The 108559-nt window shown below is 38.6% G+C and overlaps 1 protein-coding gene across 1 annotated transcript; it reads left to right on the top strand.

The window, feature by feature from the left end:
- The first annotated feature begins 19961 nt into the window (after positions 1 to 19961).
- RLF (RLF zinc finger) lies at positions 19962 to 104890 on the top strand. The gene is made up of 8 exons (XM_019429103.2): positions 19962 to 20233; positions 52736 to 52890; positions 53964 to 54045; positions 57578 to 57710; positions 64545 to 64747; positions 82316 to 82452; positions 92529 to 92670; positions 99767 to 104890. The coding sequence occupies exons 1-8, from the start codon at positions 19997 to 19999 to the stop codon at positions 104408 to 104410; spliced, it is 5733 nt and encodes a 1910-aa protein (XP_019284648.2). The 5' UTR covers positions 19962 to 19996; the 3' UTR covers positions 104411 to 104890.
- The last annotated feature ends 3669 nt before the right edge of the window (positions 104891 to 108559 follow it).

Here is a 108559-nt window from a genome sequence, read left to right as displayed (position 1 = left end):
AGTTCGAGCCCCGCATCAGGCTCTGGGCTGATGGCTCAGAGCCTGGAGCCTGCTTCCGATTCTGTGTCTCCCTCTCTCTCTGCCCCTCTCCCATTCATGGTCTGTCTCTCTCTGTCTCAAAAATAAATAAACGTTAAAAAAAATTAAAAAAAAAAAAAAGAATGCGTATCATATGGGGGCGCCAGTCTGGCTCAGTCAGAAAAGCACACCACTCTTGATCTGGGGGTCATGAGTTGAAGCCCCACATTGGATGTAGAGATTGCTTTAAAAAAAAGTTGGGGCACCTACATGGCTGTCGGTTAAGCATCCAACTCTTGATCTTGGCTCAGGTCATGATCTCGCGGTTTGCGAATTGAGACCTGACTCACACTGACAGCACAGAGCCTGCTTGGGATTCTCTCTCCCTTTCTCTGCTCCTCCCCCTGCTCACTCTCTCCCTGTCTCTCTCAAAATAAATAAATACATTAAAAAAAATTTTTTTTTAACGTTTATTTATTTTTGAGACAGAGAGAGACAGAGCATGAACAGGGGAGGGGCAGAGAGAGAGGGAGACACAGAATCTGAAACAGGCTCCAGGTTCTGAGCTGTCAGCACAGAGCCCGACGCGGGGCTCGAACCCACGGACCGTGAAATCATGACCTGAGCCGAAGTCGGACGCTTAACCGACCGAGCCACCCAGGCGCCCCTAAATACATTTTTTAAAAAAAAGGACATAAAATTTTTAAAAAGAATGTATATGGTATGAATATATCATGTATAAAAGTTAAAAAGCTGATAATTCGGGGCGGGGGCTGTGTGGCTCAGTTGGTTGAGCGTCTGATTCTTGATTTGGGCTCAGGTCATGATCTCACAGTGAGTGAGATCCAGCCGCTCATCGGGCTCAGCCCTGATGGCATGGAACCTGCTTGGGATTCTCTGTCTCTCTCTCTCTCTCTCTCTGCCCCTCTCCTGCACTTTCTCCCTCTCAAAAATAATAATAAATATAACTTCCAAAAAGAAAAAGAAAAAAAGAAAAAGCTGACAATTCAGTTAAGTAATTCAATGAAAATTGAGAGAGGTATATTGAAAATTTTAAGTACCGTGGTAAAAATAGAGCAGGATAAGAGACAATGTTATAGAGGGAGAATTGTACTGTTAAATGATCCAAATTGTGTAGAATTTTAAGTTTTATTTAAATTATAATGTGTATTAGACTAAGATAACAATAATGAGGTGAGGGTGAAATTAAACTTGTCACTCTGAAAGGCTTCCATTCAGTCTGCAAAATGGTTAATGTTTCCTTTGTTTTGAGCTATTTGACACCCAATAGTCATGGAGCATAATAATATAAATGCAGCCTCAGGTCCTAAATCCTTCAAATTATCCTTCAAGAAAAGAAACCAGGGTTCTTGGAGGGCAGCCAGTGCCAAATCTCCAGGCAGAGAAACTCCCGGTACATCTTGTTACTGACAGGAAATAGCAATTCTTTGGGGATTTCATGTATGGCGTTGGAGGAGGCAAACAGGCCAATTTGAGAAGAAAATGTTCACATTCAGGGACAGTTGTGCCACCACAAGCTGAATATTGAAATCAATGACTGTAATCTACTGGAACAAGTTTTTGTTGTTTTTTTTTTCTTTTAAGTGGGTTCTACACCCAATGTGGGGCTTGAACTCACGCCACTGAAATCAAGAGTCACTTGCTCCACTGACTGAGCCAGCCAGGCGCCCCCATGAAACAAGTTAAATCTATAAAAAATGCCTCGAATCCAGGATAATACGAAGAAAAGAGGTATTAACATGAAGTACGTTTAAAATATAATTTCAGTGTAGAGGTAAATGATCAATGTATATTTATAACATTCAGAAATATTATGTACTGATTAAGCCAAATCATGAGAAGTTCATCTTAAAGCTGTGGTCATGACTTGAGTAAATGATCACAAATCATTACCCAACAAGGCAGCACTGCCCAATAGAAATAAATTGTAAGCCCCATATGTAACTTTAAATTTTCTAGAAGCCACATTTATTTTTTTTAATTTTTTTTAACATTTATTTTTGAGACAGGGAGAGACAGAGCATGAACGGGGGAGGGTCAGAGAGAGGGAGACATAGAATCTGAAACAGGCTCCAGGCTCTGAGCTGTCAGCACAGAGCCCGACGCGGGGCTCGAACTCACGGACCGCGAGATCATCACCTGAGCCGAAGTCGGCCGCTTAACCGACTGAGCCACCCAGGCGCCCCAAGAAGCCACATTTAAAAAGTAAAAAGAAACAGGTGAAATTAATTGAAATAATATATTTATTTAATCCAATTATTCAAAATATTATAATCTACACATGTGATCGATGTAAAATTATTAACGAGACTTTTCTCATCCTTTTTTTATACTAAGACTTTGAAATGTGGTGTGTATTTTATTTTTTAGATTTTTTAAAAGCTTTTTTTTCATGTTTATTTTTGAGAGAGAGAGAGAGAGAGAGAGGGGTAGGAGCAGAGAGAGAAGGGGACGAGGATCTGAAGCAGGCTCTGCACTGACAGCACAGAGCCCAATGTAGGGCTCAAACTCACGAACCATGAAATCAGGACCTGAGCCGAAGTCCTATGCTTAAACAACTGAGCGACCCAGGCACCCCAGATTTTTCTTTTTAAGTAGGCTCCACATCCAATGTGAGGCTTAAACTCACAACCCTAAGATCAAGAATCACACGCTCTACCCACTGAGCCAGCCAGGCACTCCTGGTGTGTATTTTATAATGAGAGTTTATCACAATCTGGACCAGCCACAGTTCAAGTGTTCAATAGCCATATATGTCCACAGGCTCCCATGTTAGACAACATAGCCAAAGGCCTCAGAAATGAATTGCTTGGCTGAAGGATAACTGTGAAAAAAACCCAATGCTTTTACAGTAACAAATTCCTCATAGGTCCAAGTTGCAAAGAGAGGCAAGATGTACCTAATAAAGAGGTGGGCATCATAGGAAATCACAAAAACATCTGTTTATAATGATAATCAACATTTATTTAGCATTTTCCATGTACCAGACTCCGTACTAAGAGCTTCACAAGGGTTATTTCATTTACCTTAATCCTCACAACGCCTAATAAGGTAATAATAATGGCTGACATTGATGTAACATATTTCTAAATATTTGCATCTATTAATGCATTTGATCTTATCTAACCCCACGATGTGGTTTCTGTTAATATTCCATTTTAAAGATCTAAGACAAAGAGATTAAGAGCCTTACCTAGTAAGTGCAGAACTAGAAGCTGGGCAAGCCTATTTGTAAAATATACATTATTTATTATTTTCTTCACAGAAAGAGAAGGGTCATGGTGAATGGTTTTGTTTCAAATGCATTGCTGGCAGAAATTAAGCTGAGATCATTTATTTTAAAGTTTATTTATTTTGAGAGAGAGAGAGAGAGAGAGAGAGAGAATGTGCTTGCTTGAGCAGGAGAGGGGAAGAGAGAGAGTGGGAGAGAAAGCATCCCAAACCGGCTCCATGCTGTCAGGGAGAGCCCACCCAACGTGGGGCTCCATCTCATGAACCCAGAGATCACGACTTGAGCCAAAGTCAAGAGTCAGATGCTTAACCGACTGAGCCACCCAGGTGTCCCAAATCCGAGATCCTTTTATTTTATTTATTTTTATTTTTTAAAGTTTATGTATTTATTTGAGAGAGAGAGAGAGAGAGCATGGGCAGGGAGGGGAAGAGAGAGAGGGAGAATCTCAAGAAGGCTCCACACTGTCAGCACTGAGCCTGATTTGGGGCTCAAACTCATGAACTGTGAGATCATGTCCTGAGCCAAAATCAAGAATTGGATGCTAAACCGACTGAGCCACCCAGGCGCCCCTCTGAGACCCTTTTATACTGCTAAGTGATACCAGGCCATAAAAGATGTGATTTTGTAGTATTTGTAAATTTTTTTCTTCAGAGGTAAGATTAAGCAATCCTATCAAGAACCACTAAATTCCTCATAGCTCTGAAAAGGCCTTTGAAACAAACAAACCAATGAGAGATAAACTTTCTTTTCTGTTGTAATAACCTTGGGGAAACGTGCACCCAGGGTGTTACTGAGCCTGCTTTCTTACTGGTAGAAACCAAGGAAAGGAGATCTCATAAAATGCTGTCCCAGGCTTTTCGACTTTCTCCGTACAGGGATCCAGTACCATTAAGATAGGTCTCAAAAGGGTCCCTAATTTCACTACCATTTTTTTTTAAGATTTTATTTTTAAGTAATCTCTATACCCAACGTGGGGCTCAAACCCTGAGATCAAGAGTCACATGCTCTACTGACTGAGACAGCCAGGCACCCCAGTTCATGACCATTTTAGGGAGGACTTCAAAGTATAAGAATGTGTACCGTTTCCTTCTATTGAAAAATATTTTTTTAACTTATTTGGTTTTATAGAAAAATCCATCCTAAAACTCATATCAGGGGCGCCTGGGTGGCTTAGTCGGTTAAGCGTCCGACTTCAGCTCAGGTCACGATCTCGCGGTCCGTGAGTTCGAGCCCCGCGTTGGGCTCTGGGCTGATGGCTCAGAGCCTGGAGCCCGTTTCAGATTCTGTGTCTCCCTCTCTCTGACCCTCCCCTGTTCATGCCCTGTCTCTCTCTGTCTCAAAAATAAACGTTAAAACTCATATCAAATCTCAAGGGACCCCAAGTAGCCCAAACCATCTTAAAAAGAACTATATTGTTCTTGGTTTCAAAACCTAATCCAAAAAAAAAAAAAAAAAAAAAAAAAAAACCCTAATCCAAAACTACGGTAGTCAAAACAGTTTGGTACTAGCATAAATGCAGACATAGACCAAAGGAAAAGAATAGAGCGTCTGGGAAAAAACCCTCATATATACAATCCAATTACTTTTTTAACCTTTGTTTTAATTAAAGTATAATTGACACACAATTTTATACTGGCTTCAGGTATACAACATGATGAGTCCACATTTATATACATTACCAGTAATAAGTGTAGTTACCACTTGTCACCACACAAAGTTGTTACAATATTATTGACTATAGTCTCTGTGCTATACTCTCATCCCCATGACATACTTATTTTGTAACTGGAAGCTTGTACTTCTTAACCCCTTCACCTATTTTGCCCATCTCCCCAACCCCTTCCCCGCTGGCAACCACCCATCTGTCCTCTGTATTTCTGAGTCTATTTCTGTTTCTTTTATTTGTTCATTCGTTGTGTTTTTCAGATGCCCCATATATTTTTTAAATGTTTATTTATTTATTTTTATTTATTTATTTATTTATTTAAAAAAATTTTTTTTAACGTTTATTTATTTTTGAGACAGAGAGAGACAAAGCATGAACGGGGGAGGGTCAGAGAGAGGGAGACACAGAATCCGAAACAGGCTCCAGGCTCTGAGCTGTCAGCACAGAGCCCGACGCGGGGCTCGAACTCACGGACTGCGAGATCATGACCTGAGCCGAAGTCGGCCGCTTAACCGACTGAGCCACCCAGGCACCCCAATGTTTATTTATTTTTGAGAGAGAGAGAGAGAGAGAGAGAGAGAGAGCAGGGGAGGGGCAGAGAGAAAGGGAGAATCCGAAGCAGGCTCCAGGCTCTGAGCTGTCAGCACAGAACCTGATGTGGGGCTTGAACTCACAAACTGCGATATCATGACCTGAGCTGAAGTCAGATGCTTAAATGACTGAGCTACTCGGGTGCCCCTAGATGCCCCATATTCTTGCAGGCCCTTTCAGTAGGACTAGAAAATAGTATATCAGCTAGGAAATATACTTATGGATACACATCCACACACAAAAATAGATATCATGCACCTTCTAAGATGTTGGGCTGGAGTCAGTTCATATGGGCTTGAAAAAGCTCAATGTTGAATATTCAGGAATTCTTTGAGCAGCTGTTAAACTGATGGTAGTTTGAAATCAACCATAGTGGGGCGCCTGGGTGGCTCAGTCGGTTAAGCATCCGACTTCAGCTCAGGTCACGATCTCACGGTCCGTGAGTTCGAGCCCCGCGTCGGGCTCTGGGCTGATGGCTCAGAGCCTGGAGCCTGCTTCCGATTCTGTGTCTCCCTCTCTCTCTGCCCCTCCCCCATTCATGCTCTGTCTCTCTCTGTCTCAAAAATAAATAAACGTTAAAAAAAAAAAAAAGAAATCAACCATAGTAGGAGTATTTATACCACAGAAGTCAGTAAATGCTACATATCAGTGTGGGCTTTTTAAATGTTTACCTATTATTTTTGAGAGAGAGAGCATGGGGGAGGGGCAGAGAGAAAGGGAGACAGAGGACCTGAAGTGGGCTCTCGGCTGAGAGCAGAGAGCCTGATGCAGAGCTCGAACTCATGTGAAATCATGACCTGAGCCGAAGTCAGATGCTCAACCAACTGAGCCACCCAGGTGCCCTATCAGTGTGTTTTGGTTTTTTTTTTAAATTTTTTTTTTTTAACGTTTATTTATTTTTGAGACAGAGAGAGACAGAGCATGAACAGGGGAGGGTCAGAGAGAGGGAGACACAGAATCTGAAACAGGCTCCAGGCTCTGAGCTGTCAGCACAGAGCCCGACGTGGGGCTCGAACTCACGGACCGCGAGATCATGACCTGAGCCGAAGTCGGCCGCTCAACCGACTGAGCCACCCAGGCGCCCCTCAGTGTGTTTTTTTGATCAGAAAGCCATTTACCAGTACAACCACATATATATCACACACATATATCTACTCTTCTCTATATACGATAGTTAATACTATCTCTATCTCTTATACATACAGACATGCACATATATGCATCTATATACGCCATGGGCTCACGCTTCTACCTTTAATTCTATTTCAACATCAGTTTGGTCTACTCTTTTCCATTTCCATATTTGTAACTGTCTTCTCCAACAGTAACTCGGCTCCCATTATTCTCCATATATTCACTTATTTACTCAATCTCCTGACCACAGGAGCCATCTGCTTGGCCACATCCCCATAAGACTCTGCCGGAGAGCACAGCCTCCTCTGCCCTGAGGGCCTACCAATCCTGACCTTTCAAACCACACTTCAGCCCTAGCCCTGGCCGCCCAGACCACCGGAGTTGCCTTCTTGGCCTGGGCCCCATCAGCTCTAAACTCATCAGCCAAATCTTAACTTTAGTCTTCACATTTCCCATGAAACAAGCCTGTTTCCCTATTGTTTATGAGCTCATGGTTTTGAGTGGCTAATTTAATTCATTCATATGGATTGCCAGATAAAATACAGGAAGCCGGTTCAGTTTGAATCCGGGAAAATACTTAGGCCAAAAAAGTATTTGTTATTTATCTGAATTAGAAATTGAACTAGATGTGCTGCATTTTAATTTGCCGAATCTGGCAATCCTAGTTAGAACTACAAACAAGCTTCCTTTAATCCTCAACAGTCCCTGGGTCATTTGAAACGTGGGCTGTAACTCCAGACTTCTGGCACACATTGGGCTCCTAGCTCTTCCTGCACTGAGTCCTATCCACCTCCTACCTCTGCTTGGAAGGCACAGGTAAGTGCCCCGCCCCAGTCTCACTTTCTATACATCTTTTCTCCGTCCTTGTTCTGCACACACGGCTTTTGCTCTCCACCAAACAACTATCAGAGTTATAGACAGTAGTACACAGTCTAGTATACAGCTAGAGATTTTGGTTTACTAATTAGTTCGTGTGTTTTTATCCTTGAATACTCATAAAGGAGAGGAGGCAGCCTCATCAATCCTCTGGGGAGCTTTACCTAGTTAGCCAGTCGTCCGTAGTATTTGCACAGAACCCACTGTATTCTTTTCATTCCTCCACCATGATTTTTACCTCCTTACATTGACAATGATCTGCGGCCCTCCCTGTCTGTCAGCCCGTGGACTTGTCAGGGAGCTGACGGCCAAACATCAGGGTCACATGGGGGCCAGACTGCGATGCACTCTGAGGGGAGGGGCCTCCTACTTGCACTTAACCTGATAGTTCTAGGTCCCCGGGGGCTGACATTTGTCTCCTGTTTGTGAAGCTCAGGGGTCTCGAGTCTGGGCTGCACCAGGCTAGGAGAAAAATTAAAGATTTGTTGTTTTTTTTTTTATTAAAAAAAAATTTTTTTTTTGTTTACATTTATTTTTGAGAAACAGAGTGAGACAAAGCGTGAGCAGGGGAGAGGCAGAGAGAGAAGGAGACACAGAATCTGAAGCAGGCTCCAGGCTCTAAGCAAGCAGTAAGCACAGAGCCTGATGCGGGGCTCGAACCCACAAACTGTGAGATCATGACCTGAGCTGAAGTCGGATGCTTAACTGACTGACCCACCCAGGTGCCCCAAGGATTGGATTTTTCTAAAGAATTAGCTCTATTGGGGCGCCTGGGTGGCTCAGTCGGTTGAGCGTCCGACTTCGGCTCAGGTCATGATCTCGCAGTCTGTGGGTTCGAGCCCCGCGTTGGGCTCTGTGCTGACAGCTCAGAGCCCGGAGCCTGTTTCGGATTCTGTGTCTCCCTCTCTCTCTGACCCTCCCCCGTTCATGCTCGGTCTCTCTGTGTCTCAAAAATAAATAAATGTTAAAAAAAAAAAAGAATTAGCTCTATTGAGATGGAATTAGCATACAATAAAATACCCACATAAATGTACAATTCAGTGAACTTTGACAAATGTATATACACATGTAACAGGAACCACAATCAAGATATAGAACATTTCTCACCCCGAAAGTTTCTGTTTGCCCCTTCTCAATCAATTTCTATTCCCAACTCCTGGCCACTGACAACCACTTAATAATTATATTACACTTATTAATGGATCTTAATATATATTTAACTACACACACTTAAATAACAGAACGTCTGCGTTTTCTTATTAAACCAAAAAGCAAAAGACTGCCTACAAAAAAGTACATGGTTTGACCATGTTCTTGTTTTACCCATTTTTTTCCAATTCTCCCCTTTTTTAGAGAATAAATTTGTCATTTGGCAAAAGAAAGAAAAGTGGAAAGCCTGCCTAATTTTCAAGAACAATAGTGGCAGTTGCCATTTATTGAGTAGCTACTGTGTACCAGGCACCATATTCACACTTTACATGAATCCGTTTTCTCATTTGATCCTCACAACATCCCTGAAAGGTGGGTATTTATTATTATCTTCATTTAATGTGTGACTCAGAAACACCCTGACCCCACCTAAGCATGGTTAACACAAATGTACCGAACAGTATCATTAACCCAAACTTCTGGAGCGCCTGGATGGCTCAGTCGGTTAAGCGTCCACTACTGATTTTGGCTCAGGTCAGGATCTCAGTGTGCGGGAGTGAGACCTGTGTTGGGCTCTCCCCTGACAGTGCAGAGCCTGCTTGGGATTCTCTCTCCCTCCCTCTCTCTCTGCCCCTCTCCTGCTCACACTGTCTCTCAAAATAAATAAACATTAAAAAAATAAACCAAATTTCTAAACTCTAAGCAACCCACCAAGAGCTTAAGTGATAGCAAATCCAGTCTTTCAATCAGGTCCCCTCCCCAGTTCTCAAAAATAACTAGACCTACCATTGTTACTCTGCAGCTCAAGGATTGCTGCCCTCTTCCAGGCCACTGGACTTTCCATCTGTGGCACACCATCTATGCTGGGCCCAACTCCGGCAAAGCCGTGCTGGGGCCCCTCCTCTCTTTCTAGGGCGTCAGAGTAGCTGGCAAAGATCTTCAGACATTCCTGGGATTCTGAAAACACTATCCCAGAAACAAAGGCCCTCTAGGGGGCAGTGTAGATTAACACGTTGGCCCAACCTAACAACCTACCTCTGCCCACGTTAAAATTCTGTTAACACATGAAAGTGAAAGCTTGAGGCTCAGAGAAGTTAAATAATGTGGTCACGGTTGCCCGCTAGTCAATTGCAAGAATGGGATTCAATTTCAGTCTGTCTGACTTCAGAACAGTAACCACTTTTCACTCTGTTGGGCTATCTTTCTTGACCATTCATTAGACTGAAGGGGAAAGGTCATAGCAAAAAGCAAATAAATAAATATATGTGGAGCAATTACTCTGTGCCAGGCCCCAATTATGATGTGAACAAAAGAGGAAAGATAGCACTTGAGGGAAGAAGTGTTCTTTGGGGAGATTCATGTGTAAGTTAAAGCAGAGAAGAGTTTGAGTAGAGAGGTGGTTTTGCTAATAACAGAGCATGCCTTATAACCCAGACGGTCACTCAGGCGTCCAACAAATATTCATGCTTATGATAGCCCTCTGTGTGAGGCACTGAAATAGAGTGGGGAACTTATGATCTAGTGAGGTGTTAGTAGGAGATATCAAACGAATAAATGCATACTTAAATGTGTCATTACAGGTTGTGGTAAGTGCTATGAAAGAAACGAAGAACAGGTTGGGAGAAGAGAGAAAAGCAAGGGACCTACTTCAAGAGAAGAACTCTGAAGATTGAGAAGGAGCTGGAGATGTAAAGAACATTCCAGACAGAGAGCACAGCAAGTACAAAAAGCCCTTGAGGTAAGAAAAAGATTAGGGTTTGCGGGGCTGAAGGAAGGGCCAGTCTACCATGACAGGATGATACTGTATTTTCATACCGTTTAGTATCAATGGCAAGGAGTTCCAAGAAAAGGTGACGAATTGAGCAAAGACACAAAGGTAGGAAAACTGTGTATAAGGGGGGTGGTGACATGTTTGGAGAGCTAGCAAACAACTCTGTGCTCTTAGGAATAGCAAGTAGTTAAGTGGTTGGATTTAAAACCCAGGCTGAGGATTTTGATTCTATTTGAAGCAAGATGGGGCTGAACATTTTTAAGCAGTGGAGGTGAATTTAGGAAGATGAATTTCAGAGAGCAAGTGGGATGGTCTAGAAGCAGGGATAACTGTTGGGACACTTTTGCAATCACCCAAGCAAAAGAGAAGTAGGACATGTCTAATGGTGGTGGTACAGGGAAGGAATCCGTCCTTCCATAAATCCAACAAATGTAAAATCCCTGAAAAGGAAGAGCAAAGAATAGTTCTCCAGGGGGAATCTCTGGCAGGGAGGAAGACTGCAACAGCATCTGTGGGGGTTTTTGAGTTTCCATCTCCTTTGAGGGTTCTCTGCCTTTGGGACCACCGACCCTTCATCAAAACACAGTAGCAAAGTCTCCCAGAAGGAACACTAGACTCCTGGGATCCCAAGGACATGATGAGTCCAAGGGAGAGAGACTGGGAGGTTGTGGTGACAGTCATGGGGGCTAAGCATTCAAAGGAAGTTCTGGAATATAGACATTGGTCCCTCACCTTGCAGCTACTCTCACCCTCCCTGCTCTTCTGTGACCTTTAGAGGACATCATTCTGTGTTCTGTATATGTTCCCATTTGCTGGGCAGGGGTAAATGGAAATGGGTCAGAGGAAAGACAGACGGAAGGTTTCCTGAGGACAAATAGATTGGATTTGGAATCTAACCTGGTTAGATCTTGAGGAAAGGAAAGAGAAAAACAGAAAGTCATTATAAATAAGGCTGGGTATGGAAGGGGGTGATTTAAGATCTTCTATCTCCCTTTACACAGATCCTACCCTCCCTAAGCAACCTTCCGATGCTAATTTTGTTTCCAAAGTTGACTTTTCTATAGGGATGCCATTATATTTCTTAGGGTGAATTAGTAAGTTGGGCTCTTGTGACTTAATCACCACCTAGATGAAATGATAGAGTGAGTCTGTCCACAATGTTTTTTGAATCTGAATAGATGAATCTGCACAATGAAACTACCCTAAATCATCACTTATAAATGTGTCGCTGATGGTATATTGAGAAATATCCAGCTTCATCAAGGAGAACCAGGAGTATCTGTAGAACTAGAGTATGACTAAGGAAAGTTGCAAATAAGTTAACTATATTATAATTTCTGGGAAAAAATACAAAAGTAGGGACATCTTTTATTTATGAGATATATATATACATATATATATATTTATTAAAACATTTTTCAGTTTATTTATTTTGAGAGAGAGAGTGCACAAGCAGGGGAGAGGCAGAAAGAGAGAGAGAGAGAGAGAGAGAGAGAGAGAGAGAGAGAGTCCCAAACAGGCTCCGAGCTGTCAGTGCAAAGCCTGATACACGGCTTCATCTCAAGAACCATGAGATCATGACCTGAGCTGAAATCAAGAGTTGGACGCTTAATTGACTGAGCCATTCCACGCCTGTATTTGTGACATATTTCTGGCCTTAGGACAGTACCTGAAACATAGCAGACCATCAATGAATATTTGTTAAACAAATGAAGAATGCCACTCAACACTGCCCTTCAATTTTCCTGCACACATTTAGTAAGTATTCTTTCCTGTCTCACTCTGAAACAATTCTTTTTTTTTTAATTTTTAAATTTTTTAAAATTTACATCCAAATTAGTTAGCATACAGTGCAACAATGATTTCAGGAATAGATTCCTTAGTTCCCCTTACCCATTTAGCCCATCCCCCCTCCCACAACCCCTCCTGTAACCCTCAGTTCGTTCTCCATATTTATGAGTCTCTTCTGTTTTGTCTCCCTCTTTGTTTTTATTTTTGTTTCCCTTCCCTTATGTTCATCTGTTTTGTCTCTTAAAGTCCTCGTATGAGTGAAGTCATATGATTTTTGTCTTTCTCTGACTGGCTAATTTCACTTAGCATAATACCCTCCAGTTCCATCCACATAGTTGCAAATGGCAAGATTTCATTCGTTTTGATTGCCGAGTAATACTCCATTGTAGATATATACCACGTCTTCTGTATCCATTCATCCATCGATGGACATTTGGGCTCTTTCCATACTTTGGCTATTGTTGATAGTGCTGCTATAAACATTGGGATGCATGTGTCCCTTCAAAACAGCATACCTGTATCCCTTGGATAAAAACCTAAGTGCAGTTGCTGGGTCGTAGGGTAGTTCTATTTTTAGTTTTTTGAGGAACCTCCGTACTGTTTTCCAGAGTGGCTGTACCAGCTTGCATTCCCAGAGAGCACATTTTCAATCAAGAGCTTAGAATAGATATGGAATGTGAGAGAGAGAGAATGGGGATGAGCACGACTCCAAATCTTTGGCTTAAGCAGCCAAATGAACCCACTGTCATTTACTGACAAAGGAAAGGCTTTGGATAAGTTTTGTGTGAGCTGCCTGCTAGATATGTAGAGGAGACAGTTAGGAGGCAGAGTCTGGACATCAGTACAGTGTAATGGTTAGCAGGTTTACTCTTAGTATTTGCAGGGTCAGGACCAAGAGCACAAATGGTGGTCCATATACCACATGTCTAACTATATAAAGTTATAACTAACTTAACATCACACTGTTAGATAAAACATGTTCTGTCCTTCTGTCTTGATAAATATACCTTTACAACAATAAAACCTAAAAGGACACATAATGAAATTGTGATTTTTGTGGCCAAATTTTGGCTAAATATCACAAAAAAACCTGAATTTAATTACTATCATGCCTGACTGTTCCATTGATGGATCAGGGATGTTTAGACAAATTATAAAATACGTGATAAATGATTACATATTTATTCCATACAATTAACTTTTCTTGCCTTAGCAAAATCACTAATCATATTGTTATAATAAAATTTTTCACATAGTTTGTATCTGTGGGAATAATGAGCTAAAAAAGGATTGAGAATAAAAGATAATTGTATTCAAAATGTACAAAGTGTAAATATATTTTGATAAGTTTAAAATGAAACTGTTGGGGCGCCTCACTGGCACAGTCAGTAGAGCATCTGACTCTTTTTTTTTTTCTTAATTAAAAAAAATTTTTTTAAATGTTTACTTATTTTTGAGACAAAGACAGAATGCGAATGGGTTGGGGCAGAGAGAGAGGGCGGCACAGAATCCGAAGCAGGTTCCAGGCTCCGAGCTGTCAGCACAGAGCCTGATGCGGGGCTCGAACCCACAAGCTGTGAGATCATGACCCGAGCTGAAGTCGGACGCTCAACCGACTAAGCCACCCAGGCGCCCCTTCTTAATTTTTTTAAATGTTTATTTATTTTTGAGAGAGAGAGTGACAGAGCACCGGCAGGGGAGGGACAGAGAAAGAGGGAGACACAGAATCCAAAGGAGGCTCCAGGCTCTGAGCTGTCAGCACAGATAGCTGGGATCAAACCCAGGAACCATGAGTTCGTGACCTGATTTGAAATCAGATGCTTAACTGACTGAACCACCCAGGCGCCCCTAGAGCATCTGACTCTTGATCTCAGGGTCGTGACTTCAAGCCCCACGTTGGGTGTGGAGCTTATTTTTAAAAATAAATAAATAAATGAAAAATAAAATCTTTTAAAAAAGGAAAAGAAGAAAATAGAAACTGTCAAAAATTGCTTTTTGTGTTTTAAATGTTATTTTTGCTTTAAAACATTCAGATTATTAAAATTCAAAATAACAAAGTACAAAAACATCAGAATTTTATTATATTAAAAAAAGGTTTTTTTAAACATTTATTTATTATTGAGAGACACAGAGAGACAGAGCATGAGCATGGGAGGGGCAGAGAGAGGAGTAGACACAGAATCTGAAGCAGGCTCCAGGCTCTGAGCTGTTAGCACAGAGCCCAACGCAGGTCTCGAACTCAGAAACCATGAGATCATGGCCTCAGCCAAAGTCAGACGGTTAACCGACTGAGCCACCCAGGCACCCCCCAAAATATCAGAATTTTAAATCAAAATTGTAGAAACAATGCAGGAAATACAAAGTTAGCCTTTAAAAACCAAATTGTCTTATTAAATATTTTTATACAAATAAAGTTATTCCCAATGCATTCCCAATTCATTGAGTATTGACAATGTAAAGAACCAGTTTTTCCATTCATTACACCTAGACAAATACACACATGATATAAAATTTCACGGTCAAAAGAATTGTTTAGCATTGCGGAATTTTTTTTCGGCCACTATGGGAAATTGTACTAAATCACCAATTGTTTCCACACCTTGAATCGGAACAGGTAAAGAGGCAATTAAAAAAAAAAAACCAAAAACATTCCTGCATGGTGCACCTGGGTGGCTCAGTTGGTTAAGCGTTTGACTCTTGATTTTGGCTCAGGTCAGGATCTCAGGGTTCATGCAGTTGGGCTCTGTGCGGACAGCACGGACCCTGCTTGGGATTCTCTCTCCCCTTCCCTCTGCCACTCCCTCTCCTTTTCTCTCCCGCTCAAAGTAAGTAAATAAACTTTAACAACAACAACAACAACAGTAAAAAGGAACATTCACTACTACTGGGAAATAATACTTGGTTATGCAAGAATATGTTGCACCTGTGCTAAAGAACTGAGCCACCCAGGTACCCCAAAACTCAGTAAGTACGTAATACTAACTCCCCGTTCTCCTTTGCCCCAACCCCTTGCAACAGCTCTTCTACTTTTTGTCTCTGATTTTAAATCCTTTAGGTACCTCAGATAGGTGGTATCACACAGTATTTATCTCTGTGATTTATGTATTTCAGTTAGTATAATGTCTTTGAGGCTTATCTATTGTGTAGCATGTGTCAGATTTTCCTTCCTTTTTAAGACTGAGCAATATTCCATTGTATGTATATGCCACATTTTGTTTGTCCATCCATCCTTCAATGAATGCTTGGGTTTTTCCCATCTCTTGGTGATTATGAATAATATTGCTGTGACTATGCGTATGCAAATATCTGCTCAAATCCTTGCTTTCAATTCTTTTGGTGCCTTTCCGTTTGAGGACACAGAGCAAAAGATATGGAGTTTGAATAATGCTAGTTATAAAAGTAAATAGAGTTGTACTTAAAAATTTTTTTTAATGTTTTATTTTATTTTTGAGACAGAGAGAGACAGAGCATGAGCGGGGGAGGGTTAGAGAGAGAGGGAGACACAGAATCCGAAGCAGGCTCCAGGCTCTGAGCTGTCAGCACGGAGCCCGACGTGGGGCTCGAACTCACAGACGGTAAGATCATGACCTGAGCCGAAGTCGGAAGCTCAACCGACTGAGCCACCCAAGCGCCTCAGGGTTGTACTTTTTTAAAGTTTATTTATTTATTCTATTTAGAGAGAGAGAGAGCGAGCAAGCAGGGAAGGAGCAGAGAGAGAGGGAGAATCCCAAGCAGACTCCTCACCATCAGCACAGAGCATGACAAGACACGAACCCACAAACTGCAAGATCATGACCTGAGCTGAAATCAAGAGTTGAATGCTCAATCAACTGAGCCACACAGGCACCCCTAGGGTTGTACTCTGTGATGAGGGCTGGATCTTGAAAGATAGAGAAATCTATGTGTTCTTTAATATATATAGTGTGTGTGTGTGTGTGTGTGTGTGTGTGTGTGTGTGTGTGTAAAGAGAGAGAGAGAGAGAGAGAGAGAGAGAGAGAGAGATTTTCGCCAGGGCAGGACCCTTCTTGGATGGTTTTAATGGGCCTAAATATGTAAATGGTATTAGAACTGGGTGGGTACAGGGGCGCCTGGGTGGTTCAGTCCGTTGAACGTCTGACTTTGGCTCAGGTCATGATCTCACCGTCTGTGAGTTCGAGCCCTGTGTTGGGCTCTGTGCTGATAGCTCAGAGCCTGGAGCCTGCTTCTGATTCTGTGTCTCCCTCTTTCTCTGTCCCTCCCCTGCTCATGCTCTGTCTCTGTCTGTCAAAGATAAATAAACGTTAAAAAAAAAAAAGAACTGGATGGGTACAGCAATGAGTGTAGATAGAAAAGAGGTTGAAGGGCTGTGCCTGGGACAGCTAGAAATTGGAAAGAGAAGGGAGAGCAAGAAAAGAAACCACGAAGAAACACCAGGAAAGTATGGAGACTTGGAAGCCAAGTGAAATCCAATACCGGGGAATGATCAACAAGGCCAAATACTGCCAAGGGACTAAATAAAGGACTGAGAATTTGCCACTTGAGACAACAAAAGTAGAAATTACTGGTAACATTAAAAAAAAAAAAAAGGCAGTTTCAGCGAGGACTGGGGATGAAAGCCTGGCTGTAAAGGGTTCAAGAGAGAATGAGAAGAAAGGGCAAATAGAGGATTTGGCCAGCTCTTTACAAGAGTTTTTCTACAAAAGAGAGCAGAGATGTGGGACGGAAACTAGGGGAGGATGTGGTGGAGTGAAAGAAGTCTTGTGGTTTTTGTCTGTTGTTGTCTTGTAACAGTGGCATGACCACTGATGGTTCTGCATCTCCAACCCTGCCCACAGACATATATCCAAGCGCATCCATTTGGATGTCTCATAGGGAAATTAAAATTAACCCGTCCCAAACAGAACTTTCGGTTCTCTCTCCCTCTTTTCCCAATCTGTTTCTTTCCTTAGTCTCCATCTTTCTCAGTAAGCATCTTTGCCAACCATTCAAACTGAAGGCCATTCCAGATTCCTCTCTTTCCCTCACTCCTCATAAACAAAGCATCGCCCTGTTGGTTCTGCTTCCAAAATGTATCCTTAATCTGTTCACCTTTACTACTGGGACTGCTGCAATAGCTTCTCTGTCTTCCTTCTTGCCTCCCACCACCTTTTCTCTACGTGGTGGCAGCAGGAGTGTAAATCAGATGATATCATATGACCACTTAACGCTTTTAAGCGTGGTTACCTGTCACACTTTAAATCCCCACTGCTTGCCTTGAGCTATAAAGTCCTATATTATCTGGCCCTTTTCTCCTTCTCCAACCTCATCTCCACCACCTGCCCTGCCTTGCACCACATTACAGAAACACTGACCTTCTTCCCACCCCACTGCATCCTGCCTTTTTTTTTAGGCCTAATTATTTTGTATGCCAAAGATACAAAAAAGTACAGAGAATTTTATAGAAAACCATGTGCCTATTACCTACATCTAACACATTAATGTTTAGCCACATCTGTCCATTAAAATATGTTGTTCTCTGAATCTCTGTTAGCTGGGAAAGTGCCCAGCACATAATAGGTGCTAATCAATCAATGTTGATGTATGCAGCTTACTATGCTGATGTATGAAGTTTTAATTCATTCATTTACTGGCTGTATATTTTTTGTGTGTGAATATACCGTAATTTGTTTATCCATCTTTCTACTGTTGAACAGTTAGGCTGTTTCTGATATTTTATCATTATAATAGCGTTGCAATGAACATTGGCAACATAGTGTTTAAGAGGTCAGATTTGGTGGCTCGGGTGGGTTAAGCGTCTGACTTCAGCTCAGGTCTTGATCTCACCGTTTGTGAGTTCGAGCCTTGCGTCGGGCTCTGTGCTGACAGCTCAGAGCCTGGAGCCTGTTTCGGATTCTGTATCTCCCTCTCTCTCTCTGTTGCTCCCCTGCTTGTGCTCTGTCACTCAAAAATAAATAAACATTAACAAATTTTTTTAAGAGGTCAGATTCTATGGTAGTTTTTAAGTTTATTTATTTATTTTGAGAGAGAGCACTCAAGCTTGGGCGGGAGAGGGGCAGAGACAGAATCCCAAGCAGTCTCTACGCTGTCAGTGCAGAGCCCAATGCAGAATCCAACGCCTGGCAATCTCATGAACCATGAGATCATGACCTGAGCCAAAATCAAGAGCCAGTTGCTTAACCAGCTGAGCCACCCAGGCACCTCTAAGAGATCCGTTTCTGGAGCAGACTACTTGGGATTGAATTCCGGGCACCATAATTTCCAAGTTGTGTCACTTTGGTCAAGTTACTTAAAGTCTCCATGTCTGTTTCCTGAATTATAAAATGAGGGTAAAAATAGTAACTTTTCATGGTATTGTTAGTAGGATTAAATGGGTTAAAATATATAAAAAACCTTATCTCAATGAATATCAACTATTATTATTGTGAGGAATTGCTGGGTCACAGGACATGTGTATATTCAATTTTATTAAGTGATTACCAATTAATGCCTCCACCAGCAATATATAAGTTCCATATTTCTAAATCCTAAAACATGGTACTAATGGGTATAAAATTATGTGTGTGTATATATATTATATATAACATATATATTATATATGCATATATAATATATGTGCATATATGCATATATATTATATGCGCATATATGCATATATATTATATGCATATATGCGCATATAATATATATGCATATATAATATATATGCATATATAATATATATGTTATATGTAATATGTATATAATATATATATAAGTTTATTTAATCTCTACACCCAATATGGGGCTGGAACTCATGACCCTGAGATCAAAAGTCAAATGCTCTTCTGACTCATCCAGCCAGGTGCCCCATATATTGTTTTAACTTGTACCTTGCACAGTGAAGTTAAACATCTTTTCACGGGTTTATTGGCCATTCTTATTGATGTTTTGGTGAACTAGCTCTGTATATCCTTTATTTACTTTCCTACTGGATTGTTTGCTTTTTTTCCTTTTGATTTGGGGAACTTTTCGGATATTAATCTTTTGGCGGTTTTATATATTTGAATACCATCTAGTTTTTGGCTTGTCTTTTTGTTGCATCTTCTTAAACTTCTGTTGTTACAGAATTAACTAATTTTAATGCAGTCAAATCTAACAATATTTTCTCACACGGTTTGTGCTTTCTGGGTCTTCTTTAAGAAATTCGTCCCTATTTTGATATCCTAAAGAAACATTTCCTGAAAAATATTTCGGGGCCTGTAATCCACCTGGGATTTATTTTTGGATATGGTTTAAAGTAGAAATCTAAATCTTTTTTCCTATTGAAAAAGTTGCCTCAGCCCCATTTCCTGTAGAGGTCATCCTTTCCCTACTGACTTGTAGTGCCCAATTCTTATAAACCACCTTCCCACGGACCTGGTCTTCATAACCTTTGCTTATTTTCTTTCCACCGGGGGATCTTTATTCTCTCTTCCTTCCGATCGCAGCTTAAGCGTCAGGCCGCTCCTATCTAGGTTATGTCTACATGTATGTCCGGCTCGGTGACCCCGTGACTCCAGAGAGTCTGGAAAGGCTGAGAGAAGTAGGTGTTTGGCCAGCTGCCGCCAGGCTGTTGCCAGGGCGGCTGTCGGTGAGGCCGCCGAGAGGAGGAGCACCCAGAAACCCGGTGACGGAATCCGGCCCGCGCCCGCGTCGCCAAGGAGTGCGTCACCACGTGTGGTCGAACGGGGGCGGGGCCAGGGCTGAATCACGTGGCTTGGTTGCCTACGCGCTGCTGGGCCGTGGGAAGATGGCGGACGGAAAGGGAGAAGCCGCCGCCGCCGCCGGGGCCGGGGCTGAGGCTCCGGCAGGAGCCGGAGCCGGGGACGGAACCGAGACTGAGTCCATGGCTCGGGGTCATCGCCCTGCATCTCCGGCTCTGGGAGCCCCGGGACTGCGACCGTGTCTGTGGCAGCTGGAGACAGAGCTGAGGGAGCAGGAGGTGTCGGAGGTCTCATCTTTGAACTACTGCCGGAGCTTCTGCCAGGTGAGGGGCTGACTGGCTGGCTGAAGGCGGCGGGGTGGGGAGGCCAGGGGAAGAGGCCTCGGATCGGTTGCCGCAGCCGGGGCTGGACTGAGAGGCGCCACCTCCGTGTCTCGCCGCGCCCCCAGGCCGGGAAGGCCCAGCTCGGGAAGCTCGACCGCTGGCCCCCCTTCACCACTGCCCGACTTTGGTCACCGCCAGGGCGGGTTGCGCTGGGCCAGACTGAGAGCCCGGAGGGCGCCGGCGGCTCCCTGGAAGGGCCGTGCCCTGTCGCCGTTGCCTGTCCCCCTGCCGGGTGGTTGGTTGGAGCGCCATTGCCTCCAGAGAGATTGATTGCTCGTTCCTGCTGGGAGATCCTTTTTTGAGTGCAGATCTCCAAACTGGAAAACCTGAGTTTTCCTGAATAATCCGGAGATATGTGTTGGGGCCAGAGACTTCTCTTTGGAGTCAACGTCATCTGGGCCCCTAAAAGGTCTGACAGTTGGCTTTGAAAGGCGTCTTGGGCTTTCTCATTAGTGATTGCGGAGCCCATTGGTTGGTTGTGTTTTTTTTTTTTTTTTTTTCTTATTTTATTTATTTATTTTTGAGAGGCGGGGTGGGGAGACTTTTAAGCTGTTCTTTCTCTTCTTCTGGATTCCTTTGAGGATTGTGCTATCAGCAGTGAGGCTAGTGAGCTAGTGGTGGCTATTTAGGGTCTTTGAGTGGAAGAGGATTGAGAAAGATGTGGAGTGTGGTGTCTTGGCAGTGGTATGACCATTTCTGTGCTATAGTGGGTCCTAACCTGTGGTTACGTACATATTTATTGGTATGTTTATAGTCTCCATGGTCACTTCCAGATTTTTGTCTATAAATTTAAAGATATGCCATTATTATTTCTACTTCTGCTATATTCTATCGGGTTTCAGGACCAACCCTCTGCTCCTCACCTGGTGTATCTGAGAGAAGGCAAAATAATGGTAGTATGTTGGTACTTGGACTCTTGATGAGTAGTTGATTGTGCCGAATACATTGCGCTGTTGCAAAGTTGTAATTGGGGGGAACAATTTGCTCTCTTAGTCCAGTGGAAAATAAAAAATTGGCTTGCTTTCTTGCTTTTCTCCTTCCTCTTTGCTGAGCAAGAGACACCTCATCTCTTTGAATGGAATTTTGTCCATGCTCATCTTTTCTATACATTGTATCATTAGCAGTTTTTATGTCTACAACCTGCAGCATTTGTCTGCACTAGGAAGTGTCCTGGTGTAATTCTTCTTTGCTTCTATGCTAGTAATGAGCATTGGTGCTTAATACATTTATTCTGCGAACTTTTACTGACTGCATTGGATGATGCCAGGCACTTCCTCGAGTGCTGAGGAAACGTAAGACAGCACTTACCCTTGATGAGCTTACAGTTGGAAGGAGGTGGTAGACGTAACAGTATTTCCAGAACAGTTTTGGTAATGATGGAAAAGGAGGTGTTGTAGAGACAGTGGTAAGGGGATAGCCATCATGGCACATCCTAATGGAATGGAATGACAATTAACTAGTAAAAACAAATTGAAAGTTTAACTGTGGACCGTACTGTGTACTTAGAAGTAACTGGGAGAGGCCTCTTTAGATAGGGTGGTCCAGGAAGGCCCTAAGGCTGAAAGGTAAAAAATGAGTCTTGGGACTGTTGGGGGAGGGGAAGGGAGCATTTGAATGCCAAAGGTAGAGATGAGAAGGAAAATTGAAGCTTTGGGAGAATGGGAAGCTGATTGGACAGGAGTAGTGGGGAGGACGACAGGAGAAGAAATCTGGGTTTGGGGAAGTCTTCTAAGCTTGTGGTATTGTCTTAGAAAGATAACAAGAATGGATGTAACTACTTAAGTTGAAGCTTGTCAGAGGATACCATGTATATATCTACATATCTATATATTTTGCTTTATGCCTAGTGCTTGCAGCCCTCATCTCATTTTAACTGAATGCTTTAATGTCTTGAGTCTTGGTGACACCTAGAAATGTAAGGGCACAGAGGAATTTAAAAAGCAAAGTACTTCTGTAATTTGTCTTTTCTGTGAAGATTTCCTTTGGCCTGAGGTTTTTCCCCAAACACTTTTTTGGACGAATAAATGTAATAAGATGTTCCTGTAATCATGATGTGTTATAATAGGAAGCACATTGGATTGGGAGCTAGTTGGGTCCCATTTGTGACTCTACCGCTTATTAGTTAATAACCTTGGACACACTGTGCCTATGGAATTTATTTTGTTTCCTGGCCTTTATCTCCTTATAATGCTTTGTACAAACAGTAGAAGAGAAAGTTTATATACAACTCTTCACGATATTTGTCAGAATATTTTGGTCACATTTTTTCCCAGTAGTCCAGATAAAATCAACTCATGGTGCCCTTGTTCACCAAATACAGAAAAAAAATTCAACATTTTATGATGAAGGAGGAACAATTTCACCATTCAGATTTGGTTGGATAGCTCTTGGTTTCACATTTGAAAGGCAGAATAAGATTTATTCATCCACTCTTTGTGGTGTGCCTGACATTGCACTAAGTGCTGGATATAGGAACATGCCCTCTAGGAGCACTTAATGTGTAAAGATAGGTAGTAGCATCATAAAGGCCTGATTTGTGCTCTCCGGGATACTTAACTGCCACAAAAGTATTTTCATCAGGTATTTAGTTTAGAAATCTAGAGATTTAGATGTACCAAGCACATCCCTCCTGCAACAGGCTGGGACCATATTCTCTCCAGCTCTTGCAGTACCTAAAAGAAATGGGTCTATCTTTGGAATTGCACCAAATCAAGAAATAAACCAACATATGAAAGGATAGAGTAGCTTGTCTCATTCTGGGCATGTTTTCAATTTTCAGAAGTTTGTGAAGATGATAAAAATGAAACTTGAAAAGTAATAGTTACTAAGAAAATGATACTTAGATCAACTTGTGTTCAGTGAGCATTTGTATTCAATGACAATGGGATGTGGCTTTTCCCTCTTTTCCCTCAATTTCTTTTCTGAAAACACTGTCTGCCAAACAGTGTGGATGAGATTAACTCCAGAAAATAGTCTTTCTTTGTTTTGTTGAAAAATTGATGGCTATCCTCTCAAGTTTTTGCTATATTTGGGGAATCAAGATTCCTAAAGTTTTACAACTGGTAGTTCTATTTGTAATACAAATTTTGAAAGCTTTTTAAGTAACATTAACAGACTTGAAATTATTGGGTGAATGATTATACTTTGAGAATACCAGGCAAAGTAGTTTTATGAATAAATCTTGTTGATATGAAACTTTTAGGTTCTAGACTAATAGTGACTTTATAGATTTTTAAGTGTTAAAGTAAGTAAGTACTGCATATATTTCAGTTTCTCCTGGATTTGTGATTGAATGCAAAGGGTCTGCTGGCTTCACCATTTAAACTAGCTATGTGACCTTGGGTACGTTATTTTCTTTAACCCTTAGTTTTCTCATTGGTAAATGGAACAATAATAGTACTTACTATTATCTATGTAAACAAATTGTTTATGGACTAAATAAGACAATCTAAAAAACAGTGTTCCCGGAATTGTCCTAGTTTTCCAGATTTCTTAGCCTTCGAATAGAAAGTCTTCACCCCCTTACCTCCAGTTTACTTTTCAGCTCTTACCTAGCCAATCCCATCACCATAATCCTACTCTTATTCAGAGGTATTTTACTTGGAGTCCTTGGACCAAAATTTCTCCAAGTGCATTATTTTGGGAAAGCTGACTTTAATTTTCATTTGATGCCTCAAGATCCAAGGTACATATTAGGCTTCGGTAAATATTTACCAATTGATTGATCTCCAAAAGGATACTTTAGCAAGATCTCAGGTCAGGTAGTCTGCCTTTGCCTTTCATTGTGCTGTTCTCTCCTTTTTTCTCTCATTTTCTTTATGGCGAATTTTCCTTGTTCAGGGCCCAGTGCAAACACCGTCTCCTCTGTGAAGCTTTCTCTAATTTCTCTAGACTTCCTCTTAGATGTTTGTCTTCTTTTGATGCTTTGTACATACTTTTAACTCTTGCTTTTCTTGCTGTCACTGGCTTAGTCCAGGTTTCATAAATAATGTCCTGTTGCAACAATCTCTTCACCAAGCTCCCTTGCTTTCTGACTGACTTTATCTACACTCCATTCTGGTATTCTTTCTAAATTGTAAATATAATCTCATTAGTCACTTTGTTCCCTGAAATTCTTCAATGGTTTCTTACCCCAAAGACAAGATAGAATTCAGACTTACCAGCCTCACCTGGCAGACAAAGCCTTTTAGAATTTGGACACTGCCCCCACTCCCCTTCCCCAGCTCCCACCTTTCCAACCTTTTTTCTTTTTTTTTTTAAATACCTTTACTACAGTATCCATCTCTAAGTCTGCCTGATTAACCTAGGGTCCTCCCTTCTCCATCTGCTTATTTATCCTTTAAGACCAGCTCAAACATTAAGTCTTTGAGAAGTGTTTTATGATTGCAGCAGACAGAATGAGGTGATTCTTCGTGTACTCCGGTAGCATCTTGTACATAATTGTGGTACCTGAATAGTTGTTTCCATGTTTGTCTCTTGTATTGGCTAGCAAACCAACAAGAGTAGAGGTCTTAGTCTTTTTTTGTATACTTGGCACCTAGCAGTTAATACAGTGCCTGGCACACAAAGCTAATTTGTTGAATGAGTTATATTGTAGAACTTCATGATGTACTGAAGAGGTTAGTACTTCAAAAGAAACACTTGATGTAAAATCTGATGTAAAAAGCAACTTTATCATAAGAAACAGGATAAAGGAACAGGATAGACACTCTTTGCTCATTTCTTGGAGGCGTACTTGTGAACTTAGCCTACATTCATACAATGTACACATTTACATGTGTGGAATGAGGAGTAGTGTTGTTGGAGGGAGAAAATTAGAGGCATTATAGCATTGAAGAAGAGTTAGCAGCCTAATAAGGCAACAGTTTGGAAATGTTGAGATGGGGAGGATCAGTTAATTCCTTGAGATTGGTGACCATGAAAACTCTTGAGATTTACTTCTTATTTTAAAGGATTTTTAATACATTACCTTTCTTTTTGTGCATTCTAAATAGAAACTAGATGACAGGTGGTTATAATGGCATAAACTAGCTTTGTACTGCATATGACCAAAACATAATTATAAATGTGACTATGAAGCAGTGGGAATTTTGGATGCTGTCATTTACTTGGTACCACCCAGTCTCTTTCATACTAGTGATTTTTGTGTCTACCTGTGCTTCATGCTCTTCTGAACAATTTTAATAAAAAATCTAAGTAGAAAGCACCACTTATTTCAAGTCTGCAAAGGCATTGGTCAACTAAAGTGTGCTTTGTTTTCACTTAGTTCTAGACACCTGTCACCTCTCCCAGAGGCCTTCCTTGACTGACTTGTCTAAAACAACACTTCCCCATCATCTTCAACTCCTGAACACTGCTTTATATTTCTCTAAATCACCGACTGCTATCTGATGTCTATGACAAATATGTCTATTTATCTGTCTCTGCACCTGGAATGTAAGCATCAAGAGGGTGTTGACTGTTTTGTTTACCCAGTGCCTAGAATTGTCCCTGGCGCTTAATGGGTACTCAGTCAATATTTGTTGATCTTTTATCTCCTTCCTTCCTTAAATCTCTGACTAGACTTCTTAAGAGTAACAAGTCTTACCTTTCTTTATTAAGAAATAGGGACATGTTTTGGTCAGCCAGTTTATGCTGCTTCCGAACAGGGATCAGGTCTTACTGTTCTTTGTATCCTAATTACTAAAGAGTAGAACTAACTTTTATTTATGGTTTCTTTTTTTTTTTTTTTAATGTTTATTTTTGAGAGGGGGAGGGGCAGAGAGAGAAGGAGACAGAGAATCTGAAACAGGCTCCAGGCTCTGAGCTGTCAGCACAGAGCCTGACATGGGGCACGAATTATGGACAGGACATTATGCCCTGAGCTGAAGTCGGAGCTTAACCGACTGAGCCACCCAGGTGCCCCTTATTTATGTTTTCTAAGAATTTCCCATGGTTGCTTGTATTCCACAAATATTTAAAGAGATTTTCAACAGGGTTTGCTTAGCCAGGTTGAAACATTTATTTTGGATATGGTTGATATCATACTGGGAAATTTGAACGTAGATAAGGGATTGAGCAAGATTGTATACAAAAAAATAGATTCCTAAAACTTTTGTTGATCCCTAAAGCCAACATATAAACCATTACATGAAAAATTAGAGGGGTTATTTATTTATCTGTCAATCTTTCTATCTATCTATCAACTAATCAATCATCTTTTATGTGCCAAGCACTCAGGTAGATGGTGTTGTTTTTTATTTTCATTTTACAGATAGAAAACTGAGGCTCAGGGAAATAAACTTTCCCGGGGTCACACAGCGAGTAAGCTGTGACAGAGTCTTCAGATTCCAAAGTCCATGCTCTTTTTCCTATATCAGCATTTCCTAAACTGTTTTGTTCCATGAGTTATATGTATTAGTAAGTACTTACTGAATTAAGGATTCTGTGTTCATGTAAGTTAGGATAATGTTGGGATAAATATTTTTTTATGTGTCATATATGTTAAGATGCATTGTGAACCTCCTAGAGAGACATTGTTATGCAGCATTTGCCAAACTTAGCAGGTCTGGGACATTTAATATTTTGCTGTGTTCTAAACCTGATATCATCCCCAAATTACATGTTTTTCTTTCATTATAGTAAAGCAAAACACTATGTGGAAGAGTGGATTGCTTTATGTTTCTATATACCACTGAATTTTGATTCCCTACTTTCAGCCTAAAACATGACTGTGAGCTTTTTATGAAAAAAATTTCCCTCCAAGTTTTTGCAGGTTTTGAATTATACTTATTGTCACATATGAAAAGTATTTCAATGTATTATAACTTTTGTAAATTGGAAATGAATACTATTTAGACATATCTTGAGGTCAAGGTTATTCATCTGGGTTTACCTTTATCTCTGCAGCATAGCTAGCTTGGGAACTAATGTATTTGTCTATTTCTTCTCGCTTTTGTGCTATGTCTGAATTTTTTAATTTTTTTTTTTTTAAATGCCTTTCTTGTCCTTTTTGGGAGGGATCTATTAGTTCAGCATGCTGACATTTGATTTCATAGTATTTTTACTCCGAAGGAAATAGTCGGAGTGTGTCACATTAGCCAGCACAATAATGCTTTATTAATATAGACACGTGTTAAGAATTATTACTGGGTATATTGGAATGAATGGCCTAGCTTGGGAATTGCATTTTTGTGATACATGGTTATATAAAATAGGTGTATTTTTATTCATAATTTCATTTACTTTAATTTGCTTTTTTAACATATATGCTTAGAATACATAAAGTATCTTAAAATAATAAAACTGAATATATATATGTATATATAGATAGATATATATTTAAAGTTTTGTGACTCCTGCCTAGTATGTGCTCATTCTAAAAGCTTAAGACAAGATGTCTAAGTGCAGAAAGTGAAACCGCCATGTAATCTCACTGTGAATAGCTTGATGTATTGTTCTGATTTTTGGGAAAATATGTATATAGTATACGTGTATATATAAGGATTAAACCTAAAAAAACTATTTGAGTATAGTTGACACACAGTGTTACATTAGTTTCAGATGTACAACATAGTAATTCAGCTTCTCTATATGTTATGCTATGCTTACTCCAAGTGTAGCTACCATCTGTCACCATACAATGCTATTATAGTGTCACTGAGTATATTCCCTTTACTGTGCCTTTTATTCTCATGACTTATTCATTCTATAACTGGAAGTCTGTATCTCCCATCCCCTCACCCTTTTTTTCCTTTGCCCTACCTCCCTTCCCCCTGGCAACCATCTATTTGTTCTTTGTATTTATAGGTCCAGTTCTGCTTTTTGTTTGTTCATTTGTTTTGTTTTTTAGAATCCACATATGAGTGAAATCATAAGTTAGTTTTCTTTCTCAATCTGCCCTATTTTAATTAACATAATACCCTCTAGGTCTGTCCATGTTGCACATAGCAAGGTCTTATCCTTTTTTATGGCTGTGTAGTATTCCATTGTGTGTATGTATATGCATTTGTCTGTTAATGGCCACTTAAGTTGCTTCTATATCTTTTTTTTTTAAATATTTATTTTTGAGAGAGAGACAGAGCATGAACAGGGGAGGGGCAGAGAGAGAGGGAGACACAAAATGTGAAGCAAGCTCTAGGCTCTGAGCTGTCAGCACAGGGCCTGATGTGGGGCTCAGACCCACGAACTGTGAGATCAAGACCTGAGCCCAAGTCGGTTGCTAAATCGACTGAGCTACCCAGGCATCCCTGTGTCTTGGTTATTGTAAATAATGCTGCAGTAAACTTAGGAGTGTCTATCTTTTTGAGTTAATGTTTTTTCCTTAGGTAAATACCCAGAAGTGGAATTATTGGATCAAATGGTATGTCATTTTTTTTAAGATTTTTTTTTTTTAAGTTTATTTATCTTTGCGGCGGGGGGGGGGGGGCGGGGGTTGAGGGAGAGAGAGGGAATTCCATGAGAGATCATGAGCTGAGCTGAAATCAAGAGTCAGATGCTTAACCAACTGAGCCACCCAGGTGCCCACTGCATCAAATGGTACTTCTAATTTTAGTTTTTGAGGAGCCTCCATACTGTTTTCCACAGCGGCTCTACCAATTTACATTCCCATGGTGTACAAGGGTTCCTTTTTCTCCAGCATTTATTATATCTTGTCTTTTTGGTTCTAGCCAATCTGACAGATGTAAGGTGATATCTCATTGTGGTTTTGATTAGCATTTCCCTGATGATTAGAGATGTTGAGCAATTTTTCATGTGTCTGTTGACCATCTGTAGATTTTCTTTGGAGAAATGTCTGTTCAGGTCCTCTACCCATTTTTTATTTGGATTTGTTTGTTTTTTGGTGTTGAATTGTATAAGTTGTTTATATATTTGAGATATTAACCCCTTATCAGATATGTCATTTGCAAATATCTTCTCCCATTCAGTAGGTTGCCTCTTTGTTTTGTTGACTTATTCCTTCGAAATGCAAAAGGATGTAGTCCCAGGAGTTTACTTTTGCTTTTGTTTCCCTTGCCTTAGGAGATATATCTAGAAAAATGTTGGTGGGGCTGACGTTAGAGAAATTAATGTCTGTATTCTTTTCTAGGATTCTAGGATATTTAGGTCCTTAATCCATTTTGAGTTTATTTTTGTGTATGTTAGAGAGTGGTCCAGTTTCATTCTTTTGCATGTAGTTGTCCAGTTTTCCCAGCACCATTTACTGAAGAGACTGTCTTTTCTCCGTTGCATATTCTTGCCTCCTTTGTTATAGATTAATTGACCATATAAGCGTGCATGTATTTCTGGACTCTTTATATTGTTCCGTTGATCTGTGTGTCTGTATTTATGCCAGTATCATACTGTTTTGATCACTTCAGCTTTGTAGTATATGTTGAAATCTGGAATTATGATACCTCCACCTTTTTCTTTCTCAAGATTGCTTAAATATTGGATTTTTTAATTGTCCAAGAAATGCATGTAAAAAAAATTAGAATAATGTAAAAGAAGAGAGTAAAGGATGAAAACTGTCACATACACCCTAATACTTCAGTACTACATTTTTCTAGGTTAATAGTTTTCTTAGGTTAACAGTTTGGGAATATATACTTAGAGAATTTTTCTATATATGTATATATTTTTAGAAAAATAATGTTGAGCTTATATATTGAAACTTAATATATTGATATTGTAGATAATCTGTCTTGTGGAATACACACGTTTGTTACTTTAAAAAATTGTATAATATTTTACTGTAAACTGCCTTGATTTTAAATATTTTTAAAAATGTTTTTCATGTTTATTTTTAAGAGAGAGAGACAGTGTGAGTAGGGAAGGGTCAGGGAGAGGGAGACACAGAATCTGAAGCAGGCTCCAGGCTCTGAGCCAACAGCACAGAGTCTGACGCGGGGTTCGAATTCTCGGACTGCGAGATCATGACCTGAGCCGAAGTTGGACGCTTAACTGACTGAGCCACTCAGGTGCCCCGAAAACTGCCTTGATTTTAAATTCTGCAGGTAGCAAAACCTTCAACACTCTTAATTGAAAAAATTTTTTTTTTACCTAGAAAAATACATATTGCTACAGAAAGGAAAAAATAAAAGCCCTTTTCTGCCTTCAGTCCCTCCAGTCACTCCCCAAAAGAGTTAAGTCTCTTGTGTATTCTTAAAATCTCAAATACTCTTCTGTGATTTATATTTTAATTTAATGAGAACAATTTTCTATATTGACACACATTGAGCATGTACCATAATTAAACCATTGTGTTCTTTTTTATTGTTATCATAAGTAAGGTTGCAGTGAATATCCTTAAACATCAAACACTAGTTATTTATACCTATAGCATAAATTCTTGGAATTGAAATTACTGTATTAAAGAGAATGTTTATTTTAAATTTTGGTGGATACTAGCCTACAAAAAGTTGAGTAGCATTTGTATGTTTTTCATGTGTATTAGATATTTGAATTTTTTTTTCTGTGAGGTTTGTCTTTACTATTTTTTACATAACTGTATTTTAAAGTATTCCCAGCTAAAAGTCATTAAAATTTGATTGTGTTTAATCATTGAGTATGATCCTGTAATCTTAAGATCCCATGCTGCTTTGAGGTTCTCAAGAATCTGAAGCCATTGGAATGTATGATACAAATTAGTGATTGTTGCTGTGAGAAATTTGTCGGTCTACTCATTTCCAACAGACATTTATTGATGTTTATATATCAATGCTGTTAAACTCTAGGAAGACTTAAGTCATAGCTGAATAACTGGAAAGGCCCTAGTGCTTTCCATTAGCTAAATTTTTCTTATATTGTTATTTTTATGTTACCAAACAAGGTGTCACTGAATGTATGTATGACCTTGGGCCAAATCAGTTTGTTTTGGGGACTTCAGATTGCTGCTCAAATCAGATGATCTTTAAGGTTTGATTCTCCTTAGAAATTATATAATTCGTTTGAAAAATGTTTGCTAAGGATTATTTTCTAAGTCATCTCCGACTTTGGTCTTATGTATCCTTATTGAAATAAATGAATAATGTTTTATTTATGCAGTACCTATATGTTATAAGCAACCACAGAAAAACATAAAAGTGGTAAGATTTTTGAAAGTCATTTAAATAAGTGTTAGTATTATGTTTCTGCCCCCAATGGGTTATTACTTCTCTCTGTAGGGTAAATACCTATCCCAGTGGAAACCACTCTACTGATTTGAACTGAAGTTATTTGTTTACATTAGTTATGTTTACTATCCTTATTTGGCTTCTTTCTTCAAAGTGAAATTTTGATTATAGTCTTTAAGGGTCTTGGAAAATGAAAATGTTAAATCTAGAACAAATGATCCCATAAAGTTCTAACAGTAAGTGTGGATACGACATCAAATTTGGGCAGTCTTAATGTTTTACTATCTTATGACATGAAGAACATATCTAATAGAAAGTAGATTTGAAGTTAGGAGATTTCATTCTAACAATCTTGTGACTTTAAACTTTGCCTTGGAGCTCTATTCTTGTCTCTAAAATTGGGGGTAATAGAAAGCTCCCTGATAGGTGGTTGTGAATATCAGGTGGGACAGTATAACACTGCTCTTAGCATAACTTTTGGTAGCAGATAGGTACCTAGTGTATCAATTTCTTTATATCCATTTCATCACGAATAATGTTTTAAAGAAATATTTCATGTAGAGCAGCTTTCCACCATTTTCCTGTCAATGTACAGCCCATTGGGGAAAAAAAAAAGGTTTCCTAGATGTTTATAGAGCATTTGCTAATATAGTTTTAGAGAGCCTATGATGAGCTTTGTAGATTGGAAGTGTAATTTACAGTAAATTTCTTTTATGTTGAAACAATATGGATGTCCTTTGGGATCCACATATAGTGGATATAATGGATTTGACCTGTTGTAACTAACAAATCATTCTATATAAAAATTTCTTTGATTCATTTGACTACTGGTTTTAACTTGGCTTATTATTTGCCATTTAAATTATGTATTTCATTTTATTGAAATCTGTGCATATCAAAAGTGATTTGAGGGGTGCCTGGGTAGCTCCTCAGTTGGTTAAGCATCCAGCTCTTGATTTGGGCTCAGGTTGTGATCTCATGATTCTTGAGATAGAGCCCCAGGTCAGGCTCTGCACTGGCAGCACGGAACGTGCTTGGAATTCTCTCTCTCCCTCTGCCCCCTGCCCCCACTCGCAATCCCTCTGTGTCTGTCTGTCTGTTTCTCTCTTTCAAAATAAATAATTAAACTTTTTTAAAAAGTGATTTGAATTTATAACACGTTGGATTTGAGTCCCTGAAAAAAGGTGGCCATGTTTTTATAAACATGTTTGAGGGAAGAATAGAAGTTATTTAGTTCAGTCCCCTTTCAGCTTAAAACTTTTAAGGGGGAAACTCCCTCTCAGTGTAGGATGTTAGCTGAGGATAAGAATAGTGATAATATCAATAAAATTCTGAATGTTGACATATCTATTTACCACCAAACAAAATTCATGACTAGTGTGTCATTAATCTGATGTGAACACCCTTGTAAAAAATAAGGTTTAAGCATTTTCTTTTATTTATTTATTTATTTATTTATTTATTTATTTATTTATTTATAAGCATTTTCTTTTAAAAACTCCCAGAAGTGCAGTTTGGTCAACATTATGCTGCTCTCCTCCTTTACAAGGATTTGAATGAAGCAGTAAGAATTTGGAACCAAATCTACTTAGTTGAATCTGTTTTGTTTTGTTTTGTTTTTTTAATTTTTTTTTAATGTTTATTTTTGAGAGAGAGAGAGAGACAGAGCATGAGCAGGAGAGGGAAAGAGAAAGAGGGAGACACAGAATCCGAAGCAGGCTCCAGGCTCTGAGCTGTCAGCACAGAGCCAGACGCAGGGCTTGAACTCATGAACTATGAGATCATAACCTGAGCAGAAGTTGGACACTCAACCAACTGAGCCACCCAGGTACCCCAAATCTGTTTTAATGTACAATTGTTTCACTCTCTTCAAAGATATGTATCTGAGAAACTATCTTAATCAAACTTCAAAAATAATTTAGCATATCCTTTAATAATAGTGCGAAGCCTCAAAAGCAAGTAATTATAAGAATACTTGCTATATACTACTCAGTATGCTGGATTCTGATCTGCACTGATGACAAAACAGATGTGGTTCTTGCCCTCTGGGTTTATTATCTAGTGGAGAAGATAAACGTTAAACAATTTTTGTATTATGTTTGCTTATTGATACAGTAGAGCAGTAGTCAGTGTTTGATCATATATATTTATCCACCTTCCAATTAGTTTGTCCTTAGGTAAGAGGAACATAAGTGAAACAGGAACTGTTATTATTGCATAATAATTTTGAGGTCTAATATAAGTGGTTTTAAATATTTGAACATTGAATATTTGAATATTGAACATGATTTCTCTTTTCCAATTAGTATAGATTATAAAGAAACAATTTTTCATGCCACTTTTCTATAATCAGTTTCATTGATCTTGGTTGCCAAATTGAAAATTTGAAGCAAGTATATTTTTAAGAAGGGAAGACCTGGGGCGCCTGGGTGGCTCAGTCGGTTGAGCGTCTGACTTCGGCTCAGGTCATGATCTCACAGTTCGTGGGTTCGAGCCCCGCATCAGGCTCTGTGCTGACCGCTTGCTCAGAGCCTGAAGCTTGCTTCAGATTCTGTGTCTCCTACTCTCCCTGCCCCTCCCCCGTTCACGCTTTGTCTCACTCTGTTTCTCAAAAATAAATGTAAAAAAAAAAAATTAAAAAAAGAAAGGAAGACCTTACTAATTTAAGGGGGAATAGAATGCCAGAAATCTTTTTTATTTTAGGTTTGGAAATGCCAAAAAATAAATACCCTTTGAACGTCCCAAAACCATAAGACATCTGAGCCCAGGAGATTATTATAAAGAATTAGAAAGCTTTTGTTTATGTTTATAAAGCATTTGTACCAAATAATTTATAGGGGTTATTTGGATGTGGGGAATGGGAGTAAAATTAGATGGAATACAGTTGTGATTTTTCACTTCTTTATTGCGTACAAAATTTTAATGTGGTGGGATTGTAGGTGAATTCTACCTTTTTGCTGTATTTCAGTATTTTTTCAAATAAAATTTAAACAGATGATAAGGTAGTGCTATATGTATTGATAGGAAAGGATACCCAAGATGTTCTTTTTTTAAAGAAAAGAAAATTATCTCATTATATAAAGCAGTGGTATATAGAAAAAGTTTTGAATTACTAAAATGTTATGTGTTGCATTTCAGTCAAGATTTAGTGGAACATCCATTTTTCTTGTGTTTTTATACAGTTTTTACTTAACCTGTTACCCTTTTATATCATTTTTCAAAATATTTTTTAAATGTGTATTTATTCTGAGAGAGAGAGAGCACGAGCACATGAGCAGGGTAGGGACCGAGAGAGAGGGAGAGAGAATTCCAAGCCACTTCCATGCTGTCAGCATAGACCCCAGTGCGGGGCGCAATCCCACAATCCTGGGATCATGGACTGAGCTGAAACCAAGAGTTGGGTGCTTAACCAACTGAGCTGCCCAGGTGCCCCTCTAAAATATTTTAATTTTAAGCAATTTTTACATCCAACTTGGGACCCAAACTTAACCTGGAGATCAGCTCACCAACTGAGCCAGCCAGGTGCCCCTATCTGTTACCCTTTCAAATTAATTTTCATTTTATCCTCTGTTGTTGTTGTTGTTTGTTGTTGTTTTTGTTTTGTGTGTGTGTGTGTGTGTGTGTGTGTGTGTGTGTGTGTGTGTTTTAAGTATTTGTCTTTGTTTCTCTCCCTTCTGTTTCCTAGCCCTTGTGTCTTTTTCTTGTTTTACTCGCTTGCTTTGGATCTGAAGGAATACCACCCTCTGGTAGCTTTCTGAGATCTCTCCTATCTCTTGTTTGTGTTAGACTGGGTGTAGGAATCTAGGTTGAAAATCAGTTTTGCTCAGAATTTTGCAGCATATGTTAAAAACAAAATATCTCCAACATACAAAGTAGTAAAGAGTATATTAAAATGAACATGACCTAAGAAATAAAATGATAGAGACTACCTATGTACCCTTTCATAGATTCATTTGCCTCCTACCACCATCCTGATTTTGGTATTTAATCATTGTCCTGAATCTCTTTACTTAGTATTTGTGCATCTTAACACATTTATGTGTTTTCTGCTTTACTTAAATGGTGTACTATATTCTGAAGCTTTTCTTTCTTTCTTTTTTTCTTTCTTTCTTTCTTTCTTTCTTTCTTTCTTTCTTTCCTTCTTTCTTTCTTTCTTTCCTTCTTTCCTTCTTTCGAGAGAGAAAGAAAAAGAGAGAGGGCACAAGTGAGTGAGGGCAGAAAGAGAGAAGTGGGGCTCACCCAAAGTGGGGCTCTAGTTCACCTGAAGCAGGACTCAAACTCATGAACCGTGAGACCCAGGCCGAAGTCAGGTGCTTAACCAACTAAGCCACCCAAGTACCCTCTTCTGAAGCTTTTTAAATTCAACATAATGGAAAAATAAAATACATGTAAGAGAATGTTTCTAAGATATATCTGTATTGGCATGGATAGCTTTGGTACCTTCATTTTTCAGTGATGTATAGTATTTTATTATATAAATATAACTCATTTGTCCATTCTTTTATTAATGGACTTAGAGGCATTTGTTTTTATTTATTTATTTTTATTTTTTAATGCCTTTTTTTTTTGAGAGAGAGAGAGAGCGAGCGAGCAAGCATGATTGGGGGAGGGGCAGAGAGAGAGGGAGACACAGAATCCAAGGCAGGCTCCAGGCTCTGAGCTGTCAGCACAGAGCTCAGCATAGTGCTGGAACTCAACAAACTGTGAGATCATGACCTGAGCCAAAGTTGGACACTTAACCAACTGAGCCACCCAGGCACCCTGAGGCATTTGTTTACATTGACTGTTGGGGTTGACATTTTCCCAATGTATCTTGATACATTGGTACAAGAATTTCTTTAGGGTATATGCTTAAAGTAGAGTTGCTGAGTTCATATATAGACCTGCCTTCAACTATAATACTGCCAAGTTATTCTCTAAAGTATTTGTAGCAATTTATGCCAGTTATTCATGTATGAAAGTTAACATTGCCCCACATTCTTGCCAGTAATTGGTGTAGTTCGTTTAATTTTAGCCATTCTGGTGGGTGGACTGTGGTATCTCATTGTGGTTTTAATTTGTTTCTTTTTTCTGTTTACTTGTAAGGAGTTACCTGTTTAGTTATATTTATTGCTATTCATATTTCCTCTTCTGTGAATTGCCTTTTCTTGTTTTTTGCTCATTTTTTAGTTGCGTTATTTGCCTTAAAATTTTTTTTTTAATGTTTATTTTTGACAGAGACAGAGACAGAGACAGAGCCTGAGTAGGGGAGGGGCAGAGAGTGAGGGAGACACAGAATCTGAAGCATGCTCCAGGCTCCAAGCTGACAGCACATAGCCGGAGGCGGGGCTCAAACCCACGAACAAGGGAGACCACGACCTGAGCCAAAAAAAATTTTTTAAGATTTTATATTTAAGTAATCTCCACACCCAATATGGGGCTCAAACTCACAACCCCAAGATCAAGAGTCACATGCTCTACCGACTGAGCTGACTGTCTTTTACTTTATAGTTTTTATGAAATTTTGTATTATGAAATATGAATCTTTTGCTGGCCATATACCTTGGAATTATCTTCTCTCCAATTTATCTTTTCATTTTTTTTTTATATTTATGCACAGAGGTTTTACATTTTTTACAGTAAAAATTATAAATCTGACAACTGAAACGTAAAATTTATTTAAATTATTTTTATGATTTTGTGTACTTCTTGGCCCATGTCTTTTTTTTTAATTTATTTTATTTTTGGGGTGCCTAGGTGGCTCAGTTGGTTAAGCATCCAGCTCTTTTTTTTAATGTTTAGTGCGCATGCTAAACACACACACACACACACACACACACACACACACACACACACAGTGGGAGAGGGGCAGAGAGAGAGGGAGACACAGAATCTGAAGCAGGCTCCAGGCTCTAGGCTCCAAGCTCCTGAGTTGTCAGCACAGAGCCTGATGTTGGGCTTGAACCCACAAACTGTGAGATCATGATCTAAGCTGAAGTCTTGATGCTTAACTGACAGAGCCGCCCAGGTGCCCTAGCATCCAGCTCTTGAGTTTGGCTCAGGTTATGAGCTCACAGTTGTGAGATCAAGCCCCATGTTGGGCTCTGCACTGAGTGTGGAGCCTGCTTAAGATTCTCTCTCTCCCTCTGCCCTTCTCCCCTGCTTGCACTGTCTCTCTCAAAGAAATAAAAATAAGTTTTAAAAAAGATTTTTAAGTACTCTCTACACCCAACATGGGACTTGAACTCACAAACCTGAGATCAAGAGTTACATGCTCCACCGATTGAGCCAGCCAGATGCCTCCTGGGCCATATGTCTTTTTAAAAACAACTTTATTGAGGGGCACCTGGATGGCTCAGTTGGGTAAGCATCTGACTTTTTTTTTTTTTAATGTTTTTATTTATTTTTGAGACAGAGAGAGACAGAGCATGAGCAGGAGAGGGGCAGAGAAAGAGGGAGACACAGAATCTGAAGCAGGCTCCAGGCTCTGTGCTGTCAGCACAGAGCCCGATGTGGGGCTTGAACTCACGGACCATGAGATCATGACCTGAGCTGAAGTTGGACGCCCAGCCAACTGAGCCACCCAGGCGCCCGCATCTGACTCTTAATTTGGGGTCAGGTCATGATCTCATAGTTTGTGGGTTCGAGCCTCATGTTGGTCTCCATGCTATTAACGCAGAGCACACTTGGGATTCTTTTCTCCCTGTCTCTCTGCCCATTCCCTACTCACGCTCTTTCTCTCCCTCTCAAAAATAAATAAACTTAAGAAAAACTACAATCTTTATTGAGATATAATTGATATACAGTAAATTGCTTGTTTTTAAAATGTGCAGTTTTATAAGCTTTTCCATATCTAATGACAAAACACTGGTGAAACCATTACTGTAATCAAGATAATATATCCATCACCCCTAGAAGTTCCTTCCCACCCCGTTGCATTTGTCTGTCTTTTCCTACTATCTTTCATCTTCACCCAACGATTGATCTGCCTTCTCTAGAGATTAGATTCCATTTTTAAGAATTTTATATCATTATTTTATAAACTATGCTGTGCCTTTGGCTTCTTTTACACAATAATTATTTTGAAATTCATGTTGTATGGAATTAATATATTGTATTGCTGGGTATTCATTGTATGGTTCTATTATGCTTTGCTCATTCACCTGTTGATAGACATTTAGCATGTTTCTACTTTTTGGCTGTTACAAATAAAGTTGCTGTGAACATTTGTATTTATAAGTCTTTGTGTGGACAAATGCTTTCTCTTTCGACTCTTAAAAAATGAGAACAAACTGAGGGCTGATGGGGGATGGGAGGGAGGGGAGGGTGGGCGATGGGTATTGAAGAGGGCATCTTTTGGGATGAGCACTGGGTGTTGTATGGAAACCAATTTGACAATAAATTTCATATATTTAAAAAAAACAAACGCTTTCTCTTTTCTCTTAGGTAAATATGTAGGTGGAATGGTTGTATCACATGACAAGTTTTTCAGAGTAGTTGTATCATTTTACATTCCCACCAACAATGTATGAGAGTTCTAGCTTTCTATCTCCTGATCAACATTTGGTGTGATCAGTCTTTTTAATTTTAGCCATTCTAAAATTAGTGGTGCTCTCTGTGGTTCTAATTTACATTTCCCTAATGACTTATTATGTTGAGTATCTTTTCATGTGCTTATTTGCCATTCTTATATCTTTCTTGGTGAAATCGTTTTTCAGATCTTTTGCCCATTAATAAAAGTGGATTGTTTTTTATTGTTGAGTTTTGAGAAGGGTGTGTGTGTGTGTGTGTGTGTGTGTGTGTGTGTGTGTCTGTCTGTCTGTCTTTTTTCTGGACATAAACCCTTCATGAAATTATTTTTCTTCTTTTTTTAAATGTTTATTTTTGAGAGAGAGAGTGGGGAGGGGCATAGAGGGGGGACAGAGGATCCAAAGTGTAGACTGTGCTGAGAGCAGAGAGCCCAATGTGGGGCTCGAACTTAACAACTGCGAGATCATGACCTGTACTGAAGTCAGACACTTAACCGACCGAGCCCCTCAGGCACCCCTATTCTTTATTTTAATGTTGAAGCTTAGATGGCAGAGAGTGGGCAGAATGGGAGTGGTGATTTTCACTTCCAAGGTATACACATTCAGACCCTGGATCACTTGGGACTCTCTGGAGGGAACATCCTTGGCCATGACACAGATTCCATTGTGGTAATGTGGCCATGGGGAAAGCCTAAGGTACTGTCTACCTGCTTATAGGGAGCAAATCACAAGGATGAACTAAGGCAGAACAGCATCGTGGATGTCACACATTCTGGAATAACTGTTGAACTCATGTGAGATACCATCAAGAATTACTAGGATACTGGGTAAGACAGGAATGAGAAGTCCTACATAACTAATGGTGGGCACACAAGCCAGCCAAGCCATGGTTAATTTCTATTAAGTTGAACCCTTCTATAAACACACAGGCTTTTTTTCTTAGGCTTTTCCTTTTATTCTCTTACCAATATCTCTTGAAGAACACACATTCTTAATTTTGATAAAGTTCAGTTTGTCAACTTTCTCTTTTATCTTTTAACATGCTTTTCATGTTACATACAAAGATTTTCCCTATGTTGTCTTCTGTAAGTTTATTTTAGGTTTTACATTTAGATCTATGATCCATTTGTAGCTTATTTTTATATATCCTATGATGGGTGGATGGAAGTTTTTTGTGTTTTTAAATGAATATCTGAATGTTCCGTATTGTTAGTTGAAAAGACTGCTTTCTCTGGGGTGCCTGGGTGGCTCACTTGGTTAAGTGTCTAACTTTGGCTTAGGTTATGATCTCATGTTTTATGAGTTCAAGCCCCATATCAGCCTCTGCACTCACAGCATGGAACCTGCTTGGGATTCTCTGTCTCCTCTCTCTGCCCCTCCCCTGCTTGCAAGCGTGCATACATGCTCTCCTTCTCTCTGAAAATTTAATATATAAACTTCAGAAAAAGAAAAGACTCCTTTCTCATTGAATTAAAAAATTGCCTTTGCACCTTGTTGAAAATCATTTAGCCATATGTATATAGGTGTATTTCTGGACTGTGTTCTGTTCATTGATCTATTTGTCTACCCTAATGCCATTATTATTATTATCTTGTGTTGCTTTTTCAAACAGAAAATAGAATATGAAAGCAATATTGCACATAGAGACAGGAAGTAGGTGGTTGTCAGGGGGCTGAAGGGAGGTAGTAATAATGGGGAGTTATTTAATGGGTTCAGTTTCAGTTTTGCAATGTGAAAAGTGTTCGATGCATGGATGTTGGTGATGGTTGCACAATACCATAAATATACTTAATGCCACAGAACTGTATTTTTTTAAATGGCTGAGATGATAAATTTTTTTTATCATCTAATGGCTAAGATTTTTTTTTTTTTTTTGGCCATGATTTATTACAAGCTATATTGCACAGTGTCTGGGGCAGAATGAATACTCAGTTTCAGTTGACTGATTTAAAAAAAAAAAAAAAAAAGACCCAAAGAGGTTAGCTAGCAAATGTTGAGGGTAAGAAGTTTGAATCCACAGCCAAAAGACATATTATTTCATTCTATTACATAGCTACATCTGAATTGTAATACTTTTCCCCAACATGATAAAGCTTGGATTTTAAAATCTCCAGACTTAACTAGGTATTCTAGGTCAATGCTTGTATCAGTAATGACTCACTAAAGTAGAAATGGAGGATATGTGAGTTTATCCTCTTCTTTCTCCCTGTCTTCCTGTTGCATTTATGTTTCTTGAAAGTTGCTAATCTAAAATCTCAAGACATAAAGTTGGCTCTCTTTTTTGGTATTTTTTAAATTGTAGTGAAGTATGCATCATGTAAAATTTACCATTTTAACCATTTTTAAGTATGCATTCAGTGGCATTAAGTATATTCCATTGATCTGAAACCATCACCATGATTTGTCTTCAGAATATTTTCATCTTCCCAAACCAAAACTCTGAACCCTTGAGACACTAACTCCCCATTTCTCCCTCTCCCTAGCCTCTAACCACCACCCTTCTATTTTCTGTCTCTAAGAATTTGACTATGGTACCATGTATGAGTGGAAACATACATTATTTTCTCTTTGTGATTTGCTTATTTCACTTAGCATAATGGCTTCAAAATTTATCCATGTTGTGGCATGTGTCAAATTCCCTTACTTTTTAAGGCTGAATAATCTTCCACTATGTGTTCATACTACAATTTGTTTATTCATTCATCACTTGATGGGTTTGGCTTTTATAAATATGCTGTTATGAACATGGGCACAAATACCTTGTCAAGTCCTTGCTTTTGACTCCTTTGGGTATATATCTAGAAGTGGAACACTGGGTCATATGATAGTTGTTTATTTTTAAAATAATTATTTATTTTGGGGAGCCTGGGTGGCTTACTTGGTTAAGTGTCCGACTTTGGCTCATGTCATGATCTCATGGTTCGTAAGTTCAAGCCCTGCGTCGAGCTCTGTGCTGACAGCTCAGAGCCTGGAGCCTGCTTCAGATTCTATGTCTCCTGCTCTCTGTGCCCTTCTCCAACTCACACTCTCTCTCTCTCTTGAAAATAAACAGACATTTTAAAAAGTTAAAAATAAAATAATTATTTTGAGAGAAAGAAAGAGTGAGAGTGAGAGCCTGCATGTGGGTGCAGTAGGGAGGAGGGGCACAGAGAGAAAGGAGAGAGAATTCCAAGTAGGCTCTGCACTGTCAGCACAGAGCCTGATGTCAGGGACTTGATCCCACAAATCATGAGATCATGATCTGAGCCGAAATCAGGAGTCACATGCTTAACCGCCTGAACCACTCAAGTGCCCCAGGTAGCTGTTTAATTTTTGAGGGACCACCATGCCATTTTCCACAGTGGCTGCACCATTTACATTCCCAGCAGCAACGCACAGGGGGTCCAAATTCTCCATATCCTTGTCAACACTTGGTATTTTCTGGTTTGGTTTGGTTTGGTAATAGCCATCCTAATGGGAATGAAGTGGTTATGTCATTGTGATTTTGATTTACATTTCTTAATTAGTGATGTTAAGCATCTTTTAATGTGCTTTTTGGCCATCTGTGTATCTTTGGAGAAATGCCTGTTCAAGTCCTTTGCCCATTTTTAATTAGGTTGTTTGGGTTTCGTTGTTGAATTAAAAAAAAATTTTTTTTACTGTTTATTCATTTTTGAGAGAGACAAAGTGTGAGTGGGGGAGGGGCAGAGAGAGAGGGAGACACAGGATCTAAAGCAGGCTTCAGGCTCTGAGCTGTCAGCACAGAGCCCAGTGTGGGGCTTGAACCCACCAACTGTGAGATCATGACCTGAGCCAAAGTTGGACACTTAACCTACTGAGCCACCTAGGTGCCCTTTGTTGTTGAATTTTAAGGCTTCTTTATATATTCTGTATATCAGTCTTAACAGATATATGATGTGCAAATATTTTCTCCTGTTCTGTGAGTTGCCTTTTTACCATACTGGTAGTGTCTTTTGGTGTACAAAAGTTTTAAATTTTGATATACTCCAATTTGTCTGTTTTTACTTTTGTTACCTGTGCTTTTGGTATCATATTCAAGAAATCATCTTAGATCTGCATTGAGTTCATTTTTGGATATGGTATAGGGTGAGTCTAATTCTTTTGTATATGGTTACCTAATTTTCCCAACACTGTTAAGAAGACTGCCCTTTCCCCCATTGAATGGTCTTGGCACCCTTGTGGAAACTCATTGACCGGATATGTATAGTGTTTATTTCTGGGCTTTCTGTCTCATTGGTCTGTATATCTTGTTTTCATGCCAATATACACTGCTTTGATTACTGTAACTTTGTAGTAAATTTTGAAATCAGGAAATGTGAGATTTGCAACTTTATTCTTTTCAAGATTGTTTTGGCAATTCTTGGTCCCTTGAGATTCCATAATTTTAGTATGGATTCTTCTATTTCTGGGAAAAAAAAGTAATTGGGATTTTGATAGGGATTGCATAGAATCTGTAGATTGCTTTGGGTAGTATTGATATCTTAACAATAGTAAGTCATCCAATTTATGAACGTTTCCATGTTATGTCTTTCCATTTATTTGTGTCTTCTGTCATTTCTTTCAGCAGAGTTTTATAATTTTCAGTGTGCTTGTCTTTCCCTTCCTTGGTTAAGTTTATTCCTATTTCTTTGATGTTATTGTAAATGGACTAGTTAACTTCTTTTTCAGATATGTCATTGTTAGTGTATAAAATCAACTGATTTTTGTGTGTTGATTTTGTATCCTGCAAGTTTGCTCAATTTGATTATTCAAATTTATTATTATTTTTTTAATGTGGAATCTTTAGCACTTTCTACATGTACAATCATGTTGTTTACAAAACATTGAAACTTTTACTTTCTCTCCAATTTGGTTGCTTTTTGTTTCTTTTTCTTGCCTAATTGCTCTTACTAGGACTTCCAGTACTATGTTGAATAGAAGTGGTGACAATAGGCATCTTTTTTTCCTGATCTTAAAGGAAACGCTTTCAGTCTTTCACCATTGAGTATAATGTTAGCTGTGGGTTTTCTTTTTTTTTTTTTTTTATTTTTTTTTAACGTTTATTTATTTTTGAGACAGAGAGAGACACAGCATGAACGGGGGAGGGGCAGAGAGAGAGGGAGACACAGAATCGGAAGCAAGCTCCAGGCTCTGAGCCATCAGCCCAGAGCCCGACACGGGGCTCGAACTCGCGGACCGCGAGATCGTGACCTGAGCTGAAGTCGGACGCTTAACCGACTGAGCCACCCAGGCGCCCCAATGTGGGTTTTCATCTATTATTGGTGTATATTATGTTGAGATAGTTTTTTCTTTTTTATTCAAACATTTTTTTAATGTTTACTTATTTTTGAGAGAGAGACAGAGTGTGAATGGGGGAGGAGCAGAGAGAGGGGGAGATACAGAATTCAAAGCAGGCTCCAGGCTCCAAGCTTTCAGCCCAGAGACCAATGCGGGGCTTGAATTCATGAACCTTGAGTTCATGACCTGAGCTGAAGTCAGATGTTCAACTGACTGAGCCAGCCAGGCGCACTGAGATAGTTTTCTTCTGTTCCTTGTTGATTATTTTTTATCATGAAAAGTTCTTGAATTTTTCAAACACCTTTCTGCATTAGTTGAAATGATCTTGTGAAGTTTTTTCCCCTTTATTCTATTAATGTAGTTTTTACATTGATTGATTTTCATATGCTGAACCATCCTTGCATTCCAGGAATAAATCCCATTTCGTCATGGTATCTAATCCATTTTAATATGCCATTGAATTTATATTGGTAGTATTTCGCTGATTTTTTTTTTTTTTTTTTTTTTTTATAATTTAAGAGAGAGCCTGCACGCAAGGGTAGGAGAGGGGCAGAGAGATAGAATCCCAAGCAGGATCCACACAGTCAGCTCAGAGCCTGACATGGGGTTCAATCTCATGACCCTGGGTTCATGACAAGAGTCGGACACTTAACCAACTGAGCCACCCTGGTGCCCCAATGAATTTTTTATCAGTGCTTATAAGGGATATTGATCTGTAGTTTTCCTACTTGTAGTCTTTCTTTGGCTTTGGTATCAGAATAGTGCTGGCCATATAGAATGAGTTAGAAGTATTTTGTCCTCTTTGATTTTTTGAAAGATTGAAGTTAACTGTTGGAGCTATTCCCATCCAAGCTCACTTCCTTACTGTTATTGATAATTCAGATGAAGATACCTTATAAGATGCTGTAGTAACTTAAGATTACCTCATAAAAGAAACATATGAAAATTTTATTCAACTTCACCAGTAATGAAAGGATTGTTAAATTGAATAAACAAAATAATTGTATTTCCCCTATCCAGTTGACCCTCAAAAAATCATATTTAGATTGTAATATACAATAATTGTGACAGCTCCCAATCTGTCACTGTCTAACACTAATAATAGGAATGTAAATTGGAACAAATTTTCTGGAGCAGAATTTGGCACAATGTAAAGCTTTAAAAATTATGCGTCTTTTGACCTAGCAATTCCATTTATAGGATATTATCCTAAGAAAATTGTCATGAAGAATACATGCAAGAAGTTAGAGGAATGCCTTCAACATTATGTGTAACAATACAAAGTTAAAAACTATAATGTCCAGAAAAAGAGAATTGGGTAATAAATTGTGATACATACACAAGCCTGTGCAACTATAACATACTGATGTTGGAGAAAATGTCACAAAATAATGTATAGTATGATTCCATTAAAATGTTTCTATTTAGGCATTAAAACCCCCTCAGATTTAATATTACTTGTTAACAGTGGTCTGTTTCTGGGTGGTGGTAGTGTGGATTCTTGATATTATTTCTACTTCTCCATCTCTCTATTTTTTAAACAGTAAATGATACTAGTTTTAGGACAACACAGGAAAAGGTATTCTGTTACAATTGAAAATGGTGCTTGCCTCAGCAGCACATACACACTACAATTGAAAATGAAATGAAGCAAGAAACCATAGTTAAATCTTATGACAGAATCAGTATCTAAAAATAATCTGGGTAGGCTGGGATGATGGACTGAATCCAATGAAATTTAATCAGCATGGATGAATTAGGTAGATAAGATAGAGTAATAAGTAAGTCATATTTCTGGGTTTAAAAAACCAACTATACTCGATATGGAAAGTGTGAAGTGGAGCCTGATAGCAACGTACGTAAAAGACTTAAAGGTTTTAGTTGACTCTGCCCACTTTTTCTGTGTGAGCAGCCAGCCATTTTCCTCCCCTTCCATTTCATCTCACACCCAGCTTAGTCTCTTCGTGGGAAACCTCCAGTGTTTCCTCACCAAGTGACGTTAAGTCTTGTCACCATTTGCCCCCATCTGTTCTAGTCATCTTTTCTGACTGTTCAAGTTGCTGTCTATTTGGAGTCCTCCTGTTCCTCTCCCTTTTGCTTTTTCAAACTTGAGCCATACTTCAGAAATCAGACTTAGTCTTGTTGGAAGCCTGTCTGTCATAGTGCGATCACATTTTACTCAAATTTATTTTAATTCTGGGAATTTCATATATTGAGAAATTAAAATCAATAAGGTTTCTCGCTTTATGTGCAAAATTTGAAATAATGCAAATCTCTTCTGTTAAAAGTGACATAATTTCCTTTTGCCTTGGGACATGCAGCCTTAACAGTAAATACCTTTTTTCATTTCTTTGTGAGCCACCAGCATTCTAAAGTGTGGGGCATTAATTAGCATCACTGCTGCAAAACCTTCCCAGAAGCAGTCACTTTAATGATACTACAAAATATTAAAGACAGTGCTTAGGGGAAAAAAGGAATTTAAAAGCAACTTAAAGGGGCACCTGGGTGGCTCAGTTGGCTAATAACCATTTGACTCTTGGTTTGGGCTCAGTTTATGATCTCACGGTTCATGAGTTTGAGCTCCAGGTCATGCTCTGTGCCCACAGCACATAACCTGCTTGGGATTCCCTCCCTCTCTCCCTCCCTGTCTTTCTCAAAAATAAATAAACTTAAAAAAATAAAAGCACACTTAAAATAGTTGTAGAATTGTGCATTCTGAGAAGACATGCAGCAAAGTGATGAAGTGTGGGCTCTGGAGCCAGGTACCTCTGAATTCAAATTTAAATTCTGAATCCTGCACTTAGCTAGTGGGGGACTTTGGGCAAACAACTTAATCTGTGTCTCTGCTTTCTTATGTGTGTATGTACGTACGTTTATTTATTCGTTTTGAGAGAGAGAGACTGAGCGAGCAGAGGAGGAACAGGCAGAAAGAGGGAATGAGAGAATCCCAAGCAGGCTCCATCCACACTGTCAGCGCAGAGCCTGATGCGGGGCTCAGACCCATAAACAAGATCATGACCTGAGCCGAAATCAAGAGTCAGATGCTTAACTGACTGAGCCACCCAGGTGCCCCTCTTTGTTTCCTCACTTTAAAAAAAAAAAAAAAAAAAAAAAAGGAAAAGATTTTATTTTATTTTATTTCATTTTATTTTTTAATTTTTTTTTAACGTTTATTTATTTTTGGGACAGAGAGAGACAGAGCATGAACGGGGGAGGGGCAGAGAGAGAGGGAGACACAGAATCGGAAGCAGGCTCCAGGCTCTGAGCCATCAGCCCAGAGCCCGACGTGGGGCTCGAACTCACGGACTGCGAGATCGTGACCTGAGCTGAAGTCGGACGCTTAACCGACTGAGCCACCCAAGTGCCCCTCTTTGTTTCCTCACTTTAAAAAAAAAAAAAAAAAAAAAAAAAAGGAAAAGATTTTATTTTTAAGTAATCTCTATACCCATTGTGGGGCTCAGACTTAACAGCCCTGAGATCAGGACTTGCATGCTCTATCAACTGAGTCAACAAGGCACCCTTTTGTTTCTTCAGTTTTAAAATGGGCTGGGGACACCTGGGTGTCTCAGTTGGTTAAGCATCTGACTTTGGCTCAGGTCATGATCTTGCAGTTCATGAGTTTGAGCCCCACATCAGGCTCTCTGCTGTCAGCACAGATCCTCTGTCCCCCACTCTCTCTACCCCAACCCCATGTGCACACGCTGTCAATAAATAAATAAAAATAAAAATAAAATAAAGCTTAAAAAAGAATAAATAAAATGGGCTGATGATAGGGGCACCTGGGGGACTAAGTCGTTTAAGTGTCTGACTTTGGCTCAGGTCATGATCTCATGGTTCATGAGTTTGAGCCCCGCATCAAGTTCTGCACTGGTGGTGCAGAGCCTGCTTGCAGTTCTCTCTCCTCCCTCTCTCTCTCTGCCTCTTCCCCACTTGCATGTGTGCTGTCTCTCTCCTCTCTCTCTCTCTCAAAAGGAATAAACTTTAAAAAAAAAAAAAAAGGGCTGTTGTAAATTGTGTTAGTAGCATGGAAAGCTCCTAGGAGAATACATAACTAATACTGTGTGCTCAAAAATACTATGAGAATTCCATTGGGAATATTTCTATTAAAGAAAATAGTCTTAAACCACTTGAGTTTTAAATTGCAGTACATCCCTGCATAAAATATGACCATTTTGTAAGAAATGCTCCCTCTTTGGGGCATCTGACTGGCTTAATTGCAAGAGCATGTGACTCTTGATCTCGGGGTCGTGAATTTGAGCATGTTGGGCGTAGAGATTACTTTAAATAAATAAACTTGAGAAAATGCTCCCTTTTAGATAGTTTCTCGGAAAATAGGATGTGCCAGTCTCTTTGAAACCATGTAGTGAGGAATGTAGATAGAATTCAGATGAAGGGAGATTTCTTCCCCCTTCATTGTAAGCATAATAATTGTTCACTAAAGAAAATTTGAGCGTGGCTGGGTGACTCGGTTGAGCATCCAACTCTTGATTTCACCTTAGGTCATGATCCCAGAGTCATGGGATCAAGCCCCAGTCAGGCTTTGTGCTGAGCATGGAGCCTTCTTGAGATTCTCCTTTTCTCTGTCTTCCCTCTCCCCTGCTTGTGTCTGCACTCTTTCCAAAATAAAAATTAAAAAAAAAAAAAAAAAAAGTTAAAAAAAAAAGAAACTTGGGGGTGCCTGTGTGGTTCAGCTGGTTAAGCATCCCACTCTTGGTTTTGACTCAGGTCATGATCTCCCAGCTTTGTGGGTTTGAGCCCCTCATCGTAGAATTCTCTCTCTCCCTCTTTCTCTGCCCACCCCCAATTTGTACTGTGTCTCTCAAAATAAATAAATAAACTTTAAAAATAAAATAAAATAATTTTAAAAAGAAATTTGGGAAGTTCAGAAAAATATGAAAACAAAAAAATTGTTCATAATGCTACTACTGTCCCAGTGCTAACCATATTAGCATTTTAGTTAAGTTCCTTCTAAGTTTTCCCCTGTGCGTTATTATTTTTTTTTAATATACATATATGTTGTGATTATAGCATACAGAACTGGAGGGTATTTAGCCTGGAGAAGTAAACTATTGTAGAAGTCCAGATGAGTCCATAGTAAACTATGTTGGGGGCCTGGTTAGGGTCACTAGCTATAGAAGTAAAGCATAGGGGTAGGAAACAAAAGTATTTCTGAGGTTGAATCAACAAACTGTGGGGTGGTGATTTAGTTTTTTAGCTGTGGCTCCTGAAAAGAGGCAGATGGAACATAGGAGGAAGAGCATATCTGCTGGGGAAGATGTTTGTTTTGGACATGTTGAGTTTGAGATTTGAGTAGGACATTCAGATGGAAATGTCTAATAGGCAGTTGAGGTTTTTAACAGACTTGAGAGGTAATCTGCCTGGGATATGCATGAGAGCACCCCAGTAAGAGTGTTTAAAATCATCAAAGATGGCGCCTATAGAGATGCACTTGTATCTGACCTCTCAGTATACCTTTCTATTTAAGGGCAGGAGTAGAATTTCCATCCTTACTACTCAGCACAGTATTACCACATAGTAGGTGTTTGTGGAATAAATGAGTTTATTGAAACAGAGAGGGGACATTAATTTGGTCTCTGTAGAATCCTAATGAGCTTGAGGAAGTGATATTTATTATTTATCTTCCCTTTCTCTTTCAGTTTTCTTGGTGTCTAAAATTTAAATTTCTAAGGAGAAATGAGACCTATTTTTCTTTACTGCTTCTGATGGAATTTTGTTTACATGAGATACTTAAATATTATTTGGATGGCTGTAATTCAGCTTAATCTTGAATTTTTTTTAAAAGGTGATTGTGAGAAAGATTGTTTCAGTGAATCTTCAAATGCTTGGAGTATGTCATAGTGCATATGTTAAGAAGATCTATTTAATTGGACTAACACATAAGGATGAAAAGATTTAGGAATATAAAAATATATAGATCAGTATAGGGCAAGCTATAAACATAAATATCCGTGGGGTATTGAATCTTTGAAATTGTGTAGCTTGTGGAAGTCTTCATGAAATGTGTCAGAAGATACTAGATTGGTGGCAGGAGCATTCTTAGTGGGAAGGTGGACTGGAAAGACCCACCTCATCTGTATGCATTCAACCTTTCCCTTTGTATACTTTAGGCAGCAGTTGGTTAATTTGCATGTGTGGTTTCAACTGTCACACTGTTGACTCATTCTGAAAGCTCCATGAGGATAGGCCCCCATGTCTTTTTCCCCCAGTACCTAACAGTGTAGGTTAGAGTAAGCTATCGGTAAATATTTGTCCAGTGAATAAAATGATGAATGGATTAGCAAACATTTAGTGAGACTTGAGAATGTTCTATGGGGGTGGGAGTGGGTGGAGAATTGTTAGTCCTGTAAAGATTGAAAACACATAATATCTGACCTCAGGGAGCATAAAATCTGGTATTGAGTATAAATTTATCAAGCTCTCTGGTTTAACCAACGCAGACAATTAAGTAATTTGCTGACCTGAAACAGTTTGTAACATAGATTTTAATAAATTTCTTAAGAGAGATTATGGGAATTTTTATTTATATAACAGATAATCACATAATCTCCATTCCTTTTGTGTACTCATTTAGCTGCAAAAAGGGTTGTTGTGGGCTCAGTTTTATGAACCTTTGATATTATGAAGTTTTTATTTTATTAAAATTTGGGATTTCTTTTAAATATATATTTTTAATGTTTATTTATTTTTGAGAGACAGAGAGTAAACAGGGGAGAGGTGGAGAGAGAGGGAGACACCGAATCCGAAGCAGGCTCCAGGCTCCAGGCTCCGGGCTGTCACCACACAGCCTGATGTAGGGCTCGAACCCATGAACTGTGAGATCATGACCTGAGCTGAAGTTGGACGCTCAGGTGACTGAGCCACCCAGGCGCCCCTAAAATTTGGGATTTGATTAAATGAGGACATAATGCTCCTCTGAAAATACAGAAGGAGCTCATATCTAAACTGTGATAAAGAAGCAAGATACCTAATTGAATTGGTATACTAAAACAACTGGCTTGATCACTCAAGTATGCAAAGACCAGATAATCCAATGTGTTAGCTAAGAGTTTTACTATATATGGTATAATTGTTTATGATGTATTTTCTTGTAAGTTTTTTTTTTTTTTTAAGCAATCAAGACTAGTCAGTTCTTAATTATCATAACTGATATAAGGCCTTTTTGGAAACTAAAACTGCAAAAAATCCAGTGGAATCCTGTAGTGCTGCTATAACTATTTGTGGTTCTTCACACAGAAAAATTAAAGTGAAGACAGGAAGTTAGGACTTTTTGAAGAAATTATACTGGGGGTAATGAATTCAAATCATATGTAATTCACTCAAGATAAAGCTACCCTTTGAAAATAAGACACTGGTCCAGTCAGAATGTGTATTCTGAGGGAAAAAACTTGTATGCTGCCTATGCATAATTCAAGTGGTAACCTAACTAGATATATCAGTTGAGCATAAGCAAAACCTAAGCAGTTGTTGGAAGGAAGATATATATTAATAGAAGAGAGCACAACCCTGTGGAACTTAGGAGTCCCCAAGCAAGAATTTTGCAGTGATTTTCTAGCATTGTCCAGAGAGAACATAAGCCAGCTTTCCACCATCATTTTAACAAATTCTTAGTGTTGGACACATGTAATTTATTAGGCTTGATTGTAGTTCCATTTTCCTTTATTTTAGATTTCATACTCACCAGATACACCCTCTTAGGTAACCACGCTATGGGTAAGGTATTACTCTGGGTGGTAATATGACTGTCTCCTATTATAAACAAATAAATCGGCATTTGGCCTATATGTGAATTTTTAAAAAATAAACTTCATTGAAAATAAAAATATAACATCATTCTTTCATAAATTGGTTGGTGTAAATTAAGCCTAATCAGTTCTATGTGTGCAGAGAAAAATGGATTTTATAGAGCTATAGAGCTGAGGGCCATACTCAGGAATAAAATGTCTTCTTGTAGAAGGCAGGAACCATAGTCCTATTCTCATATACCCAGTGCTTACTACTGGCTGGTGCTCAATTTAATCTATTAATGAAACTCATTATTGAATCTCAGAGATCATAACTCCAGACTTCTAGTGAGAACAACTATAGAGATTTTATGGCTCTACCTTTAGATTTATTCTCATGTCAAAAGAGCAGTTCTGGCTTTTCTTTAATTCAGCAAAAACAATTCATTAAATGATGAAAATAGAGTCTTCTCGGGGTGCCTGGGTGGCTCAGTCAGTTGAACATCCAACTCTTGATTTTAGCTCAGGTCATGATCTCACAGTTCATGGGATCGAGCCCTGCATCATGCACTTTGTTGACAGTGCGGAGCCTGTTTGGGATTCTCTTTCTCCCTTTCTGTCTGCCCCTTCCTTGCTCATGCTCTGTTTCTCTCAGAGTAAGTAAGCAAACATTAAAAAAAAGAGAGAGAATAGAATCCTGTAAACAAATGAGAGGCTAAAAAGGCAAATAAAAGGTGTGTGCATTTGTTAGAAAAAAGGGGAGTGACAGTATTTGAGAACAAAGACAGTCTCTTTGTTTCATTGTTTTTATTTCTTAATTAATACTCTAATTTTATTTTTTAGACCTTATTGCAGTACGCAAGCAACAAGAATGCCTCAGAACATATGGTGTATCTTCTGGAGGTATATCGACTTGCCATCCAAAGCTTTGCCAGTGCACGCCCATATTTAACTACTGAATGTGAAGATGTCCTGTTAGTGCTTGGCAGATTAGTACTGTAAGTTTAAGTACTTGAGTCACTGTTAAATTGAGTACTTCTGGTTGTAATGTTTGCTTGACTTTTCTTTACTATGAAATCACATTATTCAGAGCACCATTAAAGCCATACCTTTGAATGAAATTTCCTTTGCTCTGAGCCTTCATACTCTGGTTCCCAGGAAATAAAGTGCAAGCAAAGCTCCAGCCAAACAACGTAATCTTTAAATGCCTCCAGAGTCTCTTCTACTCAGGCTTAGCATCCAAGAATAATACATTTTCTCTCTGTTCTTAGGTATAGATCAATTTAAGTGACAGTATCTGGAAACTGTAGTGGTCTTTGAGGATCACTTTGTGGAGAAATACTCTGAAATTCTACAATTCAATTACATTATTTGAACTAAGAATAATTTTATTAGCAGACAATATCAGGATATAGTATAAGATTACTACCCTGAGTCCATGATAATTTAGCTGTTGTTTTAATATTTGGCTGTTGTAGTAACAGATAAAATTACACCTTTAATGTAATTTTCATCTGCAAATTGAAAAGGTACAACTATTCAGTTTTTAGATTGGTTTAGGTTACAGATTGTTTGGGAGGATTCTAGTCTGGGTAGTCTTGATTTGTTAAAGACAAAGAATTGGCCTTGTCAATATTTCTGCTTCCTCTGCAAGTGACAAGAATCTATATAGATGACAGTTACAATATTTATCTCTTTATCAGCTGCATTGGCAATATTTTGCTCCTATTTTTGTCTTCAGGAATCAGAATGGTTCCTATTTGTGTGCCCTCCCCACACCCTAGTAAAACTAAATAAAACTGCTTGCAATATGGTTTCTAAAAGGAATATATTATTAGCGACTTCTAAAGCCACAATGTAATTATAAAGATGCCTGGTTTTTATTCTCTTTTTTAAAGTTGAAAAGCCAATATAACAGTGTTGAAGAAAATTTTGAAGAGTAAGAAACAAATTTCAAATAATCTAAACAAATGTAAAATGTATATTCAGTATCACTGTTGTACTGTATTTGATTATGCTTATAACTACTATAACCACCTTTGTATATTGACTTCATTATTTTATATTATAGGAGTTGTTTTGAATTATTGCTTTCAGTGTCTGAAAGTGAACTGCCATGTGAAGTCTGGGTACTCTTCCTTCAGTCTCTACAGGTGAGTTGATTTGGGCTCAAAAAAGTTCTCTGTTTAGATATCCAAGACACTTGGTTAATTCCTCCCAGCAAATAAAATTGAAAACTTGGAAGAAAAACAAGCATACTGTATATTAATTTCATGAAATTTTGAGAAAGATGCCTTCCAAATGAAGGGGGTGTGTTAAAAATTGTTTTATTCTTTCATTTGGTTTTGTTAGCCATTATATAGCTTAGGAATCAACATAGAAGTTTTCATTATTCAAAAACAAAGTTTTAGACAGAAAAAAAGCTATTAAAAATGTAAAGTTGTATATGGTTGGTTATAAGGTAGCAGTATTTGGATAATTCTTCGTACACTTATCTAGTAATTTCCCTCTAACATTAGGGATTATGTCTAGCAGTATAAGTCTCTCAAACAGCCAAAATAGTCATCATAGATTCTATTCATGCATTTTGTTTGCAGAAGAGCTCCATTGGCTCTCATATTGGCTTGATTATCCACTTTCGTAAAAGGTGAGCACATCAGAAAGTAACGAGTTGTGGAGGAGGTAATAGGATAGGAGGAAAAGCAAGTAAAATGCCAGTAACAGGAGGCAAATTTGCCTGTTACTGACAGAGACAGAAAAACTATTTAAAAAAAAATAGTTTGTTATCACTATGTACTAAATACTGCTCTACATTGTTTTGTGTGTTTTGTGTCTTTTAATGTGTTTTGTGTCTTTTAATCAAATTACAAGCCTATAATGTAATGATCATTTGAATCCCCATTTACAAATAGGAAGACTAGGCATGGAGAGTGTTGATTAGCTTACCCAAAGTTACACCCAGATTTATATCCAGAGCTTGTTTTGCTAACTGCTTCCTCGAGGACATAACTCTGTAGTAGCCCAGACCTGTTTCATGTAGGCACAAGTAAATATTTAGATGTTAACAGACACACTTCTTTATCTGGCAGTTTCTTTCTTCTGGGGTGTGTAACTCAAAATGAAATGATAACAGTGTTAATCTTTTTCTTTTTGGGGAAAAGAGGATTTTTTTTTCTCATGTCTTTGGCCTGTTTTAATCCCTATAACATGGTCCTAATTCCTCAAATATTCATATGGGTGCTAAAATCATCTCTCATACATAACACACTGATTTTGTTATGCTGTGTTTTGAGGCTTGCCAGTAGTTTTGTCCTGGCATACAACAGTCTAGAAGGGCAACTCTCCCTATTCTTGTTAAGGCTATTACTATTACTTACATTAGTATCCTTTGCAGAGAGAATACTGTCCTGTTTCTTCATTCATTTTTTAGATTGTATGCCTGCATAAAATATTTGCCTTTCCCCTACACCTGTGTAACTTTTTCCAGTATTTATCATACAGGATATATTTTTGAATATGTGTTCAATAAAATAAATGTAGTAGATGTACAGATAAATGTAAGACGTGGTCCCTGTTGAACACTAAAAGGTAAAACCCTGAAGTTTTCTTATTTTAGTGATAACTGAACAAGGCAGTAGATGGTTTTGAGGAAACTTTTGGTAAGAGAACAGTTGTTATCAGAGCAGGCCACAAATAGAACATGCTCATTCCCTATTTTCAGCTTGTGTAACCCTTCCACGTCTTTTGCCTATGAATATGAAAATACATCCTGAAATGAATTTTCTAATAAAACCGCAATCCTGTTTTTTGCAACTTTTTTTTTTTTTAAGTTTATTTATTTTGAGGGAGAGAATGAGCAGGGGAGGGGCAGAGATGAAGGGAGACAATGAATAAGAGCAAACACATTAAAATTTCAGAATATGGGAACAACCAGTAATCCTCACTAGTAATAGGGGACATTGGAGACATATACTTAATCATTTATGTCAAGTTAAATTTCTGACTCCTTTCTCCTGACCCTTTGTGTACATAAATATTTTAAAGAACAAACTATTGGCAATTATATTTTGTTTTCCGAGGAGATAGAATGATAGCTGATAACCTAGACTTTCCATGACATTTTATATAGAGCCACTTTTCATTTAAAAAGTCTTTTGATAGGGGCGCCTGGGTGGCTCAGTCGGTTAAGCATCCGACTTCGGCTCAGGTCATGATCTCACAGTCCATAGGTTCGAGCCCCACTTCGGGCTCTGTGCTGACAGCTCAGAGCCTGGAGCCTGCTTCAGATTCTGTCTCTCTGCCCCTCCCCCATTCATGCTCTGTCTCTCTCTGTCTCAAAAATAAATAAACATTAAAAATAATAATAATAATAAATAAAGTCTTTTGATAGAAGAATTTAAACAATGAAAAAAATTTATCAGCATCATTAAATTAATATTTCTATTAGAAGGAATACATTGCCTTTTGAATACCATGGAATCCTTTATTTATTAAAGTTTTTTTTAATGTTTACTTTTGAGAGAGAGAGTGTGCAAGGCAGGGCAGGGGCAGGAAGAGAGGGAGATAGAGGATCTGAAGCAGGCTGTTTGCTGACAGAAGAGAATCCGATTGTGGGGCTCGAATTCACAAACCACGAGATCATGACCTGAGCTGAAGTCTGACGCTTAACCAACTGAGCAATCAAAGTGCCTTGTGAATACTGTGGAATCCTTTAAAAGAAAGCTATATAAATAGCCTTAAAATAATTTAGTAATTGGACAATTGGGTGGCTCAGTCTGTTAAGCCTCCAACTTCAGGTCATGATCTCATGGTTCATGAGTCTCATAGTTTGTGAGTTCAAGCCCTGCATCAGGCTCTGTGCTGAAAGCTCAGCCTGCTTCAGATTCTGTGTCTCCCTCTCTCTTTGCCCCTTCCTGGCTCCCGCTTGTCTGTCTCTCTCTCAAAAATAAATAAACATTAAAAAAAAAAAATTTAAATAAAATTATTAATGTGAGGTTGTAAATTGAATTATGGTCATAATTTTACCTAAGGAGAATTTAGGAAAACATTTTATTTTATTTTATTTTAAGTTTATTTTGAGAGAGAGAGTGTATGTGAACATGGGAGGGAAAGAGAAGGAGAGAGAATCTCAAGCAGGCTCTGTGCTGTCAGCACAGAGCCCGACACGGGGCTTGAACCCATAAACCATGAGATCATGACCTGAGCTGAAACGAAGAGTCAGACACTTAACCAACCAAGCCACCCAGGCGCCCATAGGAAAACATTTTAAAGGTGCTCTTTAACTTAGTGAAAATACCCTAGTTTTTTTTTTTTGTTTTTTTGTTTTTTAAGTTTATTTTGAGAGAGAGAGAAGGGGGGGGCAGAGAGAGGGAGGGAGAGAGAGAGAATTCCAAGCAGGCTCTGTACTGTCAGCAAGGAACCTGACACAGGGCTCGAATTCACCAACTGTGAGATTATGATCTGAGCTGAAACCAAGAGCCAGACTTCAACTGACTGAGCCACCCAGGCGCCCCTCTAGTTTCACTTTTAAAAATAAACAGAGCTTTGAGGATGGTTTTTTTTCCTGCTTATTTCTCTTTTGGAAATCTAAGTTCCTTTCATAGACATTCAGATACACTGAAAAGGCAAAAAATACATTTTATATTGCTTATTAGTCTGTTTTCTGGATATGTGTTTTTGTTTTAGGAGTCACATGATGCATTATTGGAATTTGGGAATAATAACCTACAAATATTGGTTCATGTTACCAAGGAAGGAGTGTGGAAAAACCCAGTTCTTCTTAAAATTCTGTCTCAACAGCCAGTAGAAACAGAAGAAGGTAAGCCATAAAACTTTACTGACTATATTGAAGGAAGACTTAGATCTAAGAGAATTAGAATTCATTTATGGCTTAAAATTTTGTGAATATCACCTGTGTATCCCTACCCAGTCTGTTCTCCTTTGAATAGTAAAAACTAACCATTAGCATTTAACGTCTTCCTAGTCTTTAGTATATGGTAGAGCTTTGCTCGTGTTTTGTTCTCTGGTTACTACAACTAAGGACCATGGAAAAGTTGCTTTTTTATTTTAAACTTATGAAATAATTGGAATTTAGCATTTTGTAGAGAAATGCAAAGAATGAAAATTTTATTTACAAAATTGTCAGTTTAAGACCAGAAGATTTATGGAATTGAGTTGATATTTGCATTTTAGACACAAAAAGTTATTTCATTTGGTACCACGACCAATTGTGATTTCATTTGCTTTAAGTTAGTAGAAAATTAAAAGGATCACATTCTGTTAAGTATGTTTCAGGAATAAAAATGAGCTTCAGAAGAGTTTTTATTTATACTTTTGGTATATCTTTAACTTAGGTCTTGAACAGACCATTTGAATGCTGATGCCTTAAAATATCCTAGTTAGCTTATTCATTCACCAAGTTTGACAGCCTACTGTAGACATGCTGTTTGGGTTTTCCGTATAGTGAGAAGATTGGCAAGGAGGGTACTTAGAGTTTTCTCTTGTTCCCTTTCCTCTGCTAATTCTCCTGCTTATTAGCCACATCGACAAAAGAGGATAAGAATAAAGGAAAGAGCTGTTAAATAGAAAAGAGGTTGGTTTTATTGTTTTCTGTTCAGGTTCCCAGTATATGTCATCCCATTTGTGGATATAGGCAGATGGAGGCTAAAATATCACCTTTCTTATTAATATAAATTGCTTAGAGGATAGAGCCAAATAGTTTCAGAAGAATCCCAGAATTAGGCAGATCCCAGTCCAGATAAAGTCTGACGAGGGCAGAGAAGAGCACTTATTCTGTTACTCTCTAGAGGCAGGCCTAAGCTCAACAGGAAGAAGGCTAGAGTAGCATTAAATGTCCCCACTTTATTTTCCCTTGATGTATGAGTCAAATACATCACCCCACCTCAGGAGTTAACAGTACTTAATTTCTTTTCACATAGAAAAAAATCAAGAAATGGAGAGAAGCACTGTTCACCTAACATCTTGTGGTATCCTATCTATTCAGTAAAGATGAAGTGCCCACTATCTGTAAGACTGTGCACAGAACAGCGACATGTCTAAGGAATTATTCTGTGAACTAGCATGTAAATGGTGGGCAGCCTATATAGTCTGCCTGCTTTCTCAGTTGGCCCTGACTCTAATTTCAGGTCAGAAGATTAGAAAGCTTCCTTTAGGGGAGCCTGGGTGGCTCAGTCAGTTAAGCAGACGACTCTTAGTTTTGGTTAAGGTCATGCTCTCAGGGTTTGTGAGTTTGAGCCCCACATCGGCCTCTGCGCTTACAGTGTGGATGGAGCCTGCTGGATCCTCTATCTCCCTCTCTCTGCCCCCCCCCGCCCCCGCTCATGTGCACACGTGCATGTGCTCAAAAATAAACATTACAGAAATTAAAGAAAGCTTCTTTTATAGCCCCACTGCCCTTGGTAGCCCAGGTATTAACATATATTTGAAATTAGAAAGCAGTGATTATCCTCTCGTTGATTGTCTTCTGTTCAATGATGTAGTCATCAGAAGCATAAAAGTACACATTTTAAGCCTCCAAGGAACTCAGTAAATGCTTTTCAGTTTATTTGTGGATTTAAAAAAAATATCTGTCAGGGTTTTATTTTTCCTGCCTTGAATTCTTGAATTTTGTGACCTCCCCCCCCCCCCCCCAAAGTTTATTACTGAAGTATGTAATGAGTATCAGTTGTTGGCACTTCTGCCTGGCATAATCAGCAGGGAAATAGCAGGTTCTCCCACCCAGATTCCAGCCCAGGTACTGAAGGCCTTTCCACCCCAGGCTACCCCAGCAGCCTGCCACAGATGATGGGGATGGCAAGACCAAGCCCAGCTAAGGTCTCACTTGTAGTTTCCATCCTGAGCTCAAGGAGTCACAAAACTACCCCTCCTCACAGTGGCAATGGCAGCAGCCACCTGGATCCAGGTAACCTACAGACTAGGAGACCTCAGCTACCATCAGTGGGGCGCCCCCACTACCATAATGGAGAGATTCCAACTACAACTCAAAGGACACCCAGAGCCACCATCTGGTATCTGCCAGTTTTGCCAACTGACCTGTACCCTACCCACCTACCCAGCCCCCCACCCCCACCCTTTCCCATAACTTATGCCAGTAGGAGACTCAGGAGGGCCAAAGCCACAGTCTTTTCCTTTTTTTCTGTCTCCCCTCCCAAAGGTTGAAGGAAGGGACACATCCTTGTTCAGAGTCACCAACTCCTTTCCCAAATCAGGCTGATAAGGAACCAGCTCTTATACCTCCTCCTGGTTGTTTTTCTTTCCCACCCCAGTTTATTTTTTGTGTCCCTTCTGCCCCCTACCTCGGAAGCCATTTTATGAATTGTCAGGTGCCACTTGAGCCTTCCAGTAAAATAAAAACAGGCTTTCCTGTTAAAAAAGAAAAAAACAGCTGTTTTTAATTGGACCTTAAATGTTAACCATTTTTTACGTGATGAAGTATCGTTATGTTTACAGTTTACTTTTAAATGGTTCAGGAAAAGAAAAGCGAAGTAAAGAAATGACAAAACAGTTCATTTGTTGAATCTAGATGGAAGAAAGGATATATGATTAAAAATTATTTTATACTAAAATGACCAAAAAAATACAGAAAGACTCCCAATTAGGAAGGGGATTTCTATACTTTATTATATCATTTTTAAATATTGAATGTATGGATGGATTTCGTTTTAAAAAACAAAGTTAAGATACATGACTTGAAATGAACTTATCTATAAAGCTTATTTATTTATAAAGTTTATCCATCCTGAGAGAGAGATCACAACTGAGGGAGGAACAGAGAGAGAGAAGCCCAAGTAGGCTCTGTGCTGTGAGTGCAGAGCCGGATGCAGGGCCTGAATTCCTGAACCATGAGATCATGACCTGAGCCAAAGTCATCCGCTTAACCACCTGAGCCACCCAGGTGCCCCTGGTTTTTTTTTTTTTTTTTTTTTTTAAATGTTTATTTTTTGAGAACATGCAAGTGCCTGGGCAGGGGAGGGGCAGAGAGGGAGAGAGAAATCCCAAGCAGGCCCTGAGTTGTCAGCGTAGAGCCTGATGCAGTGCTTGAACTCATGAACTGTGAGATTATGATCTGAGGCAAAACCAAGAGTCTGGATGCTTAACTGACTGCACCACCTGGGCACGCCTGAAATGAATTTTAAAATGCAAGATTGGTCTGTATGTTCAAAGTCGATATGGTGGTTTAACTATAGTACATTGAGTAAATTAGTTTTACCTCTATAATTTAGAGTGTTTGTTATGTGATAAGTATCATATTAGTGCTTTCCATATTTCATTTAGTCCATAAACCAGGTGAGACATTACACATGTCTAAGGCCACGTGGTTAAAATTGGGAGGCAGAATTTGAACACAGGTGAGGAGATATTGAAAGTTTTTGATTGAAGCATGATAACCACTCAGTTGCTAAATATATGGTTTTGTAAAACCTCTCTAATGTGTAAGGCATTGTGTTTAGTGCTGCAGGGAATACAGAAGTTAACAAGACACGGTATTCACAAATTGCTGATGGTGTAGTAAGGGAGAAGACAGAAACAGATAATAGCAACTAGTATTGAGCATTTACTCTGTGCCTGGCCCTGTGCCAAGTGTCTTATCTGTGTTACGGTATTTCATCTATGATTCATTCAGCTCTGTGAGGTGGATATTACTAATTTTTTTTAACAGATGAAGAAACTTGAGGCTCAGAGAGGTCAGTTAATTGTCCAAGGGTCTCACAGCTAGTATGTGTCAGAGTCCTGATTCAGCCTCACATTGGTGATTCCAAAACATGAGGTAGTAATCTCTGTACACTGTAATCCTTTATTCCTGTACTTAAAGAGAAAAGTTAAGTACAGTGAAGGAAGTAAAATACTGTGGGGATTGTTTTTTTTAATGCTGTAAGAATTTAGAAGAGGGTGGGTTGTATAGCTCTTCAGGGTGAGATTTGTGAAAATGCTTATAGCCTTATAGGGCAGATACACAGAGCAGAATCTGATGATAGGCAGAATAGGATATTGGGGTGACAGATGTGGCAGGGAATAATATGAAAGAATTAGATTGGGAGGTTTTTTTAAATGTTTATTTATTTTAATTTTTTTGAATGTTTATTATTTTTGAGACAAAGAGACAAAGCATGAGTGGGGAAGGGGCAGAGAGAGAGAGGGAGACGCAGAATCTGAAGCAAGCTCCAGGCTCTGAGCTGTCAGCAAAGAGCCTGATGCGGGGCCATGAACTGTGAACTCATGAACCGTGAGATCATGACCTGAGCTGAAGTCAGATATGTAACTGACTGAGCCACCCAGGTGCCCCTAATATATATATATATATATATATATATATAGAGAGAGAGAGAGAGAGAGAGAGAGAGAGAGAGAGAGAGATCTATCAGTTACTGTTTTGGGGGGAAGAAGGCGGAAGGACTGGAGTTAGGGCAGAAAGGAGATAACTTTATAAACATTTTTTTGTGTTTTTGAATTTTATGTCATGTGCATATATGGTATTACTTAACTTTTTAAAAGAATTTAAGAAACTGTACAGATATCTATATCTATATAGATATATAGATATATAGATATAGATCTATTTATTTATTTATTTACACACAAGAGAACATGAGTGGGGGAGGGGCAGAGAGAGAGGGACAGAGAATCCCAAGCAGTCCAGAGCCCAATGTGGGGCTCAATCCCATGAACTGGGAGATCATGACCTGAGCCAAAATCAAGAGTCAGATCCTCAACTGACCAAGACACCCAGGTGCCCCTGATTGGGGAGTTTTAAAAAGAATTGCTAGCATACAATAAGGATATAATAATAATTGAGGGATGGAATTGGCAAGGAGGGATAATGCTAAACTTTCTGTATGATTGAGAGAATACCATTACTGAAAATAGAAGTAAGGAATGAGGAGCTATTTGAGAGGGAGATGTGATTATGAGTTCGTTTTGTGGAATTTAGTGCCTATGGGACTAAAATGGAAAAATCCAAGTGAAAGTGATCTGTTTTCCAGCCATACTTTTTGACCTTGACTACATTATTAGAGTATCTGTGGAATTTAAAACCAACACACACAGACACACATTCTCTATCCCCCTCTCTCCCTCCCCAGGCTTCACCTGCTAAATCAGAATCTGCAGTTAGAGCTCTAGAATCTAGACCTTTTTGAGCTACCACAGGAAATAGGCACCTTCCACCTATATAGAATGACCTATATGATATATTTAGTGGGAAAAGAAATAGGTCCTCTGTACTCAGAATATTTCTGGAAGAAATTGGAAACAGTTATTGTTTTGAGGGGAAGGAGACTGGGGGACTGGAGTTAGGGCAGAAAGGAGACAACTTTATAAACTTTTTTTGTGTTTTTGAATTTTATGTCATGTGCATATATGGTATTACTTGTTTTTTAAAAGAATTTCAGAAACTGTGCAGTTGGTTCGGATGTAAAGACTGGGCCAGTAGTTTATCCCTGTCCCCACAGTGGTTTATCATTAATACAGTGATTTCCACTCCATAGATCTCATGCTTGTAGACATAGCAGCATGGGTATCATCTGAGAAGCTTGTTGGAAAAACAAAATCTCAGGTCCCATCCCAGACCCACTGAATTAGAATCTGCATTTTACTAAGATACCCCAGGTGATTCAGAAGGCACTTTCAAGTTTGAGAAACACTATTTTAGATGGAACATCTAAAGCAGTTTGTTTACTCATGACTTGTCTTGACCTACGATATCCTCACCTCTATTCTTTAAATAATAGTAACGATGCCACACACTTGTTGAGTGTATGCTGTTCGTAAGTTGTGGGATTGTCTAGAACACTGTAAAAATCAGTGCTCAGATGCTTAATATTTAGTACTGCCCAGAGCAGCATTTTCCAAAGTGTGTACTGAACCAGGAACATATATTTTACATTATGCTAATAATATGTGTAAAAGGGTTCTCTGGTCAAATCAGTTTGGGAGACATTGGGTTAAATAAAAGTGAACAGTTTTCTTTATTGCAGGACTGTTCAGAGATTTGACCAAGGAATCCTTTTTTTTTCTAGGACTATCTCTCAGGTCTTTTGGTCGGTGGAACACACTTTGAGAAATTCCTGGTTTAGAGGAAAGAACACCACTGGCTTTGGAATCCTTGGCAAGTTACCTAATTTCTCTGAATATTAATTTTCCTAACCTTAAACTGGGGATAATAATACTTGCCTTGGTGGTGGTGTGAAGAATAAGTGAGAGGTATATAGAAACACTCAGCCTAAAGCTTGGTACCTCATAAAAGTGTTCGAGTGGTAGTTGTTAATATTACATAGGCTACTTCTTTTTCTTGCATTTATGCTTGTTGTTCATATCCATATTCCTTAATATCCTTATCAGAAAGTGAGGGAGGAGAAAGTCAAATAATTAATTTTAATAAAGTGTTAGTAGTTTTATTAAGAGGTTTGGTGTTTAGAATAAAACTACAAATAATGTGGGAATCATTAGCAAAATTAATTTATCTTGCTATCTGCTCTATCAGATGAGTATCGAGATCAGAATATACTTCCCAAGTTATATCAACCGAATTTTTATTCACTAAAAACAAACCAACAACAAAAGATATCAAACTATCGTCTTAACCTTGACATGTTATGAGGTATGTTATCAGACTTTTATTTTTCCTTTCTCCTAGTCAATAAATTGATTGCACAAGAAGGACCTTCCTTTCTGCAAATGCGAATAAAACATTTGTTGAAATCTAACTGCATCCCTCAGGCCACTGCTTTATCAAAACTGTGTGCAGAATCTAAGGAAATTTCAAATGTGTCATCTTTTCAGCAAGCCTATATCACATGCTTATGTTCCATTCTCCCGAATGAAGATGCTATTAAGGAGGTGAGTAAAGCAAATAAGTGCTGTTGTCACTCACGCTTACTATGAATTTAATAGATTTTGATAAATGTTGCATGGCAGGATGAAAACCAAGAATTATTTTTTTCTGGCTACTGAAAAGTGCCATATTAATTGTATATAACTGTTCAACAGAGTGAATATAAAGTTATGTCTTATAGGTGGATTTGAAAGTAGATAATTAGAGAATATGCAGGTGGGTATTTATGTGTTAGGGCATTGGTTTGCTTTGAAATTTTCAAATGTAAAAGGTGTTTTTCTTTTTTTTAAAGTAATGATTTCTATATGTTTGGGAAATACAGAAATTATTAATACTAACATCAAGGGATAAACTAAAGTAGGAATGTCACTTAGCTTTCATTTAAGGTACTTTACACATGTAACTGTAAGAGAAATATGGGACTTTAGAACTTGTGAATATGTTTTGAACTATAATTAAATGCACAAGCTGGGTACCGTGGAAAATAATAAAATAATTGAATCTTTTTTAAAAATTATTTTATCAGTCACATTGCATTTTTTAACCCGAACCCTTTTCTTTAAAATGTTGGAATTCGTTTTCTCTAATAGTTTTTGATAAATTACATAGGAAAAGATGAATAATTTCTAGCTATATTCTGTCATCTACCTATAATTCTCCTAGATCTGGTACATGGATTCTCATTTTACTTCTCTGTTAAACCTTTCCTATTAAAGGTAATAATCCCAAGGATCTGATTTTATGCTGTAGTAATTCTTAAACTTTAATGATAGTTTCAACTTACAGTTTTATTTATAATATCCTACTCCAAATGCAACTTTCTCTTTCCAGCTCACTCACTCCAGGACCAAAAGTCTATTGATCCTGCTTGCCTTCATCCTTTCCCTCCTTAAACTCTGCTTTTCCATAGTCAATCAATATTATCACTCCCTAAGTTTCTCGACTGGTCTCTCCCTTAATTGTACTTATTTGACTAACCACCATCTTGATTATCTCTAAATCTTGACCTACTCTCTATCTTTACCTGCACCAGTGGGGTCAAACGAGTTGGGAAAACTAGCCTACTGGTTTTACCAGTAATCAGTCACACTATATTTTTTTAGGCTATTTGCTCTCCCACTTTCATAAAGTACTATTTCATACTGTGTCCTTTCTTTTCAAATGTATACTGTAATGCCTTTTGCCCCATCACACTTTGCGTTGATGAACTTTCTCCCTATTTCTCTGAGGAAATTGAGGCAGTTGGAAGGGGGTTTCTGTAAGCTGCTTCCATGACATCTATTCACCTACCTGTATCAGTGCGTGCGTACCTTCTCTTCCATTACTAAAGATAACTGTATCTGTTCTCCTGCCTAAGGCCAGTCCCCCCCCCCCCCCCGACTTCAATATCATATCCCACCTGCTGTCGCCCCCTCAAGGATAATGCTTCCAGGACTTTTCTCTACTGTATCATCAGTTCCTCCTCTACTGCAACCATCCTATCAGCATTTATGCTATTACTTCTTTCATCTTTAAAAAAGAAATCTTTAGATTCCACTTCCCCATCCAACGACCACCCCATTCTTCTCCTGGCCTTTCAGCATAATTTCTTGAATGAATTGCGTGAATTTACTGTTCTAATAACATCATTCTCCTCGAACACATTATAATATGGCATTCACCCCTGCCAGTCTATCACATCACTAAATCCAATGATGATTTCTCAGCTTTCATCTTATTCAATCTGACTTCTTAACTTTGTCTTTTAAGCATTTTTTTTAGGTTTATTTATTTATTTATTTTGAGAGAGAGCACAAGGAGGGAAGGGATAGAGAGAGAAGGGGAGAGAGAAAAATCCTAAGCAGGCTCCAAGCTGTCAGTGCAGAGCCTGACACGGGGCTCAGTCTCCCGAACCCATGAGATCCTGGCCTGAGCCAAAGTCAAGAGTCGGCTGCTTAACTGACTGACCACCCAGGCACTTGCATTCTAGGGTGTTGCGTTCTCCTGGTTTTCTATGCACCTAACTGATGAGTCAGTCTTTCTTAGTTCTAACCTGCTCTTCCTCCTCATCTCTCTGTTGAGTAAATGTTACAGTACTCTAGGACTCTGTCCTTGTGTGTCCTCTCTTTTCTACCTACAAGCATGCCCTTGGTGACTTCTTTTAGATTCCTGTTTTTAAATACCAACTGTTGTCTGAATCTCAAATGTTTTATCTCCAGCCCAGTCCTCTCCTCTGAACTCCAGACTCACATATCCAGCTACCTAAATCACTGTCTCTACTGGTATGGCTAATAGCATCTCAGACTTCATATGTCCATAACTAAGCTCCTGATCTACTTGATATTCGGGCTTTGTTTTTATGCGCTTTCTTCCAAATGAAGTCAGTTGCTGTCCAGTCTCAGTGTTGCAGGTGAAGGGGGGAAGGTAGTGAATAACCAGCTACCATTTTTTTTGAGTCCTTACTGTATGTTAAATGCTATGCCTAATGCTTTATATATATTTTGTCACATTTAATTCTCACAACTCTTAACTCTGTTTTTATTGGTGAGGAAAATGAGGCTCAGATCAAGTAATATGTTCATGCTTACAAAGCTTAAAGTGGTTAAGGTGAGATGCAAACCTGAGTTTGGTATACTACTACTAGTATTAAAAATGCAAGATAATATATATCATCCTAGGTGATAAATACCGAAGGGTTTATATGCCGAATGCTGTGTTAGGCATTGTGTTACAAAAATTAATTCAGAAACTTCTGAACTGACCTACTTGCTTTTTACTCTCACTCTCTACATTTTATTCTTACCAAAATTAACTAGAATAATATCTTTAAAACTTAAAGTGGGGTCATGTCACTCCCTGACCAACAGCTTTCCATCTTCTTCATAATAAATCCAGAAGGCTTTATTCTATGTGTCATGGCTCCTGGAGACTTCTCTAAACATCTCTGACAGTATCTTCTACCATGTAATGCTCATTGCTCCGTAGCAATTTGCTGTTGTTTGAACAAACCAAACACATTCCTGCCTTAGATCTTTGTGGTTGCCATTTCTTTTGCCTAGAATGCCCGTCCACAAGATACTTGGGATGGCTCGTTCACTTAACAGCATTCACATCTCACTGCAAGATTGCCTTATCAGAGACCTTCTTCACTGTCCCATCTAAAATAGTGTCCTATCAGGGTGCCTGGGTGACTCAGTGGGTTAAGCATCCGGTTCTTGATTTCATCTTAGGTCATGATCTCACCATCGTGAGATCGAGCTCTGGGTTGTGCTCCATGCTGCTGTGGAGCCCGCTTGGGATTCTTTCTCTCCCTCTGCTCCTCCCCTGCTTGTGTGCATGCACACTGTCTCGAGTAAATAAAAGAAAAGAAAATTTATACTATCCCCCTTCTCTGCCCTTTTTTTCTTAATACCTGTTACCGTTATTATAAATATATAGACGTCCATCTAAAATGGCCTCTGTCACTCTCTGTCCCCTTACTTACCTGTTTCTTCTTTATGTTTATATTACTACTTCTGCTAGACATCATATTTGCTTCTTTTCTGTTTCCTCCCACTAGGTTGAAAACATTGTAAGGATGAAGACATTGGTTTATTCACCACTATATCTCTACATTCTGGAAGAATAGTTAGCAGCATAATAGGCATTTATTCATAAGCGACTAACTATAAGCCCATATGCTAATTTTTTTATTTGCAGTGTTGGGAAGGATAAGGAGATGGGAGACTGCTTATCTCTAATAACAGTTGTAGTATTTTGTGTTTGGGAAACCTAATCAGAGTTAAGTTGTAGTAATGGTTACATTCAGCACCTGATACATGCCAGAAAATTTCAGAAGAAGCAAAAATGCTAGATCATGGACTTGATTCCTCTTCATTCTATAATAACAACAACAACAACTTTTCCTTTAATGTCTCAGCCTTTGTTTATTTAAAGCTTTTGTTTGTAGCATTGTATGAGGTACTGGCAAAAACAGAAGGGTGTGTATGGCTTACTTTGGTTGCCAGAAACAGATACAGGAAGATAAGTACTAAGCCGTATGATACTGCCCCTGAATTCAATAGAAGTGGGGAGAATCTTTGTTGACTGGCATATAAGGCTTTATAAAAATTGATCCTTGATTTGGACCTTGAAATAATGTTAGGGTTTGGATGGGTAGAAAGAATGGTTTGGGGATAGCTGACTTTGGTAGTGAAGGCGGAGAAATGAATGTGTATGTTGCTGAGGCCCACTGGAGAACACCTTGCCATGGCAGAGTGGGTGTTGAGGTCTTGTGAGAAATAAGACCTGTTGGGTGGGGAGAAGGGGGAGGCCTTGGAAACTCTAGTGAGTTAAAACTGATTTGATGCAGTAGAAATTAGAAAGGTTTTGAAGGTGGGGATTGAAATGACAAACAATATTTTAGGAAGCTTAGAAAGAAGATATATTAGGCTTAGAAGAGATTGATTGGAGCTAGCAAGAGGACTTAATGTCAAGAGACTCGTGAGGCCTGGGAGACTGGAAGAATGACAGTGTTCCGCTAACTGATCAGAATGGCAAAGAAGAAAGATATGGACAACAAGGAGGGCTTGGGAGAATAATCAGCTTTGTTTTGTCCATGACTTTCCTGGTTTATTAATAACAAGACAACAAAACAGGATTTCTTCCTGAAGTTACATAATTAATTCCTTTCAACAAATTTGTTGAGTTTGTAAGGAACGAAGTTAGAGGAAATGTGATTTGATTCTCTACAACAGAGGTTGGCACACTATGGCATGTGGGCCAGATCCACCCAACTACCTTTTTTTGTAAATAAAGTTTTACCGGAACACAGTCATGCCCATTTGTTTATTGTTTATGGCTGTGTTTACAGTGGTAGAGTTGAGTAGCTGTAACAGACTACCTGGCCCACGAAGCTGAAAATATTTTTTACCTGGCACTTTATAAAAAATGTTTGCTAGTCCTTGCTCTACAAGAATCAGATTTTCAGTGTATAGTAAACATTGACTATCATTTAGTCTACTCCTGCATGGTTTACCAGTGATGAAACTGAAGCCAAGATGATAATGTTTCCAAGGCCCTACCTGCATTAAGCTAATTAGAGAGTCCAAGCCCAGGCTAGAACACAGATCTCCTTGCTTTCTGGCCAGCCTTTTTTTCCACTGTACAACTTATTTCCAGTTGGTAAATACAACAAGCCATGTTATAATAGGAAACATCTTAGTGGTATGTCATCCATTCATATTTATACATTTATGTATAGGTGTGATTTAAAACATTTTATAATGATTGAGATTAATTACTTAAATATATCAATGCAAAAACATTTAGCACACATCATAAAATTTTAAAAGGAACACTGATACCATCATAATTAGTCTCACCCAGTTGTGCTTTCTTTTGCAACTGACAATAGAATTAAAGAGAATCTTTAAAATTTGCTTTGGAAAAGTATAATGAATCACTAGACGTTCATTAATCGGGTTTAAAATCAGCATGTGTTCTAAAGTAGCAGAGTTCTATACACATTTGCCATCTACTTCAACTGAGTTCAGAAGAGTCAAATTAACTTGAGCAACAGCTGGGAATAAGAGTATTTGTATGTTGGCTCCTGTGGGTATCACCATAATGGGTGTGTGTAATAGGAAACCTCTGCTGGGGAAGATTTAGCCAGACACATACAATTAAGATTACTTGAGGGGATCACCTTGAAAGCCAAAATTCACAACCCCAAACTCAGAACCTCAGTGGAATCCTCAAGTTTCAGTTTCATTTAGAATTGAATGATACGATATTACTATTAGTTCTGCACATGAAAGATTTTTAATGAAAGTTACAGACTTGGTCATGGCCTAGTGTCCCAAGTGGATGTTTCCTATATGTTTTTCATTACTGAAGGAGGAAATCTTTGCAAAGATCAAGTTTTCCACATATAATATGAAGGATAATGAGATTGTAAACATGAAGCCCTTCTATTATTACGAAGAGCCAAGGAATCTGTGAGTAGAACTCTTGGCACAGTTAAGGCAGGAGTCCATTTCTGTTTTAATCCCTGAATGAACTATTTCTTCAGTGTCTAATGTTAATAGACACAACAGGAGAAGCTTCTTTTCTTTTCTTGATGTGGGAAGAAAAAGACAAACAGTACCTAATTTACTCACTAGTCTAGCACTGTTGGGAATTGACATAATCGCTAGGTATAGATGATAAACAGCAAATACATTTAAGCAGGATCCATTGGGAATTCAGTTTGGGAGTAGAAGAAAAAGTAAACAGGAGCATAGAAATTTCAGGTGTAGCTTAAATAAGAATCAAGATTAAGATCGATCCTGAACAAGGAATAATAACAAAGTGTATAATTACATTTAAAATTGAAGTGTAAATAATTTTACTTTATTGTATGGGGGATGAAACGTACTCTCAAAAAGTACATTAAAGGGATGCCTGGGTGGCTCAGTTGGTTAAACTTCTGACTCACTCTTGATCTCGGCTCAGGTCATGGTCTCACAATTTGTGAGACTGAGCCCCATGTTGAGCTGTGTGCTGACAGCATGGAGCCTGCTTGGGATTCCCTTTCCCTCTCTCTCTGTTCCTCCCCTGCTTGTGCTCATTCTCTTTCTCTCTCTCTTTCTTTTTCTCTCTCTCTCTCTTGCTTGCTCTCAAAATAAACTTAAATACATTAAAGGTAGAAAGGCTGTATGAGGAAGTTGAGGATTTGAGTATTTAAATATTTTCTCTCCTAATGCAGAGGTCTTTCAAATAGCTTTGAAGAGACATCTTCCCAGGGCAGTTTACATCTGGATCTTGCATCTAGTCTTGCTTTTGTGGGTTATGTGTGGGTATTTTGGTTGATGTAAGATTATACTAGTGAGTCATGGAGAGTTAGATGTATAATTTTCAAGAATTTAGTAGGGCATTTCAGGCTTACATACACACAGCGATAGGGTTTAATTAGAAGCATCAATGAGGGGCGCCTGGGTGGCGCAGTCGCGGTTAAGCGTCCGACTTCAGCCAGGTCACGGTCTCGCGGTCCGTGAGTTCGAGCCCCACGTCAGGCTCTGGGCTGATGGCTCAGAGCCTGGAGCCTGGAGCCTGTTTCTGATTCTGTGTCTCCCTCTCTCTCTGCCCCTCCCCCGTTCATGCTCTGTCTCTCTCTGTCCCAAAAATAAATAAAAAACGTTGAAAAAAAATTAAAAAAAAAAAAAAAAAGGCATCAATGACCATTACATGCAAGTAACCACTGTTGTTAACCTAGTGCTGGTCTGTGGTATTATTGCAGTTTAAAAGAAGTCTGATTTTTAGAAGCATGGCCTTTTTTCCATGTTGTGTCTCTGAACCTAACAGGGATGATTCTCCCAAAGGTAGACCCAGGTTTATGTGAAATGTAGACTTGCTAACTGTAACTCCTACCTTTTTCCTGTTGGAGGATACACGTGACAAGAGTCTTATTATCTGGATAACCTGAAATCCACTTTGATTCCCTTTTGAAAAACATCAGCTTCAGTTTAAAGAGTCTATTATGAGGAACAAATGATTTGCATTGTGCCTCAGAACTGATCAGGGGAAAAAAAAGGAAAAAGATCAGGAAAATACTAAATTCAAAACCAGTAATCTAGAGAAAGATAAATGATAAAATATTCCAGTAATGGCACTGGCCAGAATACTGGTTTACCTTGGTAGCCTAATAGTGAAAATAAGAAGGCAGATATGCTGCCTCTACTCCCCTTCTCTTATGCCAGTTGGCTACCTGTTAGACCATTGGTATTTAATTACCAGATTATTATGAAAGTCTTCTAATTGCATTCTTGTCCCTACAGTTCACTTTCTACAATACCCAAGATGATCTTTTTTCTTTCCTTTTTAAAATAAAAGTATATATTTTGTTTATTTATTTTTGAGAGAGAGCGCATACACATGTATGAGCGAGGAAGGGGCAGAGAGAGAGGGAGATGGGATCTGAAGCAGGCTCCTCACTGTCCTCACAGAGCTCCACGTGGGGCTCAAACTCACAAACTGAGATCATGATCTGAACCAAAGTCGGACACTTAACTGACTGAGCCACTCAAGCGCCCCTTGAGATAATTTTAGATTCACATATTATCGTAAGAAACAATATAGACATACTTTCCAGTCATTTAACATATATTCATTGGAGGACTCTGTTAGGCAGTGGGGATACAAGGATGAACAAGACACGAGGGAGAGGAACAGCAAACAGTATTCATACACTGTGAGACTGAGGGGAGAGTTCTGAGTTGGAAATGAGGCGTTCAAGTCATCAGCATTTGAAACCACAGGGCGAATAAGATTAACTATTTCAGAACCCTGGAAATTAACTAAAGGCTTACTACAATCCAAAGAGGTTTTATTCAAGGAAAACAGATGAATCTCCCTAAGAACAACTTGATGCCATTTTAACTTGTCCTACTTCCTGTCTCTTCCCCAGCTTCACAGTAACCTTGAAAACAAACAGCCTCAAAGCTACAGTAGTAGTAGCCTATGAAAACCAGCAGCCTAGCAACCAGCTGAGGAAGCAGAATGAGCTTTGGAACTCTGCAAAAGCCCATACCTAGCATTGTCACTATTTGATCTTTGTGGCAACTTCTGAAAAGTTCCATTCTCAAGACTTGTCTTTATTTGACTCAGAGCTCACAATGACAAAAGCTGTGTCCTCAGTATGTATTTGTCAGAAACAATCAGTGGTAATTGTTCAATGTGACAGTGGTCAGAGGAGGCATTACGAGTCAGGCTAACAAGAGACTGCCCAAAAAGATTAAAAAAGAAAAACTGGGATATGGGACGTCATACGGGACTTTGAAAACTTTTGATGTATTGCTAGGATTCTGGAAGGTAACAGGGCTCTGTGTCTGGTGACGAATGACCTAAAATGGCCCTAATCTCGAGGCTCTGCACAGGTAGGAAATGAAAGGCAAGGCAGAGTTTTAAACTGCCTACTGAAATATTGAAAGTATGCCCCAATACACAGAGCTGCTTGGCAAAAGCAGAGGCTTATTCAGGCATTTAAGTAAATGTCTTCAATACATTGAACATGTAGCTGACCATTAAGCGAACCAAGCAGAGGCTATAGTGGCCACACATGACAAAGAATGTAGACTTTACAGAATTAATTCTAGGAAAGTCACTAAACCATCAGGCAAAAAGATCGATGGACTAGAATCCAGAATCTAGAAATAAGCCCTTCACACTTAACCACCAGTTGATTATCTATGTGAATTCCAAGACAGTTCAATGGGGAAAAGAATAATCTTTTCAATGAACGGGTCTTTAACAACTGGATATCAGTTGCAAAAGAATGAAGCTTGATCCTTAATACTGTATGCAAAAAAATAACTCCAAATGGATTGTACATATAAATCTATAAATATAATACAAATATATATTATAAATACATAATTTATATAAAAATATATTATCTATAAAATGTATAATAGATATAATCCATATTAAAATATAAACATATAATATGTAAATATTATGCTATAATATATAAATGTTAAATATAAAGTATGACATCTTAAAATACAGGAATAATTATTTAAGGCTTTGGATTTGGCAGTTGTTTCATATTTGACACCAAAAGCACAAGTGACAAAAGAAGAATAAGACTTCATCCAACTTTGTGAAAGGACATCAAGGAACAGCAAAGTTAATCCACAGAATGAGAGAAAATATTTGCAAACCATATATCTTATAAAGGATTTGAATCTAGAATTAATGAAGAACTCTTACAAGTCACCAGTAAAGAGACAAATAATCTAATATTAAAAATGGTTAAAGGTTTTTTTGTTAAATTAATAGACTTTTTAAAAAAATTAATACATTTTTAAAAGCAGAAACAGTTTACAGAAAGTTTGAGTGGCAAGTACACAAAGCCCTTACCCCACATTTTACCTATTAACATCTTGCCATGAGTGTGTTACATTTGTTAGAATTGTTGAACTAGTATATTATTAATTAAAATCTATAGTTTACATTAAGGCTCACTATCAGTGTTACACATTCTGTGAGTTGTGACAAACATACAATTGTGTGTATTTGTCATCACAGTAACATGCAGAATAGTTCCACTCTTCTGAAAATGTCCTGTACTCTGCTTATTTATCCTTCCCTCTTTTTCCCCAGGCCCCTGGCATCCACTGATCTTTTTACTGCCCCCACAGTTTTGCCTTTTCCAGAATGTCATATAGTTGGAATTATGTAGTATGTAGCCTTTTCAAATTGGCTTCTTTCACTGAGCAGTATGCGTTTAAGGTTCACCATATCATTTTATGACTTCATGCTTCCTTCTTTCCTCTCTTTCCTCCCTTTCCTCCCTCCTTTTCTTCCTTCCTTCCTTCACCAAACTCATATTCCTCTCTGCCTTTCTTTTTTCTTTTTCTTTTCTTTTCTTTTTTTAAAACAAACCAAAGTCCATCGTTAGGGTTGCATTTCTGGAATGGCTGGTTTAGTTGTACTTTTTATAGTTTGGGATTGTGAGCTCAGTTTTGATGGAAGTGGGTGGAAGCAAGGAGTGCTTTATTTCTGAGAATTCTAATAGGGCTTAGTTAGCATATGTCTCTATAAATCAGTTTCAGTTTTCCTTCTGCCAGGTGATTCAGAGATGTTACCAGCCAGAACCTTCTTTTTATTTTATATCATTTTTCTCAGTTTGGCGTTATTGGACAACGGAGTAGTGTTAGGGCAAATTCCAAGTTTGAAGGACAGGTTATAAATTCTCAAGTATTTTTTTTTATCCCACCAGAACCCAGGTTGAGATTGCTATACAAGTTTTCCTGCTGTGTGCCTTATTTTTGTCCACCCGTTCTCTGAGTTTGTAGCTCTATTGGGGTTCCAATTGTATGCAGAAGTCTCACTGCCAACTTCCTGTCTCCAGGTCCAAGCTTTATCATCTATTCATGAGTTGTAAAACACAAGCCTCTTAGTGAGATTAGCAGTGATCCAGCAAGTTAGGGCGGTTGTCCAGTCACACTTGAACACTTTTTTCCCCCTTCATGATTTCTTTTACTTCTTTAATGTTCGGCTGTATGTTCTATAAAAGACATTTCTGTTTTACCCAGGATTTCTAAGTGCTTTGCCACAGGAGAATTTTCAGGCATTACTCTTGTTCAGGACTGGCAGGAAGGTATGTAACCATTATATATTAAATTCACAGGGTAAGGTGGTATGTTTCATCTTTGCCACCAGAATTTCCAGCATTAGCCACTTTTTGCCTTATGCTGTAAGTTGTGATACTTTGTAAATACACATAGCATTGATAGTGCTTATGCATGATTTATAATTTTGTATTAAGTGTATCAGACTTTCTTATGAAGTAGATTTTAGTAAGGAAAGATCTGGAGGAACTAGTTAGGATTTTGAAGAGGTTGAAGGTGAGAACATGGTATGGAATGAATGTTCCTGACTAATCTTTCAGGTCCTTTTAAGTTCCTAGCTGGTTCTGCTCACTGTCCTTCCATTCCAGTTCAATAAATGTTTATTGACAGCCCTTAGAAACAAAACGATCAACGTGTCCTCCAGTCTCCTGCTATCATTAGCCTATATCCTTTATGGAAATTGGCAAAAAGGACCATGTTCCACTATGTCCTCCTTCATACGATTGCTTCCAAAGGTCTCCCTTCTGTGAGGAAGAGCCTTATGCCAAAACTTAGGGCTTGGCAAGCTGACTGAATTTCAGCCTCCATTAATATATTAGCTGGTTACCTCTGTGTAGTATGAAACTGTACCCTGATATCCCCCCAAGAGCTATTTTCTTTGAAGCCTTCTTTGCTTACTCTAGTCTGCATTATTCTTATCTCCAGTCGGTCCCATTTATATATTCTGTGGCCACTATGTTATTTATCTTGTGGTTCTCTTTTATTCCAACAAATATTTATTGATGTTCCCCCAAGTGCCTGGTACCATTGTAGGCACTGAAGATACAGTGGTGAATAAAAACAAAGTTTTGCCCAAATGGAACTTCTATTCTCATAGGCAAGATGGATAGTAAACAAAAAAAGTATTGGGGCACCTGGCTGGCTCAGTCGGTAGAGCATCTGACTCTTGATCTTGGGGTTGTGAGTTTAAACCCCACATTGGGTGTAGAGATGTTTAAATAAATTAAGGGGAAAAAAACTTTAAAACAATTTTTAAAAAAGAACTAAAAAATTATTTCAGTACCTATCCAGGAATTTCCTAGACACTCACTGAAATTCTCAGAAGTTTGTCAGTGACCTCATTTTAATTTACTGTAGCTGAAAAGTATTTTGTGGCATATATTTGGTTTTTAATGTGGTCTTAAGCTATTCTATTAGAAAAGGTTGGGGACCATACTGTGTCTTATTAGTGAAGTGTTAAAAAATATGTCATTTTGGGGCGCCTGGGTGGCGCAGTCGGTTAAGCGTCCGACTTCAGCCAGGTCACGATCTCGCGGTCCGTGAGTTCGAGCCCCGCGTCAGGCTCTGGGCTGATGGCTCGGAGCCTGGAGCCTGCTTCCGATTCTGTGTCTCCCTCTCTCTCTGCCCCTCCCCCGTTCATGCTCTGTCTCTCTCTGTCCCAAAAATAAATAAAAAAAAAACGTTGAAAAAAAAAATTAAAAAAAAAAAAAATGTCATTTTAATTTACCTGGATTTTTCTATTTTTAAAATTTTTTATTTACTTTTGTTACTTTATCATAACTCTTTCTCCTCTGTATTCAAGAAAATACAGGTATTTGGGGCAAAATACTGATATCCTCTTCAATTAAAAATATTATCTGAGTGCTTGCTTATTTGTCACGTAAAGATCCTAAAGCAGGCACTAAGTAGGTTAAAAGCATGAGATAAGATACCAGCTTTCAAAGGACTTAGAATCAGGCAGAGTAGGTAACCGACTGAAGGAACTCTGGCTTCAGTTTCTTCACTTGGAAGAATGATGAAGAATGATGAGTTTTTTTTCATTACTTAAATGAGAGTGTAAAAAAAAAAGTCTAGATGGATGCCCCTGTGTTATTAGCATAGATGAGTATGTGTGAGGCAAATGAGTTCTTGAATTGGAAGGTTGTACAGAAACCCCACTGTAAACTAGTCCTATTTTGTCAGTAGAAACCTTGATGGAAGTAAAACAATGAAGGTAATGGATAATAAAAAAAATATATGTAAGTTACCATTCTTATTAGGTGTTACGGACCTCTTAGAAACTTCTTTGTCAGGCATATATTCTAAAATGTCAGGTAAACAACAATATTAAGCATGAACTAAAAGCATGCTAGTACTTAAAATTTACTAGGAAATGGGTAACATTTGGAGAAAGTTGAGGTTAAGTTTGAGAAGTTGGTAGAGGTTAGATTGGTACAGGAGCAGGCAAGGTTACCAGCAATCTTTGTGGTAGTCTCAGAAAAGGCACTAAGATACTGGAAGAGCAGAAGGCGTCTACTCTTAGGGAACCACTAGAGTTGATACTCCAACACTATTGCTAAATTACCATTAGCTGAATAGAAATAATTTATTTCTGTTTCTCCAGTTCCTTGTTCATTCTTACCTGTTGGCCCTTGCGATGTGTTTTTCTTCCTCTTTGGAACAGTTTTCTTATTTCACTCTACCCTTTCCCATGGCTTATCTCTACTCATTCTTTAATTCTCATTTTAAATGTGACTTCATCCAGGAAGTTGTTTTTGATCCCCCAAATTTGGGTTAGATCTCTTTTTATCAAAGGTAGGAAAAATACTCTGTACATCCCCATTGTAACAGTTAATATACACTGTAATTCTTAGCAGTTGCTGCTGCCTCATTTGTTATCTGTGGCTGGATTGTGACTTCCGTGAAGGCAAAAATCAGGTTGGCTTGTATCCCTAGTACTTAGCACAGCACAGGTACTTAGTAATACACAGCACGGCTTTGAAAGACATGTGCATTTTAATTTTAACATGTTTTTTTCCTGTGGCATTTTGTGAACAGAGGATTTTGGATATCATATAAGACCGTCTTCAGAAATTCATAGTCTAGTTAGAAAGCCAAAGTTCAAAGCACATGTAAAAAAAGTAAAATAATAAAAGGTAAAGGCCACTGTGAGTCACTAGTTCAGAAGTTGGCCCAAAATGGAATAAAAAATAGCCCAATTAAAAATGTTGATAAGATGCTGTGAATTCAGAGTAAGGCAAGAGATTGTTGGATGCTAGAGTAGTCTATGAAGGAAGTTTCAGCTGAATGTTGAAGGATGGGGAGGATCGGTTCATCAGGCAAGAAGAGGAGGGCTGTTTGTTTAGGCTTATACACTAACTGGTAGTGTTCATCTTTGTAATAAATCATTTTTGTAATAAATGTTTCGTGTTTGTAATAAATAGAAATAATAGAACTACGTATACCTTCTAAACAACTAGTCTGGAGTTTTCATATCATTTCCTCCTCCCCCGTCATTTTAGGTTAATGATTTTTGACTTGAAATCTACATTTCTAATTTATTTCAGTTTTGTCCCTTTTTCTTAATACTTTGGTTCCAAGGTGAAAGCTCATATCTCTCTGAAGTATACCCTTTTAAAATGAGCTTCCCTGTAGGAATAAAATGACGCGAGATTAGTTTTTCATTTTATATACTGTTACTTTTTATTATTAGCCACAGTTGACTAGAGACAAGAAACAGTCTCTTCTCAGGCTCATCTTTTACTTGTGAAGTAGAAATAATATCGCCTGCATTGCTAACCTTACAGATTTATCATGCTGATAAAGTGAGATGATATCTCATTCAAGGTATTTGAAAAGGATAAAAAAAATGTTCTAGAAATGCAAATTGTATATTATTTCCATTCTAATTTATATGTCTGGCTTAGAGAGTTTCTCATGCTATTTCTCAGCTTGGAAATGTTATATATTGCTGTTACATTGCAAAATCAAATTTTAGAATTCTGGGTTTTTGACAGGAGCTTTAACATGGCGTGGATAGTAGGTGGTTGCCCTGGAATAAATAGCTGTTTTCATTTGCTGAGGAATTTTCATTTCAGTCCTTCGGTCACTTCAGTTCTGAATACCCTGTGGTGGGCCTTTTGTCTCTGGATGACCCTTCTAATTCATTCAGCTATGGATGAGGACATGGTTGTTGAGGGCATCATTAAAATTCCATCCTCATTAAGGCTTATACGGTCTTTTTTTTTTTTTTAACCTGAAAACTGAATTTAAATTATGTTCTAGGCTTTACCAACGTAACTTTGCCTCCCAGTGCTCTTTAGATATAAATTTAAATCAGGTATGATCTTGCATCTGAGAGTGATCTTTTGAAATGCTTTCTACTATTCTTAAGGTTGATTTTCTTTTTTTCTTTTTCTTATTTTTAAAATTTATATATTTCATGAAAAATTCTTAAGAGCTCTTCTGATGTGCTCCCTATTTGTCAATCCCTGTTACAATATATATTTTTTAAACCTTAACTGTAACTTTAATAGGCACACCTACCACATTTTTAATTGATGCATAATTGACGTATTATTTTAGGTATACAACATAATATTCAATATTTATATAGGTTGTGAAATGATATCCAGATAAGTCTAGTTGATGTCTGTCACTATGCAGAGTCACAAAAGTTTTTTTTCTTATGATGAGAACATTTAAGATCTATTCTAATAACTTTCCAATATGCAATACAGTATTAATTATAGTCACCATGATGTACTAAAACATATTAAATTCTTAAAATAACTCCATGAGGGAGGTTCTGTTATTTCCATTTTACACATGAGGAAACTGAGACACTAAGTCACTGAGAAGTTACATGACTTACCCAGAGTCACACAGCTAGTAGCTATAGAGCTGGGAAAAGAATATACACAATCTGGTTTTAGAATAATTGCTTTTGGGGCACCTGGGTGGCTCAGTGGGTTAAGCAACCGACTCTTGGTTTGGCTCAGGTCATGATCTCACAGTTCTTGAGTTTGTCAAGCCCTGCGTCAGGCTCTGTGCTGACACTGCAGAGCCTGCTTGGAATTCTCTCTCCTCTCTCTGCCCCTCCCCTGCCCGCTCTCTCTCTCTCTCTCTCTCTCTCCCCCCCCCCCCCCCACACACACACACACTAAATAAACTTAATAAAAATATCTAAAAGGAAAAAAAAGAATAATTGCTTTTAACCACTATATCATACTGCTTATTGTGTCATCGCATTGTCTTTAAAAGACTAGAAAACAGACTTGTATGAGGTTCACTTTGTAAATGTGAACATTTTACCCTCATTAAACTTGATTTGTTTATCCCACTCATCACCTTAGTTTACTGTTTTTTTTTTTTAATGTGTTCCAGACAATGCTATGTGCTGAGTTTTGAACAAGATATACAAAGTCCCTGACCTCATTAATTTTACATTCTAGCAGAGAAGACAGATACTAAGTTCTTTGCCTAATGATTGAATTGTAGTTGTGATAGATGTTACAAAGGAGGAATTAAGAGTAGAGTTTTTGTATGTGGGGGTGTTTTTTAATTGAAGTACAGTTGACTTTTGGAGGAGTTGTTTTTTGTTTTCAATGGATGAGAATCGAGTTTTTGTTGGAGATTCTGACCTAGTCTTAGAAGTGAAAGGATTGTATGAGAAAATAGCATGTGAGCTAAGCTTTGAAAAAAGTCTTTCTGTGCCTACTTGAGGGTATGACTAAAATTAGATGTTTCGACCACCTGTTGGAACTGAATAGCACTTTGGAAAAGATGAACTAAACTCTTTTGTACCTCATTCACCCTGATATTCACTTCATTTATCCTGAAATTTATCACTGTTTTGTACATTTGGTGTCTGGTATAATTCACATTTATAAGGCTGACATATGAGAAAGAGATTAATCATATTCTTTGTTAAGACAGGGAAGTGATAGAGTTGAGAAAGGATCTCTTTAGAGGTCTTAATCTCTTGTTTCATTAGTATGTAAAAAGAGCCCCAGAAAATTCTGATTTGCCCAGAGGTGGTTTTAAGATTTCTATAATTGGTGTCAATGAGGGGCACCTGGCTGGCTCATTTGGTACTGCATGTGACTCTTGACCTTGGGGTTGAGGGTTTGAGCCTCACATTCGGTGTAGAGATTGCTTTAAAAAAATTGAATCCTTAAAAAAAATAGTGTTAATGAAAAAGATGTATTTCTGAGTGTTTTAGTTGTTTGAACGCACTTATACCAAGTATTATTTTTTCTCCTTAACTCTGAGAAAGTGATACAAGTTTCTCAACTGGCCTCGTTTAGCCCTACTGGCTGTGAGGATAAGCCTTGTGTTTTCCTATCTGTAACTAGAGTGACTTGAATAAAACTGTCAAGGAAATAAAGAAAGAAAAAACAAAATAAATTATACTTTAAGTGAAAATAATCTGAAGTTATTATGCATAATTTGACTTATTTATATGGTAGCAAAGTTCATGAATAATTTAACTGTACAAAAATGCTTTTGTCTGTGTTGGGACTGCAGTGGAACTTCAGTCTATTCACTTCTCTTTAATATTTTCTAATATGATATAGTCCAGGAGATTCAGTCATAAGTTAATAGAAGGAAATTGTGTCCCTCTAATTGCCTCATGAATTGTCAAAGATAGAAAACCTTAAAAGAGGCTTCTTGTTACATAGCAAAATATACAGGAAAGTCACCATTTTTATTTTGACTCCATCTTCTCATTTTTGATAGATTGCAAAGGTCGACTGTAAGGAAATACTAGACATCATATGTAATCTGGAATCCGAGGGTCAGGATAATACGGCATTTGTTCTTTGTACGACTTACCTCACTCAGCAGCTCCAAACTGCAAGTGTATATTGTTCTTGGTAAGTATATTTACTTTTTTTCACTTTATTTGTTTAGTACATAGTATGGCATTTAGAGTTTATGTAAAACATTGGCTTCTTTCAAATTTAAAGCCTAAGCAAATTAATTGATGACATGTGAATTACATCTTGCTTAGAAGCTAAACCACTTAATAAAAAATGTTACTGGTTTAATCTTTTCCAGAAGAGTCCAGAAATAAAGAGAGGGTAAAGAATTTGAGGTCCTCTTGATCATCTTATATAGAGGATTGTCTGTTAACTTTAATATAGGTCTTCTTTGGAAATAAAATTATGGCAACATGAGACAAATTGGTGTTAGGTCATTTTCCTTTACACTTACTATATCTTTTGGTAGTCGTTTTCCCCTCTTATTTGGAAACCCATTAATTATCTAGGTTTCTAGGTCAGTCTTGCACTAGAGAAGGAAATCCATTTGAATAGGTAATCTCTTTTGAAACTTTGGTACTATATAGCAGAATTATATTAATTTGGTTTTAATTCAGTTTATATCTTGTTTGCCTACAGAGTACTTAGGTGCTAAAAAGAGAACAGTAAGTGTAACCTACGGTTCTTTCATTCCAACTGTGCAGAATCTGTTTAGGCCAAAAGGACAGACTTGATACACAGGAGAATTCTAGAATGTAAGACTGCCAGTAAGTATCAGATTAGTGATAGGGATAATGCCATAGGATATTAGTGGAAGGTGCTCACTGTTTAAGAAAGGTGTCAAGGGAGAGGTAATATCAGAGCTTTAATTCAAAGAATGGATTGGATTTGCATGATCTTGATTAGAGGAACATGGAGAGATTTAGAACCTAAGGATGGCTTGAAGTTGGAAACGAACATTTTGATTGTAGGAAAACCCAGTAAAGCCCTTCGTGTGCTTTAGCCTTCATTGATCTCCTTTTGGAGCATCTATGTGTATTTGTAGTTTTATTATTAACATTGTATGCTACTATATTTCTTCCTGTTTACTATTTTAGATAGAAATATTATTTGCGTGCTATAAATTATCTCATAATAATCCTCATAATTATCATTGTGCAGATGAGGCAGTGGATGACCAGAGGAATCAGAGAAGTCTTGTGATTGCCCAGGGTCTTAAGGCTAAAGTGATAGAGCTGAGATTCACATCCAGGGTTTTTGACTCCTAATCCAGTGCTTTTCTTCTCCTGTGGTGGTTTTCTTGGTGCAGGGCCAGAATGCAGGTGGCAGTCTTCTACCACTGAGTCCACTATGCCAGAGTTATATCTCCTGTGAGAAGGGAGATAGTGGAACAGGGAGTTAAATATATTTTGTAATAATCACTATGGGCATTTTGTTAGGAAACCAAAAAAGCAGTGCTAAAAATGAAAAGAATTAAGTAGCAGTGAGGGTTTTGATCATTAAATTAAGTAGAAGAGGCCCCCCCCCCCATGCATTAGAGATTAGAGATTTTAGCCTCAGTAAAACAGATGTATTTACTTGAGGAACAAACCCCAATTTATCTTGTTACAGTTAATTTCTTTGCCTACAATGAAAAAAATATCTGCTAGTGATAGCTAGATTTTCAGGGCAAAGAAATACACTAAATCACATATGAGATGTGTTATACATTACAGAGGGTTATGGGGGTTTTTTTGGATTTTTTTTAAGTTTTAGATGTACAGTATAATGATGCAACAATTCTATACATTATTCAGTGTTCATCACAATAAGTGTACTCTTAATCTCCTTCACCTATTTCATCCATCTCCCCTCTGGTGACAACCAGTTTGTCCTTATATAATGAGTATATTTTCATTTGTCTCTTTTTTCTTTGTTCATTTATTTTGTTTCTTAAATTCTGCATATGTTTTAAATCATATGGTATTTGTCTTTCTCTGACTATTTCACTTAGCATTGTACCCTCTAGATGCATCCATGTCATTGCAAATAGCAAGATCTTTTTTATGGCAGAGTAAATTCCATTGTATATATATACCACATCATCTTTAACCTTTCATCTGTTGATAGACACTTGGGCTGCCTCTGTATCTTGGCTATTGTAAATAATGCTACAGTAAATGTAGGGGTGCATATATCTTTTCGAATTAGTGTTTTTGTGTTTTTTGGGTAAATACCCAGTAGTGGAACTACTGGATCATATGGTAATTCTATTTTTAATTTTTTTTTTAACGTTTATTTATTTTTGAGACAGAGAGAGACAGAGCATGAACGGGGGAGGGTCAGAGAGAGGAGACACAGAATCTGAAACAGGCTCCAGGCTCTGAGCTGTCAGCACAGAGCCCGACGCGGGGCCCGAACTCACGGACCACGAGATCACGACCTGAGCCGAAGTCGGCCGCCCAACCGACTGAGCCACCCAGGCGCCCCTCTATTTTTAATTTTTTGAGGAACCTCCATACTGTTGTCCACAGTGGTTGCACCAGCCTGCATTCCCACCAGTGTTGCATGAGGATTCCTTTTTCTCTAAATCCTGGCCAATACTTTTTATTTCTTGTGTTTTTTGTTTTGGCCATTCTGACAGGTGTGCCGTGATATCTTATTGTGGTTTTGATTTGCATTTCCCTGGTGATTAGTGATGTTGAACATCTTTTCATGTGTTTGTTTGGTTATCTGTGTGTCATCTTTGGAAAAATGCCTGTGTCCTCTGCCCGTTTTTAAATTGGATTATTTGGGGGCGCCTGGGTGGCTCAGTTGGTTAAGCCGCCGACTTCGGCTCAGGTCATGATCTCGCGGTCCGTGAGTTCAAGCCCCGCGTCGGGCTCTGTGCTGACAGCTCAGAGCCTGGAGCCTGTTTCAGATTCTGTGTCTCCCTCTCTCTGGCCCTCGCCCATTCATGCTCTGTCTCTCTCTGTCTCAAAAATAAATAAACGTTAAAAAAATAAAATAAAAAAATAAAAATAAATAAATTGGATTATTTGCTTTTGGGTGTGTTCCATTGTGTAATTTCTTTGTATATTTTTGGATATTAACCCCTTTTCAGATATATCATTTACCAATATCTTCTTTCATTCAGTAGTTTGTCTTTTTGTTTTGTTGATGGTTTCCTTTGCTGTGTGAAAGCTTTGTATTTTGGTGTAGTCTCAGTAGTTTAATTTTGCTTTTGTTTCCCTTGCCAAAAGAGACCTATCTAGAAAAATGTTTCCATGGCTGATATTGAAGTGATTACTGCCTGTGTTTACTTCTAGGAATTTTATGGCTTCACGTCTCACATTTTGGTCTTTCTCAATTTTGAATTTATTTTTGTGTATGGTCTAAGAAAGTGGTCTAACTTCATTCTTTTGCATGTAGCTGCCTTGTTTTCCCAACAGCATTTGTTGAAGAGCTTGTCTTCCTGTTGTATATTCTTGTATATTCCTTTGTCATATAATGACCATAAAAGTGTGGGTTTATTTCCAGCTTCTTTCTTCTGTTCCATTGATCTGTGTGTCGGTTTTTGTGCCAGTACCATACTGTTTTGATTACTGTAGTTTTGTAGTATATCTTGAAATCTGGGGTTGTGATACCTCCAGCTTTGTTCTTCTTTGTCAAGATTGCTATTTTGAGGTCTTTTTTTTTTTTTTTTTTTTTTTAATGTTTGTTTGTTTGTTTATTAGATTGAGAGAGCAGGCGAACACAAGCAGGGGAGAGGCAGAGAGAGAGGGAGACACAGAATCCAAAGCAGGCTCCAGAGCCCTGTGTGGGGCTCAAACTCCGGAACCTTGAGATCATGACCTGAGCTGAAGTCAGATGCTTAGCCGACTGAGCCACCCAGGCGTCCGTGGCTATTTGAGGTCTCTTTTCATTCCATGTAAATTTTAGGATTATTGTTCTAGTTCTGTGAAAAGCTGTTGGTATTTTAATAGGGATTGCATTGAATGTGTAGATTGCTTTGGGTAGTGTGGACAATTTAATAATAATTGGTTTTCCCAATCCATGAGCATGGAATCTTTCCATTGTGTCATCTTCAGTTTCTTTTACCCGTGTTTTACAGCTTTCAGAGTACAAGTCTTTCACTTCCTGGTTTAGTTTATTCCTAGGAATTTTATTCTTTTCAGTGTAATTGTAAATGGGACTATTTTCTTAATTTTTATTTTGCTACTTTATTAGTATATAGAAATGCAACAGGGGGTGCCTGGCTCAGTCGGTTAAGCTTCGGATTCTTGATTTTGGCTCAGGTCATGAACTCATGTTGGCGTGAGATCAAGCCTTGCTTCGAGCTCTGTGCTGACAGTCAGGAGCCTGCTTGGAATTTTCTCCCTCTCCCCCCCCCACCCCCCCCCCCCACTTGTGCGTGCATGCATGCATGCGCTTACTCACTCTCTCTCTCTCTCTAAATTAGTAAACATTTAAAAAAAATAGAAATGCAACAGATTTCTGTATATTAATTTTGTATCCTGTGACTTTATTGAATTCATGTATCAGTTCTAGTCGTTTTTTGGTAGAGTCTTCAGGGTTTCTGTATATAGTATCAGGTCATCTATAAATAGTGAAAATTTTACTTCTTCCGTACCAATTTGGATGCTGTTATTTCTTTTTGTTATCTGACTGCTGTGACTAGGATGTCCAAACTATGTTGAATGAAAATGGTAAGAGTGGACATCCCTGTCTTCTTCCTGAACTTAGAGGAAAAGCTCTGATTTTCACCGTTGAGTATGATGTTTGCTGTAGGTTTGTCATATATGGCCTTAATTAATGTTGAGGTGTGTTCCTGCTAAACCTACTTCGTTGAAAAGTTTTTATCATGAGTGGATGTAGTACTTTGTCAGATGCTTTTTCTGCTTCTGTTGAGATGATTACATGGTTTTTATCCTTCTCTTGTTAATGTGACCTATCATATTGATTGATTTGTGAATAGTGAATCACGTTGCATCCTTGGAATAAATCACACTTGATCATGGTGACTAATTTTTGTAAGTATTGTTGGATTTGGTTTGCTAATATTTTGTTGAGGATATTTGCATCTATGTTCATCAGATATTCGCTTATAGTTTTCTTTTTGTGTAGTGTCTACCTGGTTTTGGAAGCAGGGTAATGCCGACCTTGTAGAATGGATTTGTAATCTTTCCTTCCTCTTTTTTTTTTTTTTTTTTTTTTTTGAAATAGTTTGAGAAGAATAGGTGTTAACTGTTCTTTAAATGTTTGACAGAATTCACCTGTGAAGCCATTTAGTCCTGGACTTTTGTTAGTTGGGAATTTTTTGATTTCTGATTCAACTTCACTGCTAGTAGTTGGTCTGTTCAAATGCTCTTATTTCTTTCTGATTCAGTTTAGAAGGTTATATGTTTCTAGGAATTTATCCATTTCTTCCAGGTTATCAAGTTTGTTGACGTACAATTTTTCATAATCTTGTATAATCCTTTGTATTTCTGTGGTGTAGGTTGTTATTTTTCCTCTTTTATTTCTGATTTATTTGCATCCTCCTTTTTTTTCTCATGATTCTGGCTAAAGGTTTATCTATTTTGTTGCATTTTTTAAAGAACCACCTCCTGGTTTCTTTAGTTTTATTTCACTTATTTCTCCTCTAATCTTTTTCATTTCCTTCCTTCTGTTGGCTTTGGGCTTTTTTCTTTTTCTAGCTCCTCGAGGAGTAAGTTTAGGTCATTTCAGATTTTTCTTGATTATAAAGTAATTTTAAAACTATAATCACACGGTTCTTTTAATATTCCTAATAGAGCTTCCCTTCTAGAGTGACCTATAGCTTTATTCTTCCTTTCTTTACTCTGCCACATTAGCCCTTCCAAGGATGTTAGCAGCTGTAGGATTAATGCTGCTCCACGCAGCAGGAAGGGATTAACAAGGATTTCCCTCTTGTTGGCCTCCTGAGGAGCTAGAATGAGTAAAGGAAAGAAAATATTTAGTCACTTCACACTTGGGTAAAAGTAAGCTTCTTCCAAGCAGTTTAAAGAGAAATAGAATCTAAAATTTTGAAATTTGGAATCTTTTTTTTTTTTAACCCCTTCTGTTGTTTTCATAGGTGTGTGTTTGTTTTGCTAATGGGATATTGGAGTGGGATATTTGAAACTTAGGAATTCTGTAAAACATGTGACAAAGTTGGAATCTGATAAAAGCAGTCACTTATTTTTAAACACATATACTAGAATTTATTTATCGGAAGTATCATTCTTGAATGTGGTCATCACAGAAGATAGTATTTGAAGTGTTAACTATGTAACTATTACCCAAAACAGTTTTTTTTTTTTAATTTTCTTAGAAATTTCCTTTAGAGATACTTACAAACCACAATAAAATATATCCTATTACTTTAAATCAGCCACCGTACATATGCTTGATCTCAAAAGGTATATTACTCAGCTTATTAATTAACCATGGCCCCAAAAGAATTTTGGCTCTGCAAAAATCAAAGATGTGCTGGAGGAATGAGTTTCCTATAGATGTCTGCAGTGATAATACCATTAGAGTAGCCAAGCAAATAAGAAAGATAACCATTTTTGAATGGGACAGTGTACGTATAGATGTGTAATTACTACTGCTGCTTTTAAAATAAAGTTCAGGGTGCCTGGAGATCTCAGTTGGATAAGCGTCCGACTTTGGCTCAGGTCATGATCTCATGGTACGTGGGTTCGAGCCCCTCGTCGAGCTCTACCGACAGCTCAGAGTCTGGATCCTGCTTCCGATTCTGTGTCTCCCCCTCTGTCTCTCTCGCTCTCTGTCCCTCTCCTTCTTGTAGTCTCTCTCTTTCTCTCTTCTCTCTCTCTCAAAAATAAACATTAAAAACATTAAAATAAAATTCATGGGGCACCTGGGTAGCTCAATCAGTTAAACGTTTGACTTAGGCTCAGGTCATGATCTCAAGGTTTGTGAGTTCGAGCCCTGCGTTGGGCTCTGTGCTGACAGCTTGGAGACTGGAGCCTGCTTCGGATTTTGTTTCTCCCTCTCTCTCTCTCTGCCCCTCCCTCGCTAATGCTGTGTCTCAAAAATAAATATAAAAAAAATTAAAGGTCATACAGGGGTGCCTCTCTCTCTCAAAAGTAAATAAACATTTAAACAAATAAAGTTCATACAGGTGAGCCTTAAACCTCCACACAAAGCTTTCAGCAAGTATTTGATAGGTTGACCTTTGCTTTCTTAGATCTGAGTTTAATGTATGTTGGGGCACCTGGGTGGCTCAGTCAGTTGTACATCTGACTTCAGCTCAAGTCATGATCTCATGGTTCGTGAGTTTGAGCCCCACCTGCTCGCTGCTGTCAGAAAGAGCCCTCTTCCAATCCTCTGTCCCTCTCTCTCTGCCCCTCCCCACTGCACTCGCTTACATGCTCTCTCTCTCAAAATATATGTATAAAAAAATCTTGTACATTTGTGTTTCTTTGATGTAATCTCATGCCTGTTCTCTCCCAGGCTAGACTGTGATATGCCAGGGTCAATGTGTGTGTTGTCCTTAGTACCTGACGAAGACCACATATCCATATATGTTTTATTTAACCGAATTTTGTTGAAAGTAAAAAGTGGTCATGAGAATCACATACTGTATCTGCAGGAGCCACCTTTAAAGATGGTCATCCCTTAATGCCACAAAGTTTTCTTTGACTCATTTCCACAATGCCTGAATTCTAGATAACCGTGTGACATACTGACTGGACTTTGGGCTTCCTGATATGCAGAAACCCAGTGTAGTTTAAAGTTCTTGCATGGTAGGTAGATCTCTGCTGAAGTATGTTTCCTACCATTAATAGAACTAAATTTCCTTGCCAGTTTTTATGAATTTGTATATAATTTGTTGACTTGAAGTAGGCAGTGTGCTAATTGGAAGCATCTATACAGTGGAATCATTTTCAGTATATTCTTTAATGGTTGTCCATTTAAAAAAATCGTACCATTATAGTAATTGATATTCGTCCCAGTGCACGTATGATCCAACAGGTTCTGAGTTACTATTTTTTTGGTGGTTTCCGTTTTCCAGTGTACAGATTTGAATGGATGACATGGTAGCATTTTCATGAGCTGGTGGTTTTGCTTTCAGGCAAATTTGTATATTTGGTTGGTTAATGAGTGGTAGTTTTAAATTGTTGGATCATAATTGTGTAAGTATGTTTAAAAACAAAATACCCTTTTTTGATCATGGTTATTTGGAATTAAAATAACTATAGCTTGAAATATTTAATTTGGAGTAAATCGGGCCATAGACATTCTGATACATATTTTAAAAGTTATTTGAGGGGCTCCTGAGTGGCTCACCGGTTAAGTGGCCAACTTTTGGTTTCAGCTCAGGTCATGATCTCACGGTTCGTGAGTTCAAGCCCTGCATTGGGCTTTGTGCTGGTAGTACAGAGCCTGCTTGAGATTCTCTCTCTGCCCCTCCTGCACTCCTTCTCTTTCTCTCTCTCTCTCTCTCTCTCCCTCAAAATAAATAGATAAACTTAAAAAAAAATTATTTAAGAGGCTTTAATACTCAACTTGCCTCTTACCACTTTATCAGATTTGCCTAACTTTAAACTAATAGCTAGTTGACGTATTTTAGATAGTAGATATTCCTGATGCAGGGCTCAAACTCAGGAACCATGAGATCATATATGACCTGAGCCGAAACCAAGAGTCGGATACTTAACTGACTGAGCCATCCAGGTGCCCAGCAATCTTGTGAGTTAAGAAAATGAACAGTCACCCCAATTACTTGCCTAACCAGTAGCTATTTTCAAAGCTGACCTGTCTCAATTTTTTACTTTTCCTGGTTAGGAAAGCAACACTAGTCACCAAAGACAAACACTTAAAGACATTTTAAGTTAATTTTATTTATCATAGCTCAAATTTGTCATCATTAAATATTAAAAGCTTTAATCATGTATCTTTTAAGGAGTATATTCATTTAGATCTTTGAGGCAAGTTTTGTATATATGTAAGAATTTCACCATATGAGAATCCTAGTTACTTCTTTAAAAATACAATAGGGGTGCCTGGGTGGATCAGTTGGTTGAACAACTAACTCTTGATTTCAGTTGAGGTCATGATATCAGGGTCATGGGATCAAGCCCTGCATTGGGCTTTGTGCTGAACACAGAGCCTGCTTGAGATTATCTGTCTTCCTCTGCCCCTCTCCTGCTCACACACATGCTCTCTAAATTAATTAATTAATTAAATTAAATAAAGTATAATAAAATAAGTTCTGTTAAATATGTTTATTTTCAATCTGTTGGGGTATGATCATTTGTTAAGCTTTGTATTTGTACCCAGCTTCCTAGAATAGTCTGTTAATAGCAGTAAGATATTAGTGTTCTAAAACTGGCTTGTGAAAATAATACTTTTTTATGAAAATTGTTTAAGAAATAATTACAGTATGTATTGCAGTGTACAGAAAAGAGTCACTTTTTTAAAGTGGTAACATTCTCTTTAGTTTTACTAAGTAACTTCCCTTGCATTCATATTAGTATTTTTATCCTGGACATTTTTGAGTTACTAGTGCTTTTCCTTGAGAATTTTCTCTTGGGGCTCCTGGGTGGCTCAATCGGTTCAGCGTCAGACTCTTGATTTCGGCTCAGGTCATGATCTCACACGGTTGGTGAGTTCAAGCCTCATGTTGGGCTCTGTGCTGACAGCGTGAAACCTACTTGGGATTGTCTCTGCCACTCCCTGCTCGTGCATTCTGTCTTTTTCTCTCAAAATAAATAAACTTTAAAAAAAAAAGTTTTTTCTCTTAACCCATTCAGTGCCTTTAATTAACTTGTTCTTTTCAAGCTTTCTTTGTTTCCATAATGAATATTTGTAAGATTCTTGTATTTTAGCTGTTTCTAAAAGTGCCATTTTGCTAATTGTATTAGTAATATTTAAACATTCCAAAATGCATGCCTAAGTAGCTTCATGACGTTTTAGAGCTAGAAAGGGCCAGGTAAGTGGAGAAGTGTACTGTTAGAATATTTATTAGTTGTATACATTTTGTTAGCAGTGTCGGGATGTCTCATGATCTCTGCCCACTAGGATAGAGTTTAACGATTTTACCAGTTTGAGAGGACCCAATAGGGAATGTAGACAGTTTTTTTTTTTTTTTCTTCTAGTTTCTGTTTACTATCAATTTATCTTTACAAACCAAAGTGGGGTGGGGAGGTGGAAAGCAAATACCAGTTGCTTTAAATGTTTGACCTTAATCTTTCTTTTTATAGGGAATTGACTCTCTTTTGGAGTAAACTGCAGAGAAGAATTGACCCATCTTTAGACACTTTTTTGGAGCGCTGTCGTCAGTTTGGTGTCATAGCTAAAACACAGCAGCATTTGTTTTGCCTGATTAGAGTTATACAAACAGAAGTGAGTAATTTTGCTTTTTATGATGATTGTCCTAGAACTGAAGAAATGAGTGGGGAGATTACTTCTCAGACAACTCCTTTTAGATGAGGAGATTATGGAATTGGACGTACCTAGGTGTTTCTGCAGATTGACCTTTTAGAATCCACAGTTTTCTTAATGGAAGATAGTGATTTAAAGTGACTGGAGGAAGGGAAGATTGTATTTCTGGGCTATATCTACTACCCTGTATCTACTTTTCCTAGGACAGTTTTCTATATTTTATGCAAGCATGTTTGTTTGCATATTAACATAATTATTAAAAATGAAGAAAATATAACTATATTTTCCTTAAGAATAGAGTAATGCATTTTTTAGGGTTTGGAATAATAGAACAGTTCCAGAATTAGCTATACAAAAATTATAATCTGTGCACAACAGGAAACAAGTTAGATATTTTTAGGAAGTAAATATTTCCTAAAATGAAATGAAGTGCTATATATAAAGCCTTGTTTTTTGAGTTGAGTCCTATAGATATAGAAGACTATTAGCTTAGAGATTCAGCACAAATCTTATACTGTTCCCTGTTTTTGTTTTGTTTTTAGTATCTGCTCATGACTGAGCTCTCCATATACCCATATCTGTAATGGCTCATGGGTATGTTTCATGGGTTACTTCTTTGACAACATCCAAGGATTGTTTATACTAAAGCCAAGGCACAGTTGTATCTTTGATACATCCTTTCTCCTTTAATGTAAACATCTATGTCCTATACTTTATTTGAAATATGTTGGTCTGGTCTTCTCCAGTGAAGATAGGAAAAGGTAAAACAGTTATTAAAAAGTAAATTCACGGTCAGATATGTTAGGTGATAATTATTTCTAATCACTGTGAATGAAGTTGTATCTCCTGTCACAGAAAGAACATGTTCAAGTAATTACCGAACTTGTGTTATTTTTAAAAATTAGTTTTAGGGGCATCTGGGTGGCTCAGTCGGTTAAGCATCTGACGGGCTCAGGTAACGATCTCATGGTCTGTGGGTTCGCACCCCACATCCAGCTCAGAGCCTGGAGCCTACTCCGGATTCTGTGTCTCCCTCTCTGCCCCTCCCTGACTCACACTCTGTCTCTGTCTCTCAAAAATGAATAAACGTGCCGGGCGCCTAGGTGGGTCAGTTGGTTAAGCATCCGACTTCAGCTCAGGTCATGATACCGCATTCCGTGAGTTCGAGCCCCACATCGGGCTGTGTGCTGACAGCTCAGAGCCTGGAGCCTGCTTCGGATTTTGTGTCTCAGTCTCTCTCTTCCCCTCCCCCACTTGCACTCTGTCTCTCTGTCTCTGTCTCTCTCTCTCTCAAAAATAAACATTATGGAAAGAGCCTAAATGTCCATCAATTGATGAATGGATAAAGAAGTTGTGGTTTATACATACAATGGAATACTACTTGGCAATGAGAAAGAATGAAATCTGGCCTTTTGTAGCAACATGGATGGAACTGGAGAGTGTTATGCTAAGTGAAATAAGTCATACAGAGACCGACAGATACCATATGTTTTCACTCTTATTTGGATCCTGAGAAACTTAACAGAAGACCATGGGGGAGGGGGAGGGGGGGGAAGTTACAGAGAGGGAAGGAGGCAAACCATAAGAGACTCTTAAAAACTGAGAATAAACTGAGGGTTGATGGGGGGTGGGAGGGAGGGGAAAGTAGGTGATGGGCATTGAGGAGGGCACCTGTTGGGGTGAACACTGGGTGTTGTATGGAAACCAATTTGACAATAAATTTCATATTTAAAAAAAATAAACATTAAAACATTTTTTCATTAGTTTTAGAATTGGCCTTTAAAAAGTTTTATTTTGGGGGCACCTGGGTGGCTCAGTCGGTTGAGTGTCCGACTTCGGCTCAGATCATGATCTCACGGTCCGTGAGTTCGAGCCCTGCATCGGGCTCCGTGCTGACAGCTCAGAGCCTGGAGCCTGCTTCAGATTCTGTGTCTCCCTCTCTCTCTGACCCTCCCCTGTTCATGCTCTGTCTCTCCCTGTCTCAAAAATAAACACTAAAAAAAAAATTTTTTTTTAAGTTTTATTTTGTAAGTTTTAAGGAGAGTATTAGTTTTCTATTGCTGCATAACAAATTACCACAAACCTAGCACTTAAAACAACACCCAATTGTTAGCTCAGTTTTGTAGGACACAATGTAGCACAGTGTGGCCAAGTTTGTTGCTCAGAGTATCAAGAAGGTGGAATCAAGGTTTTTGCCAGCTTGTGTTCTTACCTGGAAGCTCTGTGGAAAATCCACTTCTAAGCTCATTCTTGTTGACAGAATTCTCTTCCTTTCAGTTGTAAGACTAAAGCCCTCATTTTTTGCTGGCTGCCAGCTGCAGCCTGTTTTCAGCTACTAGAAGCCATCTTCATTCCATACCTGCATTTTTAAGCCAGGAGACATTTAAGAAATTCTCCTAATTTGAATCTGACCTTCTCTAAATCTGATTTCCAGACACCTAGATGTAGAGGGCTTGAATGATTAGGTCAGGCCCACCTAGGTAATCCACCTGTTTTAAGATCAACTGATTTGGGGCCTTTATTACACCCACAAAGTCCTTTTTCCCATATGACATAATCATAGGAATTATATTTACAGGATCCACTTACCCTTGAATGGAGGAGATTATACAAAAGTGAGGGTCATTTTGGAATTCTGCTTACCTCAAGGAACCACAGAAAATGGGAAAGCTGCTAGAGGACTAGGGAAAGTGGGTTTCTGAGGCCCTTGGCTGGCTCACTTGGTGGAGCATGTGACTTGTTCTTGGAGTTGTGAGTTCAAGTAAATAGAGATTACTTTAAAAAAAAAAAAAAAGTGGGTTTCTGACACAGACCAAGGAATTTGCTGTCCACCTACATAACCAGACCCATTCCTCTTTAATCCTCATTTCAGGTACTTTCCACTATAATCATTCATGATAACTGGCCTAAAGGCTAGAAAAGATGTGGACTGGTAGGTGGAAGGCAGTGAGTGGAGAATTCCCTTCAAATTGAGAGACTCACCTCTGGGTTTTTAAAGAGGGATGGATCTAACCTGTATCAGTTAGGATCTAGTTCTGCCACGAGTAGTAGATATCCCACAATAGTAGTGCTCTAAAGAAAGTGGAAATTTTTCCTTTTCTCATGTAGGTAGATAATCCAGGCAGACAGGCCAAGGTTGCTGTTAGTGGTTCCACGTATCAGAAACCCAGGTTCCTTTTTGTCTGCCATCAACACATAGTTTCCGTCTCATGTTCTAAAAGCTAACTATTCCAATCCTAGCTATCATGTCCATTCCCGATAGCAGGGCACTGGGGGTGGGGAGGCAAACCACACCATGATAACACCTTTTCCTCATCCCCTCTAATACACACAGCCCCATCTAGCTGCAAGGGAGACAGGAGATATATTTATTATTTCAGGTTACTCTGTAACCAGATAGAAACCAGGCATTCTGTTTTTGTAGCAGAAGAGGCAAAGGATATTGGGAGACAGCTTATAACCAATGACTTAGTCCTTGGGCTGGAACAGGTTAATGATGCTAAAAAGCTTGTGTGGGCATTAGGTCTTTTGCAGAAGGCAACAGTGTATAATGGAGAGGGCCTTGTGATAGTACCTCTTTATTTTCTGGGCTTCCATTTTCTATAAATGAAGAGCTTAAACCAGATCATTTAAAGGTGCTTAGGGGCATCTGGGTGGCTCAGTTGGTTGTGTCTGATCTTGATTTCAGCTCAGGTCATGATCCCAGGGTCATGGGATTGAGCCCCACATCGGGGTCTGTGCTGTACGTGGAGCCTGCTTGGGATTCTCTCTCTCTCCCTCTCTCCTCTCCCCCACTCCTTTACGTGCATGCTGTCTCTCTAATTAATTACTTAATTGATTAAAAAAATAAAGGTGCTTAGAGTTGTTAGACTTTAAACAGTTCTTTTTTTTTTTTTTTTTTTTAACGTTTATTTATTTTTGAGACAGAGAGAGACAGAGCATGAATGGGGGAGGGTCAGAGAGAGGGAGACACAGAATCTGAAACAGGCTCCGGGCTCTGAGCTGTCAGCACAGGGGCCCGATGCGGGGCTCGAACTCACAGACCGCGAGATCGTGACCTGAGCCGAAGTCGGCGCTCAACCGACTGAGCCACCCAGGTGCCCCAAGAGTTGTTAGACTTTAAAAATAGTATGAATGAAGGTAGATGAGGTTATATTTTGAAGTGCAAGTTAAAGAAGAGGGCAACATTCAAGAAACTTGAATCCGGTTTATTTGGCCATATGGCCCTTTTTGGTGGAACATCTAGTGCTTACTGTTTTGCAAAACATGACTTTGTCTATTTTAATTCCTTCTCTTTAGTAATAGAGAAGCTGAAAATTAGAGGTGTATGACTTGTAAAGATTGTAAACTTAGTTGCAGCAGAGTCAGGACTGGACCATGGGTATCTTGACAAATTGCGTAATGTGATACGATTATCATTTGTAAATCAGAGCACAGAGGTCTTGGAGGGTCAGGTAAGTTTTAAAATAATTCATAGGTTCTCAACAAGTTATTATTCTTTTTGGAAGAGTGAGATAAACTGCAAAGAATATTCTTTTTTTTTTTTTTATGTTTATTTTGAGAGAAAGTGCATTAGCAGGGGAGGGAGGGAGACAGAGAGACAGAGAGGGAATCTTAATCAGGCTCCACCCTCAGCATGGAGCCAGACGCAGGACTTGATCCCACAAACTGTGAGATCATGACCTGAGCTGAAATCAAGAGTCGGATGCTTAACCAACTGAGCTACCCAGGCTCCGTCCATTCTTTCTTAAATAGCCCAATCTGGATGAAATGGTAAAATCTACAAAATCACTAAGAGCACTTTTCAAAAAAACAGACTTTATACCATTATGCATTCTAAACAGATATACCAAGAAGTTACTTGTTAAAAGAGTAGTGAATAAATTATAGGATATGAAATGTGGAACTGAATTTTGAAGATAAGACTAAATTGATTTTAAACCAGGTAGCTGGAACAAAGAGTGGCAGACATAGTGTATGAAGAGCACATGGGATATAGCCATGTCAAGCTTTGGAATTCCTAAAGGTTGTAAACTGGTTAAGAACTCAGGTTATGCACAAAGATAGCTTTAAGTTTAAATCCTTGTTCCTTTGCTCACTAGCTGGTGACATTGGGCAGTTAACCTTCCGAGCCTTGGTTTCTTATCTATAAAATGAGGATAATGTGGGAAAATAGTATTTGGAGTAGTGCCTAGACTGTAGTAAGGTTTCAGGGGTGCCTGGGTGGCTCAGTCAGTTAAGCATCTGACTTCTGCTCAGGTCATGATCTTGTGGTTAACGGGTTTGAGCCCCATGTTGGGCTCTGTGCTGACAGCTCAGAGCTTGGAGCCTGCTTTGGATTCTGTCTCCCTGTCTCTCTGCCCCTCCCCCCCTCAAAAATAAACAAACATTAAAAAACATTTTTTTAATAAAAAAAATGTAGTAAGGGTAGGGTTCTGTAAATTGATGATAGTTGTTTCTCTGTGTTCCTAGAACTTAGAATGTATGATGCTCAACACAGTATAATTGCTTAACAAATTGATTATCAATTTGAAGAGTAGAGTTTATCCTGTTATTTTACATGGTATTCTGTTGAATACTAACTATGTGCCAGCAATGTAGTAATCACTTTATATTGCTTATTTCATTTTTATAACAATGTTAGGAGGAAAATCTAATGTTACCACTACTGTTTCCATTTTATAGATGAGGCGGCTACAGCTTAGGAATTAAGAACTTGTCACTGCAGTGAAGCTGGGTTCAAAAGCAGTAAAAGTCTGACTCAAAAATCTATGCCATTGGGGCACCTGGCTGGCTCAGTCTATAGAGCATGCAATTCTTGATCTCAGGGTCATCAGTTTGAGCCCCATTTTAGGCATAGAAATTACTTTTAAAAAACTTTTATGTTTTGCATTTTAAGCCACTCTGCCATACAATCCTACTTTTCTTTGCTCATAGTATTTTCATATTCCATTTCAGCCTCTCACGTAAGTCATCTTGTATGCCTTGTATCATATATGACCAGATCTTTTTCCTGATTTTTTTTATTTTATTTTAATGTTTACTTATTTTTGAGAGAGAGCTCAAGCCAGGGAGGGGCAGGTGGAGGGGGAGGAGGCAGAGGATCTGAAGCAAGCTCTGCTCTGACAGCAGTGAGCCCATCGTAGGGCTCGAATTCACAAACTGTGAGATCATCACCTGAGCCAGAGTCAGACACCCAACCGAGTGCCCAGGCACTATAGAAAGAATTTTAAGTTTTTGTTGTTTTTCCCATGGGAAGCTTGAGATTGAGTATACCTATAGCTATAAAGTACTAATTCTTTTAGGAGAAAAGAGGGAGAATCATTTCAGCCTTGAGATTTTGAAAACACTCAGCTGTTCATGACAGTTGAATTTCTTAAATCGAATTCAGTCTTAGACTCACTTTTATACAGCTGTTTCCTTTTTCACCCATTTATTTAAGCCCTGTCCTTCTTAACCAGCTTAAGACAATTCTTTTTTTGAATCCTTCAGTGACCTTATTTATCCTGATTTCCTTTGAATTCATGTACCTTTATTATTTATACATTTGGCATATAAATAAATTCCTTGAGGGTTAGACGGTGCTTTAATAGGCAGTGTCTTGTAAAGTTGGACACTATAAATGTACATTGTAACATCTAATCCAGTCCTTTCTTTGCTTGTTGAGGCAAAAAGAATTGGAGCACCTGAGTGGCTCAGTCGGTTAAGTGTTCATCTTCGACTCAGATCATCATCTCAAGGCTTGTGGGTCTTAGCCCCAGGTTGGGCTTTTAAGCTGACTGCTCAGAGCCTGGAGCCTGCTTTGGATTCTGTGTCTTCCTCTCTCTCTGCCTGCCCCTCCCCCACTCATGCTCGCTCTCACTCTTTCTCAAAAATAAATCATTTTAAAAATTAAAAAGGAGAAGGATCTAAATGTAACTTGGAGGAAGAAAGTTTAAAGATAAATTTAAGAACACTAAAAGGTTCGAGAAGTATGTATCTTACCAGTGAAAGTTAGGTAATACTTCATAATGAAAAAGTAATAACTCCCCCCCCCCCACCCCCGTTTGTCTTACAGGCACAAGACGCTGGTCTCGGAGTGTCAATTTTACTATGTGTCAGAGCTCTTCAACTCAGATCAAGCGAGGATGAGGAAATGAAGGCATCAGTTTGCAAAACAATTGCTTGTCTTTTACCAGAAGATTTAGAGGTCAGACGAGCCTGTCAGCTTACAGAATTCTTAATTGAACCTAGTTTGGATGGATTTAATATGTTGGAAGAACTGTATCTGCAACCAGATCAAAAATTTGATGAAGAAAATGCACCAGTTCCAAATTCTCTCCGATGTGAGCTCTTACTAGCTTTAAAGGCCCACTGGCCTTTTGATCCTGAATTTTGGGACTGGAAAACTTTAAAACGACACTGCCACCAACTGCTAGGACAAGAGGCCTCAGATTCTGATGATGATCTAAGTGGCTATGAAATGTCTATTAATGACACAGACGTTTTAGAGTCATTTCTCAGTGACTATGAGGAAGGTAAAGAAGATAAACAATATAGAAGAAGAGATTTGACAGATCAGCATAAGGAGAAAAGAGACAAAAAACCCATTGGTTCTTCTGAAAGATACCAGAGGTGGCTTCAGTATAAATTTTTCTGTTTGTTATGTAAGCGGGAATGTATAGAGGCCAGGATTCTTCATCATTCTAAGATGCATATGGAAGATGGGGTTTACACCTGTCCAGTTTGTATTAAAAAATTCAAGAGAAAAGAAATTTTTGTTCCTCATGTGATGGAGCATGTTAAAATGCCACCAAGCAGAAGGGACCGTTCTAGAAAGAAATTACTGTTGAAAGGCTCTCAGAAGGGAATTTGTCCCAAGAGCCCCTCTGCAACCCTGGAGCAAAACCAATCATTGGATGAACAAGCCAAAGGAGAGTCTCATGAATATGTCACATTCAGCAAATTAGAAGATTGCCACCTGCAAGACAGAGATTTGTACCCATGTCCTGGCACAGACTGTTCCCGAGTATTTAAGCAGTTTAAATACTTAAGTGTGCATCTTAAAGCTGAACACCAAAATAATGATGAAAATGCCAAGCACTACTTGGATATGAAAAATAGAAGAGAGAAGTGTACTTATTGTCGACGACATTTCATGTCTGCTTTTCACCTGCGGGAGCATGAACAAGTGCATTGTGGTCCTCAACCTTATATGTGTGTATCTATAGATTGCTATGCAAGGTTCGGATCAGTGAATGAACTACTTAACCATAAACAAAAACATGATGATCTGCGTTATAAATGTGAATTAAATGGCTGTAACATTGTTTTCAGTGACTTGGGACAGCTTTACCACCATGAAGCACAACACTTTAGGGATGCATCTTACACATGCAACTTTGTTGGCTGTAAAAAATTCTATTATTCTAAAATTGAATACCAGGATCACCTCTCAATGCATAATGTTGAAAGTTCAAATGGAGATGTGAAGAAATCGGTGAAACTTGAGGAGGCTGCACCGGGTGAAAAGCAAGATTGTATTGATCAGCCCCATCTACTTGACCAAACTGATAAATCACATTTACCCGAGGATCTTCTTTTCTGTGCCGGATCAGCTAGTTCTCAAATAGAAACTGCAGAAAATCTGAAAGAAAACAGTGACAGTAATTCTAGTGATCAGTTAAGTCATAGCTCTTCAGCTTCCATGAATGAAGAGTTAATTGATACACTGGATCACTCGGAAATGCAGGATATATTATTATCTCATGAGAAAGTCTTTGTGCCCTCCAATTTAAAAGAGAAATGTTCCAATGTGGCAGTTTGCTTTGATGGGACTAAGTTCACCTGTGGTTTTGATGGCTGTGGTTCCACGTACAAAAATGCAAGAGGGATGCAAAAGCATCTCCGCAAGGTCCATCCGTACCACTTCAAACCCAAAAAGATAAAGACAAAAGATCTCTTTCCCTGTGGGGGTAATGAACACAATCAAGCAACTGAAAAGTTTGATGCAGAACCTAAACCCAGTTCAGATACAAACAGTGACTCCCCAGATGAAGGTCTAGACCACAATATTCATACTAAGTGCAAACGAGAATATCAAGGTTATTCCTCAGAAGCTTCTATCTGTGCTTCTAAGAGGCCGTGTACAGAGGATACCATGTTGGAACTTCTGTTACGCTTGAAACATTTAAGCTTGAAAAACTCAATAACGCATGGATCATTCTCAGGGTCGTTGCAGGGGTACCCATCCAGTGGTGCTAAGTCTCTTCAGTCGGTTTCACCTACTATCTCCGACCTTAATTTTCAGAATCAAGACGAGAATATGCCAAGTCAGTACCTTGCACAGTTGGCAGCTAAGCCTTTTTTCTGTGAGCTTCAAGGATGCAAATATGAATTTGTGACCAGAGAGGCTTTGTTAATGCATTATCTTAAAAAACACAATTACTCAAAAGAAAAAGTCCTTCAGTTAACCATGTTTCAACATCGGTATTCCCCATTCCAGTGTCATATTTGCCAAAGGTCATTTACAAGAAAAACACACCTTAGGATTCATTATAAAAATAAACATCAAATTGGCAGTGACAGAGTCACTCACAAACTACTAGATAATGAAAAATGTGATCATGAAGGCCCATGCTCAGTAGACAGATTGAAAGGTGATTGCTCTACAGAACTTGGTGGTGACCCCAGCAGTAACTCTGAGAAGCCACACTGTCACTCTAAAAAGGATGAATGCAGTTCAGAAACAGATTTGGAGTCGTCTTGTGAAGAAACAGAAAGTAAAACATCTGATATTTCATCACCCATGGGTAGCCATAGAGAAGAACGAGAAGGACGAGAGGGAAGAGGTAGCAGGAGGACTGTTGCTAAAGGAAACCTCTGCTATATTTTGAATAAGTACCACAAACCATTCCATTGTATCCATAAAACTTGCAACTCCTCCTTCACTAATCTAAAAGGCTTGATTCGTCATTACAGAACTGTACATCAGTACAACAAAGAACAATTATGTTTAGAAAAAGACAAAGCAAGAACCAAAAGGGAACTTGTCAAATGTAAAAAGATATTTGCTTGCAAATACAAGGAATGTAACAAACGCTTCCTGTGTTCCAAAGCTCTTGCTAAGCACTGTAGTGACTCTCATAACCTAGATCATATTGAAGAGCCTAAAGTGCTTTCTGAAGCTGAATCTGCAGCAAGGTTTTCCTGTAACCAGCCTCAGTGCCCTGCTGTTTTTTATACATTCAGCAAGTTGAAGCACCACTTGATGGAACAGCATAATATTGAAGGAGAAATACATTCAGAATATGAAATTCATTGTGATCTTAATGGCTGTGGCCAGATTTTCACCCATCGCAGTAATTATTCTCAACATGTATATTACCGACATAAGGACTATTACGATGATCTATTTAGAAGTCAGAAAGTGGCAAATGAAAGGCTACTGAGGAGTGAAAAGGTGTGTCCGACAGCTCTCACTCAGGGGCATGAACATCAGACTACCAGGAGATCATTTAATGCTAAGGCTAAAAAATGTAGTTTAATCAAAGAAAAGAAGGCTCCGATTAGTTTTAAAACAAGAGCTGAAGCCCTCCATATGTGTGTGGAACAGTCTGAGCACACACAGTACCCCTGCATGGTTCAAGGATGCTTATCTGTGGTGAAGTTGGAAAGCAGCATAGTGAGGCATTATAAACGCACCCATCAGATGAGTAGTGCCTACTTAGAGCAACAGATGGAAAACCTGGTCGTTTGTGTGAAGTATGGTACCAAAATTAAGGAGGAGCCCCCTTCTGAAGCAGAGCCCTATATAAAGAAAGAAGAAAATAGCTGTGAATCAGAGCACACAAAGCACGGCCATTCCCCAGGTGACAGCGTGCCTGTCCAGAACACAGATTCCCTTCATCCAGGCGAAAGGGATGGAGGTCAGAAAGGATGTACAGAAAGCAAACCAGTTTTTGATGCAGATACTCTCCTCTACAGAGGAACTTTGAAATGTAACCATAGTTCAGAAACCACTTCTTTGGAACAATGTAATATAGTTCAGCCTCCTCCTTGTAAAATAGAAAATTCCATACCTAATCCTAGTGGGACTGAAAGTGGGACTTACTTCACGAGTTTCCAGCTGCCTTTACCAAGGATCAAAGACTCAGAAACTGGGCAGCCAAGTTCAGGGCAAGAAAACACTGTAAAAAATTCAACCCCTGTTCCAAAAGAGAATTTTAGGAAACATCCACAGCCCAGGTCATTTGATTTGAAGACTTATAAACCTATGGGATTTGAATCTTCATTTCTGAAATTTATTCAGGAAAGTGAAGAGAAAGAAGACGATTTTGATGATTGGGAACCTTCGGAGCACTTAACATTAAATAATTCTTCACAACCCAGTAATGACTTAACAGGGAGTGTTATGGCAAATAATATGGTGAATGACAATGACCCTGAAGTTGACATACCTCATTCTTCCAGTGACTCTGCAATTCATGAGAACCTGACTGCAATCCCACCTTTGATAGTAGCTGAGACAACAACAGTTCCTTCCTTGGAAAACCTGAGGGTTGTATTGGACAAAGCATTAACAGACTGTGGAGAGCTTGCCTTAAAACAGCTTCATTATCTTCGGCCAGTGGTTGTCCTTGAAAGATCTAAGTTTTCCACACCAATTTTAGACTTGTTTCCAACAAAAAAGACAGATGAGCTTTGTGTAGGAAGTTCCTAAATAGCAATTTTGTTTTAGAAACAGACTGGCTCCAACACTGCAACATGGGGACAATTGCCAATTTGAACAAAGGCTGCGAACCAGCCACACCATTGTTTAGGGTAGAATAGGCTGTGTATTTACATGAATGTATAATATCTATGTCAGCAGTATTGGCTGAGTCCATTAGCTCTCCAGTTGGTTTATTGATTGGGGTTTTTTGTTTTTGTTTTTGTTTATTAAAAAAAGAAATGGAACTGTACTCTTGTTTGGTGCTAATTAATACATCAAAATATATTGGGGCTTCCTTTTTCAAATTAAGTGTGCATGATTGTATATGGAACAAATACTAAGATCCCAGGGTGGGAGGGCTAGGGAAAGGGATATGGAGTTCTTACTTGACTTGAATGTGCACCTGAGGGTGCTTTGTGTAATATATTGTACACTACAGCATCTTATATTTTTTGAGTTGAGTTTCAATAAATTACAATTTTTCACCCATTTCTTGTTTACTCATAATGAGTTTTCATACCATACACTAACTGAAACTGCACTGGGCATTTTCTGGAATGTGCACTTATATTTTACCCCAGTAGCTTCTCGTTTCTTATTAACCAAACCATTCAGATCAAGTTTCTTTCTGAATGACTGTTGTCATAAAGTTTTTGTGTAGAGAAAATTCTGAAATTGAGTAATTAGCTCTGAGGGTCAAGATAGCTCCCAAAAGAGGATGCCCGGCAGCTGTCCAGATAGAAAGAATACCAAGGAGAACATGAAGGGCATAGATGGATGCAGTCATGTTTCCAGGGACCTACAAAGAATGTGGTAGGCTGCAATGAAAGGGAAGCACTGGGATGAGATGACTGTAGAGATCGATGGGCAAGGACCCAACCATGAATGCTATTGAGTTTGGACTCGAGTCCTTAGGCAGCTGAGAGGCTTTAAAGGATTTGAACAAAATAACATGACGTTAATTGCAATGTTAAATTAATAACAATTTGTAGATGTCTTGAAATGATTGTGATTTGAGAGGCTGAGAATGGAAACAGTAGATATTAAGACTGTTGAAGTAACTGAGGCAAACCTGATGAGAGTTTATACTATCAGTTGGAGCACAAGGAAGAGGAGATGAAATTTAAAGAGAGGGTTGAATGGTGAAAAAAACGTTTTGAGCAAAACCGATTTAGTAGTGATGCATCCAGTTGAGGTTGGAATACAAAAGGAAGAAATGAATTTTGGGGAAGAGGATGGAAAGCCAAGGTGAGCTTGGTCTTTGGATGTGTTGAACCTCAGTGGACTATGAGCCCTGTATGTCTAATGACAAAGCAGTGTGTTCTTATAAATACAGCAGCTTTATTCTCTGTTCTTGTGAAGTTCTCAGTGAGTTTCAGCAGCTAGCAATCAAGTGACTCAGACACTCCTAATATCCCTTTCTTACGTCTGTCGTTAGGATTTTAAGACCTTTTCTCTGACCCCTAAAACCCACGCACACAAACATGGACACACAATGCCTAAGTGCTTTCTTGGTTCAGATCCTAGTAGGTAACCATAGGGTTCTCAAATAAGCATCTGTTGAAAGAAAAAATGGCAGAAACAGTGGACAGTGGAACATCTCAGAGGCTGAGGCTACTACTGACTCCTTGGGACCTTTAGCTAATTTCTGTGGGCTTCAGTTTCCTCACCTATAAAGTGAAGAGGTATGGGATATTTTGACAGGTCACTTTCTGTGATCTGAGCATGAGAAATAGCTGGCAGCTTCATTTTTAGCCCAGAACAAGAGAAGATTGCTAATTTGCTTAAGACTGAACTACATCCATTCGACCACTCCTAACTTCTACCCCCAGAAAGGGCCAAGTAGGTCCGTTTGTAGTGGAACCAAACCCTAGTTGAACGCTATTGAAAGTTTGCTTCAAGTACAAGCCTAAATGGTTCATCCTAAGATTATTTTCTATTCCAGTTGGAGCATCTTTATTTGACTTTTTAATAAGACCACGTTTTATGTCAAACCCAGCATGTGTAGTTCTATGATAATACAGAAGGTCGGACAGTTATTTTTCTAGCTTTCCATACTGTCATTTTTACTTGATGTGTTTTTGGGATTTGTCCCAATGCTAGCACAAACCTGGAAGCATTGACTTTGTTTTCAAAGCCCTTTTAAAGTCAAGAATGCCCCCTAAATAATGGGTAGAAGTTCAGAGTACCAGACACTTTCATTCTGTCCTTTTACCCAGAATTCTCTTACTTCAGTGTTTCCCCATGTTGATGAACACGTGCGAGAGAGTGGGGTGGGAAATGAAGGAAAAGAAAGTTTTTGATTAGTATTCACAGTGTTCCAACCCAAACCTATCGTCTCTTAGTCCCAGGTTGCCTATTTCTGCCCTGCACTGCCAAGGACATAGTCATAGTTATTAACCAAATATTTAAGTGCACACATATTTAGTGATGGTTTCAGATGCTTTAAAAGATAAAAACGTAAAGTAAATTTATCAAGGTATCTGGCGGTGTGGAGCTTTCGTGTGAGGGCTGGGGTAGCTTTAAACGTTGTAAAGTGTGGTAAGTGGACCAGCAGCGTGGGCATCACCTGGAGCTTGTTAGAAATGGAGACTGTCAGGTCCCACTCCAGAGCTTCTGGACCCAAATCGCATTTTAGTAAGATCGATCTCCAGATGATTCATAGGCACAGAAAAATTTGAGAAGCAATGGCCTAGAATACAAAGTGGAAAGCACTGTGAGAATTCAGGGTAATTGCACGTTTTTAAAGCACTTTACATAAAATTATCTTGTTGAATTTTCATAAGTTCATGAAGTAGGTACAGTTACCCTTATCTGGCAGCTAAAAAGATAGAAATAAAAAGTGTTTTGCCTAGCTGATAAAAGCTAGGAATAGGTGGAGCCTAGTTTCCAATCTCATCTGACGGAAGGTATCAGGGAGGGGAAGTTAATGTGAAGGAAGAATATTAGAAGATTGCAGGTGGTATTTAAAGTCCCAAAAACACCCTAGCTCTGTAATTAAACTAAGTATATGGTTTGTAAAAGTGAATAATGGAGAATAAAATTTGAAATGTAAGTAAAAGCCAGGTCACGCGAATCCAATGCCAATCATACATCTATTGTTGACATTTTCTCATTTGAGGAAAAAGGAAAACTAGTTCATATGGTTTCTGTGAGTAATTTATAAACTGTTAAAAAGTCCATGTTTCTCTCAGAGAGAAACTTCTAAAAGTCTGAAAGGTTGCCCAATCCCTTCTCCCCACCTGCCACCCCACAATAGACTGTGATACCCCTGGTTTTATATGCTGACTCAGAGGCAAAGCCTCCTATTATGTAGAGCTGAGTCTGGAAAGAGGGGCCTGCCTTAGTCTGACTTGCTTGGTCTATACCTGCAGGAATAGATTCTGTGACAGACTGCTTTTGGAGGTCTGAACCACTTTGAGGAAGGGAAGCAGGATAGTCAGGAGATTTAAAAACCTGTTCACCTGTATTCGACAGGTTTAGCCTGGAAAAGAGAAGACTGGAGGTACAGGAAAGCTATAGCCAAGTATTCACTAAGCACATACTATCTGCTAGCTCCTGAGCGATGAACATGAGGCAGTGAGTTTCCTGCATCATGGTGATTAGAGTCTAGTAAAGAAGAGAGACAATAAACAAAACACTACATAAGGTGCTACAAAAGAATCTGTGGCTGCGATAACCTCCTCCCCACCCCCACCCCCCACCCCCCCGCCAAAAACCAAAAAGGCCAGGAAGAGCTTCCTTGAGGAAGCCATGTTTGAACTGAAACCTGAAGAATCAATAGGAATTATCCAGAGAGGATAATCCTGTTGTGTGGAAAGACTTTGTGGTGTGTTCATGACCTTGACAAGTCTGGTATAGCTCATGCTGAGAGAAAAAATGGGAAAGGGAAAGGAGAGAAGGTTGGATAGATAGGTAAGTAGCAACCATATTTTAGTGCCAAGCAACTAGCTTCTAGATTTCAGATTTTGTTTGAAAGTCAATGAAGAACCTTTTGAAGGTTTAAAAGTAGGCACTGCGTGATTCATAAATTGCAGCATGTAAGTCAAAAAGTCTTAATACAGTCTGATGTGGAAGTGACTGATGGCTGGCCCAGTAGATAGATGGATGGATGACACTATCTAAAGGTGGGCTGAGGGGTGACTGGTGGATCAGTCG

This window comes from Panthera pardus, unplaced genomic scaffold (assembly GCF_024362965.1).
Source record: "Panthera pardus isolate Hobbes unplaced genomic scaffold, ASM2436296v1 HiC_scaffold_11, whole genome shotgun sequence".
Taxonomy (NCBI): Eukaryota; Metazoa; Chordata; class Mammalia; order Carnivora; family Felidae; genus Panthera; species Panthera pardus.
The sequence above is the reverse complement of the archived record's forward strand: the minus strand, read 5'-3'. Positions and strand labels throughout refer to the sequence as shown.

What these genes read in the sequence shown, in the direction of transcription:
- RLF (XM_019429103.2), top strand. Translation starts at nt 19,997, where the DNA reads ATGGCGGACGGAAAGGGAGAAGCCGCCGCCGCCGCCGGGGCCGGGGCT. An exon ending in ATGAAGATGCTATTAAGGAG is followed by an intron (nt 64,748 to 82,315) that starts GTGAGTAAAGCA and finishes CATTTTTGATAG; the next exon opens with ATTGCAAAGGTCGACTGTAA. An exon ending in TTAGAGTTATACAAACAGAA is followed by an intron (nt 92,671 to 99,766) that starts GTGAGTAATTTT and finishes TTTGTCTTACAG; the next exon opens with GCACAAGACGCTGGTCTCGG.